General features: G+C 61.1%; 1 protein-coding gene across 1 annotated transcript; it reads left to right on the top strand.

Annotated features, from left to right (window-relative positions):
* The first annotated feature begins 33,804 nt into the window (after window positions 1-33,804).
* On the top strand, window positions 33,805-114,800 carry ADGRB1 (adhesion G protein-coupled receptor B1). Its single transcript, XM_050801073.1, has 30 exons — window positions 33,805-34,588; window positions 44,855-45,016; window positions 46,270-46,380; window positions 46,788-46,952; window positions 47,123-47,287; window positions 47,907-48,071; window positions 49,089-49,253; window positions 49,469-49,570; window positions 51,032-51,138; window positions 51,295-51,489; window positions 52,438-52,506; window positions 53,102-53,210; window positions 57,026-57,169; window positions 57,694-57,769; window positions 57,953-58,055; window positions 59,351-59,394; window positions 79,615-79,756; window positions 87,507-87,610; window positions 90,119-90,221; window positions 91,255-91,405; window positions 91,936-92,005; window positions 93,547-93,613; window positions 95,868-95,953; window positions 102,516-102,687; window positions 106,219-106,314; window positions 108,937-108,976; window positions 111,509-112,215; window positions 113,226-113,261; window positions 113,423-113,530; window positions 114,013-114,800. The coding sequence occupies exons 1-30, from the start codon at window positions 33,805-33,807 to the stop codon at window positions 114,208-114,210; spliced, it is 4,746 nt and encodes a 1,581-aa protein (XP_050657030.1). The 3' UTR covers window positions 114,211-114,800.
* The last annotated feature ends 5,267 nt before the right edge of the window (window positions 114,801-120,067 follow it).

Genomic DNA, 120,067 nt, shown 5'->3' with positions numbered 1-120,067 from the left:
TGTCTAGACCCATTCATACACCCACTCATCAAATAGTAGCTGAGTCAAGCAGCCCTGGGCCCAGCCCTGAGCTAGGACTTGGATAAATACAAAAATACAAATGCAGCAGGCCATGCCACCGCATTCTGCTGGGACAGAGACTGCACACCAGAAGGTGCTGCCTAGGAGAGGGGGCTGAATAGGATGCAGGGAGAGCTCAGAGGGGCCAGGATTCCCCCACACCCTCCCAGAGCTTCAGACTGAAAAACATGGTGGGTTGACCACAGGAAGAATGGCATGGGCACTGAGTGAGCCAGTTACCGGGCTCTAAAGACATCTAGGAGAGAGTCACGCAGATTCTGGTTCTTCGCTCCATGGGTCATCCAAACCCCAGAGGTCCATTTTCTTCAACATCATTGCAATTATTGTCATCATTACCATCCCCTGAAGCACCACCACCACTACCACCTTTGCCATTAGTGCCAACACCATCATTACCACCTTCACTATGACCACCACCATCATCATCATCGCTACCTTCACCCCCAACACCACTACCATCACCACCATCACCTTCACCATCACCCCCCATAACCACTACCATTCCCATCACCCCCTCATCAACACCACTATCCCCATCACCTCCACCGACCCCACCACCACCATCATCACCATCATCATCATAATCACCATAATCACAACCACTACCATCACCACCACCACCATGAACACTACCACCACCATTAGCATCACCATAACCATCACCACCACTATCACCATCATCACCTCCAGGATGACCATCATCACGACCAAGACTACCATCACCATCACCATAACCATAACAATTATCACCACCATCACTACCACCACTCCCATCACCCCCCACTCCCATTACCATGATTACAATTGCCACCATCACCACAGCCACCATCACTACAACAACCACCATCACTGCCCACCACCATCACCATCACCATCATCACAATTGCCACTATCACCATCACCACCATTACTACAACACCACCATCACCATCATCACCATCACCATCATCACTACCATTACTATCACCATTTCCACCATCACTGTTACCACTATCACCATCATCACCACCACCACCATTATCACCATCATCACTACCACCACCATCACCACCACCATCACCATCATTACCACCATCAGCATCATCGCTACAACTACCACCATTATCATAATAACCACCATCACCCCATTACCACAACCATCACCATCACCACCACCTCAACCTCCACCATCACCACCATTAGCATCACCACTACCACTGCCATCACTGTCACCACCACCACCACCATCACCATCATTAACACCACCACCATTATCACCATTACCATCATCACTACCATTACTATCACCACCATTTCCACCATCACTATTACCACTATCACCATCATCACCACAATTATCACCATCATCACTACCACCACCACCATCACTGTCATCACTATTGCCACCATCACCACAACCACCATCACTATGACAATCACCATCACCCCCACCCCCATCACCATAACCATCACCATTATCACCACCATCACTACCACCACCACCACCATCACCCCCTACTCCCATCACCATTATCACAATTGCCACCATCACCACAACCATCATCACTATGACAACCATCACCTCCCACCACCATCACCATCGCCATTATCACAAATGCCACTATCACCATCACCACCATTACTACAACCACCACCACCATCTCCATCATTACTACCATTACTATCATCACCATTTCCACCATTTCTATTACCATCATCGCCACCACCACCACCATTATCACCATTATCACTACCACCACCATTATCATTACCACACCATCATCATCATTACCACCATCAACATTATCACTACAACCACCACCATTATCATAATCACCATCACCCCACTACCACAACCATCACCATCACCACCACCTCCACCATCACCAACATTAGCATCACCACTACCACTACCATCACTATAATCACCACCATCACCACCACCACCATCACCATCATTAACACCACCACCACCATCACCATCACCGTCATCACCCCATTACCATCATCACCATCACTATCACCACTATCACCATCATCACCACCACCACCACCACTATCACTGTAATCACTAACATCACCATCACTATCACCACCATCACTCCCACCACCACTATCATCATCGCCACCATCCCTGCCATCACCCCACCACCACCATCATAACCACAACCATTACTGCCACCTCCACCACCACCATCATCACCATCACCACCATTATCATCACTACCACCACTATCACCATCATCACAACTACCACCATTACTATCTTCACCACTATCACTATCATCACTGTCACCATCATTACAGCCACCATCACCACCACAACCACCACCATCACTATCACTACCATTACCATCACCACCGCTATCACCATCACCATCATCACCACCATCATCTTCCCAATTAGGCTCTGAGCAGAGGACTGTGTAAGTCCAGTTGAGGGTAGGTGGCGAAATGACAAAGGCTACTGGGCAGTTTGGTCTGGAAAAACAGAAGAAAGTTTGTCAGGTTACTTGCTTGCCATGTGACCTTGTGCATCAGCTTGCTGTTTTGGAACCCCAGTTTCCCTACCTTTAAGAGGGGAATTATGCTCGCTAACCTCTCTGCTTTTCAATGTTGTTTGAGAGTGAGATAATTTGAAGTATGTGAAGGTGTGTGTGCACTGTAAAGTGCTGAGCAAATGTTACGCATTATGATCATCATGTGAAGCCCATTCCCAATAGTGACCCCCTCCCCAACCCTCCTCTCAGCAACCACACATTTGTCAGGTCTTGGGAGGGCCACAGTTCCAGGAACAGACCCCAGGAGCTGAAGATTGATTCCACCTTTGACTGGAATGCAAACAATATGCAAATGAACATGCAAATTCCCTGTTCTTTTGGGAGATCCCAGCCTGGTTCTCTGGGGCACGCTGCCCTGCCGCTGGCTTTTAACATGGGGAGGGACTGAGTTGGGGAAATCAGAGGGAAAAGGCATTGACACATCAGTACCTGACTGAACTCACCTGGCCAATGCTGCTGCCCTGTCTCTGTTTTGCAAAGTATCAGCTGTGCCTTTACAGAGGCCCAAGCCTCCCTCATTGTCTCCCCTGTCAGCATCTGACTCCCTCCGCCCTGACAGCTCCCAGCCACTCACTCCCTGTCTTCTCTCCTCCCTCCCTTTATCCAGCTCTTCCTGGGCACTCTTGCAGGCTCTGGACACACTCTCCACCTGTGGTGGGAACTCTGGTTTTGAAGAGAGACACAAGAGGAGATGATCCCCCCACCAGGGTCTCCCCACCAAGGTCCCATCCCACGGGCCCAGGCCACAGCGTGTCAATACGCAGAGTGACACTGAGGCAGGGGCTGCCCTCACCTTGGGGAAAGGGAGGCTTTCTCCCTAGGGCAATGTGGTCCAGGCAGCCCAAAGAGAGAGGCTTTCCTGGACAAAGGACTCAGCAGAACAAGGAGTAGGAGGACAAGAGAGAGCCTGGCAGGGGTGGTGACCAGCAGGGTTTGGGGATGAGTCAGGAGGGCCAGCAGCCAGGTAGACCAGGACAGGCCTCATGAGTGGGGAGGGGCTTGGGCTTCATGGGAAGAAAAGAAAGCCACCGAAGGCTCTGAAGTCCTGGACTGGCAGGTCACAGCCACCCTCAGGAAAGATAGCCTGGGGCAAGGCGCACTGGAGCTGAGGAGGCCAGCGGCCCCTTCACAGCCCTCAAGAATTGACTAGTTTCCCCGGAACCCACAAGAGTCTGGAGCAGGCAATGGCTGGCTCACACCCACATGTCACAGCTCCCGGGAGCCCTCCAGCATGCTCTGCCCCGCACAGGCTGAGGATGCCTCCCAGGGGCATGTGGGTGGCCAGGCTGCCTCCTGGGCCTCATCCACAGAGTGATGGGTGAGAGGGTCCTCTGGGGCTTTCTAGGAGGGATTTAACAGTCCTGCTGCACCCTGGCTCTTCTGTGCCTTCAGGTGGGGCAGGGTTCGGTGTGCACATCCCTTTCGGGGGGACAGGGTTCCAGAGTCCAAGCCCAGGCCCTGTGCCGATCTCCAGGGCCCTCTCTGCTGGGGCTGGCACAGGAGCCAAGAGCCTGAAACTGGCCCCCGCGTCACCTGGGCCCCATGTAGAGGCTCCTGGTTGCTGTAGTGTCAGCTGTGGCCAGCTGGGGGCACCCACCTTCTGCCTGTGGGTGGGGGACCTGGGCCGGAGAAGTCCACCCATTGGGTGGCCAGGAGCAATCACACTGCCTCGGACAGCCCCAGATAGCCCCAGATCTCAGTCTGGGTGCAGACGGCGCCCATCCATGAAGTCACCTGTGATGGAATCTGTGTCAAGTCCCAAGTTCATCTTCCTTTTTAAAAAAAAAAAAATTAATCTGCATTTGGAGGAGCTGGCTGTGTTGAGGCCACCTGCAGGGCCACTGAGGTCCCTGTTCCAATAGGATGTTAGAGCCAAGTTTCTGCTGGTGCTGGGCGGGTGGGGCGTGCGGAAGGGCTCAGGGACCCTCCCTTGGGATACTGAGGCACAGTACACTTGGGCACATGCAGTCCCATGCACACATCCTCACAGTGCACTCACACGTATGCTTACACTCCCGCTCTCACACACACGTACACTCACACTCATGCTCACACATCCACTCACACACATGTGCATTCACACACACGTGCACTCATACACGTGCTCACACACACAGTGTGCACACATACACATACACACACGCTCACACATGCACTATCAGGCACACACACAGTGCACTCACACATGTTCTCATGCATCTACTCATACACATGTGCACTCACACACATGCTCACATACCCACTCACACTCACACGTGCACTTTCACACTCACATGTGCATTCACACACACTCACATATGCACCATCATGCACACACAGTGCACTCACATACACACATCCACTCTCACACACACGTGCACCAACACATGCTCACATGTGCACTCTCACACACTTGCACTCACACACTCACATGTGCACTCACACACTCACACATCCACTCTCACACACACGTGCACCAACATATGCTCACATGAGCACTCCCACACACACGTGCACTTTCACACACATTCACTATCATGCACACACTCACATGTGCACTCACAGTCACATGCACATACTTGCACACACGTGTACACTCACACACTCACACATGCACTTTCACACACACATGTGCAGTCTTGCACACGCATTCCTCTCACTGCCTGCTCCAGAAATACCCCAGGTCTTTCTTTTGCCTCCAGTCTTCTGTGTGAGTTGGGGCGGGCAGGCCAGGGCTGCCGTAGCAATAACACCACAGATATGCAACAGGTTAAACTGCATAGATGTTTTGTGTTGCTCATCAGGGTCGTTGTGATGGCAGGATGGTCTCTACCCCACAACAACCAGGACCCAGGCTCCTCATCTGTGACCCCACCAGCCCCCAGGCAGCAGCGGGTGCGTGGAGCAGGTTGGGAAGTTTCTGGAAGCTCAGTCTTCATGGCCCCACACTCCATCAGCTGGGACCAGTCACATGGCCTCACCTAAGCACAGGGGCACTGGAAAACAAGAGTGGCCTGTACCCAGGAGGCAGAGGGGGTCAAAGTGGTGTCACCTCCTCTCTTCTACCTTCCTGGGCACACAGTCCCTCAGGGTGACTTCATGCCCCCACCTTGATGCCTCCTCAACTCCTACCCCTGCCCAGACCCCTGTCCCAAGCACCCCAAAGATGCCCACGACCCACCCCTGCCCAGCACCTGCCTCTTAGCTGGTCTCACTGCTTTGCTCCCAGTCCAGAGTGGTCTGTCGGGTTGTGGATCTGACCATCGCCCTCTCTACTTCAAACCCTTCAGGGGCTCCCAGGCCTAGGATAAAGACTGTACTCCCCAGCCAGGCACTCACACCTTCCAAGGCAGCCCCACCCTCCTCCTGCTCCCTTCTCACCCAAGGCCTCTTCTCCAGTTAGCGCTGCCTTGCAGCAAGTCAGCCCGTGACCTCCAGCCTGAGAACACGAGGTTGTGGTGTTCGTGGAGTTTGTGGGTCAGGACTTCCAACAGGCCTGGGGGACGGCTTGTCTCCAGGGACTCAGCTGCAGCTAGGGACCAGTGCAGCTAGTGACCAGTGTGGCTAGGGACCAGCTGTGGCTAGTGACCAGCTGTGGCTAGTGACCAGTGTGGTTAGTGACCAGTATGGCTAGGGACCAGCTGTGGCTAGTGACCAGCTGTGGCTAGTGACCAGTGTGGTTAGTGACCAGTGCAGCTAGTGACCAGTGCAGCTAGGGACCAGTGCAGCTAGTGACCAGTGTGGTCTCTCCAAGTGGCCTGGGCTTCCTCAACACATGGTGAGCTCTGGGTCGCACTTTGTTTCAACAGACTACATTTTAGAGCAGTGTTAGTCTTATTGTTGATCTGAAAATATGATACTCTCTCCCTCTCCCCACACAGGTTCCCCTATTTTTTACAGCTTGCGTCAGTGTGGTTCATTTGTTACAAGTGATGAGCCAATAATACAACATGATCACTAAAGTCCACAGTTCACATTAGGCTTCATTCTGGGTATTGCACCTTCTATGGATTTTGACCAATGTGTGTGACACGTGTCTACCTTTATACCAGCACCCAGAGGAGCTTCACTGCCTTAAAAAACCCTGCGCTCTGCCCATTCACCTCTCCCTCCCCACTACCCCAGGGACCACTGATGTGTTTACTGTTGCACAGTCTTCCATTTTCCGGAATGTCGTAGAGCTGGAGTCATGCAGTATGCAGCCTTTCTGAGCAGCTTCTTTCATTTAGTTAGATGCATTTAAGCTGCCTCCATGTATTTTCATGGTTTGATAGCTCATTTGTTTAGCACTGAATATTCCCCTACGTGGACGTATCACAGTTTGCTCATCCACTCACCTGTTGACAGGCGTGCTGGTCGCTTTCAAGTTTCAGCAGCCATGAATAAGTCTGCTATGAATATCCACATGGGGGGTTTCCTGTGGACCTCGCTTTTCAATTCATGTGAGTAAATGGCAAGGAGCATGACTGCCAGATTATAAGGTAAGAGCATGTTTAGTTTTGTAAGAGACCGCCGAACCGTCTTCCCCAGTGGCTGGCTCAGCGTGCGCTCCCAACAGCAACACGTGAGAGCTCCTGATGCTCCACATCCTCGCCGGCATTTGGTGCTGTTGGTGTTCCGGGTTTTGGCCACCTGAAGAGTGTGGCTTTAATTTGCGTTTCCCTAATGATATATGCTATTGAATGTTTTTTCTTGCACTTCTGTGCTATCTTGTATCTTTGGTGGTGTCTGTTCAGATCTTCCGCCCGTTTTTAAGTTGGGTGGTTTGTTTTCTTTTTTTTTTTTTTTTTTTTTTGAGACGGAGTCTTGCTCTGTCGCCCAAGCTGGAGTGCAGTGGCGCGATCCTGGCTCACTGCAAGCTCCGCCTCCTGGGTTCACGCCATTCTCCTGCCCCAGCCTCCGGAGTAGCTGGGACTACAGGCGCCCACCACTGCGCCCGGCTCATTTTTTTTGTATTTTTAGTAGAGACAGGGTTTCACTGTGGTCTCGATCTCCTGACCTTGTGATCCGCCCGCCTCGGCCTCCCAAAGTGCTGGGATTACAGGCGTGAGCCACCGCGCCCGGCCGGGTGGTTTGTTTTCTTATTGTTTAGTTCTAAGGGTTCTTCGGATGTTTTCATTATGTCTTTTATTGGGTGTGTCTTTTCCAAATATTTTCTCCTAGCCTGTGGCTTCTCTCTTCATTCTCTCGACAGTGTCTTTTGCAGAGCAGTTTTTAATTTTAATGAAGTCAAATTTTTACATGGCAGCTCTGGACTCCAAAAGTGAGTCCTCTAGCGACCAGGTGGGAGCTAAAGAACCTAGGCCAGGCAACGTCACCTCTGGCCGGGCAGTCCCAAGACCACCCAGATTCACGGGAAGGAGAGGCAGACCCCACCCTGGGTGGAGTAGCGTCAGCATCGTGGGAGCTATCATTGCACTCGTTTCTGAAAAGCCCAATCTGCCACATTTCCAGCTACCCAAACCCTGGACAACTCCTGCCCTTCTGACAAGCACCTTCTTGTCCCCTAGAGAAAAGGGTTTCAGGGTGCCCTGGTCTGCTGGCATGGGGGTGGTCTTTGGGGGTTGCCTGCATGCCATTGCCCCCTGAACCTGGCTGACTTTTCCAGCAGGGACCCCCCACCCAGGGGATGAACCACGATTGATCTGAGCCAGAGAAGCAACCCTTGTTTCCTTTCCCATGATTGGTCAGCTTGGAACATGTGATCCCCTTCTGACCAATGAGATGCAAGAGGGAGACTGGGTAGGGGGAGACCTGTTCCCTGCCTTGCTTTCCTAGGGCTGCTGTGGCCGAGTAGCAAGCTCAGAAATTCACCCCCATTGCTCTGGCGGCCCTGAGCCCAAGATCCAGGTGTCAGCAGAGTTGGCTCCTTCTGGAGGCTCTGAGGAAGGATGTGTTCCCTGTCTTCTCACTTCTGGAGGTTGCTGGCAATCTTCTGTGATCTGTGGCTTCAGATGCATCATTTCGCCCTCTGCCTCCATCTCCACATGGCCTCCCTGAGCGTCTGTCTCTCTACATGGCCTTCCTGAGCATCTGTCTCTCCATGTGGTCTCCCTGAGCATCTGTCTCTCCACGTGGTCTCCCTGAGTGTCTGTGTCTCCACGAGGCCTCCCTGAGCATTTGTCCTTCCACATGTCCTCCATGAGTGTCTGTGTCTCCACGTGGCCTCCCTGAGCGTCTGTCTCTCTACATGGTCTCCCTGAGCATCTGTCTCTCCACGTGGTCTCCCTGAGCATCTGTCTCTCCACGTGGTCTCCCTGAGCATCTGTCTCTCCACGTGGTCTCCCTGAGCATCTGTCTCTCCACGTGGCCTCCCTGAGTGTCTGTCACTCCACGTGGCACCCCGATTACCTGTCACTCCATGTGGTTCCCCGATTACCTGTCTTCCACGTGGCTTCCCTGAGTGTCCGTCTCTCTGTGTGGCTTCCCCGTGTGTCTATCTCTCCATGTGGCCTCCCTGAGTGTCTGTCACTCTGTGTGGCCTCCCTGAGTGTCTCTCCACATGGCCTCCCCGAGTTACCTGTCTTTGAGTGTCTTTGTCTCCACGAGGCCTCCCTGAGCATCTGTCTCTCTGCATGGCCTCCCTGAGTGTCCATCTCTCCATGTGGCTTCCCTGAGTGTTGGTCTCTCTACGTGGCCTCCCTGAGTGTCTGTCACTCCATGTGGCCTCCCTGACTGTCTCTCCAAATGGCTTCCCTGAGTGTCTGTGTCTCCACATGGCCTCCCTGAGTTACATGTCTCTGAGTGTCTGTCTCCATGAGGCCTCCCTGTGCATCTGTGTATCTGCGTGGCCTCCCTGAGTGTCTATGTTTCCGCGTGGCCTCCCTGAGTGTCTATGTTTCCGCGTGGCCTCCCTGAGTGTCTATGTTTCCGCGTGGCCTCCCTGAGTGTCTATGTTTCCGCGTGGCCTCCCTGAGTGTCTATGTTTCCGCGTGGCCTCCCTGAGTGTCTATGTTTCCGCGTGGCCTCCCTGAGTGTCTATGTTTCCGCGTGGCCTCCCTGAGTGTCTATGTTTCCGCGTGGCCTCCCTGAGTGTCTATGTTTCCGCGTGGCCTCCCTGAGTGTCTATGTTTCCGCGTGGCCTCCCTGAGTGTCTATGTTTCCGCGTGGCCTCCCTGAGTGTCTATGTTTCCGCGTGGCCTCCCTGAGTGTCTATGTTTCCGCGTGGCCTCCCTGAGTGTCTATGTTTCCGCGTGGCCTCCCTGAGTGTCTATGTTTCCGCGTGGCCTCCCTGAGTGTCTATGTTTCCGCGTGGCCTCCCTGAGTGTCTATGTTTCCGCGTGGCCTCCCTGAGTGTCTATGTTTCCACGTGGCTTCCCTGAGTGTCTGCCTCTTCACGTGGCTTCCCTGAGTGCCTGTCTCTCCAAGTGATGTTCTTTTTATAAAGACATCAGTTGGCTGGGTGCAGTGGCTCATGCCTGTAATCTTAGACCTTTGGGAGGCTGAGGCAGGCAGATTGCTTGAGCCCAGGAGTTTGATACCAGCCTGGCCAACATGGCAAAACCCCTCTCTACAAAAAGTTAGCCAGGCATGGTGGCACATGCCTGTAATCCCAGCTGCTTGTGGGACTGAGGCGGGAGAACGGCTTGAGCCCAAGAGGTCAAGGCTGCAGTGAGCTGAGATTGCACCACCGCACTCCAGCCCAGGTAATAGGGTGAAACCCTGTCTCAAAAAAGAAAAGAAAAAAAAAAAACATAGTTGCATTGCATTAGGGGCTTCCCCTACTCCAGCGTGACCCCATCTCAACTCTATTTCCAAATAAGGTCATGTTCTTAGGTTCAGGGGGTTGGGACTTCAACATAGGAATCTTTGAGGGGCGCGATTCACCCATAACCTCACCTCTCGTGGGGTCCCCACACCTTCCTGCTAGCTGGCCCGACGCTCCTCCCAGCCACCCCTGAGAAGTGGGAGATGTGCAAGTAGAAGCCCCTTTGCCTCCTTTCTTCTCTTCCTGTTCTAGAGGTGGTCGTGGGAAGATGTGATGCCCGGAGCTTGGCAGCATTTTGCCCTCACAGTGCCACCCACCTGAGGAAAGGGGAAGGACGGATGGGAGCCCCAGGGGCCCCAGGATGCAGAGGAGCTGAGCTTCTCCTGAGACTGCCTCCCTCTGCGTTTCCTGGGAAGGGAAAAAGCACCCCAGGCCTCTGAACTGAAGACTTTCCTCCCTGACCTGAGGAGGGTGCAGGGATGCCCAGGGCTCACGGGGTCTGGGGGACTTGGGCTCATGTCTAGGATTCTCCACTCACTGCTATGTACCTTCAGGGAGGTCACCTCATGGCCCAGAGCCTCAGCTTCCTCCACGATGGGGGCCTCGTCTCTACCTCCAGGCTTCCAGGGCTCTGCAAAGCACACGGGTTAGCTGTGGGTCTTACACCACGGGCGGTTCCTCAGGCACCACCTCCCCAGTGAACGTATGCACCGAGCCAGCGAGCCCCTCTGTGGCAGGTGGGGAGGCAGGGGTCAGGTGGGGGTGGGTGCAGAGTTCAAGGTCTGGCTCCAGCACTTCAGCTGGGGACCCTAGGGCCAGCCTCGGCTCTCCTTTCTGTAAGAGGGACAGATGACAGCTCTGGTGTCAGTGCTGTCAACACACACGGGGCACAACAGTGTCAGCACTGTTGACACAGTGCGGGGATCCAGTGAGGACGTGGGACCACCTCCGCTGAGGCCCTGCTGGCACAGTGGACAGGAAGAGAGGACTACAGCCCGGCAGGGCCAAGGACTGCCTTGGAGGCTCAGGGCATTAGAGGACAGGGTTTTGTTCATGTGACCCGGGCCCAGCCCCATCGTCCCCTGAGTCACTCTCAGGCTTCAGGGCTATGAGGACCCCCTGGGCCCCACTCCCAGAATGTCACTCCATGCCTCCCAAGGGGTCTGAGGCCTTCCTCTGAAACGCTCTGGCATGGGATTGTGTGTCTCCTGCCCTCTGTCAACCCAGCTCCCAGGCTGGGCTGTGTCCTGGGGTACCCAGACCGGCCACTCCACCCAGTGACAGCTGAAGCCCTGGTGGGGCTTGGACATCAGGGCCTGGGGTGTGGACACCCAAGAGGGGCCGAGGGTCTTCTTCGGATGCCTGGGGTCTCTGTGCTGAGCGTGGCGCTGGATATTTTGTGGAGGAGTGCACGCTGTTGAGTGATGGGCCTGAGACAGCTTGAGTTGGGAGAGAACATAGCTTCCCCCTGACTCACTATCCATACCACTTGGAGCCTGACATGCACTGAGTGTGAGCAGGTGAGAGTGCAGAGCTGGCTAGCCCCACCTCCAGTCCCCACTCCTATTGGAGCCTCGATCTCTCTGATTGCATTGATTTTCACTGCAGTGTTTATTAAATGCTTAATCTCCCTCCACTGAGAGCTCCCAGAGCTGGCTTGGCATCCCCTATTCCTACAACTCACTAAGCCCAGATGAGAGCCTGAAGGGGAAGCTGGGGCAGTGGCCTGCACAGGCCCTGAAGTCCACACAGCCTCTGTTTTGGGAGCAAGGGCTGTGGGGATGGGGTGAAGGATTGGCTGGTGTGGGCAGAGTGCCAAGCCTAAAAGAGGGGTGTGATAAATACTGGATGAATGGTGGCAGTTGGTGCCCATCTTCAGGGTTTGACCAGCATACCCAGAGGCTCAGGGCTCAGTCTGTGATCAGGGATTGGGACCAGTATGTGCCCAGAGTCAGGGCTCAGTCAGTGATTAGGGATCGGAGCTCAGTCTGGGATCAGGGATCAGGACCAGTATGTGCCCAGAATCAAAGCTCACTCAGTAATCAGGGATCAGGATCAATATGTGCCCAGGGCCAGGGCTCAGATGGTGACAAGAGACCAGAGGTTTCTAGGAACAGGGTCAGGCCTCAGCCAGGATGTTGTGGGGACTGGAAACAGTGCTCTGCAGTGTTTTGTGCTGTTCTTGGCCCAGGAGGTTACATTCCCCAGGCAACACTCCCCCTCTTCTTCCCTTTCTGCCTGGTCAATCTTGAAGATTCTCCTCCAAAAACAAGTCCATGACTCGGGTCCTGCTGTGGTCAGAGTGCAAACATTGGTGTCAATCCTGGCCCCTGGTCATGCATGATCTTGAGCAAGACACACGACCCCTCTGAGCCGTGGTCCTTCCATGGAATGGGACCACGCCTGGCCACATCTGGTAATGGCTGTGAGGGCAGATGGGGACAGCGAGTGAAGTCAGTTTGGTCAGCACAGCTGCTGAGGAAATGTCAGGAGAAGGCATACCCAGGTTTACCACTTGCAGGGGTCTTGAAGGCCCCAAGGGAGCCCTGCCTCGGGAGCCCCGTAGCCCTAGTGGCTGCCTGGCTGGTGCCACGTCGCCTCTCCCTGACCTGCATCTCTGCACAGTCCCCAAAAGGGTGTTAGGAAAACCCGCCAATCACGCCTGGTTCTCACAAGGAGAGCTGTGAAAATGAGTGGTCGAAAATAGCCCGAAAATACCCCCGCCCGCCGCCTCCTCCTCTACCAGAGAGAGCAGGGCAGGCAGAGAAGGGCACCTGCGGAGTGGGCCAGGCCACTTGGGTTACATAAGCTCGGCCTTGGCCTCGGGAGAAGGCTGAGGGATCAGCGTCAGCACCAGGCCCAGGAGGAACCTGGGCGCCACCTTGCCCCACAGCCAGAGGTCCTTGCCCGGCGCAGGCCTGGGCACTTGCAGACTTTCCAGGGGCCCAGAGGACAGGGCAAGGGAAGTCCCCAGCATGCTTGGCCTTGAGTGCCCCCACCACCTGCTGTGGAGATGCCTTTCCTTCCTTCCCTCCCTAGCTGCCTGTGCTGGGCCTGGGTGCCCAAGACCGAGACCTGCCTGCCGCATGGCCTTGGCCAGTGCCTGCACTTCTCTACACCTTTCCCAGAGAACACAGGGAATGGCCCTGCCCAGCGCCAGTGGGGCAGCCACCATCCCAGGCGGGCTTGGCAGAGTACAAAGCCTGGACGCTGGCTCCCACTAACCCCAACCCGCCCCGGCCTTGCCTCTGCCCCTGTCCCAGCCTGCGGGAACCCTCAGGAGGCTAGCCCGGCCCTGGCACCCACCTCCCAGGGCCCCCACGGGAAGCACACGCCCTGCGTGGGCTGCAGGGACCTCAGCCTTTCCAGCCTGCATCTCCCAAATGGCTTCCTTAATCTGTGAGAGGAGGCGGCTGTCCTGAGATTTGGGGCAATAATGTCCCATCAGTTCCCACCGCTTCTGAGTAAGGCCCTGGAGAAGACTTTTCCAAACATGCCTGGGCTGAGGCTGGAGCAGGAGGGCCAAGGGCAGGCGCAGGGAGGAGTGCTGCGGTGAGGGCTGGAACGGGCTGGCATCTGACGGGGCTGCTGGATCCCTGCCTTTCCAGGGAGCAGGGACTGGGGCATCCCTCAGTCAGCTAGCACAGGCTTCCCTCAGGGGTGGGTTGTACCAGATGGGCCCATAGGGCTGGAGTGAGGTTTGGATGAGGGGTGCACAGTGGGTCCCCGGGAAATCGCAGTTCTGCGGCACTGGAGGCAGGTGGGGGTACAGAGCTCAAGGCGCGGAGCAGAAGGGGGACCAGGTGTATGAGGTCAAGCCTCCACCTGCACAGGCATGCCTGCCAACCCAGAGGGAGGGAAGCAGGGCCCGGCTGAGCGAGCGAGGCAGGAGAGCCTGGTGGGGAAGTGCACATGGAGGGCAGGTGGCCCTGGCTGCAGGGCAAGGACCACGGTCCAGGCCAGGATCATGGATGCTCATTTAATCATAAGAAAGACTGCCTAGGTAGGTCCTGTCGCTGCCTCCTCTTTACAGGCGAAACAGGGAAGGTGCAGGCAGAGTGAACCACTGGTCTGAAGTTCATAGCCGGAGCAGGGAGGGGCCAGCACCCAGCCATTCCTCTCAAGGCGCCCCCAGGGTCCCTGGTATGGGGAGGGGCGCTGGGTGGCACAACCTGGAGCCACAGGAGGTGCACTTGCTGGAGTCCAGGCAGTGATGAGTGTCAGGCACCCCCTGCCTGGGAACCCCACCTTGGAGGAAGCCTCAGGACCTGGGTGGAGGCTGGACCCGGCTGGAATGAATACCCTCCAATACAGTAGGCACCAGCCACATGTAGCTATATCTAACTGGAAATGTATTATAGTCGGTCAAATCAAAAAATTCAATTCCCCAGGCCACAAGCCACATTTCATGCCCTTGGTAGGCACTAAGGCCAGGGGTGGCCATGCTGGACAGTACAGACACAGAACGCTGCCACCATCATAGGCAGTTCCATGGACAGAGGCATCCAGAGATTGGCTCTGGACTTGGATGCCTGGGCCTAAGGGTTGGGCTTTCTCTGTCCTTTGCTGGCCCCTGTCCAGGGTGGGCTGTCCAGGACAGAGGCGAGGGGAGGCCACGGAGGAAGAGAGGAAGGGGATGGGAGATGCGGGATGGGGGAAGGGAAAGGCAGCCTCCCTGGGTCCTCTCTGTCTTCCTGGAAACCTGGGCTGGTGGCAGCCGGGAGGCCACCTCGTGACTCCTCCCCATGACTCAGGCCCTGAACTGGGATGGCTGGAGAGCAGACCACGCCCGAGTCACCTCCACGGGTCCCCACCCTACCTGGCCTGGGTGCAGGCTGAGAGCCACAGAGGGACTGCAGAACGTCACAGAATTGAAGCTGGCTATGCATCTGCCCAGGAGCCAGCTTGTGCCTTGTCTCTGTCCCCCATCTTGGGATGCAGAGCCCTGGGTGGAGGGACTGGCTGCTGTCCTCCTCTGAATCCAGGCAGGAGATGGGGCCTCTGGGCGGAGGAACCAGGAAGGTTCCCGGCCATGTTTGCCTTTGCTGACTGACGGGTGTGCTGAGACAGAGGACCTGCAATGTTCCTGGGACACAGGAAGGGGCCATGCCTGCCAACCAGAAGACCAGGAGAGGCTTCCCGGAAGAGGAGGCTGGCTGCACCACACTGTTAGACCCTTGTTAGCAGAAGCCGCTGCCCTCATTATCACTAGCTTTCTGAGAGTCTCTCTCCTTTTCCCATCCTTCCTCAACATCTGCACAGTTTGGGGTACCTTCGGGCTGAGCTGGGGGTGGGGGGTCCTGGGATACACCAGGACAGGCTGGGCAAAGTCAGGGCCTCAGGGTCCTGTATGGTGATAGGCAGGGGCTCCAAGGGTCCTGACTGGGAGGCTAATAGAGACTTGCTGCATCCACAGTTAACGACTCTGCATGTGGGTCGGCTAAGTACTCACCATGCTGGTCACCCCCACACAGAGGCCCTTCAGCCTCTGGCTGGCAAAGTTCATTGAGTACCTCGAGAGGACCAGGGGTCCCCTTCCTCCTGCGCTCCCATACGACCTCAGCCCTGAGAAGCACTGGCTGATAAAAAGAGCCCTCATTCTGCCCTGGGGGTCCCTGCTGACAGCTCTGGGGGACCATGAAACGGGAGTCAGGGAGCTGGGTTGTAGGCTGCCCTGGCTCCACTGTGGCCTCAAACAAACACTCCCCTCCCTGAGGATGGGACAGTCCTATGTGAAAATGGCTGGAAATACAGGACTTTGAGGCACACTTCCTGCTGCCCCCCTCCGAGGCCTCATGTCCCCCTTTCTGTTTCCCATCAATCAGGGACGCCTTAGAGTCTACACTTAGCCTTGGGACCAAAGCTCTGGATGTGTAAAGCAGCCATGGGATGAGGGTTCAGTCTACATCAGGATGGAAGCTCGCATGTGGCCAGAGCTCAGTGTGTGACCAGGATCAGGGCTCAGCGTGTGGCCAGAGCTCAGTGTATGACCAGGATCAGGGTTCAGCGTGTGGCCAGAGCTCAGTGTATGACCAGGATCAGGGTTCAGCGTGTGGCCAGAGCTCAGTGTGTGACCAGGATCAGGGTTCAGTGTGTGGCCAGAGCTCAGTGTGTGACCAGGATCAGGGTTCAGCGTGTGGCCAAGATCAGTGGTCAGTGATTCCAATGTCGGGGGCAGGGTCACAGCTGAGTGGCTGTGGCCAGGGATTATTTTGTGGCTATGGAGAACACTGAGAAGATGCCACAGGTCACACTCCCTCTGGGCTTCGTGAGGAGGTTCTAGGGCCCGGTGTCCAGCTGGTGGTGGTCCCCAGCAGGGACCATCAATTCCAGCCTCCCGGTGCTGGGCCCACCCTGGGTTCTTCAGGCTGTGGACAGGACTCTGAAAGGAAGACGATCTGGGAGTGAGATGGTGCAGCTGGGGGGTCAGGTGAGCAGGTGAGGGGAACGGAGTTCAGGGTGTACACTGAGGCAAGCCTCCTGAAAGTCAGTTGCCGGTTTAGGGTTCTAGAAACCTGGCGTGTCTGGGCTAGAAGACACCTTCAAAGCCATTCAGACACACGCGTGCCATCAGGGAGACGGGGCTGAAGTGGGGTGAGCGAGACTGCTTCAGGGCGCTCTGCTGGGAGCTGGGTCTTGGTGGGCACAACTCCTTATGCCTGACCTTCTCCCTCCCTGGGGAGGGGCTGAGGACTGGGCCGGGGGATGGGAGGTGGAACCCTCTGAGTCCTGGATCAGGAGCTGGGCTAAGAGGATGATTTTCTAAAAGTGGCGAGTTGGGGAGGGAAACAGAGAAGGCCCTGTGCAGGGAGAGGAAAGGCCCTGCCGAGAAGCTGGGCCCAGAAGGGAGACTGCCTCGCCCTGGATGGCTGCATTGGAGAGGGCCCCAGCATCGCCCTGAGAACCTGGGGCTGGATTCCCCAGCATAGGCACCGGGATCGCTGCCACCCTCTGGGCGCTCCAAGGAGGGAGGCTGAGTCCTGACTCAGAGCTGCTGGCCTTCTGGCCTGACATCAGCCGCCCCCTGGTGGCCATGACTGCTGGTGCAGCGAGGAGAGGAGGCAGGGCATCGCCACCAGGATGGGAGGAGGGGGTGCCACTAGGCAGGGGATCCTCAGAGGCAGCCCCGGCACCCTGCCCTTTTGTCAACAATCCTGTCAAAGCCTTGGAGAAGAAGGCCTTTTCCCCAGGAGGAAGGAGGTGTGACACTGCCCAAGAGGTTGGACCGGGAAGCGGACCGCCCCCACCCCCTTTCCTGGCTGCCCTGTGGCCTGTGTCTCTGGGCCCCTTCTGGCCAGTCCCTCTGGACACCCCTAGGAGCCTTGGCCACAGATCGACCTTGCGGAGGGGACTGATATGGACACAACTGTGTCCGGTGAGCAGTGCGCCATGCCCAGGGGCTCAGTGGGCTTGAGTTCCCTCCTATCCTGGTGACCTGTGTTGTGACGGTGGTGACTGCCATTGAGGGCCACGGGAGGCTGGGGCGGGGCGGGTGCTGACATTCAGGTAGGGGTGGTGGCAGTCCCTGTGAATTCGTGTTGGTGGTGGCAGTGGTGGTACCCAATGGAGACTCTGGCTAATGGGCTGACAGAAGCAGCCAGGCTGACAGTGGGCCTGGGTAGCAGCATCCGCGTGACCTGCTGTGATGGTTCACTGTGCAGAGTGCTGGACACCCACCCAGGAGGACCTGTGCTCAGAGTGCTGGACATCCACACGGGAGGACTTGCGCTCAGAGTGCTGGACATCCACGCGGGAGGACCTGCGCTCAGAGTGCTGGACATCCACACGGGAGGACCTGCGCTCAGAGTGCTGGACATCCACACGGGAGGACCTGCGCTCAGAGTGCTGGACATCCACACGGGAGGACTTGCGCTCAGAGTGCTGGACATCCACGCGGGAGGACCTGCGCTCAGAGTGGACCACACGTTGAGAGCTAGGAGAAAGGGGTTGAGGTAGAAGTGTCTTGGTGGAGAAGGATCCCGCAGTCATTTCTCCAACGTTCTGGTTTCCTTCTGGGAAGGCTCTCTCTGGGTACCTGGCCAGCGGTCGTGGAAGCAGAAGAGGGGCCGTGGATGATTCAAGGCAGCCGAAGGGGCCGTCTCCATCCGCTGATGAAGAACAAAACCTGAATATGGGGCTCGGAGGTCCCCCATGTCACCGAGTCAAAGGAGGATGGATGGTGACAATGGGAGGAAGTGCCTGGGAACAGCCACCTAGGGTCAGTGGTGGGTTCGACTTCACCTTCAAATCCACCTCCTGACTCTTTCCCCAGGCACTCCCCTCAGCATCTCTCAGCACAGGGTCCATGAGGAAGAACTGGACAAGCCCCCACCTGAGCAGTTCAACTGGCCCTGCCCAGTCCCCGCCCAGCCCCCTCCCTCTGACCCTCTTGAATGGGGTCAGGAGTCTATGCCTCCAATCTCTCTCCTGCCCATCCCCCATTCAGCCCGCTCTCACCCCCATCCATGCCTGGTCCTTGCACCTGCACAGCCTTCAGCCAAGCAGCCCTCCACTGGGTGCCGCCCATTCACTTACCCACCTATCCCGTCCATCCTCACCCATCTCGTCCCTCCATCCTTCTACCCCACCGTTCTCTCGCCAGCTCTCCAGTCATCTGTCCATCCATCCGTCCACCCCACTTCCATTTACACCCACCTACCTCATCCATCCGTCCACCGTCTATCCACCCACGCACCTGCATTGCCTAGGCACAACCCCTCACTTCCTTCCCTCCATTCATCTGTGTGTCCGTCCTGCCGTCCACCATCCATCATCCAGCCAGCCAGTGGGGCCACTCCCCTGCTCCTGGAGAAGGCCGAAAGCAGGGACCCAACTCTTGGCTTCTCTGCTGCGCGGGGCAGGCACCGGGCTCTCCTAGGTGTGCGCGCGTGTGTGCATTTTATCCGCCCCCCCTTATCTCGCTCCCCTCCCCCCACGCCCCCGCCCCCCGCTTGCGCTCCCCCTCTAATGTGTGATCTGGAAGCTCTATAAAGCCTGATGTAATCCGTCATGCAGTCTCTGGCTCCCGATTCGGGATCCAGTTTCAGAGAGCGAGAGATTGGGGAGCGCCGGCAGCCGGGTGGGGGGAAGCAGCTCTCGCCTCTCTCCTCCTCCTTCTCCTCGTCCTCGGCCTCCTCCTCCTCCTCCCCGCGCCGCCCCGCCCCCGGCTCGGCTCGGCTCGCCCCCCCCCCTCAGGAAGGGGAAAAAAGGCGAGAAGAGCCGGGCAGGCGAGAGGAGCGGAGCGGCGGCGGCCGGAGAGGGAGCGGCGGGCGCAGGCGGCGGCGGCGGGCGCGGCGTTGGCGGCGGCCCCGGCGGAGCGAGCGCGGAGCCGGCGAGCCGGGAGCACAGGCGGCCGCGCCGCGTCCTGGCCCGGCCCGGGCCCGCGCGCCCAGCATCGTCCGCAGCGCGGGCATCCGGACCCTCCGGGCGCCCGGGGGGCTCCAGCAGGCGCGGGGGAAGGGGAGGGGGCCTGCGTGCGCCGGCGGGTGCGCTCCAGGGGGCGTCCCGGTGAGGCCCGGAGCGGGCCGGGGGCGGCGGCGGCTGGAAGAGCCCCCCCCACCTCCGGTCGGGCGCCCGGCTTGGCCGCCGGCGACGCTAGGCACTCGCGGGGATTTGCAACTCGCCGGATCGAGTCCTCGCCGGCGGGGCCGCTGCTGCTGGGGAAGGTAAGGAAGGCTCTGGCGGGGGCTGGGGGCGCGGCGGGTGGGGGCGCAGCGAGGGTGGGAGGGGGCCGGGGAAGGTGCGGGCGCCCAGACTTCCTAACTTCGCCGTTTGGGGCTTCGCAGCTCCGAGGTTTTGCGCTCAGAGCTCGGGAGTTTGGACCCCCACCCCCTACCCCCTTAGCCCCCTGCCTCCTCCAGCGGTGGCGATGGAATGTGGCAGGTCCCCGCGAGCCCGCATTGGGCAGGCTGAGGAGGGGGCGACCCTGGACGCAGGAGAGGCTCCTCGGCTCTGCTCGCCTCCTCCCGATCCACACACCACAGCCTGGCACCCCTCCTCATCACATGCACAGGGCAGGCCGGGGAGGGCGTTCCCGCTGTACCCCCAGCACACACACACGCTGGCGGGGGCCTAAGGGAGCCCCCACGGCCCCCAACAGCCACACACAGACGCAGCAGGCTCCGGAGAGCCCCTGAGCGTGTCCCCCTCCTGCTAATCACGTCCAGAGCCCCTACAGACATTGTAGGGGCCCGAGACGTCCTCCCCCCACGCACAGAGCCTGGAGCAGGCAGGAGAAAACCCCAGACTCCTTCTCGAAGCCCTCGCCCGTAGAAGCCCTCCCCTGTAGACCTGGCATTGGCGGTGGAGACTCCCTGGAGGTTCTCTCCCCCACTTTGGGCGGAGGGCTATTTTTGCGCCCCCCACCCCCACGCGAACGCCCTCGCTGTTCCCTCCTTGTCTACCTTTGCACTGGGTCGGACAGGCCGCGCAGATAAGCCACTCTCAACTTTGGGCCGGCCCTGTGCCCTCTCCGCTCCAAGCGCCGAGCACTCCCGGGTCCGCGTCCCCGGCGAGCGGAGGCCGCCGGCCCTCCGCCGTCGCCGCGCTAGCTAGGAGCCGCGCAGAGCTGCCTCGAGGAACGAGCACGGCCCCCGCCCCCTCCTGGGGAGGTTGGGGGCTCTGGACCCGGCCAGGAGTCCTCTCCCCAGGTTCCCGCGACCCCTTGGGCAAGGTAGAGAGCGCCTCCGGCCTCGGGAGGGGGCGGCGGAGCTGAGAATCACCGCGAAGCGATGTGACCGGGAGGGCTTGACGGAGGCTGCGGCTCCGAGCCCGGGTCCCTCCTCCTGGCCGCGGCGGCTCCTGCTTGGCCACTCCCCGGCAGCCTGAAGAGAACGCCTAACCTGGCACCCCAGCCCCAGGCCGCTGGGCACCTTACCCCTTTCCACTTTTATTTTGGGCTTCTAAGTTTCTTGGAGCGCAGGCGCCCAGGCTGGGACCCGAAGAGCCCTAAGCCAGCCCTCCTTTAGCATCCGTTCCCGCCGCGACCTCCCTATTCTTCCTCCGGGTCTGGGGCGCAGATTCCTGGGCTGCAACTCCGGAGTAGTTGAAAGGCAGGAAGGCGTGTGGGCGGGTAGGGGGCCTGCACTCCTGCCCCAGAGGAGCCGCTTGGCGTTTGTGTTGGGGAGGGGGCTGGAAGGTCAGTTCTCCCGCTCCACCCTGGGAACCCAAGCAGACCCTTAGTGCTCTCCCCCACAGACACAAACACACGCCCCCTCGGAGCGAGAGCCGCCGCGGGGGAACAGCAAAGGCCGCGCGGGCGGAGGCGGGGGAGAGGGGAGCTGGGTCCCTTTTCGTATCTGGGAGGGAGGTGGTATACGGTGTGGGGGGTCTGGGGAGGCGACTATCACGTCTCCTAGAACCCTCATGTCTTCCAGTCCTCTGCGACCCCGGCTGCCCAGGAGGCAACGAGGGAGGTCGAGCCGCTCCCTCCCGTGGGCGGCAGCGAAACTCTGCGCCCGCACGCCGGGGTGCCGCCGGGTCCGGCTTTGAGTACCCAGCAAGGTCAAGCAGGCGAAGGAGGGGGCGGGGGTTCCTGGGCGCGCCCCCGTCCGCGCACAGTCGGGGCCTTGGAAGGGGGTGTGGGCAGCCGGCCCAGCCAGTCCCGCGCGCCCGCCGCCCGCGCCGGGTCCCCGGAGGCGGACGTTGCGCGCGTTCGGGGATCCCGGAGCGCCCGGCGCCCCACGCCCTCCCTCTCGGCTCGCTAGCTGCTCCTTGGCGCTGCTTTCAGACTTGTTGCGCCTCGATCTGGGGGGCAGAAGCCTGGCCCGGGAGCCCCGGCGGCTGAGGGCCGAGCCGCGAAGTCCAGGGATGCGCCAGAGAGGCGCGCGGCTCCGCGGGCGGGCGCTGCGCTAGGGGCTCGAGCCGGGAGTTTGCCGCCTCTGATCCCAGGGATGGGCGCTTGTTCCTGCCGGGGTCCCGCGCGGGGGCGGAGAGGGGGCGATCCGTCGCCTCGGCCTCAGGCAGCACTCCTCCGGATCCTGGGCTAGGGAGGGGGCGCAGCCAAGTTACGGAGCCCTCCGAGGCCCTTCCCTTGCCCGCAGGCTCCGGCCCCTCTCGGACCTCGGTGACCGCGACCATGAAATGGGGGCGCGGGCTCTGCTCTCGGATACCTTCCAGCCCCCGACCCTCCGCGCTCGTCCCGAGATCCAACGTGCCAGGTCCGCAGCGTGCTGGGTCTGCGGCGTCCGGGCGGCCCGGGTCCCGAGACCATCTGCGCTTGCGGACACAGCCGCGGGGCCGAGCATGAAGGGCCCCGGGCAGGGCCAAGCAAGCGCCCGGGGTCCGGGCAGCCTCCCGCGGCGCCCTCCGCCCCGGACCAGCCCGACCCCGCCTCCGGGAGTGGGTCGTGGGGCGCGGAGCCCGTCCTCCGGGGACGCCGCGGGCCTCCAGGCCCAGGCGGCCGGCGCGGGGCCGCAGTGGCGGAGGGCGGAGGGCCGGCGCGCTGCTGCTGACTGCCGGGAGAGGGCGCCCGCACTGCGCCCGCGCGGCCCTGCCCGCCCTTCCGTCTCCTCCGCGCCCGGCCCGCGGCTCTGGCCCCATCTTGGGCAGCCCCGGCCGCCCCCGCCCTCCCGCCAGCCCGCGCGCCATCCGCTCCCGCCGCCGGGTCCCGTGATGCGCCTCGCGTCTCGGCCAGGGCCCCCCTCTCCGGCCCGGCCCGGTCCCCGTGTGCGGTGCGCTGGCGTGAGCGCGCGTTTGCGTGCTTGTGTCCATGTGTGCCGCGCATGCATGTGCGTGCCCGTCCGGGAGGCTGGGGGCACGTGTGTGCAGGCATGCAGACTTGCACATGTGTGTGCGTGGCGGGGGCGGGTCTCACGCCAGTGTGGCCCCGGATGGCAGGATTTAGTCAAACCCCGTTTTACCGTCGGCTCTGGCTCTGGGCTGCCCCCGGGTCTGCTGTGTGTGCACGGGATGGACTCTGGGAGGAAAGCCCCAACACCCGACTCTCAGCAAAGACCCCGAACCGGCAGGGTGTTGTCAACCCCTCCCGGCCCGCAAGCCCACGCCCTCCCTTTGTCCTCTGGAAGCCTCCGGCCTCCCTGGCTGCAGCTGCGCCATCGGCAGAGCTGTGACTTCTGGGTAAACACGCACAGGCCCGGGATCCCCCTGTAGACAGCCCGCGTGCACACAGAGGAAGTGGCACTCACTAGACGCGTGGGTGCCCACGTGTACACCCTCGCACTGGGAGCAGGGTAGGGGGCAAGGGGGAGGGCGTGGTCCTGTGCAATCCCCCCAACCCAAGCGCTGAGGCTGCCGGAATATGCAGGAAAGAGCCTCTGACCAGCTCTGCCAAGGAGGCTCTGGGGAGTGCAAGAAAGCAGCCTACAGACGCCTAGAAGTGAAGCTCAGCCAGGAGGCATCCCACGGAGGGGCAGGTGGGTGGGTGATGAAGGGGTCAGAGGTCCGGGCAGAAGGAAGAGCCAGCTGTGCAAAGGCCCTGGGGCAGGGCATAGTGTGGGTGTGAGAAATAGACCAGAGCTGGAGAGGAAGGTGGGAGGCAGGACAGGGGGCTGCAGAGGGGTCAGGGCCAGACCTGAGCCGTGAAGGTCTTGGCCCATGTCCTGGGAGCTGCTGTCAGGAGCCACAGGAGGGTGTTGAACTGGGTAGGTGGCTTGGCCTGATGGGGATGGCGAAGAGATGGGGTGCCCCATGGGCCGCAGGTCATAGGACCCGTCAGGAGGCTGAGTGCACAGCCTGTTGAGTGCCGCTGCCACACCCATAGCTGCACTGCACAAAATGCACGCCACATTCATCACAGTGGGCCGCAGCCAGCCCCAGCACCACCAAGCAGACCCAACACCAACACACACCCCGGTGTGAGGTGCAGGCAAACACCCAGAGCAGGCACACGTGTCCCCACAAAGGCAAGAAACACGGAACGCCAGGGTGCCACCACCCAAAAACCTGCGCCCTGTTGTGGGCTCACGAGAACACGCGTCAGCACGAGCACACCGTGAGGTGCACACGGGTGCACACGGCACCCCCGCCCCGTGATGTGTGCCTGTCTACACACGCAGAGGGGAACGAGGGGAGGTTCAGACCTACAGACCACACGATCCGGAGGACACAGCCTGGATGGTGATGTCCAGGGATGGGGCAGGGAGGCCCCCGCAGGCAGGGACTGGGAGTGGGACCCAGGGGGTGCTGGCCCTGTGTTCTGCCCTGTGACCTTCATCAGGCCCTGGCGCCTCCTTTCCTCATCTGTGCTCCGCTCCTCGGGGTTACGGTGAGGATCTCCCTTCCCCCACAGACAAAGCACAGCCGCTGAGGAGGGACTCCGGACGTCTCCACTCCTGCCCCACCCTCCCTCTCTCTTCTTTTTTCATACTAACTCGTTTCTGTTAATTGAGGAAGCAACAAAAAATAGGATCAGTACCAAAGGACTAGTCTCCTTCCTCTGCAGAGCCCTGGTCCCCTCGCCTCCTGCCACCCCTGTTACAGGCTCTGTTGTCCGGGGCTACCCTGCCTGGATGGACCTGTGGGGACCTCTGCCCCTCCTCCCTCCTTCCCTGCATGGGTTTCACAAATGCAAACATGTACACACCCACCCTCTGTCCCTTGTCCTGCTCGACAGCCGTAGCACCCTCATTTTTTACACTAGCACCCTCACTGCCCCCGTACCATCTCACCCCACCCCGTCACCCCCATGACCATTGCCCCCCAGGCCACCTCAGCCACACCCTGCTGCCAGCACCTCCTGCTTATGGCGTTGTGTTCTCTAGGGCATCCCTCTCTGGGGCTTGGTCAGGGGAAGGGCACAGCAGAAGTCCTCTCTGCAGCTTCACTGTTGGGCCCCCAGCTACTTGCTTTCCTGGGAGAGGAGCATGCGGCAGGCTGTTCCCCTGCACCCACCAAGCAACGGAGCTGTTCCGGCCAGCGCAGCTGAGGTCAGGAGGACCCGGGGATTACTGGGAGCTCAGAGACCGGGGTGGACCTTGAGATGAGACAGTCGCTATGTCCTGGTGCCTGTCCTCCACGCCTCACTCAGCTATGGACCAGTTTTGAGGGTGCTGACTCTTGACTGAGATGTGTGGTTGAGGGGTCCCTGAAATAAGAAACACAGAGGAGCGGCCAGGAGCTGAGAAGATGGCACTGGCTGGGCATTGGCCTGGGTGCGAGGTGGGGAAGGAGCCTTGCAAAGCCCACACCCCATCCCCGACCACCATGCATCCCAGCAGATCCTCCCGGGCCCTGGGGGCACACGGTCAGTGGCATCTCACTCCCGCCTGCTGGCAGGCCGACTTTGGGCCAGCACCTCTCTGAGGCTAAGTTGGCATCTCTGTGACAGGAGTGTGGGTGGCCCTACCTGCCTGTCCTGGAGAGTGCCAGAGAGTCCGGGACACCATCACCCTGTGACGTGCCAGGGAGAGGTAGGGCTGTCCAGACAAGTCTTGGCGAGGCCCCAGTTCCAGCTCCTCTGGGGTAATGGCCACCCCAGAGGAATGCATTTAAATAGGATTTCAGAGCTCCAGGGGAAAGGAACGGGATTCAGGGAGGAGAAGGGCCCCTGCACTCTGCACCCGCTCCCTGTTCCCCAGTCCCAGAGAGCCCGTCCCTGTGCCGGGCCCGGATCTCACAGGCAGCTCCTCCAGAAAGACTTCCTCTCCACCACCTGCACCCAGATGCACACATAGAACCGCCCTGCCCCTCGCACACCTGCAAGACGCGTGCAGACCCACGTGCTGGCAACTTGCTGTGTGCACACACTTGCTCACACACCTGCACACATGCATGTGCACAGCCCTTGAACAGTGCACACACACTTGTAACTCACAAAAGGAGCGTGCACTCACCCTGCACGTGCACACACTTCCTCACCCCCCCGAAGCACACACACGTGCACACTCACGTGTGTAGCTCAGCTGGAACACGAATTCTGTTCCCCACACTCGCTCACACACACACCACTCACACCTGCACAGCTTTCACTTGGACTCAGCGCCCCATGCACACACGCACGCACACACACGGGCAGCGCACACAGCCACACGTGCATCCTCCACCCCGCCTTGCGCCAAGGCTGCTCACCTGCTGGACACACCTGCTCTCTCCCTCGGTCTCGCTCCTCCCAGATGCTGGACCCTGGCTGCAGCTGTTCCTCCCCATTGCCACGTAACTGCCTGCCCGCCGCGGTGGGGTGGAGGCCTGGGTTGGGGCCTGCTCCCGGGGTACAGCCTCCTCTCAGGGGTCCTCAAGCCAGGAGACCAGCCACTGTGGAGTCCAGGCTGAGTGCAGCCTCCTCCTCGGGCCCCCATACTGCTGCTAGCGGCTCACCGCCTGGCCGGGCAGCCCTGCCCTAAAGGGCAGCTCCTAGGCAAGGTAGCCCTCCTCACTCTGGCCTCGGACCGGCCCCGGAGTGTGCCTGGGACCTCAGTGCAGCAGGGTGGGGACAGAGGCCCAGGAGCTTCAGCACAGGGAGCATCTTTAGGGCCCGCAGGTGGCTTGGGGTGATGAGCCCTAGACTAGGGGAGGTGCAGCGAGGCCCGGAGCCTGAGGGCCATTGGAAAGCTGGTGTCTGACGCTGGGCCAAGGTGGTCTGGGACAGTTGGGTGGGATGAGGGATAACACAGCTCCTATCTTCCCCTGGAGTCACTGGGGGCCGGTTGGTCCCTCTGGGCCTGTATCCATGTCTGGGGAACTGCAGGCTGCGATCACCTTGCCCTCTGTGGGTGGGGGGTCGGATGAAGGTCTGTGTGCCAGGGCAGAGCATGGGGCCAGCCAGAGCAGAGCTTGGCACAGCACAGGGCCCCTTCTGCCTCAGCTCCAGCAGTGGTCTCTGTAGGAAGGGCCTTTCTCTCCCCGCCAGCGGCTCTGGCCAGATTCTTTGGGCACCCCTGTGCCCAGGCAGCTGGGTGGGGCTGGGCCTGGCAGGCCCTGTGATCATGGTGGACTCCCACGCCCTTGGGGGCCCACCCTCGGGAGTCCGACCCTGCTGGCAGCCCTGCCCACCCCGGCCTGCCTCTGCTACGGGTGGCACGTGACCTGGGCTCCCTATGGGCAGGCCTAGCTACCCTGCAGGTTGGCCAGTGGGGGTGTAGTTGGCACAAGCTGGGGTAGGGCAGGTGGCTTCTGGGGGTCACCCTGTGGCGGGGAGGCTATCTCGGCACCCCCTCCTTGGCTTGTCTAGTCCCTGACTCTCTGGCCCACTTCTCATGGCTCTGAACCCCTGAGACACACAAATAAGTTGTCCTGGGCCCGTGTCAGGGCCCCTGCCAGGACCTCACAGGCGGGGGACGGTGCTGCCTCTGCTTCCGGTGACCAGGCCGCTTGAATGGGAGCCGTAGGCACCCTGAACGAGGAAGGCCAGCCGTCTGCCTCCCAGCCCCCTGGGCAGTCGGTGCCGAGGGTGCCCACCCCACCCCTCCCCCCGTGCAGCCTTTTCTCAGGACACACAGGCGGGCACTGTTCAGACGGCCGGCAGGACAACAGAGTGCCTTTTGTGGCTGGCGTCTGGGGATGCCATTGGTGGCCTGGGGTGGGCGGGGAGGGGATGCAGGAGGCCTGGGCCCAGGGTCGGGTCTGTCCGGTGTGGACTGGACCCAGAGTGGGCTCGGGATGCTGAGCCTCATGGAGGAGCCCCAGTGCCCGAGAGAAGGGCCTTGGACAGCATCCACCGCCCCGGGTGGGATGGTGGAGAAACCGAGGTGCAGGGTGTGATTGGAACCCAGGCCTGGTGGCAGGGTGGGGTGTGTGTCTGCAGTTTGCACAGGCACAGGATGGCAGCGGGAGGCGGCTGCGGTGCCTCTCGTCTGAGGGTGTCTGTGATGGGGGTCACTGCCTTGCCCACCTCATGCAGAAGCCGTGATATTGAAGGAGGGGTTCGTGTATAATCTCAGGCCCGTTGCTGGCCTGCAGTCAGTGCGTAGTGAACGCTGGTGCCCTCTTCCCCTCACCATGGCTCCCAATGCTGCTCCCTGGCCCAGCGTGGCTGGCTCCTGCTGTCCCACCTCTCTGGGTCCCCTGTCTGCCAGCCCAGGCCCTCTCCCTGTCACCTCTGCCCAGAGACCAGCAGCACTCCCCGCCCTGCCCTTAGGCCACCTCGCAGAAGCTGGCCAGCCTCCTCTGCAGCAGAAGAGATGGGGGCTAAACAGCAGAAAGAACTTCCTGACAACAAGGGCAGTTTGACCCTGGAGAAGGTGACGAGAAAGGCAGGAACCTGTGAGGGCTTTGCTGGTAATTGGTCACTGTCCTTGGGAAGCTGAGGGGCAGTGGGTAGCGGGAACTGCTGTTACCCAGGCCGAGATATGGAAACCAATGACCAGAGAAGTGGCCTGTGGTTTGGGGACAAAGACAATTGCTCACTTCTCTGCAAGACAGTTGATGACGGTTTTGCCACTAAATTGTAACACTTAGAGACAGAAGTGGCCAGCCCCCACACTGGTCCCCCAGCAATGAGGGCAGCCCATGAGCCTCTCCCACCCTGTCACCTGTGGCCTGGATGCCCGGAGCTTTCTGTCTTCATAGTGGAGGCCTGGCGTGGGGTGGGCTCAGGGGTCAGCCAGGCCTCAACCTTCAGGGTCCCTGACTGCTGCGTAGAGCAGGCCTTTGGAGGATGAGGCTGGAAAGGCCTGCTGGGGAAATCAAGGCACCTGCTGGAGAAGCACAGAGCTTGGATTTTGAGGGGCCAGGGCCAACCACCGGGGCCCCGGGGCATCCTCCCAACCGAGGGGACCTGGGAGCTTGTGTGGCCGAGGGGAGGAGGGTGAGCCAGCCCAGGGGAGCCGAGGCCGGAGGTGCGGCTGTGCAGATACCACAGCAGCTGCCCCAGGGTGGAGCCATTGTTGGCCTCAGACCTGGACCCCTTTCTCCAAGGCTGTGACTGTGGTTCTCGCTAAACATACCCTGTGGGGCACACCCTCCTCTCCCAGCCCCATCTCTGGCCCGGCATCCCAGCAAGTACAGCACTAAGCCCAGGCTGTCCCACTGCCACGTGGCCTTGTATAAATGTGCCACATGTGTGTGTTCACGCTCACATATGCACACTCACAGGCACACATGTGCACACACATATGCACTTGGGCACACACAGGCACATATGTGTGCACACATGCACATGCACTTGTGCACATACACGTTGACACACACACATCTGCTTCTCCCCGTCCACATCTCAGCAGGGGCCACCAGCCCCTCCTCCACTTGCACACTGGAAGTCTCCTGTGACCCTGTCCGAATTAACCTTCCTCCTGGCCTGGGCACTACACAGGCCCACTCCTGCCCCCAGCAGGCAGAGGGACCCACTCATCCTCAGGGCCCCACTCAGGTGCTGACCCCTCTGGGATGCCACCCTGGGTGCCAGGAAGGATCAGTAGCCTCCCCTGCATGCCCCACCCCGTCTCAGCTAGACTGTCAGCCGACACTGCAGCCATGTGAGCTGGGCTGCAGAGCCTGGCTCGGGCCTGGCATGGGAGGACGGGAGCCTGAGGAGGTGGTCCCTGGTTACCCCGGCCTTGGCCAGCTCTCTGCCCGCCTGGGCCTGTCTTGGAGTGGTCCCATTGGAAGGTTGTGGGCAGGTGGGGTGCAGGAGACCTCGGCTGGCTCAGGGATGGGTGGGTCTGCTGGGGGCAGGGCAGAGGGTGAGTGTGGCAGGTTGGGGGGGGGCCGTGCCCACTGGCAGGCTCAGGGGCTATCAGCCAAGACAATGGCCTGAGCTCCTGCCCAGCGTTGCCCAGTGGCCCAACCAGAAAAGGCAGGGTCAGGCCGGTTCTGTGGGTCTCAAATTCATGTCAGCTGGGCCGGCCTTCTGGCCAATAGGGCTTCTCCCAAGGCCTGCGCGGGGAGCAGCTCAGTCAGAGATGTTTTAGGGGACGCTGGGGAGCCAGGAAGTAACCTGAGCCCTCCTTCCCCACACCCCCCCTCGACTTGCTGATGGCCCTTGTGGTCCCTCCTGTGGAACCCCAGGGCTTCAAGGTTTAAGAATCCCAGGGATGGGCACTTCTGGGTCATCTCCTGACCCTGAGACAGTCCGCTGAGGTCCCAGGTCCCTGCCGGGGCACTGGGTGTTGCCCTGCCAGACCCTTAGCCCCTCCTCCCTGCAGGTACCTCCTGCCTCCTCCCTCTCCAGGCCAGAAGTGGGCCATGCACAGTTTCCATGCCTGGCTGGTGCTGGGGCCTCCTCCTTCCACCTCCTGAGCACTCTCCTTCCCCATGGCCACTCCTGGCCCTCACACCCCTCCCTCGGGTCATCACCTCCAGGGTGACCCCAGCACTGCCAGGGTGGGCCTTCTAAGGGGCAGTTCTGATAGGGGCACCGGCTGCTTCTCATCCCCTCTGCCACCTCTTGCCTACAGGGTGAGACTCACATCCGCAAGAGGGCTCAAGGAGTGGAGTGAGCTGGTGACAATGAGGGGTGACCAGTGATGCCAAGGCCCTAGGGTATGCCAGGAGGCCTCCACTCGGCTCAGCTCTCAAGGGCCCGGGGAAAGTGGCAGGGGTAGGCCCTGGTCCACCTGCTCTGGGGCCATGCTGGGCCATGCTGTGCAGAGAGCATGGGTGGTGACCCACAGGCCCAAGCTGAATTCCAGGCTCAGGTGCCCAATACCGGCTGTGAGCCTCCACGAAGGCATGGCCCCTCTGTGCCCATCTGCAAACTGGATCTGTAACAGGCTGCCTCAGCGACAGAGTGCCTGGCACACACCCTGAATCCCTGTGAACCTGGGATGGATTCTTCTGTGTTTTCTCACCTAGCTGGAGCCTGTCCTGGGACACCCCTCCCTGGCCTGCACAGTCCACATGGCGTTGCGGACACCAGCCGCATCGTGGCCAGCTGGGCTTATAAGGCTATGCCCCCCTTCCAGGCTGCCAGGTTGTACCAGTTTCCAGATGGGATGACCGAGGCACTAAAGACTCCATGCCCGGCCAAAGGCCACAGCGGCTGGTCCTTGTACACCCCAGCTCCTGTGCCCGCTCCTGGCACCGCAGGCCCCAGGAACCTGCCCCACCCTAGAAAGGCTGTGGGGTGGAGCTGCCAGGGCCTGGGATGAGGAGGGGAGAGGTGGGCCCCGGCATCTTGAGCTGTGCGGGTTCCTCTGGGGGAAGGTGGTGCATCTGGGGGTGACACCAACTCAGGGTCAGGGCTAACAGGATTGCCTGGGGCCTCCTTGGCACTTGGAGGGGCATGTGGGGCAGTGAGGCTGGCTGGCCTGTGGAGGGGTCAAGGTCATGCTGGGTCAGCACCAGTTGGGACTGGTGCTCTGCCAGGCTCTACGGATACTCACCCAGGACTGGGCTTACCTGGGACTGTAACTCGAAGTGAGGCTGGGTGGGACTCACACAGGCAGGTGGGACCTGCCCACAGCCACTGTCTCTCCATGGGATGGTGGGGGGCGCCCAGGACAGCCCGGCTCTTCCATGCCTTGTCCAAGCCCACCCAGCCAAGTGTGTCTGGGGGCAGGACTGGAGGAGGGCTTCCAGGAGGCAGGGGACATGGCAGCGCCTTCCCAGGTCTGCCACAAAGGCGCCAGGATGGGAAGATTGTGTTGTAGGTTTGCCCCTTTAAAAAAAGCTTTTCTCTTGGGAGCCCGGAATGTTTGCCAGGAACAAGACCATGGAGGGCAGGTTGGGCCATGTCTGTCCCCGGATCCAGAAGCCCCAGCCAGCTTCCTTCCCCCGCTGGGAGCACTTCCTGCACCCCCCTGGCTAAAATTCCCCTACCCAGCTCTTAATCTCTTGCTGAGAGCAGTGGGGCACCCATCCCACTTTACAGATGAGGAAACTGAGGCTCTGTGGTGAGACTTGTCCGGGGCCACTCTGCAGTCCCGGGCACAGCCTGAGTCCAGCCTCCGGCCTCCTGGCTCCCATGGGCTCAGAGCCTCTGCTCAGGCCGGGACCAGGCCTCGAGGCTGCCTGGGCCCAGCTCCCTGCTCTGCCTACAAGGCTATGCAGGAAGGACGCCAGGAGGGGACTGCAGAGCAGTGACTGACCTTGTGTTGCCGGCCAGCTGGGCCTGGGCAGCAGGAAGCAGCAAGTCCCGTGGGCGGGCAACCAGCATTTGCGTGGTCAGCAGAGCGGAGGCATCCCCACCAGGAGGCCGGGTGGCCTCGGGGAGGGAGACTGGCTGCAGCTCCCCTCCCTCCCGCACTGGCTTGGCTGCTGGGTGGGATGGACGGCCTGGCCAGAGGCCTTGGAGGTGGTGAGGAGACTGAGGTCTGTAGGCAGAAGGAGCTTGCCAGGGTCCACAGCGAGGTGGATGCCCGCTGGGCCCAGGGCAGCCCCCAATCCAGGGCCTTCGCTGCGCCTCTGCTCACCTGTGCCAGTGTGAGTGGGCAGTCACTCAACCTGGGCCCTCTCCTGGAGCTGGGAGGTGTCTCCTGGTGGCACAAATTTGGGGTCAGCCTGAGGCTCATGTACAGGTTCTCCCACCCACTCACTGTGACGGGGTCAATTATGCATTCTCTCTGTGTCTCAGTTTTCCCATCATGAATGATGGGAAGTAATGCTAGCCTTGCAGAGCAAGGGCGAAGGTGAGGTGGCTCCTGGTGGCTCCATCCCCCTCTCCTAGCTACAGGCCCTGTGCCTGTAGCTTTAGGGCATGAAGGGCCACGTGGGAGGGCCAAAAGAGAGCTTCCTGGCAGGAGCACCAGCTGGGTACAGGACGCTGGAGGCTGCAGAGGGCAGTCCTGGGGGCACCAAATCTGAACCCCTCTCACCCCAAAGATCCAGTCACTGTTGTTGAGGCTCTACACCCCCTTCCTGCTCCCCAAGCCTTTAGAAGGGGCTCGGGGGCCAAACTGGAGGCTGGGGAATGGCCCGAGTAACCTTTCTCCTGTGCTCCGGGCCCACTTCCCTTCCCACGGGGTTTGCAGAATCTTCCCGGGAAGAAGGAAGGTTAGAGAGGAGGGACCAAGGTCAGTAGGAGAGAGAGAGCCTGAGAGAGCTGCACCCTTCACTCACAGAGGGGCAGCCACGCAGAGTGAGGGGAGCGGGCAGGCAGGCAGGCCAGGGCCCCCGGGAGCCACGCCAGGCTGCCTGGGCAAAAGGGTACCGCCAAAAGCCCCAGGTGGAGTGCCAGCCCCTCCCTGCTCAGGCTTGGGTAGAGGCGGAGGTACTTTGTTCCCCAAGCTGGGCCACTGCCCCTGCAGGTGGTCACGCTGGTGGGTGGCAGACAGACAGGTGGATGGAGCAGGTGCCTGGGAGGGTGCCAGGGCCTGTGTCTGTGGCCCAAAGTCCTCCTGCCCTCTTTGGGAGGTGGCTGAGCTGCCTCCTCTGAGACAGCCCCCTCCTCCCAGAGCCCACGACTCCCCAGGGGCTCACTCTGACCCTCTGCTCTTTCTCTTCCAGATGCTGCTGGTGGCCACAGGCTGGCACCAGGGCCCTGGACTTTAGAAGCCGTTGCTGCCCTCTCTGTCACCTGAAGCGGGGCCCTCTCCCATCCCACCCTTGCCCCGCCTCCCTGCCCCCGCCGGGCCGGCCCTGCCCGCCGCCGGACCCTGGCATGTCAAGGCCTGGTCCGTGCCTGCCTGCCCAGCCCGCGGAACCCCGGCGGCCCCGCGAGCTAGGATGAGGGGCCAGGCCGCCGCCCCGGGCCCCGTCTGGATCCTCGCCCCGCTGCTGCTGCTGCTGCTGCTGCTGGGGCGCCGCGCGCGGGCTGCCGCCGGAGCAGACGCAGGGCCGGGGCCCGAGCCGTGCGCCACGCTGGTGCAGGGAAAGTTCTTCGGCTACTTCTCAGCGGCCGCTGTGTTCCCGGCCAACGCCTCGCGCTGTTCCTGGACGCTGCGCAACCCGGATCCGCGGCGCTACACTCTGTACATGAAAGTGGCCAAGGCGCCCGTGCCCTGCAGCGGCCCCGGCCGCGTCCGCACCTACCAGTTCGACTCCTTCCTCGAGTCCACGCGCACCTACCTGGGCGTGGAGAGCTTCGACGAGGTGCTGCGGCTCTGCGACCCCTCCGCACCCCTGGCCTTCCTGCAGGCCAGCAAGCAGTTCCTGCAGATGCGGCGCCAGCAGCCGCCCCAGGACGACGAACTCGGGCCGCGGGTTGGGCCGCCGGGCCCCAGCGACGACTTCTCCGTGGAGTACCTGGTGGTGGGGAACCGCAACCCCAGCCGTGCCGCCTGTCAGATGCTGTGCCGCTGGCTGGACGCGTGTCTGGCCGGTAGCCGCAGCTCGCACCCCTGCGGGATCATGCAGACCCCCTGTGCCTGCCTGGGCGGCGAGGCGGGCGGCCCTGCCGCGGGCCCCCTGACCCCCCGCGGGGATGTCTGCTTGAGAGATGCGGTGGCTGGTGGCCCTGAAAACTGCCTCACCAGCCTGACCCAGGACCGGGGCGGGCACAGCGCCACAGGTGAGGGTCTGGCGGGGAAACCTTCAGACGGGAGATGGGCAGATAGGGGGAGGTGAGCAGACAGGGGAGGCGGGTAGATGGAGGAAATGGGCGGACAGAGGAGGTGGGCGGACAGGCGGAGGTGGGTGGGCAGGGGAGGTGGGTGAGGGTCTTCTTCCGCAGGGCTGCCCTGGTTAGCACCGCTGTCTGGGGAGTATGCACCCTGGCACCCTCCCAGGCGCCTGCTCCATCCACCTGTGCACAGAGTAAGAGTGAAGGTCACTGCAAGTGTGCAGGGCCAGCCCGGGCACTCGGGGGGTGCTTGTTGAGCGTTGAAGGCCTAATTTCCTCCAGGATGGGAAAGGGCCATCCTCCTGGCTAGGAGAGGGCCCACCCTTTCTCTCCGGCAGGACAACTTTAATGAGTCAGAGGCCGCAGGGGGCTGGGGGCGGCAGGAGCCTGTGGGGCTGGATGATGCTCCTGGGGACTCCGGCTGCGTGGAAAGGTGGGCAGGTGGGCTCTGTGGAGATGTGGTCAGGAGATGAGGTTTTGGGTTGAGTATGGTCTGGGTGGATGAATCACATCTGCCATGCGCTCTAGGTGCTGGGGCCGGGGCTGCAGCAGTGAAAACCCTCGAGATCCCTGTTCTCAGGAAGCTGCATAAGGGAGGAAGGAAAGCCCTAAGCAAGAAGACACGAGCAGCCAGGCATCAGGCAGCGATGAGAACCTTGCACAAGAACCAGGCAGGGCCAGCCCGGCACGGCAGGGTTGCTGTTGTACCTGGAGGTCAGGGAGGCTGTGAGGACCAGGGACCTTGTTCAAAGCTCGGGACAGGTGGGGGAACCTCATGCCAGGAAGAGAGAACGGCAAGTGCAGAGGCCTGGGTGGCTTTGTGCCCAGAGAGCACAGAGGGGCAGGGGCCAGTCCTGTGGGGCTGCCAGCCTCTGGGACACTGACTTTTCCTGCTAATGAGGTAGGAACCTGCAAAGGAGCAGGGTCCTCGGGGTAGAGCCTTGTGGGGGCCCAGTGGGCCTCAGTGCAGGAGATGGGTCCTGTGCACACCTAAGGCATGGAGACCCCTTGCTGACGGGTGACGTGCAAGAAAGAAAAGGAAGCCCAGGGTTTTGGTCAGAGCATCTGGGAGGATTGGGGGATTGGAGGGGTTTGAGTTTGCAATGCCAGGCGGGGGCTGACTGCGTACATCGAGTGTTTGGGGGTGAGGCCAGGCTGTGTACTCAAGGCTGGAGGGCCATCTTGGGGCAGTGGAACTCTTAGGGGTATCCAGGGGCCTTGACTTCTCTGGGGCCAGTGAGGCCTGTGGACTCCTCCTCAGAATTTTGTGTTTAAAGGCACAAAACAGGCTACACAGGGCTACAAAGGAAGCCAGTTATGCTGGAGCATGGTTCTACCCATGACGTGGGGCCATGGATCCCAGATGAGAAGCCTCTCTGAGGCTGTGAGTGGGGCTAGAGAGGGGCCAGGGGAAGGAGGGACAGGAATGAGGCTCGGCCCACCCCTCCAGTGGCCCGAGGAGGAGGGAGGCAGTGCCCCTGGGCAGTGGGGGGCCAGGAAGCCAAGTGGTCATCCCGTGTCGGGACAGGTGGGCACATCAGCTGTGTCAGGTGCCGCCAGTGGCTGGGTGGGAGGGGCTGAGGACCAAGCCCCCACCGGGCAGAGTGGAGGTCACTGTGGCCTTGGCGAGGGCGGCTTCCACGGTATGGCAGGGATGAGCACCTGAGAGGGACTGGGGAGAGAACAAAGCAGAGTATGGAGGGCTCTTTCAGGGAGCAGAGATGGGGCGGTGGATGGTTTGGGAGGTGGGAGGCTGCAGGAGGACTTGGCCCAGCGGTCACAGGCACACCTGGCCGTGCATCTTGCTCTGCCACTCCTGGTCACTTAACCCCTCGGAGCCTTGGTTCCTTCCTTGGCAGAATACCGACTCCTTGGCAGGGTATTTCCCTCTGATTGCTGGGTCTCAAGGGCCCGGCCCAAGATTACACCCACTACTGAGAGCTGGTTGTTAGCAGCTTCAGGGGGCAGCAGCTCTGCCATTCCTAATAGTGCTCGGAGCATCGTGGATCTTGTTGGAAAGAGCTGGCGGGACAGATGCATGTGATGCATGGAGAGGCTGGGGCACCGTGTGACGTGGGTGTCGGAGGGAGCACCGAGCTTCACTCCTCACTGGGCACCTACTGAGTGCAGGCACCCTGGGGTGTAAGGTGGTCGGGCCTCCCGTGGGAGATCCCACGTTATCTTGGGAACCCAAGGGCCTTAGCAGGGCTTTGGGCAGAAGAGCCAGATGGTTGGGCTGTGAGTGCAGAACAGACGCCAGCCCCAAGGGGAAGCCTGAGACAGGCTGGCAGCCGGTGCAGGCATTCGGGAGGGGACTGCCACTGGCCTGGTCAGGACATAGCAGCAGCATTGGGAGGGAAGAGGAGGTCCTTGGGGGTGCAGCTGATGATCGACTTACTGATGAAAGGATGTGGGCATGGGCATGGAGCTCCTCCCAGGTGTCCCACCAGAAAGGAGGATGTCGGCTGAGTTGAGGAAGTGGGGCTGGGGTGGCAGGGAGAAAAAGATCTGGAGGTCAGAATGGGACTTGAGTGTGAGCTGCCCGTGAGGCAGCCAGCTGGCAGTGTCACGTGAACAGGCAACTCTGACACCTGGAGCACCAGGACAGGGCGAGGGAGGGGCAATGGATACTTGAAAATAGCTTCTGAGCCACATATGCAAAGCCCCAGGGCCTGGGTTCAAATCCCAGCCTGACCCGGCTTGCTGTGTCCCTGGGCCAATTCCATCAGCTCTCTCATCCCCTCAGGCCCCTCATCTTTAAAACAGAAAGAGTAAAAATATCTTGTTTCCTAGATTGCCCTGAGGAATGAGAACAGGGGTGAAGTGTTTCCGAGCAGAAGTGATGTTGACGATGAAATATCAATATCCTCTTGTATTCTTAGGCAGGGGGACTCTAGAGGGCTCAGGGAGCAGAGACAGACGGGAGGCAGGGATATTCGAGCAGCTCGGGGTGTGCAGGGAGATTCTGAGAAAGGGAATGTTTGGAAGTGGTGCTCAGAAGGAGGTGGGAGGATGTGTGTTCACGCATGTATTCATGCAAGTATGTTGTGTGTGCATGTGTGTTCACGCATGTATGTGTGCAAGTGTGGCATGTGCCCATGTTTGCATGCATGGCATACGTGTGTGTGCATATGTGCTCATGCATCTATGTAGTGTGTGTGCACCCATGTAAGTGTGGGTGCAAGTGTGTGTGTGCATGTGTGCATACATTACACACGTGCTTGTGTGCGCCACATGCATGCATGGTGTGAATGTGTATTATCGAGGCTGGGCTCTGTGCAGCAATTTTGACAGAACACAGGTAAAGGCTGTGGGGCAAGGGCCATTGGCCTTATGGAAAGATGGCTGGAGGGTACATTGACTCGGCTGCTGGCAACATGAAGCAGGGAGCTTGTCATCTTGTGCAGCAGGGAGTGGAATGTGGTCACCCGGGCCCAGAGACTGTTCAGACCCTAGTGCCCATGCCCTGTGCCCAGAAGGCCCTGATGCTTCCAGGACCACAGGAGCAAAAGTGATCTCAGTAGTAATAGTCATTTATTGAGTGTTTACTTTGTGCCGGAGGCACCCGCATTTGAACACCCCTTGAGATAAGCTCCCGTGGAGGCACCCTCTGCCTCAGGGCCTCCACGTGGCTGCTCCCTCTGCCAGAAACAGTCTTTCCCAGAGACCCGCGGGGCTCCCGCCTTCCAGTCCTCAGGCAGATGTGACCTTTCAGTGCAGGCTACCCTGAACGTCCTGTTTAAAATGGCAGCAGCTCTGGCCCCACTCTCTGGCCCTTTATCCTGCCTCTGTCTCTGCATGCATGTGTCACCTCTCAACATACTGCATAATTTCCCTTATTTGTTGTGTCCACTTCTGATTGTCCAGGCCAGGATGTAAGCAACACAAAGCAGGCATTGCCGGTTTCCTGATGTGCCCCCAGAGTGTAGAACAGTACCTGGGAGCAGCAGGCACTCAGTCAGTCCCTGTTGGAGAAAACCAGACACAGACATGTTAAGGCAGCGGCCAGGGCCACACGGCTTGTGAGTGGTAGACTGATGGCAGAGCTACTTGATGCTGCCACCGCGTGGTAACACTAGGGCTTCTGCAGTGAGCTCTGCTCAGAGCTGTGCGTGTGTGTGCATGTGTGTGCCTGTGTGTGAATGTGTGTGTGCATGTGTGTGACTGTGTGAGTGCGTGTGCGTGCATGTGTGCATGTGTGTGAATGTGAGTGCGTGCATGTACGTGTGTGAATGTGTGTGTGCGTGCACATGTGTACGAGTGTGAATGTGTGAGTGCATGTGTGAGTGTATGTGAGTGCGTATGTGTCCGTGTGTGCGTGTGCGTGTGGGGGATGGGGTGTCATGAGGACCAGAGAGGCAGGTGACCATTCAGCAGACACATAGCTGAGTGGAGGCAGGGTCGACCCCAGATCCTGCCAGCTGAGACCTGTGCCCAGAGAGCTTTGTGCCCTGGCTGTGGGCCCCGGGGACACTGGAACGGGCTTGTCCATCCGTCGCTGTCCCTAGCAGGCAACGCACAGGCAAGTGCAGGAGCAAGCAGGCAGCCCAGGCCAGCCCGTGGCCCATTTTCAGCCCTGCCCCCAACACGGCCTGTCCAAATGCCACATGGCCACGTCATGCGTCAGTCTCTGCAAACACTCCTCAGGCCAAGCAACTGTTCCCCTCCACCTTGCGCTGCCCCACGCTCCACGGCCCCCCAGGCTGCCAGGCCCCTCCTGCCGGCTCTCTCTGGCCCTCATCTCGCCACTGCCTCCCTTTGCATTTTTCCGCCTTGGGTGAGATGGGGCCGTTTCTCTCAAGAGTTGTTTTAAATATTCATGTTTTAATTAAAGAATTTTATTGCAGAAGCGACATGGAAGATAATGAAAAAGCAGCGTCCTGGGGCCTGGGAGCAAGTGTGTGTGTCCCTGCGTGCCCTTGTGTGTGTGTGTGTGTGTCCCTGTGTGTGTGTCCCTATGTGTCCCTGTGTGGTGTGTGTGTCCCTGTGTGTGTCCCTGTGTGGTGTGTCCCTGTGTGGTGTGTGTCCCTGCATCCTGTGTGTGGTGTGTGTCCTCGTGTGTGTCCTCCGTGTACCCACAGGGAGTGGGTATGGAGGCTGGGCTGGAACTGGGTGTGGAGTGTGAACCCACACTTCTGTTGGGCTCCTGGATCCCGCAGGGGAGTGGGAGGCTGTGCTGCTGGCCAAGGGGCTGTGACCGGCCACGGAGCTAGGGTGACCTCCCCGTCCCTGCCTTGCCTCCAGGGTGAGTCAGGCTCAGCCCAGGCCCACCTGTCCAGTGACACCTCGCTCACTCCTGAGGCTGTTGGAGACAGAGTCAGGCTCAGCCCCAACCGCGGGAGCCCGGGAAGTCCTGGGAAGAGGCATCTGGAGGCCTCTCTGGGCTGTGCAGGGGCAGAGGGAGCGGCAAAGGCTGGACTGGAATTTGGAGGGGAGTCAGGACTGGAGTGGAGTTTGGGACTCCAGGTAGTCTCACGGTGACAGGGAGCACTGAGGGACTTGGGAAGGTGCCAAGGCCTCCACTGTCAGGGGTTTCTGGCTTGGACAGGGGAGCCACTCTTTTTGCACAAGGGCCAATTTAGAAAAATCTAGAAAACAAGAAGGCTTCAGTCCCCATCACAGACAACACCCATTTCAGATGGGGATGGCAGGATGGGGCCCGCTGGGAATGATATGCATGGGCCCACCATGCCCTCAGCCCTTCACCTCCTCCGCTCAGAACCAGAACGCACCCCACGCCCGCCCGGCTGCAAGAGAGGCTGAGTCAGGGCCCTGTGTTTGGGTTCCACTTCCCAGAAAGATGGGGAGAAAGGATGTGCAGCTGGCAGCAGACAGCCGGGGTCGGGGCCTGGGAGGTGCGCAGAGACTTGTCCAAGGTCTCCGGGATGGGCCCTGAGCTTTCAGGCTTGTAAACAGGGCACCATTCTCAGGCCAGGGAGCACCTGCCTGATCAAGAAAAGGAAGCAACAGGCCGGGCGCGGTGGCTCAAGCCTGTAATCCCAGCACTTTGGGAGGCCGAGACGGGTGGATCACGAGGTCAGGAGATAGAGACCATCCTGGCTAACACGGTGAAACCCCGTCTCTACTAAAAAAATACAAAAAAATAGCCGGGCGAGGTGGTGGGCGCCTGTAGTCCCAGCTACTCGGGAGGCTGAGGCAGGAGAATGGCGTGAACCCGGGAGGCGGAGCTTGCAGTGAGCTGAGATCCGGCCACTGCACTCCAGCCTGGGCGACAGAGCGAGACTCCGTCTCAAAAAAAAAAAAAAAGAAAAGGAAGCAACAAGACTCGGCCAGCTCAGGGAGCCTCAGTTTCCCTCCTGAGAGTTGGAGACAGGACACTACCTGCTTGCAGGCCTATGTGAGGCTTTCAGGAGATGGAGCCGTGACAGGTTTAGGGGAACCCCACTGCCCTACAAGGTTCATCACTCTTCTTGGCTCACCTGGGAAGTGGCCTGCCGGATGGTGGGCTCGGCTTCTCAGTCCCATCCTGAGATCCACTGGTGCCCGCCTCTGTGGCGGGAGGAATGAGGGCCGGCCACTTGGGCCCCGCCTGTAGGAGCTGCTGGCAGCAGGTGGGCTAAGTCAGGCCACAGGGAGCCCCATCCGCCCTCTGGGGCCCTCCTTTCCACGTCCGTGCAGAGGGCCCTGGTCCAGGTCTCAGAGGAGGAGTCTGGGTGCCACAGGACAGACCCTAACTCAGAGCCTGGGCTGGGGGTGGGGTCATCCCTGGGACACACTGTGGTGCCCGGGACCTGGTGGCAGAGCAGGGCGGGAATGGCGGAACTGACCCTCCAGCCCCGGTGCTGCCTGACCTGCTGGACTCGGGAGACCTCTGCTGGCTACAGACAGAAGTGCACAGCTCCCCTCCAGAGGAGAGGCCGGAAGCTGGGGAGGCCCAGCTGGAGGGAGGGACACCCCCTGCGCCCCCCTGCACCCCCATCCCAGCCAACTCAGGGTGCGGGCTGTGGGGAGCTCACAGCCTCCAGTCTAGGGCGCCAGGGTGGGAAGGACACCAGGAGGCCTCTCACCAAGCACCCTCTCCCCTGGGTGGCCAGGCTGCCTAGGGCCGTTAATTGGCTCTATTCATCCCCTTAATGAGATGGAAATGAGGCTTCCAGACAGAGCTGGCATTGAGTGGGGGAAGAAAGGCGGCTTCTTTCCGGGCCTGGAGGGGCAGCCCACCCCCCAGCCTGCTTGCTGCTTCTCTGCTGCCCCTCACTGCCCACCCAGCTCAGACACACTGTGGCCACCCAGCAAAGGGTGGCTTGAACACCTCTGCGCCCTGCACTACAGACCCCAGGGGCTCCATCCTGGCTTTGATGCATTCACTGGGCAAACACTTATTGAGTGTCAGCTATGTGAGGGGACACACATAAAAAACAAACCAAGAATAAAAATAGCAGCTACCGTTTTCTCAGTGTTTATTAGTGGCAGGAGTGTGACCAAGATGAAGGATCAGTCTGTGACTGGGATCAGGGCTCAGAATGTGACAGGATCAGGAATTCTGTGTCCAGGACCAGAGGTCAGTCTGTGATGAGGATCAAGGCTCAGTATGTGACCAGGGTCAGGAATCAGTGTGACTAGAATCCAGACTCAGTATGCATCCAGGGTCAGCTTGTGACCTGGATCAGGGCTCAGCACAGGTCCAAAGTCAGGGCTCAGTATGTGACCAGGGTCAGGGCTTGGTTTGTGGGGGCAGGGTGATCCATCCTCTGGGCCAGTGTCCCCCCTGCACAGCCTCTCCTGATGTGCCCCCGCCCCTTCTCCCCCTACCACATCCTTACCACCTGGGTCACCAAGGTAACCAGCCCTGAAATGAGTGGGTGTTTTGGCAGCTGAGGCCTAACCTGGGTCTATCCTGAAAGGCTGCGCGCTGCAGCAGTTGCCATGGGAACCGAGTGGCATCCTCCGATGAGCCTGGCTTGGACACCCTCTCTCTCCCACCCACTGCCAGTTTCCACGTCACTCAGGCTTCCGCGTGGGGGTTGGGCTGGGATGGCGAGGGGGGTGCTGCAGTACGTACCACCCTGACCCATTGCCAGGCCCGCCTCTCAGGACCCCGTCTGTGCCTTTGCCTCATAATCGGGGGGTGAGATGCCTTCAGCAGGGGAGACCACTGAGGCCTGGAGCGCCTGGGCCCCGGTCAGTCCTGGCAGGAGGCCGTAGTCTGGGGGATGGGGGGGGGGGCGTTTGGAATCTGACCACCAGTTCAAGTCCAGGTTCCTCTCCTTGTCCTGAGTTAGGGCATGTGACAGGGCAGCCACAAAGGGCCTGTCACCTGTTCCTGTGCTGTGGGCACATGCCACCCTGTCCTGCCCTTGTGCCCTGGAGGCTGTGCTGGGTCCCCTACCTCCCCTGGCATGGCATGGGCCAAGCACGTTGTGGAGGAAGCAGCCAGGTGCTCTCCTCTCTGGGACCTATGGGAGTGTGGCTCTGTGAGGGAAGGGAGAGGGTTCTGCAGCAGGTGTGGGGGCCTGGAAGATTCCCCCCACCCGATGGTCCCCAGCAGGGAGAATGAGGCACCCACTCCTCACACAGCTGTGGCAGGTCAAGTCCCTCTCTTGCGTCTCATCCCCGTGCCCCTGGCACCCCCTGCTGGCCAGTCCTGGCATAGGTGTGGGGAAGTGGGGCAGGGTGGGGGGCGCTCTGGTTGGACACTGAGTTTGCTGAAAATCAAAGTGGGGCCCCAGGAATCAACTCTGACCCAAATGACAATGCCCACACACCATCCTCCCCACATGCATTTTTGCTGTTTGCCTTCCCACTGCTCAGTCCTGGGAGGTCAGCCACTATCCTCATGTTGTAAATGATGGGAGTGAGGCCAGTGGGTGGTGGAGCCACTGGGGGAACCTGGCGGTTGGAGCTCCCCTGGGGTCTCCTTCAGTCCACACTCCCACTGAGGGAGGCAGGGCCCCTTCCCTGAGGCTCTGAGAGGCCCTGGGGCCCTTCTGGTGGGTCAGGGTGGCCTGTGTTTGGCCTGATTGCTGCCCCGGGGCCTCCCCTGCTGTGCCTGGGATCGAGAGGCCAGATCCCCAGTGCTCCCCAGTGGCAGCATGGGGCAGTGGCCCCAACTTCATGGTGGGTCCCCTCGTGGTGGCCGCCAGCTGTCTCCTCGCCACCTTGGCCAGGAGCAGGCACTTGGCAAGGGCTGAATGCCCTTTCCAAGTCGCCCTGACCCTGCTGCATTGGGTGTGCATTAGCCCAGAGTGCTGGGCAGGAGGCCCAAGCGGGATGCCTGGACGAGGCAGCCCCTTCCCGGCCCCCTGGTGCCGTTGCCCCTCTCTGGCCCACAGATGGCAGTGGCCCTCTCCTGCTTTGTGCTCCTCCATGGCTACCCAGTGCTCCAGGACCACGGGCACTCCAAGTGGCCCAAAGTGTTCTTGGCAGCACGAGGACCCCCGGGGAGCAGAGACTCCTGGGGCATGAGGTCTGGTTTGCTGGGGGAACACAGGTCCATAAAGGCCGTGGGCACTGTTAGGGCCGGGATGGAGGAAGACCCACCAGAGAAGCTGAACAGAGTGGCTGGGGTCAGGGCAGGGGTGTGGTGGGAAGGGGCCTGCAGGCATTTGTCCCAGGCTCCCTCGTGTGGCCAGCTGGCCAGGTCCAGGGCAGGCTCAGTCAGGCTGTGCCCTGGGTTCGAGGCCCTGGTTGGATACCAGGTGTGAGGCCTTGGTCACCACTGGTATCCCTGCGTGGGGTGAGGAAGCGGCTGCAGGTCACAGCTGGGGTGTGAAATGTGGAGCCCTGGTGATGCGGATGGCGACCCTCCGCTGAGCCCATGAGGAAACTGAGGCTCTGATGAGCAGGGCCTGGCCAGAAACTGGATGGAGCCTGGGGGCTTCCAGGCGTGCCAGGAAGGAGAGCTTTGGCGGCCAGGCCCCTCCACCCTCCGCTCACCATCAGGACGCTGAGTTGTGAGGCAGCCCTCGAGTGGGCGAAGGTCGTCATCCCTTCATCATCCTGGCAGCAAACCTGTCCAGCGGCGGTTGGCACACCGGGACCCTTCCGGCTCAGGCGTGACCTGAGCTCTCCAGAGTGGACCTGGGAGCTGGGTAGACACTGGACCCCCAGGTCCTCCCAGGCCAGGCCGTCCCCGGCACTGCGGCCCCTCCCGACCCGGGCCAGCCTCGGCGGGCTTAGCACCCCCATGATTTACCCCGTCCAGGCCACGAGCCCCTGCCCTACCCTGATCCCCGCCCTCTGGTCTCCCCCCAGGCGGCTGGAAGCTGTGGTCCCTGTGGGGCGAATGCACGCGGGACTGCGGGGGAGGCCTCCAGACGCGGACGCGCACCTGCCTGCCCGTGCCGGGAGTGGAGGGCGGCGGCTGCGAGGGGGTGCTGGAGGAGGGTCGCCAGTGCAACCGCGAGGCCTGCGGCCGTGAGTGCGGGCGGGGCGGGGCGGAGCCAGAGCCCTGGAGAGGCGGGGCTTGTGTGGGAGGGGCGGGGCCCTGGAGAGGAGGGGCCTCGAGCACAAGGGGCTGGTGGGGGCAGGGAGGGGTAGGGCCCAGAGCAACAGGGCTGGTGGAGGGAGGGGCTTAGGGCGGGACCAGGTAGGGGCGGGGCCTGGGCCTGGCAGGCGCTGGGCGGGGCCTGCAGGAAGAGTGAATAGAGTGAGTCTGGGCTCTGAGAAGCAGGACCTCAACTCGGGGCTGGCCCGTGGGAGTGGGGCCTAGCCGGGGGAGCAGAGGTGAGGGCCCCGAAGATTGTGGTGCTTGGGGCTGGGTGGGACTAGATGGGGCTTTCTTTTTTTTGTTTTTTGGTGTTTTTTTTTGAGAGGGAGTCTTGCTGTGTCACCCAGGCTGGAGTGCAGTGGTAAGATCTCGGCTCACTGCGAACTCCGCCTCCCGGGTTCACGCCATTCTCCTGCCTCAGCCTCCCGAGTAGCTGGGACTACAGGCGCCTGCCACCACGCCCGGCTAATTTTTTGTATTTTTAGTAGATGGTATCGATCTCCTGACCTCGTGATCCCAAAGTGCTGGGATTACAGGCATGAGCCGCCGCACCCGGCCTAGATGGGGCTTTCTTCCCGTTTGTGGATTGGGGGTTTTGGAGGGTGTGCGGAAGGCTGGCTGTGGGAGCTCTGGCCAAGCCAGCCCTCCTGCCCCAGCCGGATGCTGCCTCCAGAATGTATTTCTCTAATAAGGCTCTCTAATGACCCCATGCATTTTTTAGCTGCTTCCATGAAGTTAAATCACGTTGTAATGAGACTGTCTTTGGGCTGTTTTTTCCTTGGTGAACTTTCCTGGGGAGAGGAGCTCCTCTCAGGAGCCTGGGGAGGGGCCTGGGGCGTCAGCTGGCCTGCGGGACGGAGGCAGGGGCGCTGTTGGGGTGCCAGGCAGGGGAAAGCAGCCACCACTTAGTGCGGGCTGCCGTCCTGCAGGTGAATGCTGGCCTGTGGGCAATGAAGGCAGTGAGGGAGTGGGCGCAGGGTACGGGAGACGGGACCCACAGGAAGGGTCCCCTGTTGACCAGATGAGGGCTGGTGCCAGGCTGGGCGCTCTGGTCCCTGGCTTCCCAACTGCCCAGTGGAGCCAGGTGGCCCAGTGCTGGCGGGCTCAGAGCACTGTGGCCACAGAGAGAGAGGACAGGGGCAAAGCACTGCTCCTGTGCTGACCTGAGCCCGTCCTGCAGCCGCTGGGCGCACCAGCTCCCGGAGCCAGTCCCTGCGGTCCACAGATGCCCGGCGGCGTGAGGAGCTGGGGGACGAGCTGCAGCAGTTTGGGTTCCCAGCCCCCCAGACCGGTGAGCTGGCGGGAGGGGGGTGGGCAGGACTAGGGCTTTGGGAAATACTGTAAGTTAACAATCACCACTAGTTATGGGTAGTAACTTGAACAACTAGACTAACCCGTCAGGTGCTGGGCTCTTGTCTCCTGACTGATTGGCATTAGGGGAACTGGTGTAAGGTGAGGAGACCTGTCCCTGGCCAGACCCCAGAGGCCCAGGGATGGCACAGGCCTGCTCTCAGGGCTTCCAGCCTTGTAGGGGAAATGACCAGTTCTTGAGATCAGCCTGGTTCGAAGGGCCGGGGGCTCTGCCCCAGCCCTGCTGCCTGCTCCCCAGCAGGGCAGCCCTCCTGCTGCGGGATCCGGCCCCGGTCTGACTGCAGCCCCGTGGGCGGCAGGCCTGTGACGCTGTAGTGGGGCCTGCAGGTGACCCAGCAGCCGAGGAGTGGTCCCCGTGGAGCGTGTGCTCCAGCACCTGCGGCGAGGGCTGGCAGACCCGCACGCGCTTCTGCGTGTCCTCCTCCTACAGCACGCAGTGCAGCGGACCCCTGCGCGAGCAGCGGCTGTGCAACAACTCCGCCGTGTGCCCAGGTGGGTGGGAACTTGGGCTTCGGCAGCGGGCGGCTGGGGCAGCGGGCAGCCGGGGCAGTGGGGGGCTGGGGCAGCAGAAGGCCAGGGCAGCAGGGGGCTGGGGCAGTGGGCGGCCAGGGCTTCAGGGACCGTGGCAGCAGAGGGCAGCAGCACCTTCCGTCCCTCTGCAGTGCATGGTGCCTGGGACGAGTGGTCACCCTGGAGCCTCTGCTCCAGCACCTGTGGCCGTGGCTTTCGGGATCGCACGCGCACCTGCAGGCCCCCCCAGTTTGGAGGCAACCCCTGTGAGGGCCCTGAGAAGCAAACCAAGTTTTGCAACATCGCCCTGTGCCCTGGTAGGTGAGAGGGAGGGCGTGGGGGCAGGGAGTAAGGGAAGAAAGGAGAGATCACAGTAGGCCACTGGCCAGGCCTGGGAACCCAGCTTTGCCCACTCCAGACCCACCTCAGGGTGCTCAGAGGTTGGAACCTCAGACTGGGTTCAGGAAGCAGGCTGACGTGTGACCTTGGGGCATTTCCCACCCATGTCCCAGGTTGTGTGTGGAGTGGTGGCCCCCAGGGTGTTCACACCTGTGTCCCAGGCTGGGTGAGGGCTGCTGGCCCCCAGGGTGTTCTCACCCATGTCACAGGCTGGGCGTGGATGGTGGCCCCCAGGGTGTTCACACCCATGTCACAGTCTGGGTGTGGGCTGGTGGGCCCCAAGGTGTTTACACCCATATCAGGCTGGGTATGGGGTGGTGGCCCCCGGGGTTTACTCTCTCGTGTCCCAGCCTGGATGTTCTCACCCATGTCACAGGCTGGGTGTGGGTAGTGGCCCCCAGGGTGTTCTCACCTATGTCCTAGGCTGAGTGTGAAGCAGTAGCCTCCAGGGTGCTCACACCCACATCCCAAGCCAGGCATTGGGGTGCCGGGTGTTCACGCCCACTTCGTGTCCCCTTCCTCCCCCGGGCCGGGCAGTGGATGGAAACTGGAACGAGTGGTCGAGCTGGAGCGCCTGCTCCGCCAGCTGCTCCCAGGGCCGACAGCAGCGCACGCGTGAATGCAACGGGCCTTCCTATGGGGGCGCCGAGTGCCAGGGCCACTGGGTTGAGACCCGAGACTGCTTCCTGCAGCAGTGCCCAGGTCAGGGGTGCGCCGGGCTGGGGTTGGGGGCACCTAACAAGCAGGAACCTCTAGGGAGGGGACAAGCCCCACGGCGGGTGGGGGTAACCATGGGCCCTGGTATGTGACTGAGGAGGGAGTGGGGTGCACAGTGGGGTCTGCGGTGGCCGTGGGGGAAACGGGGCGTGGAGTGGCTGCAGGGTGAGTGAGGTGCACTGTGGGGTGGGGGGGGCCATGAGGAGAGTGGGGCATGGGGTGGCCATTGGGAGAGGAGTGGGGTGCACAGTGGGACTTGGGGTGTCTGTGGGGGAAGTAGAGTGTGGCCATGGGGTAGTGGGGTGCACAGTGGGACTTGGGGTGTCTGTGGGGGAAGTAGAGTGTGGCCGTGGGGTAGTGGGGTGCACAGTGGGACTTGGGGTGTCTGTGGGGGAAGTAGAGTGTGGCCGTGGGGTAGTGGGGTGCACAGTGGGACTTGGGGTATCTGTGGGGCAAGTGGAGTGTGGGGTGGCCATGAGGTAGCGGGGTGTACAGTGGGACTTGGGGTGTCTGTGGGGGAAGTGGAGTGTGGAGTGACCATGGAGTAGTGGGGTGCACAGTGGGACTTGGGGTGTCTGTGGGGGTAGTGGAGTGTGGAGTGACCATGGAGTAGCGGGGTGCACAGTGGGACTTGGGGTGTCTGTGGGGGAAGTGGAGTGTGGGGTGACTGTGAGGTAGCAGGGTGTACAGTGGGACTTGGGGTGTCCATGGCGAAGAGGAGTGTGGGGAGGCCGTGGGGTAGCGGGGTGTACAGTGAGGCGTGGAGGGTGGTGGGGTTGGCTGCATGTGGGAGTTTGCTTTATTTTGTATCAGGCTGTTGACTGATTTCTCCTCTCCTGGTCTGAATTTCCCTTCTCCTGACCTCCTGCCCCACATCCCTGGGTCGCTGTGTTTCACTGCCGCACGGCTCTGTGTGCGTCCCTGTCTGTGTCCTTGTGTCACTGTGGCTCCTGGACCCCGCCCTCCTTGTCGCCTGTGCCCTGTGTCTGGCTGTGCCTGCAGTGGATGGCAAGTGGCAGGCCTGGGCGTCATGGGGCAGTTGCAGCGTCACGTGTGGGGCTGGCAGCCAGCGACGGGAGCGCGTCTGCTCCGGGCCCTTCTTCGGGGGAGCAGTCTGCCAGGGCCCCCAGGATGAGTACCGGCAGTGCGGCACCCAGCGGTGTCCTGGTGAGGCCCCTCCCACCTGGGCTGGGCGGTGGGGAGGGCTGGTGGCAATCGGGCAGGCTCGGGCTCAGCTGTCACCCACGTGGTGTGTTGGGAGCTCCCGTCCCGTCCTCATAGTGATGCCCGCTCCAGGCGCCTTGCAAGGGTCTGGGCCTTCCAGAGCCAGCTGCCGGCTCTCAGTACCCCTTCCTGAACCCCTGTCCTGGGCTCCTTGGCAGAGCCCCATGAGATCTGTGATGAGGACAACTTTGGTGCTGTGATCTGGAAGGAGACCCCAGCGGGAGAGGTGGCTGCCGTCAGGTGTCCCCGCAACGCCACAGGTGAGCGCTGGAGAGCACATGGTGTATGGAGGCTCCCATCCTGCCCTCATGGTGATGCCCACGCTGAGGTGCTGTCAGCACTGGGACACGGCCCAGGCACGGAGCCCAGACAGCCTGCGTGCGCTGGCGCGGGGTGGTGGGGCCACAAGCCCGGGGCACCGTGTGAGAACTCTGTGGCAGCCGCTGTTCCGAGCACTCGCTAGGGGCTGGCACCCATGCTCCGCCCTAATGCAAGACATCCGTGGAGTCTCAGCAACCCAAGAAGCCGCCACCATTTACAGCTGGGAAACTGAGGCACAGGGAAGTGAATGCACTTGCCCTGGGCTTGCAGGGACAGGAAGAGGAGGTCTCCGCTGAATGCCAGCCTCAAGGAGAAAGCAGGGCTCCGTGGGGAAGGGCTCACTGCACTAGGGGCGGGCCTCCTTCGCCCCTCCTTTTTGAAGAAGTACAAGTGCTTTATGTCCCTGACAGGCAGCAGGCAGGGAGGATGGGAGCCCAGGTTCAAACTCTGGTTCTGCCCTTGTTTGCTGTGTGACATTCAGAAACTGACTTAACCTCCCTGAGCCTCAGTGTTCTCCTCTGTAGGATGAGAGCAGTCGGGGTTCCTCTGCTCGGAGCTGCTGTGGGGAGGTGTGGGGGACGGCGGCGGGGGCCCTGTATTGCCAGCTGCAGCTGCTGCTCCTCCCTCGCTCTTCTGATTACAGAACAGAGCATGTTCTTGGTAGCAGATTGCAAATGCTGAGAAGCAAAATGAAGCACGTGAATGCCGCACGGTGGCGTGCCTCCCCTGGCCTTTGGTCCACGTGCATGGCTGGGTCTCCCGGTGCCCCTCATTTTTGGCCCCATCTAAACCAGGTTCTGCATCCAGTCCCGCGGCTCTTGTTGGGGGTTGAACTTGTCTTGTGACAGTTCTCTGTGGCTGCCGCCACCCTATAAACACTCAGCTGTCCCTGTTTCTCTGATGATGTCCTGGGAGTGAGCTCTGTATCACAGGGTGTGCCATGTTTAAGGCTGTTTCCCCCTTAATGCCCAGCAGCACCCCAAGGTTGCCCCCATGTCTCTGGGCCAGGCTGAGGCCCCTGTAGCCCAGTGGATGCAGCCAGGCCGGGGCCCAGGGTGCTGGCTCCCTCCAGGGCTCTGGGTTAGTTAGAAGGGGCTCCGAATGAGCTCATGGCTGAACTCTGAAGCCCCTGCGCGGCCGAGAGCTCCACCTCCATGCGGCGGGGTTCCTGAAGGCTTAGCTCTTGGTGGGTCCTGAGTCCTTGGGGCAGGTAGCAGCTCGAAATGTGTTGAAGGGAATGAGGTCCCTGTGTGGACTCAGCTCTCCGTGTGAGGCCAGGGGCAAGTCCCTGTTTCTGGGGCCCACAGGGTCCCATCCAGAGGGTCTGCTGCCAGGGGCCGAGGGTGGGATTCCTGGGCCAGGCAATGGGTGTCCACCTGAGAAGGGGGAGGTCTCCCCAGGACTCATCCTTCGACGGTGTGAGCTGGACGAGGAAGGCATCGCCTACTGGGAGCCCCCCACCTACATCCGCTGTGTTTCCATTGACTACAGAAACATCCAGATGATGGTGAGGGCCAGTTCCCGGGGGTCCCCAACCCCTCCCCAACCACCCCGGCCACACAGGTCGGGATCCTGCAGAGCGTCCTAGGCATGGGAGGTCCTGGGTGGCTGCCTGGATGTGTCCCACAGAGGTGAAGGCACCCGCCCTCTCCGTCTTCCGCAGACCCGGGAGCACCTGGCCAAGGCTCAGCGAGGGCTGCCGGGGGAGGGGGTCTCAGAGGTCATCCAGACACTGGTGGAGATCTCTCAGGACGGGACCAGCTACAGCGGGGACCTGCTGTCCACCATCGATGTCCTGAGGAACATGACAGAGATTTTCCGAAGGGCGTACTACAGCCCCACCCCTGGGGATGTACAGGTGGGCTCCCCGAGGGAGATTTTGGAAGAGGGTGTCAGGAAGGTGTCTGGGGAGCCCTCCTGGACCTTAGAGATGGATCCTCAACCCTGACCACAGCCCGGGCCCTAACCCATGTCAAAGGTCAAACTCTGACCTTTGTCACTCATCTAATCTTGGTTACACATTGAGCCCTGATCATAGGCTGAGCCCTGACCCTGGTCACACACTGAGCTCTGGTCATAAGCTGAGCCTTGATCCTGGTCACATGCTGAGCCCTGGTCATATGCTGAGCCCTGACCCTGGTCACACACTGAACCCTGACCCTAGTCACACACTGAGCCCTGATCATAGGCTGAGCCCTGACCCTGGTCACACGCTGAGCTCTGGTCATAAGCTGAGCCCTGATCCTGGTCACATGCTGAGCCCTGGTCACATGCTGAGCCCTAATCCTGGCCATGCACTGAGCCCTGACCCTGGTCACACACCATGTCCTGACTCTGGTCACACTCTGAGTTCTGAACCTTGTCACAAACTGAGCCCTGATCCTGGTCATACACTGAACCCTGACCCTGGTCACATGCTGAGCCCTGATCCTGGTCACACACTGAGCCCGGACACTGGTCACACACTGATCCCTGACCCTGGTCACACTGAGCCCTGATCCTGGTCACACACTGAGCCTGGACACTGGTCACATACTGAACCCTAACCCTGGTCACATGCTGAGCCCTGACCCTGATCACATGCTGAGTCCTGACCCTGGTCACACACTGAGCCTCAATCCTGGTTATACATTGAACCCTGGCCCTGGTCACAGTGAGCTCCAACCCTGGTCACACGCTGAGCCCTGATCCTGGTCCCATATTGAACCCTGACCCTGGTCACACACTGAGTCCTGACCCTGGTCACAGTGAACGGTGATTTTGTGCCCTGTTCTCTGTCACTGGCCCTTCTTCCTCTTCTTTCCAGAACTTTGTCCAGATCCTTAGCAACCTGCTGGCAGAGGAGAATCGGGACAAGTGGGAGGAGGCCCAACTGGTAGGGCCTGGGGCCCCCACAGTCAGCAGCCTCAGGAGGGGTGCAGGCACAGCTGGTGCCTCCCTGGTCTCCAGCTGGCCTGGGGTGGGGTCCCGCTGGGTGCTCCGGGTTGGGATCCCAGGATGGCCTCTTGTTGGTGTTGGTGGCACTGAGGAAGCTCAGCGTTCCCAGCCTGTTTCCTCGTTAGTCTGAGGACAGTCATTTATTTCACGGGGCTCAGTGAGGAGGTTCGGGAGAACACTGAGCACATGGGAACGCCGAGGCGGCTGGGACATAGGGCCCTCCTCACGTGGGGGCAGTGGCAGTGCTCACTCCCCCAAGCTGACCTCCAGCAGCCGCCACTCCACCTGGCATGGGGGCTGTGGGTATCCAGAGACTCTCCCCTAGCCTGGGCTTCCCATGGGTGGGGCACAGCAGCCCCTCTGGGCATCTGCGTTCTCATCCCCAAAGTGGAGTACTCAGAGGTCATCAGCCCCACTTCCTCGAAATGTTAGGAAACGGCCAATAAGAAAAGGAGGGACAGGGAAGGGAAGGAGGCAGGGGCTGAGGTATGGCGGGGCCTCCTCCCTGGGCTGCTCACCCCCCTGCCCCCCAGGCGGGCCCCAACGCCAAGGAGCTGTTCCGGCTGGTGGAGGACTTTGTGGACGTCATCGGCTTCCGTATGAAGGACCTGAGGGATGCATACCAGGTGACAGACAACCTGGGTAAGCCTGCCCGCCTGTTGCCACCCCCCACGCCTTGCTCTGCAGCCCTGGGCCTCAGCGTCCTCGTCTGTATAAAGACGCAGTGACCAGACAGCCTCTGTGGGCTCTCCCAGCCAATTTCTCAGATAGGTCCTGTTTTCAGTCTCCTGAGGGTTGATGATGTGACCTGGGAGGGGATCAGACACAGCCCAGGGGCTGCGGACCTGGGAGCTCCATTCCGGAGCCAGCACCTCGCATGTACCCACTGGGAGCTGAGGCTCATTCTGCCTGTCACCCCCGGTGTCCTCCCTGTGGAGCTTCAGAGGCAGGGGCTGTGCAGCCCACACCTTCCCGCTTGTCAGTCCCAGCAGTGCCTTCCCAGAGGGGCCGGGACCCCACCCAGCTCCGCGGTTTCCTCGTTTCTAAAATGCGATGATAACAGTGCCCACCTCACGGGGAGGTAGAGACTGATGAGGCGAGTGAGTGCCTGAACCCCGGGGTAAAAGGTGACTGTCATTACAAACACTCACAGCAATTCTGTTTAGTGACTGTTATACAGTGCCCTCAGATACCTCTCAAAAGCCACATTTCCCAAACTTTCCCTGCCTTGGTCAGAGAGTCTCTCAAAGCAAAGGACCCAGGAGTGGATGCTGGCCCCAGCTATGATCCACAGAGCCCCAAGGAGGAACAGTGTCACCTCCCCTGTGAGGATGTTTAACCTCTAGTGATATGACCAGGATCAGCTGAACTTTGTCAGCACACACACCCTGGAGCGTTGCCTGGTGCCTACACTGGTGCCCAGGACATAACTGGTGGCCAGCTTCCAGGGTGCTCGGCACAGCCCAGGGTGCTCGGAATGGCCAGCACACACTTCGAACCCTGAGCACAGTGGTTACCCCACATGCTTCATAACCGTGTCTCAGTCCGTTTCCTGTTGCTGTCACTGAAGGGGTAATCTATAAAGATGAGAGATTCTGGAGGCCGGAAAGTCCAAGATCATAGCTCCAGCTGTGAGTGAGTGCCCTCCTGCTGCAGCATGGCATGGCAGAGGCAGCCCATGAGAGATGGAACAAGAATGCCCGCTGAAGTCTCCCTTCCCATAATGCCACTAAAGCCATCATGGGGGCCACCCTCATGACCTCCCAAAGGCCCCACCCCCAAGTTCCATTAGCAGATGAAATTGGGGATTCAGGCCGGACGTGGTGGCTCAAACCTGTAATCCCAGCACTTTGGGAGGCCGAGAAGGGCAGATCACGAGGTCAGGAGATCAAGACCATCCTGGCTAACATGGTGAAACCCCGTCCCTACTAAAAAATACAAAAAACTAGCCAGGCGAGGTGGCGGCGCCTGTAGTCCCAGCTACTCGGGAGGCTGAGGCAGGAGAATGGTGTGAACCCGGGAGGCGGAGCTTGCAGTGTGCTGAGATCCGGCTACTGCACTCCAGCCTGGGAGACAGCGCGAGACTCCGTCTCAAAGGAAAAAGAAAAAAGAAATTAGGAATTCAGTTTCCAACATGTAAACGTTTACAGGACACATTCAAGCTGTAGCACGCCGCAGACGCCCTGTGCATCCCATACGCTCCACTCACTCGTGCTCAGCCTCACTCACTCCCAGGACCTTGCTTCTCTGCCCAGGCCCCCACCCCTACATCCCTCCCTCACTCAGCTGCCAAGAACTGGACGCCAGCGAGAGCGGCTTCCCATGGCGTCTCTTTGTGAATACCAGGTGAAAGGAATAATCCCTCCCGACCGTCAGAGCTGTAGGCCACAGTGACACAAGCTGCATGTAGACAGACTACGAAGGCTTGAACTCTGATCCTTGCAGCCAGCCTTAAACCCAGAGACCTGCCATGACCGGGTTGATGACCCAGTGGTTTCACCAATAGAAATGTTCATTTCAATATTCATCTCGTCAGAAGGTGCTTGGCACTCCTGAGGTGTCCCATCCCCAGGCCTAAAACAGTCCGAGGACCTTTAAATTAAGCAACCCTAACTTCCATGCGACCAGGCCTGTACTGCAGGCAGCACTCAGACATGTCTGGTGGAAACCATAGCTTCATGCCTATTGTACTCGAACAAGTCCCACTAAAACATGCCCAAGACGGATCGACATTCTTATTATAATGTCTTTGGGAGGCTAACTAGCATTAACCTTTTAAATTAAAGACTGAGGTTAGGCGCAGTGGCTCATGCCTGTAATCCCAGCTATTTAGGATGCCAAGGCAAGAGTATCGCTTGAGCCCAGGAGTTTGAGACCAGCCTGGGCAGCACAGTGAAACCCTGTCTCTACAAATTTTTTTGAGAAATTAGCCAGGCATGGTGGTGCGCCTGTAGTCCCTGCTACTAGGGAGGCTGAGGTGGGAGGATGGCTTGAACCCAGGAGGCGAGGCTGCAGTGAGTTGTGATCACACCACTGCACTTCAGCCTGGGGCTGTCTCATTAAGAAACAAACAAAGACAAAGTTCTGCTTTTTCCATAGTGAAATGCTTCAACTAGAAACATCAACATGACTGATTGCTACTATTTCAGTAATTCTGCCACTTTTCATCCTGTTCTAATGAAAGATTTAAAAGCTTGCCCCTTACCCGGGCACACTTGCTGCAGCCCACCCTGGTGCCCACGCCAGCCTTCCACCGCCCCTCGATGACCCTGTGTCCAGCCTCCCACCCCTTCACCTGCTCCAGGGCGCTGCTCCAGCATCCATCTGCCCCCATCCCCCACTGCGGCTTCCCAGCAGCTCCTTGTGCAGGCCACTTGTCCTTTGCATGTTTCCTCTTGCCCTCAACCCCGGTTCTCTGCTGGTCCCTCCTGCCCCTCCTCTCACTGGGTGCCCACCCAGTCCGAATTCCCTCTGCCCTCCATTCAGGCTGCCAGTGACATCCATGGTGCAAAACCCTGTTCTTGGGCCTCCATGCCCCCAACTGCATTTGGCGCTACTGATGCTCATGCCGTCTCCTCCTCTCCCTGCCCCATCTTGGGCTGCATTCTTGAGGCTCCACTGGGGCCTGCTAGGGCTGAGGCCACAGCCCCAGGGCCAGGTTCCCCTAGAGTGGTGGGTCCCTGTCAGCACCTGCTTCCACCCCAGCAGCACTTCCCCAAACTCTCTTCCCGTTCAGTTGCCCCAAACCTGCTGCCTTGTCCCCATGCCCCTCCACCTTGAGCTCAGGGCCTTTCTGCACCCCCAACGCCTTCCTTTGCAGAATGGGAGGGAACACTGGATCCCCTCTTTCACCATGGCCCATGCTGCCCTTTGCTGCCTGAGCCCTGAGGCAGGGAAGCCCCCATCCCCCTTCTACAGAGGGAGGGGAGGCGGGATCAGGTCACAGAGCTGGAGGGAAACTGGGGTCCCCTGTCCCAGGAGGGAGTGGGGGTCGCTGAGGGGGTGCCTGGTCCCTGCGAATCCCTCCATGGCCATAGGACAGACCCCAGAATCTGCCTTTGACAACCTTCTGGGCCATGGAGGGTGGGAGGGGCAGGCCCCATGCCCCATGCCCCATGCCCCTCACCAAGGCTCCAACTCAGCAGGACCAGACCTGGCCCAGCCTCTGCCTGGTGCTCCTTGCTGTCCCTGCTCCTGGACCTCACCGAGGTCTGGGGACAAGGCCCACCCAGGGAGTGTGGAGCCTGCACAGGGCCCAGGGTGCAGGGAGTTGGGGTCTGTACCCTGGGGGCTGGGGCTGGGGCAGATGGCCCCCACACCCCTGCCTCTGAGCCATGGGCTCCCCACGGCATCACCCTGCACTGCCAGACCTGCGCCTCAACTCCTGCAGCTGAGGCCCCACCGCGTCTGTGACTTTCCCTTCTCTCTATCTCTCGCCCCTTTGACCCTGCACCCAGTCCTCAGCATCCATAAGCTCCCAGCCAGCGGAGCCACTGACATCAGCTTCCCCATGAAGGGCTGGCGGGCCACGGGTGACTGGGCCAAGGTGCCGGAGGACAGGGTCACTGTGTCCAAGAGTGTCTTCTCCACGGGGCTGGCAGGTGAGGGGCTCAGGGAGCCGGGGGACCTTCATGGGGAATGTGGGCCCCAGAGTCGGGTGGTCACCACCCCTCTGGAGTCTAGCTGCTGTCTCAGAGTTGGGCAGTTCTCAAGGGGCTCCCCGTTTCCAGGAAGCCCTCCTTGCCCTCTCTGGGGCCAGGGCCTGTGGATCAACCCTGAGGCCCAGGCAGAGGGGTCAGGATGAGCCACCTCACTTCAGGGAGGGACAGGGAGTCACATGTCAAGGACCCTGTTACTGGGAAGAGGGGCACGTCCTGCCTGCCCACAGCTCTCAGGATGCCCCAGGGAATGGCCCGGTCTCCCTCTTCGCACTTGGCTGTTGCCCCAGCTCCCCGGCTGCAGCACTGTGTCCGCGGGTGCGTGGGCCTCACCATCCACCAGGGCCCTGGACGTGACCTTGAAGATGGGCGGCAGAGGCCAGCAACAGCGGGGTCCGGGTCAGGCTGCCAAGTCCCGCCCTGGCTGTGGGGACGGGGACTGGGGTTGACAGTGCACTTTCTTCCAGAGGCCGATGAAGCATCTGTGTTTGTGGTGGGCACCGTGCTCTACCGGAACCTGGGCAGCTTCCTGGCCCTGCAGAGGTGGGCAGCGCAGGGCAGGTGGGGTGGGCAGGACCCCAGCCACAGGAGGTAAACGGGGAGGCCAGGGGGCCTGGAGGTGTGGATGATGGGCTGGGGGTAGAGGGTGGCGAGGGGTGCAGGGGCCCTCCGGGGGAGCCTGGGCTGGGAGGGCTCCCCCAACACCTGTGCCTCTGTCTCTTGCAGGAACACGACCGTCCTGAATTCCAAGGTGATCTCCGTGACTGTGAAGCCCCCGCCTCGCTCCCTGCGCACACCCTTGGAGATCGAGTTTGCCCACATGTATAATGTGAGTGCCATCCGCGCGCACACTCTGATGCCTGCAGAAACGCACATGCGTGAATTCTGTCCCACTCCTCAGCCAGTAAACCTTTGAGGCCTCCTCACAACAGCTCTAACCTGCAAGAGCTGCTTTTATCCCTTGATTATGGTGGGGAAACAGGCTCAGAGAGGTGCGGTGGCTTGCCCAGGGTCACACAGCAGGTGAGGTGCTGAAACTCCATCTGTGCCTGACTTCCCACCTGGGCTCCAACCGCTCTGCCCTCCAGCCACCATTGGCCTGGTTGTTCCCCTTCTGAGAAGTGGAGCCTGTCCCATGACTCCTGGCCCCCAGATGCCCGGCCACGGAGAAGCGGGGGGTGTAAGTACACCTCTGCCGGCACCGCCAGGGCTGACGCCAGGCCTCGCCTACAGGGGCCCTGGGATTTCAGCACAGGAGCATCCTCCCAGCACTCCCGGGCGGGAAGCCCCGGCCTCAGGCCACAGCTGCTATGTGACCCCAGCCAGGTCCCAACCCTGCTCTTTGGAGCTCTATAGAGCTCTTCGTCGGGCCTCAGAGGAGTAGGGACCGAGATGCCTTTCTGATGGGCTGAGAACCAGGGCCCCCAGGGAACACGTTGCCTGGGTTACCGTACCAGGACTGAGCAGTGCCAGGCCTCCAGCCCAGGCCAGGGCTGTAAGAAGCCACAGGAGAACCCAGCCCTGTCCTTTCTAGCTGTGTGACCTTGGGAGAGTTGTTCAACCTCTCTGTGCCATGGTTCCCTCCCTTATCAAGTGGGAACAATAGGGCTGGGTGAGGACTGAGTCTCACAGCTGCTCAGAGCAGGCCACGCCCTAGATCCAGCCTCAGGAACGCTGGCCCTCCCTGCTGTCACAGCCCCATTTTGGCAGTGCTAGTGTGTGGCAGGCCTGGCAAGGCTGTGTCCCAGGAAGGCTAGTAGGACGTCAGAGCAGTGCAGGGCGCTTACAGAGGCCACTGTGTGCCCGGTGACCCCTGCTCACTAGGCCCCGGAAGAAGGGTCTTCCCATCACCCTACTTCATACCAGAGACGGATTTCAGCCATTGCTGCCCAGCCTGGCCACTGGACCTGGGCTCTGGGAGACTTGTGCCAAGCCAGGTGACCTTGGGCCACTGCTGTCTCCACCCTGGACTCAGTTCTCTCCTCACAAAACGCAGTCTGTTAAGGACCCGCACAGGCAGCATGCCTGGCAGCACACCTGTAGGTGGTTCCCATGGTGACCCAAGGGTGGGGGCTGGTCCTGGCCGCCAGGGGCCCTGCCTGACTCCTCTCTCCTCTCTCCCAGGGCACCACCAACCAGACCTGTATCCTGTGGGATGAGACGGATGTGTAAGTTCACTTGGATTTCATGGCCTTGAGGGTCTGGGGTGGGGTTCGTGGGAGGTTGACTCAGTAGGGGAGGGGTGCAGGTTTTAGGTCTCGGCCGCTGGCCCCCCAGCTGTCTGTGTACCCACATGGGCCTCCCTGTCACCACCTGTCACTCACTGTCTGGCTCTGGAGCCCACCAGGCTGCCTCCCACCCCCTCCCAGGGACGTCCACAGTTCAGGGAGGAGCGGACATGGAGGTCCAACCCCAGGCCAGGTGATGGGCAGGTGTCCTGACCTGCCCTCCACCCCCACTGCTAGCCCCATGCCCAGAGCAGGTGGAATCCTGGCATTCAGGTCTGCAAGTGGGTGCCAGGCGCTGAGGGGCTGCGGAAGCTGCCATGGCAGACCAGGGAGTCAGGAGGTGGAACTGGAACTTCAGGCTCATCAGATGGGGGCGTGGGCCCCTGGGGTCTTCAGTGGCCATGTGTCCTGTGCAGTTGCGGGCCAAGCACTTGTTGGGCGCCAGCTGGCCCAGGCACTGTGGCACAGCTGGAGCAAGTTCCATGCCCTATGTGGGGTTCCATGAGGAGCAGTCGGGCTATGGGGTGCCATCTCGAGGCCCTGGTGGGTGTGCCAGAGTGGGGCCATCTTCCCAGACAGCAAGGCGAGGGCAGCGAAGAGAACCTTGCCCAGTCAGAGGAAGAGTCTGTGTAAAGGCCCGAAGTGCCAGCGCCCGGGGCTGAGCTAGGCCAGGACATGGGGAGATGGATAGAGCAATGGCGGCCGGGTCCGAACTTGCGGCTCCAGCCTGAGGGGTCTGCAGTGTGTGGTCAGGGACCTGCGTGTGTGCGCCCTGCCACCCGCCTCCTCCTAGGATGTTCCTCTGGCTCCCTCAGCCCGTCCCTCCTGGCTGCTCTGACATCACCAGCCTCAAGCCTCCCTGCACCCCTTTCCCAGGCTGAGTGTGTGGTCTGCGTGGCCACCTGGGCGCCAGTGGCACATGTGATGGTCCCTTGCGTGGTGCGTAGTGCAGTGACAAGTATGTGTCCTGAGAGGCAAGGGAAGGCTCCGTGAGTGGCAGGCGTTGGAGGAAAAGGCTGCCTGGCAGGGAGAGGGAGGCAGGCGGCTCAGGAGGAGACAGCTGGAGCAAGGGCAGGGAGGCTGAGGGCATGAGGAGCAGGGAGCCGGCCAGGAGGAGCAGGCAGAGGCAGGCAGGGGCTCAGGGGAGGCCGCGGCAGGGTGAGGACAGTTAGTGGGGGCCGGGTGTCATGATTCTCCACCTACCCACCAGCCATCCACCCACTTCTCCGTCCACCTGTTCTTTAATCTATACCCACTGCCACCACCCTCCACCCACCACCCATCCACCCACTCCTCCGTCCACCTGTTCTTTAATCTATACCCACTGCCACCACCCTCCACCCACCACCCATCCACCCACTCCTCCGTCCACCTGTTCTTTAATCTATACCCACTGCCACCACCCTCCACCCACCACCCATCCACCCTCTCCTCCGTCCACCTGTTCTTTAATCTATACCCACTGCCACCACCCTCCACCCACCACCCATCCACCCATCCACCCGTTCCTCCATCTGCCTGTTCTTTAATCCATCCGCCCATCACCCATTGCCCACCACCCTTCCTCCGGCAGTCACTGCCCTCTGACGGGCACTATTCTGGCAGGTCCCAGCCCTCAGTTTCCTCTCCCCAGTGAGGAGGGATGGGGAACAGGGACAGACAGAGCAGTGTGGTGATGCCCGGCTGTGCATGGGCCAGGAAGGAAAGCTAGCAGGGGCTGGATGCAGGTGGGGAGTGGCCTTTGCAAGCAGGGTCATGCAGGCCTCCGAGGGGAGGGGAGGTTTCAGCAGAGGCCTGGCAAGCATGGCTCTGCACGTGAATGTCTGGGGATGAGCGTCGCAGGGGAAGGAGCAGCCAAGGCAAAGGCCTCAAGGTGGGATTGGCAGGTCACGCCAGGCTCCTGCCTTCTCTGCACCCCACGCGGTGGACTCTGCTGTCCTTCCTGCCCTGGGTCTGGGGTTGGCAGCCGGGCTGGGGAGAGCTGGGTGCCTTGCAGCCCTGGGGAGCCAGCCCTCTAGCTCTTGTAAGGGTGGAAAAATAAAATGCGAGAAAAAACCTCCCCTGCTTGCATTATCCGGGCCAACCCCAGGGCTTTGCATTTTCAGGGGGTGGCAGTGCGGGGGCTGCAGGTGGGTCTCTCATCCCCGCAGCCACTTCCACCAGAACAGGCCCCTTCCCACGGTGCCGAAACCCTCCCTCCGGGCCGTTCGCTGGCTGCTGCAGCTCTCGGGGGGCAGCACCCTGGTTCACTCACTCAACCGGCCCCTGCTGGTGGCCTTCAGGAGCCTTCCCTCTCCACCAACATAAATGCCAGCATGACCAGCGTCCTTGCGAGGACACCTCCACCCGCACTTCTGATTGCTCCCTGGCGATCAGTCCCCAGGCAGTCTTATCAGATGGAGGTTGTGGGCCCCTGGGGGGCCTGCATAGTAAATTGCTTTTTAGAAAGGAAAGCATCCCCTTTGTCCTCCAGGGCAGCAGGCTGTGAGGGGACTGTCCAGTGAGCCGGGACAAGGACCTGGCCCAAGGACCCAGACTGTGGTGGAAGAGGACATGCTGCGTGGCCTTGGGCAGAGCCTGCACCCTGGAAGCCTTGGCTTCCTGACCCTGTGGCCAGCGTCTGCCTGCTTTTAGGCAGGGGCGGGGACAGCAGGACTGCGGTCCAGGCCTCAGGGTGTTTGGTGTCTGCGTGGCCTGAGTCGACCCTAAAAGTCACAGGTCCACTGGCTGGATGCGCTGAGTGCTAAGGTCTTGGTGCCTGGGTCCAGGGCTTCAGGATAGGAGGACAGGAGGCAGGTGCCAGTGTGGCCCAGGCAGTGCCTGGCAGCACTGTGCCCAGGTTGCCTCTTGGGTCCTTGACCCTGCCCGGGAGCCAGGCCATGCTGCACACCTGCTGTCTGTGAGGTGTTGAGGCTGTGAGACTCCTGCAGTCCCGCTGAAAGCACTGGAACTGGGCAGCCTGGAGCCCTAGAGGGTGGGCCGAGGCTGGCGAGGAGGGACTGGGGCTGATCTCGGTCCCCTTCCTTCTGCCCCTCGCCTCCCCTCCTCTCTGAGTTGGATGGCACCTCCCTTGACTGCTGCAGGGGCCACTCTTCACCCTGTGAACTAACTCAGGGGAGCTGAGTTTCCCAGTTGACCTGAAGTGGAGACCATGGGCAGGGGCCCAGGGGGACTGGGTGCAAGCTGGTGTGGGCCTGTGTCGGTTGTGCACTTGGATGGGAAAGAATCTCATGCATCTGGGGAGGGGTTCCGTGTGTGGGCAGTGCAGTGGTTTGTAGCGGCAGGGGAGTGAGAGCCATCAGTCACCATCAGCTGAGAAGTAGTGAACTCTTAGAGCCATAATTATTATTCATAACTGAACTAGTCACAGATAGAGCCCAGATCCCAAACTCAGACTGTTCTTACCCTGTTTACACACTGAGTTCTGATCCTACTCACTCACTGAGCCCTGATCCTGGTCACAGGCTGAGCCCTAATTCTAGTTACATACTAAGCCCTGATCCTGATCATAGGTGGAGCCCTGATCCTAGTCTCATACTAAGCCCTGATCCTGGTCACAGGCTGAGCCCTGGTCCAGTTCATATACTGAGCCCAAATCTTAGCCACACATAGTCCTGACCTTGGTCATACACTGGGCCCTGATCCTGGTCACAGGCTGAGTCCTGCTCTGGTGTCTTAGCTGGAATGACTTGTGTGTGTCACGTGCTTGTAGGGCCACCTCCTCTTCCAGCCACATACAGCAGTTGACCATGTGACCGGCACAGCCTAGAAAGACTTACAGGCTTCCACTGCAGTGCAGATCACTTGCCTGCCTTACCCTGGGTGTGCAGACACACTTGCGCCCATGGGTTCAACACTCAAGCCCATGGTGTCTGCTCATGCTCTAAACCCTGAGCCCTAAGAGTACCTGGTGTCCCTGCACCCCAGCATCCAGATATGTAACCAAACCCCACCCTCCCAGGCCCTAACATCCTGGATCATCTGGTCCCAAACACTGGCCTGGCAGCCTGGTTCAAGTGCTCCTGTTCCCCCACACTCCTGCACCAGCCTGGCTTGTGGTGGTGAGGGCCTGGGGACTGGGGGTGCTACGGAGGAAAATGGGAAGCAGAGCGGGTGGGGGCTTGCAGAGTTCCCAAATGTTCCAAGCCATAGACACTGCCTCTACTGTAGCCCATCCCTGTATAGTTCCTTGACCACATGTGTCTCTGCTGGAGTGGGGTGGGGGGGACAGTAGCAGTTATGTCATAGTCATGTCTGCATCCCTAGGATTGAGCGCTGACCCAGTGAGAATCAACAGTGGTTTATGAGCAAGGCAGTGATTACGTGGCTGAGTGCAGAAATGGATGTGCGAGGGGGTTCTTGGTAGGCAGTGTGGACAAGCGGGGGTGTGGATAATCTGTGGGAGCCGGCTGTTTGCCAGAGAGATGCACCCAGGGTGCAGCTGTGGGTTGCTGGGGGATGGGGAAGCAGCGGAAGAACAGTCGCATGGCTGGGTGAGTGACCAGTGATGGATGGCATGTGAAAGGGTGGGTGGGCGGACTGTGGATGACAGCATGCATGGAAGGCTAGAGGTAGGGGTGGATGGATGGGACTGAGAGAAGGAAAGAAGATGGAAGGTGGCTGGAGGGATAGAGAATCAGTTTCCTAGGGCTGCCCTAACAAACTGCCAGAATTACCACAAACTGGGTGGTTTAAAACAGGTATCTATTATCTCCCAGTTCTGATGGCCAGAATTTTGAAATCAAAGTGTTAGTAGGGCCATGCTCCTTCCAAAGGCTCTAGGAAAGATTCCTTCCCTGCCTCTTCCAGCTTCTGGTGGCTCTAGGAAATCCTTGGTGTTCCTTGGCTTGAGGTGGCGTCACTCCAGTCTCTGCTGCTATCTTGTCCTGGCCTTCTGTCTTGTGTATCTCTGTACTTTCCTCTTCTTGTAAGGACCCCAGTCATGGATCTATGCCCCCCCAAACCCAGTGTGGTATCAGTCAAGATCCCTAACTCAATTACATCTACAGAAGCCATGTTTCCAAATAAAATCATATTTGTAGGTTCTGGGGGTTAGACTTGGACATATATTGGGGAGAAGTGGGTGATGGATGGATGGATCAGTAGATGGATGGGTAGAATAATGCCTGAGTGGGTGGGTGGGTGGTTGGATGGATGTGTAAATGGTAGATGGGTGTATGAGTGAATAGGTGAATGGGTGGATGGGTGGGTGTGTGAATGACTGGATGTGTGGATAGAGGGATGGATGGATGGATGGATGGATGGATGGATGGATGGATGGATGGATGGATTGACAGATGGTGGATGGGTGGATGGTGTGTGGGTGGGTGGGTGGATGGGTACATGAATGACTGGATGTGTGGATGGAGGGATGGATGGATGGATGAGTGGCTGGCTGGATGTATAGATGGTAGATGGGTGGATGGGTGAATAGATGGGTGGGTGGATAGTTGTGTGGGTGACTAGATGTGTGGATAGAGGTATGGGTGGGTGGCTGGCTGGATGTGTAGATGGGTAGATGGGTGAATAGGTGGGTGGATAGGTGTGCGGGTGACTGGATCTGTGGATGGAGGTATGGGTGGGTGGCTGGCTGGATGTGTAGATGGGTAGATGGGTGAATAGGTGGGTGGATAGGTGTGCGGGTGACTGGATGTGTGGATGGAGGTATGGGTGGGTGGCTGGCTGGATGTGTAGATGGGTAGATGGGTGAATAGGTGGGTGGATAGGTGTGCGGGTGACTGGATGTGTGGATGGAGGTATGGGTGTCTGGGTGGCTGGCTGGATACACGAGTGGATGAGTGAATGATGGGTGGAGAAAAGGATGGGCTGGTGGGTGACAGGAAGTTGATGGCGGCCAGTAGCACACACTGGGAGTTAGGTTCTGTGGTTCTGAAAGGACAGCTCCTTGGGTGTTTCACACGTGAGAGTTGGCAAGTATCTTTCAGTCTTTTAAAACTCCTCTAACAAATGTAAATAACCTAGAGTTTTACAGAGTATAAAAGTCAGAGTTAGCAAGATCCTGAGAGATCATGCACTCTGTCTTTACTCGAAACATGGTTCAGTGGAGTCCCAGAGCGGGGATGTTAGTAGAAGCCGGGCCCCTGGCGTGAAGCCCTTGCCATGCTACCCTAGCGTTTATGGGGTGTTCTGCTGGCAGCCAGCCCATCCTCATGGCTCTAGGAAGGGCAGCATTCCATGTGCTCCCAGGTCCGTATTGACCATAATGACCCTGAGAAGTCCTGTAGGAAACTCCTGTCCAACTGGGTTGGGAGTTTCCCTACTTTGCAGGCTGTCAGAACCCTTGTTCTGCCGGACATGGTCCCCTCCTGGCAGGCGTGTGTGGAAGGAGGACGTGTAAGAGGGATATTTGCTGGGCTCCTTTCCTGAAGCTCAGCCCCAGGCCAGGCACCATGAGAGCTGCCTCACTCAGTGCACACAGGCTTTCTCGGCTCACACATCTTTACTAACCGATTTTACAGTTGAGGAGACTGAGGCCCAGAGTGCTCACTGACAGATCCAGGGCTACCTCATGGGTTGTTCCCATCTGGTCTGTGTGGGCCTCCAGCCCTGCCTCGTGTGGGGACCCCGCCAGGTTCGGCTGTCCTGGCTCGGCACCCAGACTCTGGTTCCTCCCTGGGACCCCTGCCCAAGGGAGCATCCTGGTCCCTTTAAGAGCCTCTCCGTCGCCCACCCCTTTCCTGGTTTCCTTGGAGAGGGCAGTGAGGGGGCAGGCCAAGGGGGGGAAGCGGAAGGAAGACTTGGCAGGGTCCCCGGGTCGCTGTCAGCAGCCGGTTCCCAGCTCAGTCTCTCCCACGCCGGCCGGTTCCTGATGGGGGCAGAGGAGGCTGGGGGAGGGGTGCAGGGGGAGGGGACGCGCCCAACACAGAGGTCTCTTTGGTGGCCTGGGAAGAGCCTCAGTATCTGCACCATGATCGAGAAGGGAGGAGGAGGATGAGCCTGTCCCAGCTTGGGTGGGGCCTGGGGAACAGGGAAGGGGTGGAGTGCTGCTCTCAGAGATGAGCCCACCCTGGCCTAGCTTCTGCCCCTGCAGCAGCTTGGGCCTGGCACCAGCCCCTTCTCTGAATGTCCTCTTGCTTGGCCCTTGGGTAGGGGCAGCAGGGGCTGGCAGAGGCCTGTGTGGGCCTGTTCTTTCTGGGTGCAGGGTCCTCTCCCATTCAGGGGCTCCTGGCAGCTTTCAGAGCTGGAGGGAATGGACCAGGTCATAAGGTCACGGTTGCAGGCAAGTCCCTATGGCCTGAACTTGGAGTGGGCCAGCCTCCTCCCAGTCCAGGACAGAACCCTGGGCCTGCCCAAGGTCTCTGCAGCTGGGAATGGACCCAGCTCTTCTGCCCAGCCCACGGGCCTCTCAGCTGCCCTTCCCCAGGCCCTCTTACTCCCCCACAGGGCCTGCTCGGGAACTCTGGGACCCCATCTGTCCCTGCCCAGTGCCCTCTTCTCCACCTGCTCCAGGTCTCTCCGCCCACTGCCCTGCCCCCCCCACCCCTGTCTCTTTCTTCCTGGCAGTGGCCCAGATCACAGCGAATCCTTGGATCTGTGTTTGTGTTCTGTCTGCCCTACCCCAGCAGAGCAGGAGCCCCCCAGGGCAGGGTCCGGGTTTCTGCTGTGGCTCCAGGCACACAGCAGCCCTCAGGAGGTGTTTGTTCAGGGAGTCCGAGTGTGCCCCATCTTAACAGGGTTGCTCCCTCTCTGGGGCTGGGGGCTTCCACATTCATTGGCTCATGCACTCATTCCCTGAACACATCTGGCCACGGCAGCAAGGGCTCACTGTCAAGGTGCCACGCCGTGTACCTAACAGGACATCCACCAGAGATGCCTGGCCCTGGAAAGTCCACCTGCTCCCCACTCCATGAGAGGTGGGGAGCGAGCCCTCTGAGGAGCGAGGTTCAGAGCCCAGGCTGCCCAAGACACAGCTGTGAGTTGCCCCGGGTGCCTGCTTGGGCCCCTGTGTCCTGAGGGCTGGGGGCATGCAAGTCTTACAGGTGGGGTTGGCAGCCAGGGCAGCCCCTCCCTCAAGCACAGAATTCGTGGATCTGACCGCACTGGCTGTGCACACCCAGGCCTCAGTTTCCTCCACTATGCAATGGGACAGGAGGTGAGGGACCACTACAGTGAGAGTCTCTGCCCTCCTCCCCATCCAGGGAGCTTCCTGGGCAACTGGAGACCACCAGCCACCAGCAAGGGCCCAGGGCTGCAGCACCTCCCCTGCCTACCACTCCCCGGACACCTCCCCTGCCCACACTGCCCCTGCTGCCTCCATTCTTTTTCTTCCAGAGAAAGTCTGCCAGACGCATGGCCTGTGGCAGCCCCCATGAGACATGGCTGGGAGGGGCCTTCTGCAGTGGAGGAGGGGACTGGTGGGCATAACAGACCCTCTAGGCTGCCTGCCAGACCCCTGTGCCACTGCCTCCCCGGGGCCCCAGCCTCCCTCTCCCTCTCTTGGGAGCTTGACTGTGGCTCCCAGGCCTGCCCCAGCCACAGGCGCTAGACCTTTGCTCACCCCGTTCCTGCTGGGCAGTGCCATCCATCCCCCACCTGCCCCAGCTGTGCCAAGTGGGGGAGCCTGTGGGCTGGGAATGCCCACTCCGGGCAGGCCCCTCACTGGCACACACACACACACAGGGTAGCTTGGCAGTTGGGAGGGGCAGGGATCCAGCCCCAGCCCTGTTCCTCACTGGCAGGGTGGCCGTGGGTGACTTCCCCTTCTCTAGTCTTGGCTTCTGTGTCTGTAAAGCCAGGCTGCTGTGACTGTTAAGGAACAGGAACAGGGCCACTCAGCAGGTGGGCACCGTCCTACCCTCCAAGTCCAGGACGGCTTCTGAGAGGACGGCAGGCAGCCGCTCAACAGAGTGCCACCCTTGGGGGCTGGAGACTTGGAGTACGGCCACCTGTGTGCTGGGATTTGGGGCCAGTTCTGGGAGTGGGCTTCCTAGAGGAAGGGAGCGTGCACCGACTATGAAGAGGGAGCTGGAGTCCACTCCAGGCCCCAGGCGCCTCAAAGGCCCAGAGGCCGAGAGCCACAGTGGGAGGGCTGCCTGCAAGGTGTCTGCAAGATGTGGGGTTGGAAGCGGCTGGGGTGGGTGGGTCTGCTCAGGCCCTGGGCCTCCAGGGGCCCCTTGCCTGCGTCCTCATGCCGCCTTTTAGAAGCAGACAGGGTGAGCTCTCTGGCCCTGAAGGTGAGCAGAGGTAGAATAGCTGGGGGTGCCACTTCCTGGGTGCCTGCTCCGTACCAGGCCTTCTGCCGGGAGCTTGGAAGAGCCAGATAGGCCCAGACCTGGACCAGAAGCCGGCGCTCAGAATGGGGTCACAGCAGGCTTATGGGTTTGGGCCCAGGGGGAGCAACTCCTCAATGCCCACCCGGCTCCTTTGCACCCAGATGGCCCCCGGCAGCCATCTCAGCTGGCCCTAGGCCTGGTTCCCTGCCTGTGGGGCTGGCTCCTGGGCCATGTCTGAGGTTCCCTCAGCACCAACAGGCCTGTGACTGGGCCCCACAGGGCTTCTCATGTTCCTCACAATGCAAGACGCCAGTCCCATGGCTCCCGTCTGGCACTGCCTGGGATCGGGGCAGGCAGACTGGACATTTGTGTTCCGCCTCCGCCCCGTGCCGCTCCTCCACCGTGCCCCCGTGCCCTCCTCCACCATGGGAGCTCCTCTCAGCCATGCCTCGTTGGGGCGAGGGCAGGTGGAGGGGCTGCAGGAGTCCGAGCCATGGGGATGGGCCTGTGAGCTTCTTCCGCTCAGCACCCGTGTCCCTCTACCCAGGAGCACAATGGCTCATTTAGGGCAGCAGAAAAGGCTTCATCAAAGCCCCATCTTACCAGGCCCCTCAGTGTTACCCTGAGGTCAGAGGGGGAGGGTGGTGACTGACTGTTCTGAAGGATGTGGGAAGGCAGGATATGAGGTAGACAAAAGAAAGGACTTCCACGTGAGCAGGGGGGGCAGAGTGGTTGTGAGTGTCCATTCTCTGACCTTGCCTTGGTGCAGAGGTGCCTGGAAGCAAGGGGATGGTGGAACAATCTGGAGGTTACCAGAGAGGACTGCACCTTTGGGAGTGGGGTCAGCCTGGAGATTCCTGGAGGGCAGGGGTGTCGGGTGTGACAGGCAGTGGTGATGGCGTGGATGCCCTGTTGCTGGTGATGGTGGTGGCCGTCCCTCCTGCCAGCCTGGTTCTGCTTGCACTGCGCCTTGGACATGGTGAGCACGGGATAAACGCTTGTTGTCATTATCAGGCTAGTGTCAGTCCCAGGAACAGTGATGGAGCTGGTTCTGATGAGACAATGGCAGTGTTGGAGACGAGGGTGATAATGTGCTCATAGTGGAGAGTGATGTTGGTGACCATGGGTGACTGGTGGTCATTGTGATGACTGCAAAGGGACAGTAATGGTGACGGTTGTGGTGGCAGTGGTGGTAATGACTGTGCTGTTAATGGCAGCGGTGGTGGTGGTAGTGATGATGGAGGTGATGGTAGTAATGCAATCATCACTTGTGGTTTTGAATGATGACAGTGGTGGTGGCGGTCGTGGTCATAGTGATGGTGGTGGTAGTGATGGTTGTGTAGTTTTGATGATGGAGGTGGGGGTGGTGGTGATTATGGGGTGGTGGTATTGATGTTTATGTGGTTTTGATGATGGAAGTGGGGTGGTGGTAGTGATGATGGGGTGGTGTTAGTGATGATGGGATGGTGGTAGTGATGGTGGTGGTGATGATGGGATGGTGGTAGTGATGGTTGTGTGGTTTTGATGATGACAGTGGTGGTGGTGGTAATGGTGAGGGTGATGGTGGTGGTGGTGATGGTGGTGGCGGTGATGGCGATGGTGAGGTGGTGGTGGTGATGGCTGTGTGGTTTTGATGATGGAGGTGGGGTGGTGGTGGTGATGATGGGATGGTGGTGGTGATGGGATGGTGGTAGTGATGCTTGTGTGATTTTGATGATGACGGTGGTGATGGTGATGGTGGTCATGGTGGTGGTGATGATGAGGTGGTGGTAGTAATGGTTGCTTGGTTTTGATGATGACAGTGGTGGTGGTGATGGTGGTGGTGGTGGAGATGATGGGGTGGTGGTAATGATTGTGTGGTTTTGATGAAGACAGTGGTGACGGTGATGGTGGGATAGTGGCAGTGATGGCTGTGTGGTTTTGATGATGGAGGTGGGGTGGGGGTGGTGATTATGGGTGGTGGTGGTGATGATGGAGTGGTAGTAATCGTTGTGTGGTTTTGAGAATGGAGGTAGGGTGGTGGGGGTGATGATGCAGTGGTGGTGGTGATGGGGTGATGGTAGTAATGGTTATGTGATTTTGATGACAGTGGTGGTAGTGATGGTGATGGTGGTGGTAGTGGTGGTGGTGGTGGTGGTGGTGATGGGGTGGTGGTAATGATTGTGTGGTTTTGATGATGACAGTGGTAATGGTGATGGTGGCATGGTGATGGTGGCATAGTTATGGTGATGGTGGTGGTGGTGGTGATGATGGGGTGGTGGTAGTAATGGTTGTGTGATTTTGATGACAATGGTGGTAGTGACGGTGATGGTGGTGGTAATGATGGTGGTGGTGGTGGTGGTGATGGTGGTGGTGGTGATGATGGGGTGGTGGTAATGATTGTGTGGTTTTGATGAAGACAGTGGTGATGGTAATGGTGGGATGGTGGCAGTGATGGCTGTGTGGTTTTGATGATGGAGGTGGGGTGGGGGTGGTGATTATGGGTGGTGGTGGTGACGATGGAGTGGTAGTAATGGTTGTGTGGTTTTGAGGATGGAGGCAGAGGTGGTGGTGGTGATGACAGGGTGGTGGTACTGATGATTGTGTGGTTTTGATGATGGGGTGGTGGTTGTAGTGAAGATGGGGGTGGTGGTGATGATGCTGGGGCTGGTGGTAGTGAGGATGGCATTGTTGGTAGTGTGTGGTTTTGGTGCTGATGATGGGGTTGGTAGTGGTGGTGGTTGTGATGTGGTGGAAGAAAGAGTGGTATTTATGATGTTGATGGTGTCATCGATGGTGGTGAAGGTGTGGTAGCAATGGTTGTGTTATTGATGATGATGGAGTGGGTGGTGGTAGTGACAGTATTGTTGATGGCATGATGCTGATGATCGTGTCTTGAGATAATGACTGTGGTCTGATGACGGCTGATGGTATTGTTGGTAGTGGGGGTGGGACCTGGTGGTAATGATGGTGTTGATAACACATGGGGGATGGTGGTGGCGATGGTGACAACATGGGGGGGTGGTGGCGATGGTGACAGTAGTGGTCCTGGTTTTATTGTTGATGGTGTTAATAGTGATTGGCTTCAGCAGTAGCTATGAGGGTGGAGGCTGTGGTGACAAGTCGTGGTGGTGGTAGGCCCAGCTCTTAGGTGAATTTGCAGCCCAAGCCCCCAAAGGGAAGTGAGACCCGCCCATGACACAGTTAAGGAGCCAGAGCCCAGTAGCCATGCAGATAGCAGGTCAGGTGGGTGAGGAAATGGGCAGGAGAGCCAAGGGAACGCTTCCGAGGTCATGGCGGTCTGGGAGGAGATGAGGCTGGGCTGACTCTAATGGGGGAAGGTTTGGGATCTGCTAGAGCCAGGGCAGATCTCGTAGGGGTGCCCAGTGCCCAGTACAGGGCCTGGCACAGGCCAGGCCAGGGAGGCACTTGCTGAGTGAGGGACTGTGCTGGCCCTTTGACCTTCCCACTGGGTACCAATGGCTGGAGCGTAAAAGGGTGTGAGGTCTGGGCAGTGGCCCCCCGCCAGCAGGGGTAGGTGACAGTCCAGGCAGAGCAGGGCTGCAGGTGCAGCAGGTGCGGGTCTGCATGAGGGGAGAGGGCTCAGGGCAGGCTTCTGAGTGCCAGCCTCCTGCTGGGGAGGGGCAGAAGGCTGAGCAGCCCTGCAGGACCCCAGCCCTCCTATGCCAGGTCACTTCTCTGCCATACTGGGCAGCCAGCACCCTGCCCTCTTCAGGAGCCCCATTCTGCCTGGCAGACAGCCTGGGGCCTTTGTGCCTCTGCCCAGGTGGGTAAGTAGGTCAGGAGAAGAGCTGCCGGACCCTGGGGAGGGCTGGGTTTCCAGCCCAGGGGTAGCCCGTGGCCAGGAGCCCTGACTCAGTGTGGCGGCGCCGGGTGGGAGCCAGGAGATTGGCATCTTGCATTGTGAGGAACATGAGAAGGCCTGGAGGCCCTGGTTGTGGACCTGTCGGTGCTGAGGGAGGCTCAGACATGGGCAGCTCTGGGAGAAGCCCAGCCAGCCCCATAGGCAGTGCGCCTGGCCTGAGCAGGCTCCAGCGTCATCTGGCAAGCTGGGCTCAGTAAGACCCAGGTCAGGCAGGTGTTCAAATGCCAGAGTCAATGGGTCACAGCGACCAGTATCCCCTCAGGACCCCAGGCAATTGCCCCTAGGCCCCGAGCTGGGAGGGGCTAGAGCTGACCCAGGCCTGCCCTGGAGATCCTCACAGACCGGCAGCCAGACAGGGGCTGGGCAATGGGGGGCGAGGCAAGGAGGCTTCTTAGGGGAGGCAGTGGCTCAGGGAGCCTGGAGAGAGAGGCTGAGTCACAGAGGACCTGGGGCCTGTGGCCAGGGGGCCAGCCAGGACCAAGGCCTGGAGGCGGCAGAGGGCATGTGCTTGCTGGGCTACCTGCTGGGCTGGCCTGTGCAGGCAAGGCCACCAGGGTCAAGGGAGGGCCCACTGGGATGGTCACGGGCGGCTGTGGCTGCTGGGGGAGGTAGAACACAGGGAGGGGAGCCCAGCACAGCAGTAGGGAAGGGTCTGGCTGAGGGTCAGGAGCAATGCCCAGGAGCTCATGGAAGGGAAGGGGAGAAGTCTGGTTATCCAGGTAGACTTCCTGGAGGAGGACGCAATGCCAGTCTTGATCTATGGCCGAGAAGTCAATGGGCAGAGGTGGGAGGCAGGCACTCCTGACGGATGAAGCATGACTAAGGGGCTTGTACCCAGGTGTAACCAAGCCACGTGTTGGTTTAAGGGGCACTGGGGAGGCCAGCCCATTAAGGCCCCTGAGGCCAGGCCTAGAAGCCTGCAGAGACACCATTTCCACTCCCTGCCTAGCGCCTGAACTCCCCCACTGCAGTGTGCTGTGCCCACTCCTGGCTTCTTTCTGTTGTGTGGGAGGACACCCTGTGAGTCATTCACACTAGAGTGTGAATTAGCCCATCAAATCCAAGGGGACCCCGACAGCGCACAGTCCCATAATAGCACCTGCTTCGTGGGCCGGCAGGAGGCATCGTGAATGCAGTGAAGGCTCTGGCTTGGTGGGTGGGTGGGTAGGTGGGCTCACTGTCCCCTGGTGTCCCGTGAATGAGTAGGCCCTGTGCGGGCACCGTGCTCTGCCATCCCATGGACCGGTGTGGGGTGAGGATCTGGGCACACTTCACAGGAGGGGCAGCTGAACTCCGAGGGTGAGAATAGACCTGGCTGCTGGACCCCCTGCCGGGCTGGACAAGCATCATCTGGGCACTTGCCAGGGGTGCAGGGCAGGGGCCCCAAGAGCACAGGAGCCACGGTGGGCTCTCCCAAGGCCTCCTACCTGTCCCGGGCTCAGGGGAGGTGCCTGTGGGGGCTGCCCGAGCAGGGCTGGGCCCAGGCCCTTCCCCACTAGCTAGCTGAGGAGGCCTTCTCTGAGCTACCCTCCCTAGGACATAGGGACAAGGTTGTGGCCCTGCACTGGGGCTGAGGGCGACGTAAGGTGGGGATCCACACTGGATTGGGGGCTGCCTGGGAGCTGCAGCCATTACTGGGTTTGGAGGGGTCTGCTGGGAGCCAAGGTTACTGACGGGACTGTGGTGGAGGGGAGAGTTGGGAGGTTGGGTGAGGGAGGTTGGGGCCAGTCCCTGTGGGCCCTGCGAGCACTGTGGCCTTTGCTCTGGGTAAAGAGGGAACCGCTGGAAGGCTCGAAGCTGAGGGCCATGTGGCCTGACATATTTCAAATGACTGGCACCCTGGGAAGCCAGGCGAGGAAGGGCAAGGGGCAGCAGCCACAGTAGCCAGAGGCACGGGTGGTGGCCGTGGAGGGTGGGCACTGTGGGGCTCTCCATGCATTTTCAGACAAAGGCTGGTGGGATTTGCTGGTGGGCAGCTGCAGGGAGGTGGGTGAGGTGAAGGGGGACCCAAGGCTCCAGGTGAGCAGTGGCGGGCTGGCCATGCCTTCCCCATTCATTCACGCACAGGCATCCTGGCTGTGCGCCCTGCCTTAGTGTGCAGCTGTGGGCTCCTGTGGGACTGTCATGCACCAGAATGTGCCCCTGGGGCCACATGTGCAAGCACAGTGCTGATGAGCACCTGGGCGACTCCGAGGTGGAGTAAACGGAACCAGAACTTGTCCCTTGGGTTTCTTGGCATGGAGGTCCTTGGCGACCTTGGCAGGAGCCAAGTGGGAGGAGTCCTGATGGTGGCGGTCACTGGTGGTCTGCAGAGGGGTGGGCAGTGGCTGGACCTGTCATGGGGCCCTATCTAAGGGGAAAGGCACAGCCCTGCTCTGGGATTCCCGCCTGAGGGTCCCAGGTCCCTCTAGGTCCCCACTCTTGGGCAGGAAGGTGGCCTGCTATAGCCAGGGCCCTGTTCAGCTGGTCCTGGGTGGTGTCACTGCCCCAGCTCCTGCTCTCACCCTGGACCCGTGGGGGTGGGGAGCAGGTGTAACTGACCCAGATTCCTCAGGCCTGGGCTCAGGAGGGGACCTCGCTCTGTGACCCAGATATTCCAAGTTTCTGTAGCTTAGACGAGAGATGGCAAATGGTCTCCCACGTGCAGGAGCAGTGGCTGTGTGCGAGACGGGAATGACTGGCCTGTTTGCAGAGATGGGAACAGGTGCCCCATGCAGCAGGAAGGATTTCAGTCAGACTTTCAGGGGAACTTCCAGCTGTTGTAAGTCAGGATCTTGTACAAGAGGATGCATCCTAGAGATATTGTTGAAAGAGGGAGGTCTGAGGCCAAATTTCCCACCTTTCCAAAGTCAACATGTATCTAAAATGCACACAATGGTCTCAGGTCAGGGCCCACCCTTCCATCTGTCTTGCTAAAGGCCAGTCCTTGGCTGAGGTCTAGTGCAGCAAGGGAGGCTTGGGTAACTCCCAGGAAAACTGCATTGGCTGAGTTTATTTCCCGGCTTCGAATGGGTCTCAGGTTGCCTCTGAGAGTCCCTTGCAGACTTGCAGTTCAGTCAAGGTTGAGATGTTGTAGGCCCTGGGTGGGAGGGGGCATGCAGCCAGACACACAAAAACTGGATTCCAGGCCCACTGCTGCCTTGCTGTGTGACCTTGAACAATCGCTGCCTCTCTGAGCCTTGGTTTCTTTATCTACAAAGCTGGCCTAAGGGTTCCTGCAGAAATCAAATGATAAACTGCCAGAAAGCCCTTAGCACCGAGTGGAAGCCATTATCGTGGAGGTGCAGGGAAGGGCGAGAAGAGGGTCCCTGTCCCTGGGCTGCGTGTTGGGAAGCTGTTCCCCTGACACACATTGCCAAGGCCTGTGGAGCCAGGAGGACGGAGGAGGTGGAGAGGCTGAGAGGGGGCACCTGCATTGCAGGCCTGCAGGGTCCCAGGGAACCCCACCCCAGGATCCAGGCCCTTACAGAATGGCCAGGAGCTGCCTGCTTCCAGAGCTGCCAGCCTGACCAGCCGGCTCTCTGGGCCAGGGGCAAGTGCCTTCTTGGGCCCTCCATAGCCTGACCCTCAGCAGAGTAGGTAGCAGCCCATCTCTCTCCCTGCCCCAGAGGCTGATAAGCGAATCAGCACTCACAGCAGGAGCCCTGGGGGCCGGGCGCTGGCTCCTAGGCTGGTCTTCTCCCAGGCAGTGGCGGGCAGCTGTCAGCCTGGCGCCCTGCAGACTGGCCAGTGCGGCTGGGAACCAGCCAGGCTGCTGGCCCCAGCCAGCCCGGCTCCCTGCACCCTCGAAGTGCTCCCAGCAACCCTCAGGCAGGTGGGCAGCTGGGTTCCAGGGCCCACTGCTCAGAGCAGAGGGCTGAGGTTGTGCTGTGCCTGGCCTGGGTTGTGCTGTGCCTGGCCCGTGAGAAGCGGAGCTGTGACTGGAACCCAGTATCAGCTGCACAGAGAAAAGCGGTCTGGTCTGCAGGACTCTTCCTGGGGTGCCCTCTGGCCTGTACTGTGCCGGCCGTCTTGGTGTCTGGTCAAAGGCTGGCAGGTATAGACCACAACCGCACACCCTTCCCCAGGCACAGGGATGGGCCCTCTCGGTGAGAGAGGGAGGCTCAGGGAGGCAGTGATTATCCAACATCACACAGCAAGGCAGCAGTGGGTCTGGATTCCAGTTTTTATGTCTGGCTACATGCCCTCTCCCACCCAGGGCCTACATCTGAACCTTGACTTGAACTGCAGGTCTGCAAGGGACCGTCAGGTACAACCTGAGACCCATCCCAAGCCAGGAAATAAACTTAGTCAATGCAGGCTTCCTGGGAGTTACCCAAGCTTCCCTTGCTGCACAGCCACCAGCCAGAGCTCAGTGGCTCTGTGTCCAGAGTGGGTCTCAGGCCCCTGCCCCACCTGCTCGTCTGCAACGTGGCGACAGTGGCTTCTGCCCTGGAGGGTGTGGGGGATGGACACAGGTGGTGAGTGGATGTTCCTTGTGCACCTGAATGAGACCTTGGAAAACCCTCTGGTCAGGATGTAGGATCTGGGGTGTCACTTGGAGCACCAGGACTTTCCAGGGACCCCATACTCCCTTTCCTGTTCCCTCCATAGCCCTAAAGCCCACCTGGGGCCTGGATTCTATTCTGTGGTTATCAGGATCTGCACTCTGCTCAGGGAGAGGGTGAAAGGGTCTCTGCCCCAGGTCTGTGATTTTTGGGCCATCCTGTGTTAGGGATGCAGAGCAGCCTGGGTCCCTGGCCACCATTGCAGTGGCTGGTAGGTGTGGCGGGTGGCTGCCCTTTGGAGCCTGTGAAGGTCACATGGGCTGAGGCCCCCCGGCGCAGACAGAGGCATGCTCTGAGCCTGTGCACTCTGGAAGGTGCTGCAGGGCCCTTCCAGGCTCCCACGTGCCTCTGTGGCTTCCTTTTACAGAGGGTCCTGGAGATGAGTGAGCCTCGTGCTTCTAAACCCTGGCACCCTGAAACAAGAACCTGGCCTCACACTGCACTTGAGAGGGGAGGGGTCTTCCCGGGGCCACACAGCCCAGAGCCAGCCCTGCAGAGCCTGAGGCCGGCTCCCAGGCCTCCTCTCAGCTTTGCCTTGTCTGTGATCTCCGCCACAGTTTTCCTTCCCTGTAAAACAGGAGCAGGTCCTTCCCCCAGGAGGCGGAGAAGATGCAAGAAATAAAAGCACATGCTGAGGGCATTCTCAGGGGTCTCCCTGGCCGGCCAGCTCACTGCATGTCCCTTCTCCCCTGGGCCCAAATCTCAGGAAGTGCTGCTGCTGAAGGAGATTGAGCTACAGCCCCAATTCAATAGAGGCTGCTCTGGGTTATCAGACATGGGCACTGGTTACCCCCCCATGCATGCTCTGAGCCCGGCCCTGTGCCGCTCGGCACTGTCCAGAGGGGACTGGGTGCTTCCCTCTGGACACCCCCACCCCCATTTTAAAGAGGAGGAGACTGAAGCAATAGGTGATATAGGTAACTCCCCAAGGTCACATAGCTAGGACACAGCCGAGGCACAGTTCAAAGCCAGGTGTCTGATCAGAGGCGGCTCGCCCAGGCTTTTTGTGTGTGCGGGGTCAGGGCTGCGTGTGTGGGCGGCTCTGCAGGCTCCTCTAGGGATAGCAGGCTGGAGAGAGCGCCAGTCCACAGGTCACGGGGGCAGGTTCCTTCTGGCTCCTAGCCTCAGTCCCCCGTTGGTACAGTGGGGGCGGGATGGAAGAGGTGAGCTGCAAGGCACCTTGCCGCACTCATTCCTGGGCGGGGAATGGGGTAAAACTGCAGCATGAAGGCTCTAGGGCAGACCATAGGAAGACCCTGGACTTGGGCTTTTCTTCTGAAGTCTGGGGGCAGGGGCTGGGTCCCAGCTACTTAGGGAGGGGTGAGGCCTTTTCAGCCGTGGCTTTGGAAGGAGACCAGCAGCTGGGGCTCCTGCAGCTGCAGAGCTGCACCCACAAGCTGTTGGGGCTCATCTCTTCAGGAGGCCTGGAGTCCCTCCTTCACCAGGCAGGCAGGACCCTGGGTGGGGCTGGGGACTCAGCCTCAGAGAGGGCCCCCTGGGCACTTTCTGGAAGCCAAGACCCAGCAGGTAGGAAGGCAGGCCCGGCTCCAGGGCCAGGTCTGTGAAGGAGAGACACGGTGGCTTTCGGACAGGAGGGCTGCCTTGAAAGGTGGGGGAATTCGGCTCCAAAGCAGGAGGAGGAGGAAGAGGAGGCGGAGGAGGAAGAGGAGGAGGTGGAGGAGGAAGAATAGGAGGAGGAGGTTGGGGGTGGAGAGGAGGAGGAGGGGTTTGCAGAGCAGGTCAGTCCCTGGTGCCCTAAGTAACAAGTCCTGTGCTTAAATGCGTGCTTAGATGAAAACCGGGGCAGTCGCGGCCCGTAGACAGCGGGCGGCTGGGTCAGACCGCAGAGGGAAGTTTCCAGCGGCAAACCTCCCCGCGGGGAAGACTGTGTCTGTCCCAGGAGATGAGCCGCAGCCACCAGGGGTGATGAGGCCCGGGGGAGGTGGCTGTGGGGGATGGAGCGGTCCCAAGGTCGTCAGCTCCAGCTGGCTCCCTGGGCCGCGGGGCCGGAGAGCTCCGGAGCTGCCCCTCGCCGCGCTTCTACCCGCCCCGCGCCCCCAGGCCACACCCGGCTCGCACCCTCCCCGCTCCACGTGCGCCCACGCGCCCCTCCGGGCCTGCCCCTCCCTCCCGCGCGGGCCGGGGGCGCGGGCCCCGGAGGAGCTGGGGGCGGCGGGGGCGCGAGGCGGGCGGCTGCCGGGCCCCGGGCCAGCTCTCGCCCCCCGCCCCGCCCCGCCCCCGCTCGCTTGGCTCCCCCGCCCGGCGCTCTCCTCGGGCTGCGCTCCGCGGCTCTCGGCGGCGGCGGCGGCGGCGGGCGCAGAGCGCGGCATGGGCGCCCGGGCCGCGGGGCCTGGCGGCGGCGGGCGGGCGGGCGCGCGGCTGCGGGCGCAGGTGCGGGGCGGCGGACCCGGGCCGGGGCCGGGGCGCGGAGCCGCCGCTCGGGGGCCGGGGCGCCCGCGTCCCCGCCGCCGCTGACGCTCCGCCTGTCTTCCTCCCGTGTCCCGCCCGCCCCCAGACCCTCCTCCTCCGCCCCCCCGCAGCTCGGGCCCTGGTCGTGGCGCGGCTGCCGCACGGTGCCCCTCGACGCCCTCCGGACGCGCTGCCTCTGTGACCGACTCTCCACCTTCGCCATCTTAGCCCAGCTCAGCGCCGACGCGGTGAGACCCCGGCCGGGCCGGCGGGAGGGGCGCCGGGCAGGGGCGCGGGAAGGGGCTCGGGCGGGGGCTGCCGGCGGGCCTGCGGGTGGGGAGGGCCCGCACCCGTCCTGTCCCGGAGGGGTCGCTGCGCCCCGCAGCCGCCGTGGCCTGGCCCGGGCGGCGGGGTCCATGCGCCTCTGGAGAGGGTGGGTGGGCGCCGAGGGAGCGGGTGACAGTGTGGAGTTGGGGACGGGTCTGGGAGGAGCCGGACCCCTGGAAAGTGACTGATGGGTGGGTCCCATCTCTCCTGGCCTGGAGGCCCGGGATCTCCGAGGGAGCCTAGGCCTGGGGAGAGGCTGGGTTCTAAGCCGGGGGGCTGGGAGGCGTCGCCTGTGGAGGGGCTACCCCTTCCCTTGGTCCTCCCCGCCTGCCAGGGAGAGGGAGGAGGAGGAGCTGCCGCCTTGGCAGAGCCCTTCGACCCACCCCAAGTGGAGCCTGGTCCGTGGAGGTGGCGGTGGCCCCAGGCAGGGGCCCTGGCCCAGATCCACCGCCCCCCAGGCCTCAGCACCTCGGGGCCTCCTTTTTGTTCCTGTGATTCTTGTGGGGGTTGCCGGTTTCTATGGAGACGGCATCTGGGGCCAGCTGCTGGCAGGGGCCCTGGGTGCTGGGCGCAGCTCGCTGGGGTGGGTGGGCTCTCCTGCTTCGGGCCGGCCAAGTTGCACCCCCTGGCCTGAGGTGGGCCGCAGCCCTCTGCTGGATCCCAGGCCCAGGCCCACGACAGCCCACAGAGCAGGAAAAGGGCCTTGGGCGTATGCTCACCAGGTACCTCCGCCCAGACCTCGTGTGGAAGCCTCGGGGGCCGTAGGGGTGGAGGATGCCCTCGGAGGGGGCCTGTCCTTCCTGGGTGTTGGAGATGGCATTGCTGACCCTTGGGGAACCCTGGGTTCGATGTAGAAGGTAGCGCCCAGCCTCTTGGAGGACACTTCGGCCTCCCAGCTGTATTCTCTGGAAAGTGGAGGGCAGGTAATGTTGGCAGCTGGGGTCTCCCACAGTGCCAGAGCCAGACGGGACCCTCGAGGCCATTGCCAGTAAAATCTTCCGTTGACAGACAGGGAAACTGAGGCCCAGAGAGAGGGCCTTACTCAAGGTCTTCGATGAGTCTGGGCTGGACAGGGGTCTGTGTCCCTAACCCTGGTGCACCCCTGCTCGGGCTGTCCCCTCAAGCGAGACTGTTGATGCTGCTGGTTCTGCAGACAGCCCAGCAGGCAGCAGTCCGAAGGGCCATCCCAGAGGCTCCCTGGAAGAGGCGGCCTTCTGTGTAGAAGGCCACAGACATTATGGCTTTCACTGGGTGGCCTTTTTGGGCCCCTGCGAGGCTGGACCAGGCAAGACACGGCCCAGCCGCTGGTCTCCGGGTGTTGCTCTTCCTGTGGGTGTTCGAGGAGGACCTGGGCAGGAGGGACCCTGGTGTGCCGTGTGCCCCGTCTGCCCCTTCTCCCAGCCCAGTGTCAGGCCTGCAGCAGGTCAGTGTTGGAGTCTGGAAACACAGGCTTGCCTCTGACACATTGTGACCCTGGGCTGGCTCTGCCTTAAGTCCCTCTGAGCCTCAGTTTCCTCACCTGTAGAAGGGAGGGGACCTGGACTGCCCAGGACTGGCTGTGAGGAGGGACACAGATGACTCGGAGAGAGTCCCAGGAATGGGGCAGTCCCCAGGCGGTGGCCTCCCAGTCGGTCACCAGGCTGAGCTCCTGAGTGGGCCTGGCTTAGGGAACTTGTTCAGAGAGGGGCGGGTACATGGGCCGAAGGAGGTGCTCCTGAAATTTCAGCAGTGGGGGACTTGATGCCGAGGGGCCTTTCCAGGAGGAGCCCCACTATGTACCCCAGTGTATGAGGAGGAGGAAGTGGTCTCTCTGTGGGATGGCAGCGGGGGGCGGGGGTGGAGGCAGCCAGATGCACAGTCCTGGGCCTTGTTTGGCAGGGGGTTTGCGGCTGCTGTCGGGGGAAGCTTCTAGTGTTAGCCCAGCCCTCCCACGCTGGTGTTCACAGGGCAGGATGCCAGCAGGCATGTTGGGTGCCCTGTCCCCCATCCCAGACAGGACACTTGAGGCCAGGGCACAGGGGCTGACAGTGTCCACAGAGCCACGGGACTGAGGGCAGGCTGCCTGGACCCTGGGAGCCTCAGTGTCCTCATCTGTGCGATGGGAGGGTGGTTGGCTCTGCCACAAGGGCAGACTATGTGGCTCAGTTTGGGCTCTGGGCACCAGCAGGGGTGTGAGCTGAGAGCCGGAGTGCCAGGAAGAAGCCAGGGTGGCTGCAACCTCAGCAGGTACTCCCTGGCACCAGAGCCCCTTGGGGTCTTCCTCTCCTTTCCACACCACAGCTCCAGCAAGGGCTGGTGCCTTTGATGCTGGGCAGGGAGAGGCCGAGAGTGAAGGGAGACTGCCCTCTGGGTGCAGCCTGTCCCTGGCGTGTTCCTGTGTCCACCGTGCTGACCCCTCTGAGGGCTGTGGGCTGGGGTGGATATGGGGTGGGCTGACATGGGAAGCAGGTGTGTGCACACAGAGGTCTGCAGCCGCCCAGGCGGAAAGGAGGAAGGCTGTGGGTGGGCTCTGGGTGCATGGCCACAGCCTCCTCTCCTCCTGAATGTAGTGGGGGAGAAGTGCACGGGGCTGAGGCTTGGAGTGGGATCCTGAGGGATGTGCAGGAGTTTGCCAGCCGAGCATTGTAGGGTGAGTAGCAGCCATTGCAGGATGAGGAAGGCATGAAGCTGCGGGGAAGTGGGTACAGGCGTGGGCTCAGCAGGCAGGAGAGGCAGAGAGACCGGTGGCCAGCAAGGCCTGCGGGGCTGGGGGAAGCCTGAGCTTCCTCCAGGAGCCAGGTACAGAATGGACTGATGGCAGGCTGGGAAGTAAGAGAACAGTCGGGCTTGGCTACCCAGGGGTCCCAGCAGGAGTGAGGAATGTGAGCCCAGCTGGCAGCTGGGGAGGTGGCCAGAAGTGAGCTTGGCTGGGCAGGGAGAGAGAGGGGTGCTGCCCAGCTTGGCCTTGCTGGAGTTGGATGGACACGTTGGGTATGGGGACTCTGGTCTGAGTGGGCAGAGGCTCTGGCATTGGGGGTTCAGAGTGGCCTGCAGGGGCTGCTGACCAGGACAGGGGCTTGAGATGGTGGTAGAGGCAGGTACGTGGGCACCCTGGAAGCCAGGGTGGGATGAGATCCGGCCAGGGTGGTAGATCAAGGGGAGATGAGACCCAGGAGTCCTCCTCTAGAGCTGGCCTGGAGCCAGGGTGTCGGTGCAGATGCGGACTGCGCAGATGCGGGCTCTGCCGCTGCAGGCCTACGACGGCCGGAAGGTTGAGTAACCACTCTGAGTCACACCTGTGAGGCGGATGATGCCACCTGTCTCGGAGTGGTGGGGACTGAACTAGGTGATATATTTATGGCACTTGACATAGTCTGGCATGTAGTAAACAGTCTGAAAAGGACAGTTGTTGGTATTACTTCTGTGATGTGCTTCAGACTGTATTGGAAGGTTGTGACTAGGGTCACAGTTCATTTGCAACCAGGTTCGGGCTCAGTGTATGACCAGGGTCAGGTTTCAGGGTGTGATCATGGTCAGGTTTCAGCACGTGACCTGAATCAGCTCAGTGTGTGCCCAAGATCAAGACTCACAGCCTGACTGGGATCAAGGCTCAGGGTGTGACTGGGCTCAGGGCTCAGGATGTGACCGGGATCAGGGCTTAGAGTATGACTGAGATCAAGGCTCAGAATATATTTGGGTCAGGGTTTAGTGTGAGGCTGGGTTCAGGGCCCAGGGTGTGATGAGAATTGGGGCTCGGGTATGATCTGGGTCGGGGTCAGTGTATGATGGGGTTCAGGGTTTAGTCTATGACTAGAGACAGGAATTAGTTTTGTGGGCATTTGGGAGCCATAGATGGTGTTGGGGCAGTGGCAGGATGAAGGTGGTACTGTGGGTAGAAATGAGTCCTTAGGGGGCATAGTGTGGATATTGGGTTCAGGAGAAGATTGGGAGTGGGAGTTCATGTGGTGGAAACTGGCAGACACTCCATCACCCCAGGAAAAACCACTGGTGAGAGGGGCCGGCTGGTTCAGACCTAGTGTGCAGGGAGGGCTTCTGTGAAGTGGTGACTTCTCTGCTGAGAGGAGAGCCAGGCGTCTGAAGTTCAGGGAAGGCTTGCAGGGCAGGGGACCTGGCATGTGCGAGGGCCTGGGCTGAGCTGTGCCTGGCTTGGGCCAGTCTCCGGCAGAGGCCCAGCCTGGCTCTGCATCCCCTTGGTGTGAGTTGAGGCCGGTCTTGGTCTACCCCTCCTAGCAAGGCCTCGGACCCCTGGGCCTGCCCAGGCCACCGCCCATCCCTTCTCCATTGCCTGGAACCTGCTGAGCAAGGGCCGTCAGGAGTGACCGATGAGCCAGGCAGGGAGGAGAGAGATCAGGTGGACCAGTGGGAGAGCTGGCGGGCTTGCGGCTGCCAGGCCTAACGAGGGCAGGCGGAAGCAGATGGCCACAGAGGCCTGGGCCCGAGCCAGCCTCAGAGCAGGCGCAAGACACTTCCTCGGCCGCCTGTGATCTTCGTGGCCGGCCGGCCTCAGGCCAGCACAGTGTCTTGGAAATATTTACTGGGGTCACCCTGTCTCCCACCTGCCCCTATCCAGCTGGCCTCCTGGCCCTGGGCCTCAGCTCTGCACTGGTAAAATTACTGGTGACTGATGGGCCAGGCTGGGAGGGATCAGGCGGGCCAGGGGGAGAGCTGGCGGGTGAGTTTTGATGGGAGAATTACTGGGTGATCGGGTGATGGGACTTCAATCCCAGAGGGCCACCGGTTTGAGGCCTGAGCTCCAGGCTGTGGCATGCAGGAGTGGTGCTGAGCAGAGCTCCCTGCCGGGCACAGCATCACCATCCCCATCTTGCCCTCCCAGAGCGTAGTTTAGACAACCGAGGTGAGCAACGCTACCTGGGGTAGTTCAAGGGGCCTGTCTGGAGGCAGTGGCTTTTGAAAGCCTAGTGGGTTGGAAGTACTTCTGCACACGAAGAGAAGGCGACTCTCATTCCGGGGAGGCACAGCTGGAGCTGTGGCACCTGGCATGCTTGGGCAGCACAGCTTGGCCCTGGAGGCAAGTGCCAGGTGTGGGAGGTATCAGTCATGTGTCTGTGCAGGCCCCAGGTGCGTGCATGTGTGCGGGCCCCAGGTGTGTGTCGGGAGGCCCCAGGTGTGTGTGTGTGGGCCCCAGGTGCGTGTGTCTGTGCACATCAGGGGTGTGGCCTGTACCATCCCAAGGACAGAGCCTCAAGTGGGCAAACTTAGGCCTCATTTTGGCCTGGAGTGGCGTTCGGAGGAGCTAGGGGTGGGAGGAGCAAGGGGGTGTGGGGGATAGGGAGTCCTCGAAGGGCAAGACCCTCACCAGACAGGGGCTTCGAATGGCACTCCCCAGGGCTCCACCATCACACTCTGATTCAGGTAAGGCTGCTGCAGCCCTCGGCCTCGCAGACCAGCAGGCGGCTGGCTTCATGGAGGCAGAAGTGCAGACTGCTGGGAGCTGGGGCAGGCATGCCCAGGAGGGCAGGAGGACGGGGTTGGCCCAGGGAGATGGCAGCGAGGCAGCCCGCAGAGAACAAGGCTGGGGCAGGTGGGACCCTGAGGTTACCCAGCCAGGGCAGAGGCGAGCTAGGCTGAGCCAGGAGTCCTGGCAAAGATGCTGAGCTCCCGATCCCCAGGGCCCTGCTCTGAGTCTGGAAACCAAGGTTTGTGTTTGAGCCGGACCCTCTGCTGTGCCACCTGGTGATCTTGGACAAGTTCCCCCGTTTTTCAGGATTCTGCCTTCCCCATCTTCATTCATCTGGCTCATGATGTCGGCTGAGCATCTCTGCTGGGCAGGGCCCTCGGGGACTCGGGGACATGGAGGACACTCGGCTGTGGGGATAGTAGCCACATCTAGCTTTGGACTGGATCAGGGGGATGCCAGCAGGGCCTGGGAGGCAGGGAAGGCTGCCTGGAGGAGGCAACGCAGAGAAGGGCAGTACAGGCTGCAGGAGCAGTATGTTCATGATGGAGGGCACAGAGCAGTGTGGGGACTGACGGGAAGGGGGAGCCCAGGCTGGGGTGAGTGGGGCCGCAGGGCAGCTGGGCTGGCTCAGGGGACATTGAGCACTTTGAGGGGCAAGAAGGGCTGCGCGGGGCTTTAGGAGACAGTGCAACGTGCCAGGGTCAGCAGACTTGGGGCGGGGGCCAGGAAGACGTCAGCTTCAGGGTGAGGGGTCCCCGAATCGCCCCCTTCTCCCCAGGCCTCGCCTTCCTGCCCAGTTGACCACCTCTGCCTCCTTCCGAGGGCCTGGAGACGGACTGCACCCCCTTTCTCCTGAATTCTCCAGTCGTCTGGAAGCTCTGTGTGCAGGGAGCCTTTGTTCATGCCCCCGAGGCATACACCCACCTGCCGTGTGCCAGCAAGCCTCAGGCGTGGTGGTTCAGCCTGGCTTATGACTCGGGCCATGGGTTGAGCAGTTGCTCAGGGTGAATTCATCCACACAGAAGCGATGCCAGCCTGAGGCCCCTCCCCACCTGTGCATGCCCTTCAGCCACCCGACTTCCCTGTCTGTCCTCAGGCCTGGCGTACTGGGGCTGTGCAGGGCCACGGAGTCAGGAATGACGGGATCTGTCACCGGCCCAGGCCCTTTTGAGGAGGGGATGAGCTGAGTGCAGTGGCCAGAGGCACAGTCATGTGAAGTGGGGAAGAGTCTTCTGGGGGCACCGCTGGGGAAGAGCCCTGAGGGGACCCAGGGGGCCTCGGGGGCTAGGGTCATTCTCTTCAGGAAAGGCAGGCTGGCCAGGGGCAGGGCCAGGGCCAGGGCCAGTCCAGTGGCCTTTGCAGAGCTGGGTGGGGCATTTGGACAATGCCCAGGGCAGAAGAGTCAGTGAGGAATGGGGGCCCTCCCTAGGGAGGGGCAGTCACCTAAACTACCCCCCAGGTGGTGAGGAGGAAGGGCCCACTTTATTCGGGTCACCCCAGCACCCGGATGACACCCCAGCTCCCATACTCTCCTGCCTCTGAGCAGGGCAGAGGTGCCCTCCAGTGCGCTGATAACCTCCCCAACCCTGCCGTGGCTGGAGAAGAGCTCACAGGGCAGGGCTAGAGGTGGGGCAGACTGGGGCCAGGGCTGGCGGCTGGGCCTAGAGGCTGCAGGGGACTGAGGGGCTATGGAGGTGACACAGAGTCACCTGTGAAGCAGAGAGGGGGGGTGGGGGGAGGGCTTCGGTGCAAGGAAGCTGGTTGGGTTGTGTCGGGGCTGTGGAGGGACGGGTGGGTGTGGGGTGTCAGGGCCTGGCTGGATGGCATCTCGGATGGGGTGGGCCAGAGCCAAAGTGGCTGCTGCCCCTGGGTTTCTCAAAGCCTGGGCCTGAGAGGACTGTGTGTGTGGGTGGGCCTGGACCTGGCACCTCCCTGGCCCGTCTGCAGTGCGGGGCTGGCGCCTGCCATGATGGCGGCAAAGGCTTATCTGCCATCGGGCTTGGCTTATGACTGTGGGGCATGGGCAAAGGGCCCATCCTCACGGAGCACAGCCCTGAAAGGGAGTTCTCGAGGGCCTGGGCTGGAGAGGAAACCCCTCCTCTGCAGGGGGCGGGCGGGGAGGTGGAGGAGGGGCTGGGTTGGACGCTGGGGGTGTGACCCAGGGCTGCGGGCTCTCAGGCCTCAGTCTTTGGGTCTGCCTAGTAGGCGTGCGGGCTGCCTCACTCCCCGCGGTCTCTTCCCGCTCCCCGCAGAACATGGAGAAGGCGACTCTGCCGTCCGTGACGCTCATCGTGGGCTGTGGCGTGTCCTCTCTCACCCTGCTCATGCTGGTCATCATCTACGTGTCCGTGTGGAGGTGGGTGCCACGCAGGTGCTGGGCACGGGCGGCCATGGCTCCTGCGTCCCACGCCTCTTCCCCTCGAGGTCACGGGTGGGGTCGCGGGAGCCCCTCCCTCCCTTTGTCCTCACCTTCCCAGTCACCTCCGCCTTTGCCACAGACCCAGCCCTGCTGTGGCCCCTCCAAGGCCACCACAGGTTCCTGAGGCCGCCCCACACACTCATGCTATGTCCATGCTGCACAAACACAGGGGGTGGGGCCCGGTTCCTGCTGTCCCTCCCCTGAACGTGTTCCCTGGCAATGCCAGCCTGAGTTCCCTCCCCAGCTGTGTGTGCCCCCTCTGCCTGCGCTTCCTGGCTTCCTTGTCTACCCTCAGGCCTGCAGGCCAGGCCACAGCCTTCCCCAGACCCCCCGTCAGGCCTTAAGGCCCCAAATCCCTGCTCACTCTCCACCCTAAATTCCCTTTCCCCAGGGCCACAGGGCTCCCAGCCTGCTCTCCATTCTGATTGTGGCCAGTGGGTTTTTGAGGCCACCTGGGCAGGTGTGGCGAGATGTGGAGGAGAGCTCATGTTTGAGCAGTAACATGCCTGTTGAGTGTGTGGACGCGCCTCCAGGCACTCCCCGCTATCTGCTCCTGTCCCATTGAGTAGAAGTGTAGAACAGGGAGCAAGGACTCAAGGTCACTCACTGCCCATGGAGCTGAGTGGGGACTCTGCAGGCAGCACGATGTCAGCCGATAATCGGAACTGACTGCCTGGCTGCTGCCCAAGATCGGGCACTGGGAGGTCGATGTGGCTGGCGGGGGAAGGGTGGCTGAGCTTTCCTGGAGACAGTGACCGGGTTGTGAGTAGTGGCAGGAGCCCTCCACTGTCCTGCCTGACGGGACAGCATCCACTGGGCTCTAGGGGGACCATGGTGTTTCCTCTTCCTGGGACCTGCCTTCCCCTAGGGCCTTTATTTCACAAAACATCTGGGGAATTGGGTTCAGGGCCTCTGAACTCAGCTCTGATGTCCTGAGTTCTGAGGAGGTTTTCTGCCAACAGTTTTCAAAGCATCTCCCTTGGTGAGCTCTCTTGGCCATCCCTGTGCCCTGTGAGCTGCTGGCAGGGATTGTTCTGTGGTCCCCATGAGGAAGTGGGGACCCAGAGAGAGAACATGACGTGCCCAAGGTCATGCAGCACATCAGGGTCATGTCAGAGCCCCTGAGGCTCAGCCCTGTGCCCTCTACTCTCCACCTGGGTGGATCTCTGTCCCCAAGGGGTGCTGGTGGTGGTGGTGATGGTGGTCCTGGTGGTGGTGTTTATGGTGATGATGGTGGTAATGGTGCTGGTGATTGTGGTGATAGTGATGATGGTGGTGGTGGTGATGATAGTAGTGATGGTGATAGTGATGGTTGTCATGGTGTTGGTGGTGCTGGTGCTGGTGATTGTGGTGCTGGTGGTGGTGATAGTGGTAGTAGTGGTTGTGATGCTGGTGGTGATAGTGATGGTAGTGATGGTGGTGGTGATGATCGTGATGGTGGTAATGCTGGTTGTGATGATGATAGTAGTGATGGTGATAGTGATGGTTGTCATGGTGTTGGTGGTGCTGGTGCTGGTGATTGTGGTGGTGGTGGTGGTTGTGATGGTGGTGGTGATAGTGATGGTAGTGGTGATGATGGTGATGGTGGTAATTGCTGGTTGTGATGGTGGTGATGGTGTGGTGGTGGTTGTAGTGATGGTGATGGTGGTGATGGTTGTGATGGTGATGGTTGTGATGGTGATGGTGGTAGTGATGGTGGTGGTGATGGGAGTGATGGTGATGGTGGTAGTTGCTGGTTGTGGTGGTGATGGTGATGGTGGCAGTGGTAGTTGTGATGGTGATGGTGGTGATGGTGTGGTGGTGGTGGTAGTGATTGTGGTGGTTGTGGTGATGGTGATGGTTGTGATGGTGATGGTGGTGGTGGTGATGGTGTTGGTGGTGCTGGTGATTATGGTGATGGTGTGGTGATGGTGGTGGTGGTGATGCTGGTGGTGGTGATGTGATGGTGATGGTGGTAGTGATTGTGATGGTGATAGTGGTGCTGATGGTGGTGGTTGTGTTGGTAATGGTGATAGTGGTAACGATTGTGATGGTGATGGTGGTGATGCTTGTGTTGATAATGGTGATGGTGATAATAATTGTATGATAATGGTGGTGGTGTGATGGTGACGGCGGTGATGGTGGTGGTGATGTGGTGGTGATGGTGGTAGTGATTGTGTGATGATGGTGATTATGGTGATGGTGGTGATGGTGGTGATGGTGGTACTGATTGTGATGGTGGTGATAGTGGTGATTATGGTGATGGTTGTGTTGGTGATGATGGTAATTGTGTAGTGATGGTGGTGATGGTATAATGGTGATGATGATGGTGATGGTGGTGGTGCTGTTGTTGACAATGCCTGCAGGAAATGGGGTGGGGCCCTGGTCTTGGTGCCACAGGACCACAGCTCCTGTGCAGATGGGGTTCTGTTGGGTGCTGACCTTGGGACCCCACACTCTCCACAGGTACATCCGCTCGGAGCGTTCTGTCATCCTCATCAACTTCTGCCTGTCCATCATCTCCTCCAATGCCCTCATCCTCATCGGGCAGACCCAGACCCGAAACAAGGTAGGCAGCCTTGTGTCCTGTCATGCACCTCCCAGCATCCTCGGGCGGTGAGGATGAACCCCAGGAGGGGCCTGGGCCATGGGATTCCTGGGAAACTCAGGCAGGCGGGTGTGGGGCAGGAGGAGGCTGCCCCAGCTACAGGGAGTTCCCGCCCTCTGCTGTGGCTGCCGGAGCCTGTCAGGGGCTGGTCAGCCGGCTGGAAGGGCAGCTTGTATCCCAGTGTTTCTGTTGGACTTGCCCTTTAGGATGAGCCTGCTTCAGCCCTGCCCAGCCTGCTGTGGGCTGTGGACTCGGCCTCAGCTCAAGCTGCCTCAGGGCTGGGGAGTGGCACCCAAGAAGAGTGGCACTATGGTGACAGAGGCTCCCATGGTCCACCCTCTCACCCCCACCCTCGCCAGCCTTGAAGCTGGCAGCTCATGGTGGGCCCCTGCCTGCCCTCCCCAGACCTGCCATCCCTGGTTCCTACCCTGTGGTCTCCACGCCCCATCCCACTAAATGTGGCAGGCACAGCCTTTGGCTGGGGGCCTCTGCTTCCTCAAGGGGCCACACTGACAGTGTAGGAGAGAAAATAAAGCAAGAGGCCCGCAGGGAGACGGAGAAGGCCTGGGCCCAGGGCCTGCCGTGTGCTGTGGCAGAAGCTCAGGGCCGCGGCGTGGGTGAGGTTGCCTGCCACTTGCTGTGTGTCCTCGGGGTGTGACATGCCCTCCCTGGGCCTTGGGCTTACTACCTCCTGAATGCATGGGCAGGCACCTGGACTTTAAAAGGCCCCTGCTTAGCATTTGGTGTGGCTATGAATGGTGCTGAGGAAGACGGAGAGGGAGGGTCTGTTTGTCCCAAGGGGCCTTAGACGGTCAACAACCCATCTCAGGGCAGGGACCAGGTGATCTCTGGATTGCCTTCTGCCTGGGGACCTGGTCGGGTCCCAGCGAGGGTGCTGGGTGCTGGGCCTCCAGCTGCAGACAGGCACTCAGTGGGGGCAGGTGTGGGGCCGGGGAGCACCTGCCCAGCCTGTCCTGCCCTCGGCCCCACGCAGGTGGTGTGCACGCTGGTGGCCGCCTTCCTGCACTTCTTCTTCCTGTCCTCCTTCTGCTGGGTGCTCACCGAGGCCTGGCAGTCCTACATGGCCGTGACGGGCCACCTCCGGAACCGCCTCATCCGCAAGCGCTTCCTCTGCCTGGGCTGGGGTGAGCCGCGGCCTCCCCGACCCTCCTGGGCAGATGTTCTTCCTCCTGGCCCCGACTGCTTGTTCTGCCCTGGCAGCCCCTCCTCTCCCCATGCCCTGTGGACCCCTGGGGACTCAGTTGCTGCTTGGGTGGGCTTCTCCCTCTTCTCCCTCTGGGCCCTCGTTCCTCCATGGAGTCGCCAGGTAAAGCACAGGACACCCAGTTCCCTTTCATGTCTAGATAACAGAAACATTTCTAGCACGAGTATGTCCGGTGCACTGTTTGGGACTTACATATACAAAAAGATGATTCCTGATTTCTCTTCGAGTCAGCTGTGCCGGGCACCCTGTGCGTTCTCTGCTCATGGGACCGCCCCGCGCCCAGCTCCCCAGGCCCTTGCCTTGTTCATCTCCTGCCCCATCTCTTGCTCAGCCCCATCCTCTGTTGGGGACTTCAAAAGCCTGGCCCCTGCCCTCCAAGGCAGGGCTGGGAGGAGGTGGAGGTTGGCTGGGGACTTGAGTGGGGCCAACGCCCTTTCTCTGCTCCTTCAGGGCTCCCTGCACTGGTGGTGGCCATTTCCGTGGGATTCACCAAGGCCAAAGGGTACAGCACCATGAACTAGTGAGTCGGGGCATTGGGGGTGTGGTGGATGGCTGCATGGCCCCCAGAGCCTTCTGCTGCCCTGGAGGGTGAGGGCTGGCCATGCCCTCCCCCTGTGTGACCCTGACCATCTCACAGAGGCTCAGGGAGGGTGGAGCCCCAGGGGCTGGAGGCTGAGCCCCCTGGGCAGCCCCTCCCTGTTGGTCAGCCAGCTTCACCCTGGCAGCAAGCAGTGGGCAGTGGCACTGAAAGAAACCAGGCTTGCAGGGCCCCCCTTGGTCAGTTGGTCCATTAGCCACTCTGAGCCTCAGTTTCCCCATCTGCTCGGTGGGGAGGCCACCTCTGCATGGTGCTGATGAGAGGGAGGGCTATTTGAGCCACAAGCGCTCTGGGCACAGTGGGCACACCCCTACAGCAGGCCTGTGGCAGGCAGGGCAGGGGCCGGAGGCTTATTTCACAGATGACATCGCTAAGACCCTGAAGGGTCAGCTCAACCAGGTCCTTGGGGCCTTAAATGGCAAGCCAGGAAGCTTGCTGTCATCCCAAAAGCAGTGTGGTTCCCAAGGTGGGGAGAGAGGGTCTGGGGCTCAGGATGGGCAGAAGAACTGGGGTGGGGGAGGGGAACCGAGGCTTGGAGGGAGGGCCTGGCTGCAGGGAGGGGAGCAGTGGGAAGCGAGAGGCAGGAGGAAGTGACCGATGCTGGCTGAGTGGGAGGACTGGAGCAGGCCTGGCTCACTCTGGAGCCCCTGGGAACAGGATGTGGCACCCCCTGGAGCCCTGCCCTGAGTGGCCATAGGGAGTGGACATAGCTGAGGGCCCAGGGGGTGAGTGCTGAGAGGGAAATCCAAACACTGTCTCCAGAGATGAGAGAAGCAAACACCTGGCCTGCCGGAGCCAGGGATGGATCAGGAGGGGATGGGGACATTGAAGTGGGGTTCTGAAGGATGAAGAGGAGTTTGTTTGACAGACGACATGGGGTAGGCTGCTCAGGGCAGAGGGAACAGTCCTTATTGGGTTTCAGATTTCCATGGGCACCACAGGTGGTGTCCAGAGATCTGGGGAATGTGGGGCTACTGACTGGGTGGGTGGTGGGGAGGATGCAGACCAGATGTGTGAGCATAGGACCAGGTGTTGAGGCCACGGGGCCTGAGCCTTGTGGGCCAGGGACCTAGCCCCGGCATTCGAGTATCACGTCAGGAAGGAAGGTCTGCCAGAGACCCCAAGAGAAGAGCCGGGAAGGGTCCAGGCCTGGGGAAGGAGGGGCAGTCAGGTGACCTTTGCCCTGCCAGCCTGGTGCCCCTGCTGTGTGGCTCTAAGCAGATGGGTCCCCCACTCTGGTACTATCCCCATCTGTAAAATGGGAGTGACGATGACTGCCTAGGGGTCCTGAGGATTCTAAGTCTAAAGAGCGGGTGTGACCTGCCCTGCACGCAGAAGGCGCTTAATAAGTGCTAGTTTTCTTCTGCCACTTCCCAGCTCACCTCCCCTACTGAGAGGCCGGTAGTGCCCCTCTGCACGCCCCTCTGCACGTGGGCGGTGCTGATGGCCTGTCTCCTCCCCAGCTGCTGGCTCTCCCTGGAGGGAGGACTGCTCTATGCCTTCGTGGGACCGGCTGCTGCCGTTGTGCTGGTACTGACCCGCCTGGACCCCACTCCCTGCAACCCTGCCCGGGCCCCCCACCTGCCTCCTGGGCCTCGGTGCTCTCTCCTGCCCTAGGCTGTGCACCTGCTGTCCCTTCAGGACGGCCCTCATCACCAGGGGGTGGGGGTGCCCACAGCCCCGCTCTGACCTGCCCTCAGCGTGCGGTGTAGGGGCTGGGCCAGGGTAGTGACGCTTCACACCTGTGAGTCTCAGCTTGCCTGATTATTGGGCGCCAGCTGTGTACCTGCCAGGAGATCCCTGCGGGTGTGGTGAGTGGCATGGGAGGAAGCTGGGGACGGACAGGTGATGCGAGCAGCGGGGAGCTGCAGGCTAGACCTGGGTTGTGGGTGTCTGGCCCCAGAGCGCCAGATGTGAGGCTGGTGACCAGGGCTGCTTGCCCCTTTGGGGGCCCCAGTGAGGACCTTCCCTGTGTGGGTCCTTGGACTTTCCTTCCCACTCTTCTCCCACCTTTGTGTGGAGGAAGGCAAGACTGTGGCAGGTGGCATGCAGGGTCACTGTCCCGGGGTCACAGATGAGCTGCAGCAGACTGGGGGACCTGCCTGGGGTCACTGGCCTCTACTGGGTCCAGCTCTGAGCCTGCTTAGCCAGTCCCCGTCCCTCTACTCTGGCAGAGCACCAGGGTTCACACCCAGCATCACCTCCCCTCCCCTCTCCCCCAGGAGAGGCCATCCTTGTCCAGTAATTCCTGCCATCATGAGTGGTGTCTCTGCAGGGCCACACCCCCTTCCAGTGGGGACTCAGGCACAGGCTGGGCCCAGCAGAGAAACGTGCATGGGGGGTGAGGGGGTGCTAGCCCTGTAGGGGCAGTTGGGGAGCCTAGTGGGGGTTGGAGGGGCAGTGGGGCGCCATCCCTGGGCAGCCCCAGACCCCTCCTCACAGTCCTGGCTGTGGAATCCCACCTTCTTTATTCCTTCCTCCAGCCAGGAGGCAGGGGAGGAGTGGGGTACCTGTCAGGACCTCTAGAGCTGGCGTCAGTGCCATCTGGGCAGTGCCCCAGGCACCTGGGGATGGAGGTTGTGGGAAAGGGGACAGAGACAGGAGCCCTACCCCCGTACACCCCTCCTCAGGATGCGTCAGGAAGGCAGTCTAACTCAGGCGGCTGTGGGACCTGAGCCCCTGCAGCCCCTCCTGTCCTTGGGACCACGTGGTGCAGGCCAGACAGAGCCTACTGCAGGCAGTGGCCCGTCACTGGTGCCCATCCTCTCTTCTCTGCTCCAGCCACATCAGAAAACTAGGCTGCCCAGGAAAGAGGCCACCGCCCATCAGGCTGGCCAAGGCTGTGATGTGGGTGTCTGGGAACTGCATCCATTGTGGAAAGCAGGCCGGGTGTGTGGTCGTGAGCCCTGAGCTGGAGGGCTGCACAGTCTACCACCCTGGTCTTCTGGACGTGAAATGCCTAGTTCAGGGGTCCATGGAGTCCTGGGGTCTCCCAGCCTCCAGCTTCTGGAACCTGGGCCTGAGGAAGTCAGGCCTTGCCCCTCGGGGTCCTGGCAGCATCTTTCTGCAGAGTGGGGATGCAGGAGGAGGGCCTCAGGGAGCCTCTGGCAGTTGGGGAGCAGAGAATATGGCCTGAGACTCCTCCTTCCCCTTAGCAGAGGAGGCCGGGAGACAGGAGGAGACCCCCAGATGCTCAGGGCCAGTGGCTTCCCCGGGGTGCTCCGGGAACAGCTCTTGTCTTGAGTGGTAGCCTGGACAGTGACAGGCATGGGAGACTCATATTGGAGCCCAAGAAGAGCCTCCCTGGGTGCAGGCGCCCAGCCGGGGCCCTTACGGGGTGGGCAGTTAGTTTGATGAATAGAAAAGGGAGATCAGGAAGGAAGTCTAGAGAGAGGAGGTGGCCTGCCCAGAGCAGAGAGCCAGGAGGCGTGTGGCCCCAGGGAGAGCCAGGATTGGTGTCTCTTAGGCAGGTTTCAGCTGCAGGCTGGCAAGGGCCTCTGGACCCTGTGGGTGCGGAACTCCCTGGTGGAAGGGATGCAAGGAGCACAGCAGAGGTGCTGACGGTGCGGGTGACACACAGAGAGGGCCCTGCATGGTTGGCAGCTGGGCTGGAGGTCACCTGATGTCACGTCAGGCACTGGGGTTCCTGTGATGGAGGCACGGGAGGTGACCCTGAGTGTGGTAGGGGGTCATGGTCAGCATAGCCATCGTCAGTCCAACCAATGTCGGCCCTGAGCCTACGGCGGCCCCCACCCCCACACTCCCACCCCTCTCTACCCGGCAGGTGAACATGGTCATTGGGATCCTGGTGTTCAACAAGCTCGTGTCCAAAGACGGCATCACGGACAAGAAGCTGAAGGAGCGGGCAGGGTAGGACCAGGGCCACGCGGCTCCTTGCCCACCCAGCCCCGGGTCCCAGGGGATGGAGGATGCTCCATGCCCAGTCCGAGACTGCATGTCCAGGGACCCTGGAGCGGGTGGGGAAACGGAGGCACTGAGTACAGAGGCCCCTTAGGCTGAGCCAGCCCCTCTCACTGTGCCACGGTTGCTGCATCTGACCTGGGCAGGGTGGACCCTGTAAAGTCCTCAGAAGCGGTGAAACTGATTGTGCAGGGACACCCCACCTCTGCCCGGCTCACAGGGTGGCAGCAGGGCACCCCCAGTGCTGGGTGCTGCGGGTCCCTGGCCTCCCACTCCCCTCCCACAAGGTTTGCTCCATGGCCGGGGAAGGATGTCACCTGTCCATGCAGAGACTCCCTGTCCTTGTGGGATCTGCATCATGAGGAGGACGGTGCAGGAGACAGGTGGAGCTGATGCTCCTCCCTCCGGGGAACCCAAGCCCAGGGAGTGCTCTCAGCACAGCAGCTGACAGGGCCCAGGAGCAGAGTGGAGGCACTTGGGATGTGTGGCTGCGCCCACCTTTCAGGGACAGGGACAAGGTCCTGGGCACAGGGGGGAAGCTGCGGGGTGTGGGGAGCTGACTAGGGTGGACGAGCCCCTCTTTGTCCTCCCGCCCCCCCGGCCCCCCGCCCCTCACCTCTGCCTGCTTCTCTGTGTCTTCCAGCCCTGGCTGGTGTCTGTGTGGGCCCCTCCCCTCCGTGCCAGTCTTGCTTGGTTGCTCGTCTCTCTCTGTCTCTCTCTCTGTTCTTGTCTCTGTCTCTTCTTGGCTCCTCCTGTCCCCAGTGAACAGAAGCTTCAGGAAGCCTTTCCCTTGGGTGCCTGTGGGTTCTGGTCCTGGTTAGGAACCAGCCAAGCTGGCCTCTGATGCTGAGTATGTGGAGTGGCCCTGGGGTCTGTCACTCGGGGTAGGAGTCCTGGTGCTTTGTCTCCTGGCCTGGGAAATGGAGGCTGGAACAGATTCCTCTAAGGCTTTGCCCCACCTGCCCCCGTAACACCCTGTCCCACACTGCTCCCGAGACAGCGGTCACACTCAGAAGAGGTCCCCAGGGCTGCACATCCGGGGTCTGAGCATGGCAGACTGCCTGCCGTTACCTGGTCGTAAAAGCAGCAGTGATCTCGGGTGCTCACCCAGTGTGGATGTTTTGTTTGCTGCTTAGAATAACCATGGTGGCAGATTCTGTGGTTATGTTCCCATCTTACAGCTGAGTAAATGGAGGTTTAGGGAGGGTGAGTGACTGGTGGAGCTGAGCTTCCAGCCCAGGTGGGCACACACTAGAGCCAAGCCCAGGCGGCCCGTACTCTGCCCACCTTGCCCTGTGTGTGCCACGGGCCAGCTGCGTGAGGTGCACACATCCCGGGAGCACACCCAGACTCGCCTGCGTGGCCGTGTAGGATTCGCTGCCCACGTAGACAGGGATGGAGGTTGGGGTGGAGGGGTGCCCAGTACACTGGTCTATGTGTGCACGCACGCCCACACATGGGCACACACACGTGGGCATACACATGCCAGGAGGACCTGCACGAGGTCCCTGCCCAGGTCAGCTCCCTCTCAGACACACGGGAAGGGGAGCGGAAGGTGCAGTGGCCTCGTTTTGGAAATTTTGCCACTTTGTGCAGACGGAGTCAGGGTCTACCCTCAGTTGAGCACAGGAGCGCCATGCTGCCTCCCCCCATGCCCGCCACGTGCAGCTCACAGCCCTGCCCACCACAGCGCCCACGCCCAAGGCCTGAGTTCGTGAAGTGGTCGAGAGCCCCCAGGACCATCCCTGTCGGAGCCCAGGCTGGACTCCTGAGTGGCTGGTTTTGCACTTTGGCCCCGCCTCTCCCGCCTGGGTTCCGAGAGCAGAGCGCTTGCTTTTGTTTCAGCCTTTTAATTTCACTTGCAGTCAGCCGCCCCCGCACCTCCTCGGGTGCACTCTCAAGTGTGCCGAGTGTGGAGTCCTCTCTGCCGCCGATGCCACCTCCGACGCCACCAGTAACGCCATGTTAGTGCCTCTGCTGCCACCTCCCTCCTAGGCCCACCCTTGGGGCTCTGCCCTCTCTGAGTCACCTTTTGTTTGTTTTATGTTTATCTTTCATTTCTTCCTTTTCTGCCATCCACTCTGGGTTTCTAGGCCACTCCTGTCCCCCGACCCACTGCCCCCAGCTCCTCCTTCCATCCTGCCCATAGGCCTGCTCTAGGCCTGGCAGCACAATGCACCGCGGGTGCAGGGCGTGGGGCCGGGCCTGGGCACGAGTGGAGTGCAGCTGTGGGCCGGGCTGCGGTTGGGAAGGAGCGGTCAGTCCTGTCCTTCCAGGGCCCGAGTGTGTGCCAGGCCGCAAGCTGCGGTTTGTTGGTTCTGGAGTTGAACCCCCACCCCCACCCCTGGTGCTGCTGGCATGGAGCCCAGGATGGCTGATGCTTGGGCAGGGGTCTGCGCCTGACAGCCCCACAGCTCTGTGGTGGGGCGAGGAGACTGGCCCTGGCTTGCCTAATGGGAAGCCTCCCTCCCTGTGAGTGCACGTGAGCACGCATGTGAGAGCATGGCCAGGTGTGTGTGCACGCATGTGAGTGTGCATGCGTGCCAGTGGGTGTGTGCGCACCTATGCAAGAGTGTCACCACGTGTGTGCGTGTGTATGAGTGCATATGTGAATGTACATGGGTGTGCGTTCGTGTGGGAGAGCATGACCAGGTGTGTGTGTGTGCGCACGCCCATGTGAGAGCACGTACTTTCGTTCCAGGCTTTTAATTTCGCTTGTAGCCTACTGCCCCAGTACCCCCTTGGGCACGCCCTCAGGTGTACTGAGTGTGGAGTTCTCTGCTGCTGCCACCTCTGGGGCCACAAGTGTGCAAGTGTGTGTACAGGTGTGAGAATGTGCTTGGATGTGTGCAAGCATCATCTGTGTGAGTGCAACCCGGTGTGCGTACATGTGAGCGTGCATCTATGTGTGCATATGTGTGAGCGTGCATTTATGTGTGCGTACGTGTGAGCGTGCATCTGTGTGTGTACCTGTGAGCATGCATCTATGTGAGTGCGGCCCAGTGTGTGTATGTGTGAGCGTGCATCTGTGTGAGCGCAACTGGTGTGCCTACGTATGAGCATCTATGTGTGTGTGAGCGTGCATCTATGCATATGTGTGAGCGTGCATCTGTGTGTGTACCTGTGAGCGTGCATCTGTGTGTGAGTGCAACCCAGTGTGTGTACGTGTGGGTGTGTATGGTGTGTGAGTGCAACCTGGTATTTTGTGTGGGCGTGTGTGTATATGTGTGTGTAATCGGGCGTGTGCCTGTGTGTGCAAGTGTGTGCATGTGGGTCTGCATGTGAGTATTGTGTATGTGGGAGTGTGTTTATAGGTGAGTGTGTGAATGCGTGTGTGTGTGTGCGCGCACATGTGTGCCTGAGAGCAAGAAGCAACCAGGGCCAAGGGAACAGGGAAGGAAGTGCTCAGAGTCAGTGGCTGCTCCGCTGGCTTGGGCAGCCTTAGGGGCTGTGTGTAGAGAGGGCGGTTTGGGCTCAGGTGGGTGGGGCCAGTTGGCCTAGAGTGTCTGGGCTTTCCAGCCTGAGGGGTCATCTTGTCCATGCCCTGCCTCCCTCAACCCAAGGTGAGCCTTCATGGCTGCACCCCCAGGCGCATACCCCTGTACCCTCCTGCTTTGCTCCCTGAGCCAGGCACTAGGGGCCCAGGGTTTTAGGAGCCATGGGAGAAAGAGCTCTGGGCCCTGGTGCTGTGCAGATGCGAGTCGGGGTGAGGCTAGCCTGTGTGGGAGGAGTAAGCTCGGAGTTGGGGTGGCGTCCACACTGGCCTGCCAGGCCCTGGGAAGTTCCGGTTCTTTGGGGCTAGTTTGCACTTGCTTTGTCTCAACACCAGGGATGGGGTGGAGGCTGTGAGATCGGCCCTGTCTCATTCCATCAGAGAGAAGCGGAGGCCACACAGATGTTCCCTTTAAAGTTACTCAGAGCCTCTCCCCACACCCCGGGCACCTGCCTCTCCAGACGGGAGCAGGTGCGGTGCAGCTGGGCACTCCTGGCCTCCCCCTTCAGCGGCTCCCGGGCCTTTCTGCTTCCTTCCCACCGCGCTCCGCAGAAATGTTTCCAAGCTACAGAGGCCGAGCTGCGGTGTGGGAGTAATTTACGGGGCCCCAGGCCGCCTGCCAACGGCAGCAGATCAGGCTGTAAATGTCAGGCCTGGAGACCCAGCCCCCTGTTGGGCAGCAGCGGGGGTGACCGGCAGCAGGCAAAGAAGTCTCCATGGGGAGCGAGGCCCTGCACCCCCTCTCAGAACTTGGGTGAGGAGAGGAGTCCAGGGTCCTGGCTCAAAGAATACCAGCTTTGGAAGGGAGAAGAGAGATTCTCCAGCTTATAGCCATGGGAAAACCAAGGCCCCAGCCGAGGGGTCCTACTCTGTGTCAGTGAGTCATTCCTTGGCTCTGTGAATATGGATGGAGGGCCTCCTCATCACAGGCTCTGTGCCAGGTGCAGGGACACAGCAGTGAGTGACAGCCGGGGCCCTGTCTGCTGCTGCAGCCTGGAGGGAGTGGCACCATCATGGGCAAGGGAGGCCTCTCTGGCCGCCTAAGTTCCCAGGCAGGGAGTGCGGGGGGTGCAGGGGTAGGCTCTCCAGGGCCAGAGGAAGGGCGAAGGAGGTTGGGGGCCTCTAGCAGACTCCAAAGCTGTGCAGGGAAGAGGGAGTCCCATGAGGCTGTTAGAGCCCATCCTATGCCCAAGAGCAGGAGGGGCAGCTGTGTGGCCAGGGCCACCGTACCCTGAGACCTGGGAGGCACTGGCCGTGCAAGACCAGGCCCTCTGTCCTGGTGCTGCTCCGGGCTCTGGGCCTGCACGTGTCCTAGCCATGGGTTTGTGGTAACACCTGAGGCTGGGGCCAGACAGATCACCACCAGACAGCATCACTGAAGAAAAGCAGGCCCAGGCCTGGGGTAGAGGGCTGGGCGGAGGAGGGGAGGAAGAGAGTCCAGGAGGTGGCATGGGGGGCTGGGCCTGCTGGGAGGTCCCAAGAGATGGGGACACATTTCCCTTGGGGGCTGGGCCCTACACGGATGTCCCGCACTAGGGGTGGGAGCAGCACTGGTGGCCAAGCTACGCTGGAGAGGGCTGAGGAGCAGAGCATGCGGTTTTGGGGGCCCTTGTCTTGGCAGACTTCAGGTCATTCCAGCATCTCTCCTGCCAGCCCTCATGTGCCAGCTCCTGCCTGGCATTCTGACCCAGAATGGATCCCCTACTCCCTATTCAGTCCTCCTGCCCCAGCTCCCCCTGCCTGCAGGGCAATCCTGTGCAGGAGGAGGGGAGGAGGGAAGGAGGGAAGCTGGCGCCAGCACCCATTCCTGGTGGCGATGACAGTCCTGCAGGCTGTGGGGCCCCCTCCGGGCAGGCACAGGGCCACCTCCTGAGCACTTGCCACGGCCGAGGTCCTGCTGGCCTCTGTCGGTGTCCCACAGCCCTGGGAAGCAGCTTGGTGTCCCCACTGTGAGGAGGAGAGCACAGGCTCAGAGGCCACCACAGAACCCAGTGGGTGGATGTGGGGAGGGGCCCATGTCTTCACTGCTCCCAGCGAGGCTGGGCTGCAGGGGCAGGGGCGAGGGCTGCTGTGGGGCTCCTGGAGGACTCCCTGGGAGAGGGGGTGGCACTGAGGGGCAGAGGCAGCAGGACAGGTCTACAGGCAGGTGGCCGCTGGGGCTCAGGAGGCATGGGCGGAGCTGGCCCGCGAAGAGGAGGAGGCGCCTGCCCGTCTGTCTGTCGTCGCCTGTCTCTCCTCTGCTCCTCCCCTGCTGGCTTTGTCCGTCCGTCTGTCCTTTGTCCGTCCGTCTGTCCTTTGTCCGTCCGTCTGTCCTTTGTCCGTCCGTCTGTCCTTTGTCCGTCCGTCTGTCCTTTGTCCGTCCGTCTGTCCTCTATCTCATTCCCTCCACGCTTCTCCCTCCCTCCAGGTCTCTGAGTTCTGGGCTCCACCCTCCCTCCCCGCCATGGCCATCTTACTGTGCCCTTCAGGGCCTGGACCCCTCGCCTGGGGCCTGTGGGCTGTCTGAGGGTCCTGGACCAGGGGATCCTACTTGGCCCCCCCACACCAGACAGCCCATCTCCCTCCAGCCTGTCTCCCCTCCCCTGTCACCTCCTAGACTGTCAGGAACCTGGATCTTCCCCAAAGAGCCCTTCCCCTTTGCCCAGCTTCCCAGGACCTCCCTCCTGAGTCCCTGGGTCCCCTCAGAGACCTCGGGCTTAGAGGGGGGGTGCTGGGACCTCAGTGTTGACGGTGGGCTCCTCCCCAGCCTGGGGGATGGGCTCCAGAGGGAAGGGGCAGAGCGTGGGACAGGATTGGGGGAGCCCTAGGGAGGAGAGAGGGTGCAGACGCAGCCTGGGCGGTGGAGGACCCCTAGGGAGACTCACCCCAGAGAAGATGTACTGCCTGACCCAGGCCCCCAGAGACAGAGACGGGGCGTTAGGGCCGGGTCCCCACCAAGACCTGGAGATGCAGGGTTCAGGGCAGGGTGTCCCTGGGGGCAGGGGCTGGGGCGGCAGCGCTGACGCCCTCCATCCCCAGGGCCTCCCTGTGGAGCTCCTGCGTGGTGCTGCCGCTGCTGGCGCTGACCTGGATGTCGGCCGTGCTCGCCGTCACCGACCGCCGCTCCGCCCTCTTCCAGATCCTCTTCGCCGTCTTTGACTCGCTGGAGGGCTTTGTCATCGTCATGGTGCACTGTATCCTCCGTAGAGAGGTGGGTGGGACAGCCTCTGTCGGGCCGGGTTCCTGTAGGGTCCTGGGGCTGCCGGGTGGCCTCCTCCTTCCCCGAGGACTTTGGCAGGGAGATTGTGGGTAGGCGCAGCGTCCGTGGCCCTGATGCATCTGCAGGCCTCGGTGGTCCACAGAGCGGGGTCTGCAGGTGAGCGTGTCCCCCCTACTGTCCCTGGGAGCGGCCCAGGCAGTGCAGCACCTTCCCAAGGATGCCCTGCACCTGGCTCAGGGGTGTGGAGGACATGGGGCCCCCATCCTCAAGGGGCCCCATCCTCAAGGGGCCTACAGGAGCAAGGAAGCCAGCAGCAGAAGTAGACAGCTTCCAGGGCAATAGAGACTCCTGCTTCTGGCGTTTTCTGGATCTTTCCAGAAGGTGTCACTAGAAGGTTTTCACCAAACTACATCCCAGCTACCACCTGGTGGCCACAATCGGGATGGTCTTGCGGAGGCTGGAGTGTGGGAAAGCTGCATGTCGACCTCAGTGGACGAGGACACCAGCTTCCAGATCAGCACCAGAAGGGCGGAAGGCCCAGGAGCGGGGTGGCCACCTCCCTCTTCCTGGGTCCCCCTGGAGAGACCACAGAGGGACTATTGAAAAGTACACAGGTTCCCAAGGATGAAGAATTCGGGAGAAGCCGACAGCAGGGGAGCTGGCAGGTGGAGAAGCAGGATGAGAAGTGCGGCCCCAGCTGACTGGCGGCAGCTCAGGCCTCGGCCAGCTGTAGGGAGCCAGACAGAGGGTGGCAGGAGTGGGACCTGCCACCTCCCCAGGATCTCTGGCAGCCACAGGAACGTCAGGCGTGGGTGCCCTGGTTTTCCAGGCCTTAGGTGGCAATTTCCATCCCAGCCTGGAAGGGCAGGGCTGCCCTGCTTGGCCTCCCCGGCCTGGGCCTCACTCTCTGGGCAGAGTGAACAGAGGGGCTCTGGCCTGGGGCAGCCGGCACAGCTGAAGATGGGGGTGCCACCTGGAAACAAGTGGGGAAGTGGACACGCTGAGCCTGGGTCACGTGTCAACTCTGGCCTCCCAGACCCAAACCTCTGCGGGGAGGTGTGAACACCCCTCTCGAGGCAATCTGATTTCGAGGAAAGACAGGAGGAAGAGCCGGAGTTCTGATGTCCAGCAGTGAAACGGCTCTCATACCAGCCAGCCACCAGCTGGACAGTGCTCCACACTTACATCCCAGCGGCTCCTCATGAGGACAGCAGAGCTCCTGTTAGAGCTGCAACCCACCCAGACAAGCAGGAAAACAGCGTGGGGACAGAGGCAGCCCAGGAAGGAGAAACCTCACTGACCCCTCCTTATCCTCACCTGGGAGAATTTGCTCACCCTGGTGAGCAACACATGGGCCAGGCCCTGGCCCCAGCAATGAACTCATGTTAGTGAATCTCACAACACCTCCTAAAGCAGGTGCCATCTGCTCCGTTCCACAGACAGGACAGCTCCAGGGAGCTCATCACGGGAGCTTGTCACCATGGCTGGGATTTGAGGCCAGGCAGTTCTCTGAGGCCACACTCCTGGCCCTCAGCACCTGGCTTCTGTGAAACAAGAACAGTAGCCTATGAAAAAGGAACAAGAAGAGACTTGTGGAAATTAAAAACAGAGAGCAGCTCAAAACTCAGTAGAAGGAAAATGGAGGCAAAATGTTTCACAAAATAGAAAAGATGGAAATTGGAGAGATTTCTCAAGCAACTAGGCGAATCCCCAAGGACCAACTGACCGGTGATGGGAGCTGCAAGGGAGACAGTGGAAAGGAGGAGCTCCAGGCAGGCAGAGCCCGGGGCCACCTGGAGCAGAGAGCTGGCGCTGGGGGTCTCAGATGTGCAAGAAGCCTCATGGTTGTCACATGGGGTCAGAGGAGGGGACCCGGCATGCTCCCATGGTGGCTGGGGACAGAGGACACCAGGGCCAGACTTCCCTGAAGCCCCCAGTGAGCTCCCAGCCCCTGCGTGTGGGTTGCATGCTGCAGGGCCTTCAAGGTCCTGCCCAGAGACGGCTTCCGCCTGGGCCTGGTAGCAAGGGGCCTCGAGCCCTACCCTGGTCCTCAGCCTCAGGGGTGGTGGCCAGGGCTGCAGGGCGCGCTGAGGAGGCTGGGCCAGGTGGAGGCCATGCCAGGCAGCCCAGCCGGCCCTGTGGCCTGGGACACTCCTGCAGATGGGCAAGTCAGTCCCTTGTCTACCAATGAAGCCGGGGCCTCCTGGGCTAAGGCTGGCTCGGGCGTTCCCGGAGAGGGTACTGGAGGGACTTGGGGAGCCCCAGCTCCTCTGCTCGCCCACAAAGAACACTTCCCTACTTACCTGTGGGACCGGGCACAAGGTAGGTGCCCAGTAGGCATTTGCAGGGCAAGTCCGTGAGGGAGAGGATGGCAGGAAGGCACACCTGCCGTGGCGGCCAGGAGTCCTTAGCTGGTGTCCAGGGATCAGAGGCCAGCGAGACCCTGGCTTCCAGGCCTGGCCCTGCCTCTGACCAGCTGTGAAGCCATGGACAATTCTCTCGCCCACTCTGGGCCTCGGTCCCCATCTGCCTGATGAGAGGGGTGGGCTGGGTGTCCTCAGCCCCCCAGCAGCATGAAGCAGAGCACTGGGTGAGGGAACGGGGCCACAGGTCCGTGGTTGAGTGGGTAGGTAGGTGGGTGCCTGGAAACCAGGAGCCCCAGCTTGCCCTCTTTCTGCTTCTGCCAACTTCTATTTGGATGCCTCCTCCAGGAAGCCCTCTGTGTTTTCATGCCCCCCCACCCCCAAGGATTCCTTTATACACTGTTACCACCGGACGGAGTGTCAGTGTGCTGCCCAGAGCAGCCAGCAGGAGGTGGCTGCTGGCCCCAGGGGAGGGACAGTTGACATTCCTAGATGATGTCTTTACCTCCTTGGGAGCTCCCTGTCCATAAGCTCTGTGCTGGCCGCTGGGTAGGTCTTCCTTTGTAGCCCCTCCTACAGAGCCTGCTGCCGTCATCACCACTGTCCCCCCGAAGAGTGGGTGGCCGCGAAGGGTGAAATCCCCCTTGACAGAGTGTGCCGTTCCCAGTGGGGTGGCTGTGGGGAAGGGCCAGGCTCACGGTCCCTGGCACAGCACCCCACGCCCCCAGCGGACACTCCCAGGGCACTGAGGGCCAGGCTTTCCACTGGCTCAGAGGCGGCAACGACGCTAAGGCTGCTGGAGATGCAGGCCGGGCCCAGGGACATCTTCGGCCCGCCGCAGGTCATTGCAGGTTCTCTCAGGCGGACCCTGGCCCGAGGGCCTGCAGCAGCTCTCGGCGGCTGGGAGCTCGGTAGAGAGAATCTCAGGGGAGGGGTAGGCTCTTCCCTTCCTGGGGTCTCGTTTCCCCTTCTCCACCCAGTGGGTCATGACCCTGCAGACCAGAGGTGGCCCTGTGAGGAGGCCTCCCGCTGGGGGCCCTGCCCTTCCCCAGACGCCCGCCCCTCCATCCCCCACCCCGGAGATGCTGCTCACCTGATCTGGAGCTGGCGCAGGGTAGGGGCGTGGCTACCACTGAGGTGCGCGGCTCTCCCTCCCCAGGTCCAGGACGCTGTGAAATGCCGTGTGGTTGACCGGCAGGAGGAGGGCAACGGGGACTCGGGAGGCTCCTTCCAGAACGGCCACGCACAGCTCATGGTAGGACTCGGGGCCCGGGGACTCAGGCTGCCCCACCCACCTTGTGCCCCCGCCGGGTGCCTCCAGGCCCTCACCGTGCCCCAAGCTCCCCTAGGCCCCAGCAGCCCTGCTGAGAGGAGCTCTGAACCCAGTGTGCAGCTGGGGAAACTGAGGCTCGCCAAGTGGAACCCCTGGTCCGGGGTTTCCAGCTGGGAAGGGCTGAGCTGAGTTTGGAGGTCTCAGCGGAGGCTGCGTCCACCCCACACTCACCCCCGCTGGCAGCGGTGCCTGTCTGGCTGGACACCGCCCTCTGAGCATCCCAGCCCTCATCTCAAGGTCCCCATCCTCACGCCTCCCAGGCCCACCCTCATCACCCTCCATCCCCACCCAGGAGTGTCCTGCTCAGCTGCCACCTAGGAGTCCAGCCTAGCCCGCCCATCCCCTGCCCCTACCCTGCGTATTCTCACCTGCTGCCTCCCTGGTGCTCCCTGGGCGCTGCCCAGGCCTCAGCCCCTGCAGGGGTGGTGGCCCTCCCTGGTGGCCCCTGGGCATCCTGCCTTCACCCTCTATGGGCTCTCTGCCCTCGCCCTGCCCGTCCTGGTGTCCTCAGCCCTGTGTTCTGCACCCCTGCTCCTGCCCGCGATTGGGGCCCGCCCTCTCTACAGCACAGCATTCCCAGGACACGCACAGGCCCTGGGAGGGCGGCCCGAGTGGCGGCTCCTACATAAGGGCCCCCAGCAGCCCCCGATGGAGCCTCAACTCTTCACACCTTGACCTCAGCATCTTCTTCCTGCAGCCCTGTGCCCCCGGGGCCCAGCCAGGATCGTGGTGGGCTCTTAGTCACCAAGTCTGCTCCCACCCACACCCGTCACTAGACCTCCTGCCTCAGCACCCGGGGGCTGGCACACGGGGTGGAGCCGGGCCCCCTTCTCCACCCTCCAGGCCTCAGAACAACATCCACGCCCTGGCCTGGTGCTAAGCAGAACCCGCAGCTGTGCTGGTCTTGCTCCTGCCCCTGTGTCCTTCATACAAGCTTCCGCCCTAGGGGTTGCCCACCCTGCACACTCCCGTGGGTCTCCTCCTCCAGGGAGTCCTCCAAGCTTCCACCCCAAGGGTTGCCCACCCTGCACGCTCCCATGGGTCCCTCCTCCAGGGAGTCCTCCCTGACTCTTGTCCTTTCGGGCCACCTGTTTGGGCTTAGGCCACACCCCAGGTGAACTCTGCACGGCTGGCATGCGGGAGGTGCTCCCAGGGTCCCGGGGTGCCTGGCCATCTCATGGTGGTCGTGAAGCTCACAGACAGATGGCATGTCCAGCCCCGGGTGAGGGTGAGGTCCTTTGGTGAGACGGCCACCTCGGCTCTCAGGTGACGTCCAGGCAGGCCCCTCACGGCTCCATGCCACGGTATCTCCATCGGCCAGGGCGCAGGTGTCCGCCAGTGGCTAGCTTGTCACTTTGGGACACAGCTTCCCCCCACCCCGTGTTTCTCCTGGCCTGACCTCTGATCCCAGGGGGAAGATTTCGTTGTCTCCAGCCAACCCAACCCCTGCATTTGCAGGGAAGAAACCTCCAGGTTTTCGGTGAAGGGCAGGCCTGTCCCCTGGAGCCCCAGGGCCCCTGGAGAAGGACAGCCCCAGGCCTGGGCAGGCCCTGAGCTCCCTGAGGGTGGGCCTGGGCCGCCCACTGCTGCCTCCCCAGCTGACTGTCAGCCTGCTGTGGCTGCCTGAGGTGGTGGGTGCTGGCCTTGGCCCTGAATTGCATGTTTAACCCCCCTCCACCACCTCTCCCCAGCCCGTGGGTAGGACCCCCTTGGAGGGATGTGGGGGACCAAGGGTGAGAGTTCTGGTGCCACAGGCCCAGGCCTAGGGGGAGAGACAAGACCAGAGGAGGCGGGAGGTCCTCAGCTCCCCAGATGCCTTGCAGAGAGCACACGTGTGCTATACAGACAGGCTCACACACACGTACGTGCGTGCACGCACACAACCTCAGAAACACACAGAGCCACATACAGAGATATACACACACGTACATGCACCAAACACTCAGATGCATTCTCTCACGTTTACAAACACACAAATCCACACGTAAACACGGGGACACAAATTCACTTTGATACACAGACATATCTATAAGCACGCATGCGCGCTCACACACACATGCATCCATCCAGAGATGCAAACACCCGCCACACGGGCAAGCGCATAGGGAGGCGCGGTCGCCCACGTGGGCACTGGGCTGTGAACGTGTGCGTGCACGCACACAACCTCAAACACACAGAGCTACATACAGAGATATACACACACGTACATGCACCAAACACTCAGACGCATTCTCTCACGTTTACAAACACATAAATCCACATGTAAACACGGGGACACAAATTCACCACTTTGATACACAGACATATCTATAAGCACGCATGCGCGCTCACACTCACACATGCATCCATCCAGAGACGCAAACGCCCGCCACACGGGCAAGCGCATAGGGAGGCGCGGTCGCCCACGTGGGCACTGGGCTGTGAACGTGGATGGGGGTTCCTTGGGGCAGCCGAAGCACCGTGGCCCTCCTGAGTGATCTGTACACGCGTGCACGCAGCCCCGCTCCCAGAGGCGCTCACCCTGCCCTGCCGTCTCTCCTACAGACCGACTTCGAGAAGGACGTGGATCTGGCCTGTAGATCAGGTGAGCGCCCGACAGGTGAGAGGACAGTGCCAGCCCGACCCCCTGCACGGCCCCACTCCATGCCTCCACCTGTGCATCACCCACATCACTCATCCCTGTCCACCCCTGCCGCCCCCACCCACACCCAGCCACACCATCAGGCCCACCCGGACCCAGGGGACCTGCCCTGGGGGCCCAGCCGAGGCAGCGACCTTGGCCACCTTGCCTCCCACCCCCGCCCACGCCCCAAGGCCGAAGGAGGGTCCACGGGGCATGATCAGAAGCTTCCAGAACACCGCCCTGGCATTCCTACTGGGTAGGTGCCCGTGTAGCCCCTGGCTGCCTCCCCTGCCCACCTGGCATCTCCTCTTCCTCTGTCGTGCCTCCAGCTTGGAGCACAGCCCCACCCCAGTGCCCCTCCCCCCACCCACCTCCTGCCTGCCCCCCTCTAGCACCTGTGTTCTGTGCCACCTTCATTTCCTCATTACCAGTCCCAGCAGGGGGAGAAGTGAGTGGGGCTTTCGGGCTAGGGCGACAATGGGGAGCAAGAGGAAGGCGGGGAGAAGGACCCACCATGGAGCCCTCGGCCGGTGCTGAGCTTCCTGGAACCAAGTGCAAAAAGGGAATGACTGCCCAATAAAGGAAGCTCTGCCGCCCATCCCCAAGCATCAGACTGGGAGGGTCTGTTTCTGCCCCCACCACTGTTCTGTGAACCAGGTCCTGAGGCAGTGACAGGCGGTGGCTTTCTAGGCTGTGGAGAGGCCAATGGACCATGCACCCTCTGGTCATTTAGATATTTGAGGAGCACGTTCTCTAAAGACAGCCCTGGCAGAGGAGCTGGGACAGCCCCAGGTGGGGAGTGTGTGCTGGTACCAGTTGGGCCCCAGGAGGGCTTACTGGCGGAGGTGACATCAGGGCTGGGCTGAATGGGAGCTGGACAAAAAGCACTTTCTGCCCCCTTGGGGTCTCCTGTGATCCAGTCCCACAGCCTCTCCACGGGGTGGCCCCGGGACTTGGAGCCTCAGGTGGCTTTGGTGTGTGGGGGCCTCTCTGGGCCCCTGATTCCCTCTCATTCGTGCGCTGTGTGCGGTGCCTTCTGGATCGCATGCAGCTAGTGGATGCGCCATGAGCAACTGGTGCTGAGTGTCTGGGAGCTTCCTCAAAGGAGGAGGGTGGGCGGGGCACCAGCGAGGGGCCTGGGCCTGGGGGGAGCTTGGCTTTTATTCTGCCCTGAGCTGGGCAGATGCGAGGGAGGCATCCAGATCCCTCACATGCCAGGCGCTCATTCTGCCTTGTGGGAAGCAAAGCGTGAGGTGTGGGGGAGGTCGGGAGCCCCAGGGTCTGTGCGGGGTGGGGCGGCCTTGGGGACGTGTGTCCTGAGAGTGCTGCGGCCATCCGGGTGGGGCCTGTGGGTTGACGGGGAGGATGACGGGTTGCTCTCGGGTGGGGATGGTGGGGGCGGGGCTGAAGATGGGCGCAGGGTGTTGCTGTCCAGAGGGTGGAGGAGAGGACGGGGCCAGGAGCACAGCCTGCCGAGCTCTGAGGGGGAGAGGGAAGCCTGTGTTTGGGAGAGTGAGTGCCCCCTGGCAGGTGACCCTGGGGCCTGTGTGCCTAGCAAGGTGGCTGAAGGGAGCAGCTGCTGAACACTGGCTGGATCCGGGGCTGGCTTGGTGTGTGGGTAACCGTCTGGCAGCCTGCACAGGGCAGGACACGGGCCAGGCCAGGCTTCCCAGGAAGGGTCCCAGGGTCTGGATCTTTGGAGACTGGGGCTTGGAGAAAGGAGGGATGTGGAGGGTGGACACCCCTCTGGCAGGGGCAGGTGGCTGGGTGAGGGTCAGCCTGGGGCTCTCTGCCAACCAGGAGGGGCTGGATTCATTGACAGGAGGTCGGGGGCAAACTGGAGCCCCACTCAGAGGTCAGGGCAGCTGGGGTCCTTGCAGCTGACCAGAGACAGAATCGAGAGGTGTCTGGGTATGGGGACTTTTCTCCAGGGACTGGGAGGCCCTCAGGGCAGAGTGGGGAGGCTTGCAGGCCCCAGGGGCAGCAGTGCAGGAAGGGCTGTGACAGAGGGCCAGGGCCTCATGGCTGCACTCAGTACCACTGGGCTCCCCCACACTGTCCCCCAACCACACCAGGCCCAGGGCCATGGGCGTTGGGAGCACTGGGGTTCGGCTGGGCTCTGCCACAAGAACAGGCCATTCTGCCTGTGTCCCTGTGCTTCCGGGAGTTGAGGCCGCCCTCGCGTGCTCTTCTCAGCGCTGGGGAGGGCAGTGTGTGGGTGGCAGCCATTTGTCGTCTTGGGGCTGGCGGAGAGGGACACCCTGTGTGGCAGCCTCATCTGAGGACACAGGAACCCTAGGGGGTGCAGCACCAGGCCTGGGTAGGGTGGTACCTGCAGTCGGCCCTCAGATCGGGACCCAGCAGGACCTGGCCGGGGTCTCCCAGGAGGTGGCGGCCTCACAGGGCAGACTGGGCCGCTTTCCTGCTGGGGACCGTCCTACGCTGTCCTCACCCCCACACCTGTCCCCGCTGTCTCCCCCGCGGCCCCTGCAGTGCTGAACAAGGACATCGCGGCCTGCCGTACAGCCACCATCACGGGCACACTGAAGCGGCCGTCTCTGCCCGAGGAGGAGAAGCTGAAGCTGGCCCATGCCAAGGGGCCGCCCACCAATTTCAACAGCCTGCCAGCCAACGTGTCCAAGCTGCACCTGCACGGCTCACCCCGTTATCCCGGCGGGCCCCTGCCCGACTTCCCCAACCACTCACTGACCCTCAAGAGGGACAAGGCGCCCAAGTCCTCCTTCGTCGGTGACGGGGACATCTTCAAGAAGCTGGACTCGGAGCTGAGCCGGGCCCAGGAGAAGGCTCTGGACACGAGCTACGTGATCTTACCCACGGCCACGGCCACGCTGAGGCCCAAGCCCAAGGAGGAGCCCAAGTACAGCATCCACATTGACCAGATGCCACAGACCCGCCTCATCCACCTCAGCACGGCACCCGAGGCCAGCCTCCCTGCCCGCAGCCCGCCCTCCCGCCAGGCCCCCAGTGGCGGGCCCCCTGAGGCGCCCCCTGCCCAGCCCCCACCGCCCCCGCCCCCACCTCCCCCACCTCCCCAGCAACCCCTGCCCCCACCGCCCAGTCTGGAGCCAGCACCCCCCAGCCTGGGGGAGCCCGGGGAGCCTGCGGCCCATCCAGGACCCAGCACGGGGCCCAGCACCAAGAACGAGAATGTCGCCACCTTGTCTGTGAGCTCCCTGGAGGTGAGGGGGGCAGGGGTGGGCTGCATCCCAGCCAGCGATGGCAGCAGCTGGGTCACCCCTGCTGGGTGGGACCCCCACGCCGTCAGCGGGGCGGACTGTGTTGGGACCCAGGCATGCTGGCTCTGCCTCCCAGCTGCACCCCCCACCCCTGGCCCTGCTGGGTGTGCTGAGTATGTCTGCCATGTGGTCCCCACCCTAGGCTTGGCAGCGTGGTCTCACCCCGTTTCAAAGGGGCTCAGGGATCCACAGTCTGTACCCACAAAGCAGGACCTGCACCTTGCACAGTCGCTAGTCCAGCCCGTGGGGCAGCCTGGAGCCTGCAGCGGACCTGGCCTCAGTCGGCCCGCAGCATGTGGTTTTTGGGGGAGCCTGTCCCCACCACCTGGCTCCTGGCCTCTGGTGATGCTGCCCTGTGTCCCTGAGTTCTCTGTTGGGGGACCCAGGCATGTGTCCCCAAGTTCTCTGTCAGGGGACCCAGCCATGTGTCCCCGAGTTCTCTGTCGGGGAGACCCAGGCATGTGTCCCTGAGTTCTGTCAGGGAACCCAGCCATGTGTCCCTGAATTTTCTGTCGGGGGACCCAGCCATGTGGCCCCGAGTTCTCTGTCGGGGAGACCCAGGCATGTGTCCCTGAGTTCTGTCGGGGGACCCAGCCATGTGGCCCTGAATTCTCTGTCGGGGGACCCAGCCATGTGGCCCTGAATTCTCTGTCGGGGAACCCAGCCATGTGGCCCCAAGTTCAGGTCTCCTTGATCCTGGGGAGTGAGTCGTGAGCAGGGGAGCTGAACACCCCAGCCCCGCCCTGGGGCTGCTCGCTGGCACCCAGCGCATAGCTGGAGGAGCTGCCTCCGTGCGTCCCCAGGCATGTCCCCCAGGTCTGGCCTGGTCCCTGAAGGCAGGGATGAGATGAGCGAGTCCCTGATGCCCTCAGTGTCAGGCAGGGAGAGGCGTGGACTTGTCAGGAGATTTTAGGGACCCTTGGCGAATGTTCACGAACCCCTTCTCCCTGCAGCGGCGGAAGTCTCGGTATGCAGAACTGGACTTTGAGGTGAGTCCTGGTGTCCCCCTCCCCCAGACACTTAGGGCCAGATGTGCTCTGAGCTCCCACACGGCCAGGCAGCTCCCCGGGAGCCAGGGGACGGGCGGGACGGGCGGGGCGGGCAGGGTGGGCTCCTGGCCCAGGACTCACTGTCCAGACCCTGCCTGCAGAAGATCATGCACACCCGGAAGCGGCACCAAGACATGTTCCAGGACCTGAACCGGAAGCTGCAGCACGCAGCGGAGAAGGACAAGGAGGTGCTGGGCCCGGACAGCAAGGTCTGAAGGGCAGGGAGGGGCGGGGTGGGGAGAGCCCTTAGGTCAAGCCTCGTCTCCCTTCTGCCCTGGCTTTGCCCACTTCATCCACTCATTCATTCATTCATTTGCCTGTCCCTGAGGGCCGGCCTGACCCTGCCATGCCAGACTCTGGAGACCATGGCCATGCTGGGAGCTGAGCGGTCACGAGCCTGCTCCTGGGGCCAGGGGTCTGGATTAGGGTGGAGCCAATCCAGCGCAAGGCCCCCATAGCCTGACCCGATCATGGGGTTCGCAACCTCTGCCAAGGCTGGGGAGAGGATCTGCGCCTGCCGCTGCCCAGCTGTGTTCTGGGCTCTTGTCCTGAAAGCCTCATCCTGTCCCCTGTCTGTCCCCCACCTCCCGTCCCTTCCTCACTGATTCGTGTCTGCCTCCTCCCCCGGCTCCTCGGGCTCATGGCTCTCCCTCCGGGCCCCACCCTCCTGCACTACTGGGCCACCCAGCAGCCAGAAAAGCAGCAGACGCCCAACAAGAGGCCTTGGGAGAGCCTCCGGAAAGCCCACGGGACGCCCACGTGGGTGAAGAAGGAGCTGGAGCCGCTGCAGCCGTCGCCGCTGGAGCTTCGCAGCGTGGAGTGGGAGAGGTCGGGCGCCACGATCCCGCTGGTGGGCCAGGACATCATCGACCTCCAGACCGAGGTCTGAGCGGGTGGGCGGCGGCCACGCACTGGGCCATGGAGGAGGGATGCTGCTCCGCCCGCTCCTGCCACAGACGGGCACAGACACGCTCGCGGGCGGCGGGCCAGGCCCGCGCCCCGGCCTCAGGGCGCTCAGACGGCGGCCAGGCACAGGGCCCGCAGTGCTGGGACCAGAGCCAGATGCAGGACAGGAGGCAGCCCGGCCAGCGGGCACAGGGCACCAGAGGCTGAAGGTGCCTCAGACTCTGCCCTCCTCGGGCCGAGGCCCGGCGGGCAGATGGGCAGACGGCTGTGGACCATGGACAGGCCCAGTGCGGCCAGCGTCCCAGGGTGCCCACCTGAGCTCCTGCTGCGGAGGACCAGCCTGCTTGGCCCGGCCGGCCTGGCACCGTTTTTTAAACACCCCCATCCCTTGGGAAGCAGCCAGCCCCCTACACCTTCCAGGGCCCTGGGCCCCTCCTAGACCCAGGTGGAGAGCACAGCCCTCCGACCCTCATGGCCCCCAGGGGCAGGACTGAGCCCCCTCCAGGAAGAAGCAGGGGGGAATCTATTTTTTCTCTCCTTTTCTTTTCTTCAATAAAAAGAATTAAAAACCCATGTCGTCTCTGTGTGGTCTCCCTCTGCGTGGCCCGGTGTCCTGGCCCAGCCCTGGCTGCTGGGGTGAAGTCCTGCCTGGCCTTGGTGTCCCCTCATCCCTGGGCCAGGAGGACTGGGGAGGCCAGGTGGGCCCTGCAGCTCCTGCCTTGCCCTGGGCCTGGACGTCTGGGCCTTGGGCTCCCAGGCCAGCGGCCGTGTGGCTCCCAAGGCGTCCCCTCTCCCTGGGGCTCTGGGAACATTCAGGGAGCCCCAAGTGCTGGTGCCCTTGGCTCCCTCCTGACCCTTCTCAGCACATGAGCTTCACACAGCTCTGAGGCCCCTCAGTGGGGACACATTCGACTCTCCTTGTTCCTTTAGTCATTTTCAGGAGGGACAGAATGAACACACCGATTCTTTAAAATAGTCTGACACAGTGGAAATTCATGTGGGGGCAGGGACTCCAAGGGAGGGAGGAAGCCTCCCTCTCAGTGCTCCCCCCTCCTTCCCGCCCACCTGGGGCCCTGCCCTTCTCTGCTCCTGCCTCTGCCCTGGGGCAGGCACAGTTCTGGGTCCCCTCTTCATTGCTGGGAGCACTTCCTGTCCCCAGGCCTGGGTCCTGTCTGCCCGGGGGGGAATGGGGAGCACATGTGAACACTCCTAGGCCCTCCCCCACCAGCCCAAACGGAGGCCCCTCCTTCCCTGCACCCTCCTCCCACCCCAGGAGCTTTGAGATGCACGTCCTGCCTTCCTCTGTGTCTCCAGCAGGGGGCAGCCTGAGCCCCCGAAGGGAGGCTGGTTGGGGGAAGCCACAAGGCTGGCAGGGACAGTAGCGGGGAAGGAGGGGCCCCCCTCAGACTGTGCACTCCACCCTGCAGGGCCCCAGGACCAGGAGAAAATTGCACAGAGACTGGGCTGTGAGAGCAATGCCGCCCCAAGCTGCAGAGGGGGCTACAGCCTGGCATCCCCCTCGCCCCCCTGCAGGCTCAACTGTGCCTTGTCACGCCTCCTGACCCCAGAGTCCTCACCAGCAGAGGGGGCGGGACGGGGGAGGTGCTTGTGGGTGCGGTGACCGCAGTGACCGTGGGTGATCACAGATGGTCACGTGTGGCCATGACTGACTGCACTGAGTGGGTGGACGTGGAGTGGATGTCTGGGAACGGGGCGGTGTGTCTGCAGTGACCCAGAGGAGATGGTGCAAAGTCCCTGGGTTCCAGCAGTTGAGAAGCACAGTCCCCGAGTCGCAGATCTGAGCACCCCCAGAAAACCAGAATGTTTTGGCGAGATTGGACAACAAAACCCGATGAAAACCGAGTCACACTGTATCTCTAAAGCTCCTTTGAACCGCTGCATGCACACGCGTGTATGTTCTACAGCAGGGATGCTAATGCATTTTATTATGCTCCTCCCAGGATACTAAGTGAAATATCACACACATCACACCTTCTTTCTTAACCCAAACAGTTTCCACTTGGCACCGGGGTTTCAGGTAAGAGGCTGTGGACTATGGTCCCTTCCTCATCCGTAGTTACGGAAAGAAACTAAGGATGGCCCCTGGGAGCAGGTGGAGAAAGCGCTGAGCGCCCAGCTCCCCCCCCTGCAGAAGGCAGCACAGAGCCTGGGGCAGGTTTTGGAGGTGGGGCTTCCACTCAGGTCACCCCATCCTTGTAGAGGGGCCAGAGCAGGTTCTTGGCCAGCTCCCTGACCTGCTGGCCCCATGTTCACACCCAGTGACAGGAGAAGCTGCAACAAAACAAAACGACGAATAACAAGAAGGGACCCAAGCCACACAGCCCTGCATGCAAGGGAAGCAACTCAGGACAGTGTGAGCTGCTGGGGTCAGACACACAGAGTGACCAGGAGCAGGAGCAACTAAGGACAGTGTGAGCCACTGGCGTCAGACACACAGAGTGACCAGGAGCAGAAGCAACTCGGGACAGTGTGAGCTGCTGGCGTCAGACACACAGAGTGACCAGGAGCAGAAGCAACTCGGGACAGTGTGAGCTGCTGGGGTCAGACACACAGAGTGACCAGGGTCAGGGCTCACAGTGTGCCCAGGTCAGGGATTAGCCTGTGACCAGAATAAGGGTTCAGCCTGTGGCCGGGATCAGGGCTCAGAGTGTGGCCAAGGTCAGGCTCAACGTGTGATTGGGGCAGGGCTCAGTGTCCCCATGGTCAAGACTAAGTGGCAGCCAGAGTCCCGTTTCTCCTTCACTGTGGTCCGCCCCTCCCAGAAGGCCATGTCTGTGCCAGGAGAAGCTATATCCTGTGTCCTGCCCTGGCCCCAGCGTTCACAATGACGCATCACAGAAATTGCTCTCTTCCCCTGTCTCTCAGAGCAGGAAGCTGGCCAGGGATCATCCCTGGAGATTCATCAAACCCTTGGGTCTGCCCCAGGCACCTTCTTGTGGTGAGCCGTGTGCTGGTCAGTGCTTTGGGCCCGAGGCCATGGAGATGCCCCAAGCTGGAACAGGTGCCTCTTCCCAAACTTCTGCTGGTTTCCCTCTGCTTCATCCAGCTGCTCGCAGTGATGTGCTCTTGGCACTGAGCAAGGCAGGGACCACGATTCTGTCTGTAGGAGAGGATACCCAGACTCAGGCTGGCTGGCGTCCCACAGGCGTTGAGAGCAAGGCTATACCCACAACGCAGCGCCCCCACCTCAAATTCCCTGACCCTCCCCACAACGGGGTGCTTTCCTGAGGGTACCAGTGGCACATCCATCTGCCACTCCCTCCACCTGAAGCTACTCCTTTCCTGTGGAGTCCAGGGCTGACCAGTTTGCCAGAAAGATCTTCATGGGCCTTGTGTTTACTCTATTGTCTTGGCCTCCTTGTACAAGTGCCATCCTCCTCAGCAACATGTCACTGGTGAAGTTGAGACCACCTCCTCTGACACCCTCCATCTGTCACCATCAGCAGCACCTGCCCTTGGGATAACTGCTGGACTGAGAATGGTGGAGGCCACTGTGATAGGCAGGAGCACTGTGGGGGCCAAAGGTGGGGGTGACAGTTTTGTGGACAGATCTGGGGCTGGAGATATTGGTGGTTGTGATGATGATGGTGATAATGATGGTGACAGTAGTGCTGATGGTGATAATGGTGGTGATGGTTGTGACGGTGATAGTGGTGATGATGGTGATGATGATGGTGATAATGATGATGATGGTGGTGATGGTGATGATATTGGAGAGTGATTTTGGGTGCTGGTGATGCCCAAGACAGCAGACACCATGATCTCTGTTGTAATGATGGTGCTTATAGGTTTGGAAATTATTTTTTATTTATTTATTTATTTTTTAAACGGAGTCTCGCTCTATCGCTCAGGCTGGGGTGCAGTGGCCGGATCTCAGCTCACTGCAAGCTCCGCCTCCCGGTTCACGCCATTCTCCTGCCTCAGCCTCCCGAGTAGCTGGGACTACAGGTGTCCACCACCACACCCAGCTAGTTTTTTGTACTTTTTTTAGTAGAGACGGGGTTTCACCATGTTAGCCAGGATGGTCTCGATCTCCTGACCTCGTGATCTGCCTGTCTCGGCCTCCCAAAGTGCTGGGATTACAGGCTTGAGCCACCACGCCCGGCCAAGTTTGGAAATTATTATCTTGCCAGCTTACTCTGTTCCTCACTCCCATAAACTGGGAGTGTCTGGAGGATGGATGGGTGGAAGGATGGATGGGTGGAAGGATGGATGGGTGGAAGGATGGATGGGTGGATAGATGGAAGGATGGATGGGTGGAACGGTGGAAGGGTGGATAGATGGATAGATGGATGGATGAAAGGATGGACAAATGGGGGATGGACGGATGGTGATGAACAGATGGATAGATGGACGTGTGGATGGATGAATGGGTAGATAAATGGATGGGTGGATGAGTGGGTGGATGGACAGGTGGGTGGATGAGTGGGTGGATGGATGGATGGTGGATGGATGGACGGATGGATGGATGGATGGAGGATGGATGGGTAGAAGGAAGAAAGGATACATAAGGACAATGACTAGAGTCTCTGAGTCACCTGGAGGTGGAGCAGACAGGAGTGGCAGCCACCCAGGCGCTGTGCGTCTCGTCAGCACCCACACTCCTGAGATGAGGAGGAAGCTCCTTCACACCTAACTCCTATCTGCTCATTCCCCTTCCTGTCACCGACACAAACAATGCCAGAAGGGGAAGGAAGCCTAAGAAGGTTTCCCCACCCCCTGCACCAAGTGGCTTTGTCTCTAGGCAGGCCAGAGGCTCTTTCCGGCAAGGCCCTTCACAACCACCTCTCTCACCCCACTTCCCTGGCCCCAATCCAGCAGTAATAGAGCTTGCTGTCAGGAAGTCCTTCCTTGAGTCTAACCTGCATGCCTTGTGCTGCAACGTGAGGGCCCCTTTTCCCCTCAGCAGACTCTGCTCTTTGGTTCGCCCTCTTCCCCTTCTCCATCCTGACTGACCCCACCCCCTCACCACTGTCTGGGCTGCATCATGACCATTCAGTGGGGCTGTCCCCTAACCTCTATTGGTCTCATTCAAGATGAAGGCCACACCCTCCTGCTGGGTCCACCCACTTCCCCAGGCCCTGCTTCCCAGAAGGCTCAACTCCAGAGGAGCAATTGCATAGTGTGTGCCCTACTCCAGAATTTGTTCCAGAACCTTCCATTAGCCAGGAGTTCCCTTTTCAGCCCTGCTGCCCCCACCCCCAGCTCCCTATGATCTGTCCTGAAACAGGAAGCAGGGGAGGCATCTGCGTAGGAGTGCAGGGCCTGGGGAGGCCTGGGCCTGGAGGGGGAGTGCAGGGCCTGGGGAGGCCTGGGCCTGGAGGGGGAGTGCAGGGCCTGGAGAGGCCTGGGCCTGGAGGGGGAGTGCAGGGCCTGGAGGGGCCTGAGCCTGGAGCGGGAGTGCAGGGCCTGGGGAGGCCTGGGCCTGGAGGGGGAGTGCAGGGCCTGGAGGGGCCTGGGCCTGGAGCGGGAGTGCAGGGCCTGGAGGGGCCTGGGCCTGGAGGGGGAGTGCAGGGCCTGGAGGGGCCTGGGCCTGGAGGGGGAGTGCAGGGCCTGGAGGGGCCTGGGCCTGGAGGGGGAGTGCAGGGCCTGGAGGGGCCTGAGCCTGGAGCGGGAGTGCAGGGCCTGGGGAGGCCTGGGCCTGGAGCGGGAGTGCAGGGCCTGGAGAGGCCTGGGCCTGGAGGGGGAGTATAGGGCCTGGAGGGGCCTGAGCCTGGAGCGGGAGTGCAGGGCCTGGGGAAGCCTGGGCCTGGAGGGGGAGTGCAGGGCCTGGAGAGGCCTGGGCCTGGTAGGGGCTGTGTCTGGAGTGCAGGGTCTGG

The sequence above is a fragment of the Macaca thibetana genome, chromosome 8 (assembly GCF_024542745.1).
Source record: "Macaca thibetana thibetana isolate TM-01 chromosome 8, ASM2454274v1, whole genome shotgun sequence".
Taxonomy (NCBI): domain Eukaryota; kingdom Metazoa; phylum Chordata; class Mammalia; order Primates; family Cercopithecidae; genus Macaca; species Macaca thibetana.
The sequence above is the reverse complement of the archived record's forward strand: the minus strand, read 5'-3'. Positions and strand labels throughout refer to the sequence as shown.

Bases quoted from the DNA above. Each gene is read 5' to 3' on its own strand.
- ADGRB1 (XM_050801073.1), top strand. From the start codon at position 33,805: ATGAGGGGCCAGGCCGCCGCCCCGGGCCCCGTCTGGATCCTCGCCCCG. The intron at 87,611-90,118 runs GTGGGTGCCACG...CACTCTCCACAG, and splicing joins ATCTACGTGTCCGTGTGGAG to GTACATCCGCTCGGAGCGTT. The intron at 90,222-91,254 runs GTAGGCAGCCTT...GGCCCCACGCAG, and splicing joins AGACCCAGACCCGAAACAAG to GTGGTGTGCACGCTGGTGGC.